Source organism: Mauremys reevesii, linkage group 25 (genome assembly GCF_016161935.1).
Source record: "Mauremys reevesii isolate NIE-2019 linkage group 25, ASM1616193v1, whole genome shotgun sequence".
NCBI lineage: Eukaryota > Metazoa > Chordata > Testudines > Geoemydidae > Mauremys > Mauremys reevesii.
In genome coordinates, this window is record NC_052647.1 from 4,149,710 (window position 1) to 4,293,888 (window position 144,179).

Genomic DNA, 144,179 nt, shown 5'->3' on the forward strand with positions numbered 1-144,179 from the left:
CTTAGTAATCTTGTGAGGATGATGATGGTGCTATTGTGTTTCCAGGCAAAGACAGCCAAGGAAGAGGCTCTCTGCATCCACTGGAAATTCATCTCTGGGAAAGGCACCTGGTCTCCAGCCGGCTGCACTGCTCTGCACACAAACAGCACTCACACCACCTGCAGTTGTGACCGTCTCTCCAGCTTCACTCTCCTTATGGGTCCCACCGCAGTGGAGGTATCTCACTTTCAGACTCAGCTCAAAAGGCTGGACCCTGAGCCACTGGTGCTTTGCTGGGGTTAAGTCTGAATAGGAACCTCAGGATCTCAGGGCGAGGGGGCTGGGCTGGGCTCACTGGTGATTCTCCCTTTGCTGTGTTACAGGACAGTTCCCCACTGACCATTGTCACCTATATGGGACCGACCCTCTTGCTGCTGTGCCTCCTCCTCGCCATCCTCACCTTCCTCCTGTGCTGCTCCATCCACAACAACAGCCCCTCTCTCCACCTGCAGCTCTGCCGCTGCCTCTTCCTGGCCGACCTGCTTTTCCTCACCACGGTAACCTGCACACGCAGTCGGGTATGGCCTGATTCTCCCCTACTTTGTTCCTCAAATCGCAGCAGGGCTGGGGTGTGTGGCTTTGAACCCCTTGTGCTCCCTGGATTCTGGGCTGTGCAGGACAGAGGGGAGGTTCCTGGGGGGCAGGGGAGGAGCTGGCCACAGTTGGCCTCAGTCTTCCCATCCCCAGGAGTTTGGCCAGTTCTATCCCTGTGTCACAGAAGAGGAATTAAGGCATAAGGAGACTAAGTGACTTGCCCACTATCACCCAGGGAATCTGTTGCAGGGCTGGGAACAGAATTAGGATCCCCTGAGCCCTGCTCCCCTGCTCTAACCACTAATCTCTGCTCCCTTCCTGCATCAGCAATGTGCAGCCGCAGGACCCTCCATAGACCGAGGAACCTGCCGTCTCTGGGTCATGGAGCACTGTAATTGGAGAGCTCTGCTAACAGGAATCCCCGTGTGGCCCCAGGCAGATCTCCCCCATGTGCAGCATTTCCTTTCCTTGCTGCTGTATCCTTGGGCTCTCTGTCTCCCCCAGGTGGCGTGTGCTGTCATTGCTGGCCCCCTGCACTACCTCTTCCTGGCCTGCTTCACCTGGATGTTCCTGGAGGGGCTGCACCTCTTCCTCTCCGTCAGGAACCTGCAGGTCGTGAATTACACCAGCGCCAGCCGGTTCAAGAAGAGATTCATGTACCCGTTCGGCTACGGATTCCCAGCCCTGGTGGTGGCTCTTTCTGCAGCATTCATCCCAGATGGCTACAGAACTCCCCGACAGTAAGTGCAGACCCTTCGCCCTCCACACTGACACTAAGCTGCCCTGAGCACTGTAGTTGAGTTGCCCACCTGCCATATATCTACAGACCTCACCCCACTAATGATCCCAGCTCGACTCCCAGGTCCCAGGCTGGGTTTGTGGTGCTGGTGAATAAGAAACAACCAACCTTCTTCCTGTGTACAAACCCCTGAGGAGTCCCTCTCCCTTCTCAGGCTTGAAATTAGACGAAGGTTTCTAACCATCAGGGGAGTGCAATACTGGAACAGCCTACCGACGGAAACAGTGGGGGCGAAGGACCTCCATGACTTTAAGATTAAGCTAGATAAGTTTATGGAGGAGATGGTATGATAGGATAACGGGCTTAGTCAATAGGTCAATTAAGTGCCACACTGGTAAATAGTACAATGGGTCAATGATATGATATAACCTTTTTCCAGAGGGTATGGCTGGAGAGTCTTGCCCGCATGCTCGGGGTTCAGCTGACCGCCATATTTGGGGTCAGGAAGGAATTTTCCTCCAGGGAAGATTGGCAGTGGCCCTGGAGGTTTTTCGCCTTCCTCCGAAGCATGGGGCAGGGGTCGCTTGCTAAAGGAGTGGGTGGATCGGCTTATGTGGCCTTCATCTTGCAGGAGGTCAGACTAGATGATCATGATGGTCCCTTCTGATCTTGAATTCTATGATTCTATGATTCTATGATTCTCCCTCCTCTAAAATGAGGAACTTCCCCTAAGAAGGGTGTGGCTTTTTCTGGACACTTGTGTCCACATTGTCTACTTGGCCTGTAAGCTCTTCGGGACAGGGATTGTCTCTGACTGTGTGTATGTACAGCACCAAGCATCGTGGGTCTGTATTTGCCCAGATAATATAAAAAAAACGAAACGGGGAAACAGAAGGGGGATGACACAGTCATCGCTCTCAGTTTGGAGAAGTTTCTTACGGAAAGATGACATCAGCAAATTTCATAGTGTTGTGGGGAAAGCACAGTTTGAAAGCAAATTTTCTTAAAAAAAAGAAGAGCATTTAGTGGTGCAGTGACAGTGCTGGATCTGAAAACCAATTATAGGCCAGGTCCTCAGCTGGTGTAAACTAGTGCGTTTTCAAGGATCCTTCTGGGGCTTGGGCAGCAGACAATAGCCATGAAGCAGTGTGCTTCAGCCATGCCCTCAGCAGCACCTCCACCCCACCACTCACAACCCCCATGCCAGGGGCTGGGAGCAGGGCTAATGCAGAGATTTTATGCCAGCGCTATAGCAGCCAGGAAGGACTCCTGCACTGGAGGGCTAATCACAGGGCCATTTCTGCCAACTTTAAAGTCCCTTTACACTGCGAGATTGGCATAAAGAAGCTTTAGAATTGGGCCCTAGGTTTCCAGCACAGGCAGAACGTGATAGCAAACCCTCAAACCAAAGAAGCAACCAAGGTCCATGAGCAGATTATTTTATTGTTTACACATTACAGTGAAACAGCAGAGCTAGCTCACACACATAGCACGCGAAGGCTCTGCAAATCACCCCCCTCCCCGCCCCCCACACACACACGGTGTGCTTTCCCTAAGAAATAACTGCTCTCTGACCTGGGATCTGGCCTTTTAAATCTGGGAGAGACACCCAGCTCCAACCCTAGGGTGGCCTTTGAATTGAGGAGTTGTGGATTTGGATCAGAGAAAGGATTTGGTCGAATCCCGCTGTCCCTTCCAGGTTGTGTATGTAGTTGTGATGAAGAATTGCAGCTTAAGCATCTGCTCCACTGGCACAGCAAAGCCGGCTGTATGATAAACATCATTGGTTGGAGAGGTGATTTGTTTCATGGAGATCAAGTGGAGGACTCTCCCCAACTCACCTGCCAGCAAAAAAATATATATACATTGAGTGCCAGTCTCATGGGAAAACTCCAGTCAACTTCAATGGGAACAGGATTGGGTCCTCATTCAGGAATAGTGCAGAGACTGCAAAATTCAGCCAACCTCCAATGAAGTGATATCACGTGCAGGAAAATAGCTAAACAAGTGTAGACAAAGCCAGTTCCCTTCCCCCAGCCACGCACAGGTAAGCCATAAAGTAGCAGTTCACGGAATCATAGAATCACAGAATATTAGGGTCGGAAGGGAGCTCAGGAAGTCATCTAGTCCAACCCCCTGCTCAAAGCAGGACCAACCTCAACTAAATCATCCCAGCAAGGGCTTTGTCAAGCTAGGCCTTAAAAACCTCTAAGGATGGAGATTTCACCACCTCCCTAGGGAACCCATTCCAGCACTTCACCACCCTCTTAGTGAAATAGTTTTTCCTAATATCCAACCTAGACGTCCCTCACTGCAACTTGAGACCATTACTCCTTGTTCTGTAATCTGCCATCACTGAGAACAACCGAGCTCCTTCCTCTTTGCAACGCTAATTCAGGTAGTTGAAGGCTGCTATCAAATCCCCCCTGACTCTTCTCTTCTGCAGACTAAATAACCCCAGTTCCTGCAGCCTCTCCTCGTAAGTCACGTGCCCCAGCCCCCTAATCATTTTTGTTGGCCTCTGCTGGACTCTCTCCAATTTGTCCACATCCCTTCTGTAGTGGGGGAACCAAAATTGGACACAATACTCCAGGTGTGGCTTCACCAGTGCCAAATAGAGGGGAATAATCACTTCCCTCTATCTGCTTCTACTAATACAGCCCAATATGCCATTCACCTTCTTGGCAACAAGGGCACACTGCTGATTCATATCCAGCTTCTTGTCCACTGTAATCCACAAGTCCTTTTCTGCAGAACTGCTGCTTAGCCAGTTAGTCCCCTTCCTTCCTAAGTGCAAGACTCTGCACTTGTCCTTGTTGAACCTCATCAGATTTCTTTTGGCCCAATCCTCCAATTTCTCTAGGTCACTCTGTATCCTATCCCTACCCTCTGGCATATCTACCCCTCTCCCCAGCTTAGTGTCATCTGCGAACTTGCTGAGGGTGCAATTCATCCCATCATCCAGATCATTAAATAAAGATGTTGAACAAAACCAGACCCAGGACCGAACCCTGGGGCACTCTGCTTGATACTGGCTGCCAGCTAGACATTGAGCCATTGATCACTACCCATTGAGCCCAACAATCTAGCCAGCTTTCTATCCACCTTATAGTCAAGAATACTGTGGGAGACCGTATCAAAAGCTTTGCTAAAGTCAAAATATATCACATCCACCACTTTCCCCATAGCTACAGAGCCAGTTATCTCATCATAGAAGGTAATCAGGTTGGTCAGGCATGACTTGCCCTTGGTGAATCCATGTTGACTGTTCCTGATCACCTTCCTCTCCTCCAAGTGCCTCAAAATGGATTCCTTGAGGACCTGTTCCATGATTTTGCTGGGAATTGAAGTGAGGCTGTAGTTCCCCGGGTTCTCTTTTTTCCCTTTTTTAAACATGGGCACTAGATTTGCCTTTTTCCAGTCATCCTGGACCTCCCCTGATCGCCATGAGTTTTCAAAGATGATGGCTAATGGCTCTGCAATCACATCAGCCAACTCCCTCAGCACCCTTGGATGCATTAGATCTGGACCCATGGACTTGTGCATGTCCCGCTTTTGTAAACAGTCCTTAACCTGTTCTTTCACCACTGAGGGCTGCTCACCTACTCCCGACACTGTGTTGCCCAGTGCAGCAGTCTGGGAGCTGACCTTGTCTGCAAAGACTGAGGCAGAAAAAGCATTGAGTACTTCAGCTTTTTCCACATCTTCTGTCACCATGTTGCCTCCCCCATTCAGTAATGGGACCACATTTTCCCTGACTTTCTTCTTGTTCCTAACATACCTGTAGAAACCCTACTTCTTACCCTTCACATCCCTTGCTCGCTGCAACTCCAATTGTGCCTTGGCCTTCCTCATTACACCTCTGCATGCTTGAGCAATATTGTTATGCTCCTCCCTAGCCATCTGTCCAAATTTCCACTTCTCGTAAGCTTCCTTTTTGAGTTTAAGCTCACTGAAGATTTCACTGTTAAGCCAAGCTGGTCTCCTGCCATATTTACTATTCTTTCTGCACATGGGACAGTTTGTTCCTGCACCCTTAATAGGCTTCTTTAAAATACAGCCAGCAATCCTGGACTCCTTTCCCCCTCATATTAGCCTCCCAGGGGATCCTGCCCATCAGTTCCCTAGGGGAGTCTAAGTCTGCTTTTCTGAAGTGCAGGGTCTGTATTTTGCTACTCTCTTTTCTTCCTTTTGTCAGGATCCTGAACTCAACCATCCCATGGTCACTGCTGCCTAGGTTGCCACCCACTTCTACTTCCCCTACCAATTCTTCCCTGTTTGTAAGCAGCAGGTCAAGAGGAGCACGGCCCCAGTTAATATAGGCTGCTCTATATAAACCAGAAATGTCCACTTCCAGACAAAGGTTGTGGCGTCTCGTGCTGGGACTGGAGCAGGGAGGTTTTTCCAGACATAAGGCTCCACTTTACCCTCCAGACAAAGCTTCTGGATCCTTTCCCAGTAGAGGTAACAGAGCCAGAGGAAATTCCATGCAGTGCTAACTCTTTGCTGGGGATGGCCCATCTGCACTGACAAGATTTTCACCCAGGTTTTGGTTTGCAAGTTTCCCCAATTGGATAATTACCTGAAATTCTGTCAAAGCCGACACCTTCCCAGCCCATTCCACAGTGAGTGATGCATGGAGCTTGCAAAGAAGCAAAGGGAAGGGAATGTGGAGGTGCGCAAGAAAGGAGGAGTTCTGTGCTGGGTTCTAGGAGACTTTCGGATTCTGGTATTGGAACAGAATAGAGGATCTCTTACCATCTTGGTGCTGGTAGTGACAGTGGACACAGATACACTACCAGTTTGAATTGTGGGGCTGGGTTTTCTTGTGCCTTTAATCCATCTCCTGTACGCCTCTCTCACCTGGAGAATAAGGGACATGGTCACTACATCATGTAACTAACACCCTCAGACCAGGCCACTGCTAGGCCCGTGAAGTCACCGGCTGGCTGATGATGCGCCACAGGCATTACCTGGCGATTGAGGAGACAGTGCACCAGGAAGATGAAGGCTCCCTGCAGGCTGTTGACAATGGTGAATAAATACGCCATGACCATTTTTGCTGAGCCGACTTGGAAGAGACCAAGACTCCATGTGCAGCCCAGAATGAATAGTTGGGCGATAGCTTTAAAAGTCAGTAGCCTGGATAAAGGCAGATGGAGAGATCCCGTTATAACGACCCTATGGTGAGTGACTGAGTCAGGGGCTCTGGGCAGTGTGGAGTGAAACAGCTGGCACCCGCTTTACTGTGTCTTAGGGTTACTGTTAAGACGAACACAATGGCAACTTACGCCTATGAATCTGAAATACAATATTGTGCCCAACCATCTCCCCCCTGCTACACACCTTCCCCTCGTACAGGTGGCTCTTCCAAAGCAAATGGTTCAACCTCTCATTATGGTTTTGTTTTTAATCCCTTCACATCAGGCCCTGGCAATGTGACAATCAAGTGGGAACAGGATATTGGGCTCTCGGGACCCCATCTATCTTGTTCCATAAATAAACAGAGAGGTTGCTACAGAGCAATAGTGAGCCACACTTGCCTTCCTCCTCAATGGATGGTACTTTACCTCGACAGTATCCACAGCCCCAGGGGAAAGAGATGAGTTTCCTCCCTACATAGCACATGGCCCAGCTCTGAATATCAGCACAGACTTGCATTTCTCCTTACACAGCACTAGGCACATGCAGTAAGAAACACTATGGCTTTCTGAAGCCTCAACATTCTGATCTGGTTCCAAAATCTTTTTCCCCTCTCATGTCTCCATCCAGCACTCCCGGCTGGCAGCCCTGATCTTGTTCCTCCCCAACAAACAGATTTCATAATGAGCTGCTTTAAAGACTATTTGCATTCCACAATCTGAATGTGCCACAGGACTTACTGCAAGAGCCTCACTGATCAAGCAGCCTCTTCTGTCCCATTACTTCCACTGACTTCAGTGGGCTTTGGAACAGACTGCAACTGTCATGAGGGGAAAGCAGTGGATGTGCTATTTCTGGACTTTAGCAAAGCTTTTGATACAGTCTCCCACAGTATTCTTGCCAGCAAGTTAAAGAAGTCAGGGCTGGATGAATGGACGGTAAGGTGGATAGAAAACTGGCTAGATGGTCGGGCTCAACGGGTAGTGATCAATGGTTCCATGTCTAGTTGGCAGCCGGTATCAAGTGGAGTGCCCCAAGGGTTGGTGCTGGGGCCGGTTTTGTTCAATATCTTCATTAACGATCTGGAGGATGGTGTGGACTGCACCCTTAGCAAGTTTGCAGATGACACTAAACTGGGAGGAGTGGTTGATACGCTGGAGGGTAGGGATAGGATACAGAGGGGCCTAGACAAATTAGAGGATTGGGCCAAAAGAAATATGATGAGGTTCAACAAGGACAAGTGCAGAGTCCTGCACTTAGGATGGAAGAATCCCATGCACTGTTACAGACTAGGGACCGAATGGCTGGGCAGCAGTTCTGCAGAAAAGGACCTAGGGGTTACAGTGGACGAAAAGCTGAATATGAGTCAACAGTGTGCCCTTGTTGCCAAGAAGGCTAATGGCATTTTGGGTTGTATAAGTAGGGGCATTTCGAGCAGATCGAGAGATGTGATCATTCCCCTCTATTCAGCACTGGTGAGGCCACATTTGGAGTACTGTGTCCAGTTTTGGGCCCTACACTACAAGAAGGATGTGGATAAATTGGAGAGAGTCCAGCGGAGGGCAACAAAAATGATTAGGGGGCTGGAGCACATGACTTATGAGAAGAGGTTGAGGGAACTGGGATTGTTTAGCCTGCAGAAGAGAAGAATGAGGGGGGATTTGATAGCTGCTTTCAACTACCTGAAAGGGGGTTCCAAAGAGGATGGATCTAGACTGTTCTCAGTGGTAGAAGATGACAGAACAAGGAGTAATGGTCTCAAGTTGCAGAGGGGGAGGTTTAGGTTGGACATTAGGAAAAACTTTTTCACTAGTAGGGTGGTGAAGAACTGGAATTGGTTACCTAGGGAGGTGGTGGAATCTCTTTCCTTAGAGGTTTTTAAGGTCAGGCTTGACAAAGCCCTGGCTGGGATGATTTAGTTGGGTTTGGTCCTGCTTTGAGCAGGAGGTTGGACTAGATGACCTCCTGAGGTCCCTTCCAACCCTGAGATTCTATGATTCTATGATCTCAATATCCATCCAGGGACCAACATGATGCACATGGCAGAAAAGTTTGTCCCATGATGATCCTTTACTGCCATAGACCTCTCCTAACCTGACCCTTCAATTGCCATCCTGGCTGTGCTGTGTCTAATTTAAGGTCCGATACAGCATACTCTTATTCATGCAAATTGTCCTTATTTTGGCAGATGGTCGCATGATGTGAGTTAGGGTTTATCAGCTCCTTGGACAGCGAGACTGTTACTCTCTCATCAAGCCGAAGGTTGCCAAGATAACCTGGAAACCCTACAGTGGCATGTGCTCAGTTGTATGATGGCAGCAATCTGTGCAGAATCCCACAGGATTTCCCATACAGGAGGCTCACTGGATCCTTCTAATACAGGGGTGAGTGAACTATGGCCCGTGGGACGGATCCGGCCCGTGAGGGCTTTGGATCCAGCCTGCGGGATTGCCACCCCCACGGATTGCATTCCCTGGGTGAAGGGGGGTGGTAGAGGGCTCCACGCACTGCCCTCGCCTGCAGTCCCCTCCCTCCCCCCAGCTCCCTTTGGCCAGAAATGAGGAACCACAGGCAATGGGAGCTTTGGGGAAAGTACCCACAGGTGAGGGCAGCACTGGAGCCCTCTTCCCCCCCACCCAGGGGCCGCAGGGACATGGTGCCAGCCGCTTTTGGGAGCGGCACAGGGCCAGGGCAGGAAGGCAGGCAGCCTGCCTGAGCCACTACCACCCCGGAGCTGCTCCAGGTAAGCGGTGCCGGGTTGAAGCCTGCACCCTGAACCTCTCCTGCACTTAACTCCCTGCCCTGAGCCCCCTCCCACACTCCGCACCCGTCCCTGCAACCCAACCCCCTACCCTGAGCTCCTGCCACACCCCACACCCCTCCTGCACCCCAACCCCCTTTTTGAGCCCCCTCCTGCACCCCAACCCCTTTCCCTGAGCCCCCAAACCCTGCCCTGAGCCCCCTTGTACACCCTGCACCCCTCCTCCACTCTGTTCTAGTAGATGTAGTGCTGTCCTACCTGGTGTCTTTGAGAGTGGACACATCTTCATTAAGGGAGGAGAGTTTGTCTCTCAGGATCCAGAGGGTTGCAAGGAAAAATGTTAAATTTATCTGTGGAAACATCATGAAATATTCCTTGTAAAACATGCTAGCCAAGGCCAGTCTCTCTGACTGAGGCGCGGAACAATCCTATGGGATCAGACTGCTGCACAGCAGTGACTGTTTGTCAAGGTGGGTCATACACCATTCCCTGCCAGATCCTAGTCCCAGGCCCTGCAGGGAACTGTTGGCATAGGCAGGGCTGCAATGCATCACATGTGATCATACAGCCAGAGGGCCACATTCTGCTCTTATCTGAATCTCGAGGGACTCCACTGATTACAGTGGTGTCTGCAGTTATTCCAGATTTCGAGCCGTGTGATTTGGCTCAAAGCTTCTAGATCCTGTCTCTAGAGTGTTCCCTTCAATTCTGAGGCTGAAATTAATTCTTAACCTGCTGCCTGAGATGGGCAGGAATCTGCAAGGACATTTGCTACTTTTATCTCTTGCAACACATGTACCCTTCCATACTCAAACTCCCCACACTGCAGCCACCTTCCCTTCCCCCATCACTTGGGTTATTTACCAGCCAGGCTGGACAAGGCAAGGGACAAAACTATCCTCATTCCAGCAGAGGTCCCACTTGCTTCCATGGCAGCATTGCATGAGTAATGACATATTATAATTAATCATATTATGGTAGCACCTAGAGGCTCCACTAAGACTGCACTCGGTTCTGTACTCACACCTAGAAAGGGGCAGCCCCAGTCCTGGAGCATTTGTTTGCAAAATAACTGGGCAAGACCACAGGTGCCGGATTCCCCTGGGTCACTCAACCCCCAGCTCTGCCCCAGGCCCCACCCCCACCTGACCCCTTCTCCAAGCCTCCACCTCTTCCCACCCCTGCCCAACCTCTTCCCACACAGTTCTGCCCCCTTCCTCCCAGCACCTCCTGCACACCACAGAACAGCTGACCGCAGCAAGCGGGAGGCACTGGGATGGAGGGGGAGGAGTTGATCGGCGCAGCTGCCAGTGGACGGGAGGCACGGCGGGTGAGTGGGGGAGATGGCTGCTAGTGGGTGCTGAGCATCCACTAATTTTTTTTGGTGCCTACGATACTTGCTTCTGTACATAAACACAGTCAGAGACAATCCCTGTACAGTGAGGGGAAGCTACGTCCCAAGTTAACACAGCAGGCCAATGGCAGAGTCAGGTCTCCTGACTCACAACCCAGTGCCCGACCCATTCGCCCTGACTGACTCCATAGAATGTAAGCTGTTGTGTTAGGGGGAAATCCTGCACTGGCCAAAGAGGGGTGGATGAAATGGGATCTTATAGGACTCTTTCAACTTAAATTCTCTGGGAGATATTCTTCTCTTGGCTCCACTGGAGTCCACAGGGTTGCAGAGGTGCGAGGAGAATGGGGCCCTGTGGTTCTGTGAGGAACCCACCAGGATTATGGCACAGACTGGTCCCAGGAAGCTCCAATGAAAGCCTCTGTCCAGGCTGAGCCAGCAGCTACAGGGAGGGAGGAAGAAGAAGGTGACTTTAATGGGATTACTGCCCTTTTTCAGCCCCGGGGCAGAGAGGGGGTGTCACAGGGCAGCAGGCTCTCAAAAGTGAGATGGATCTCAGCCTGCCTGTGATATGGTCTCTTGCGGGCACCAGGCAAACAGCCCTTCCCATCTACCTCAGCATCTCCTGCTTTCAGCCACCACTTCCTCTTCCACCTCCTCACATGACCCTTTCTGGTGGATGGGCGCAGTATTGATGGAGGGCCAGACATGCAGCGGATGGACATTGGCCTAGCTGCACTGAAGGAAGTGGAGCTGCCCGGATTTACACCAGCTGAGGATCTCGCCTGGGGTGTCTAGAACACGCCACGCCCTGTTTTAGTGGAGTTGCTCACTTTAGAGAGGGGATGCTCAGGGGGTTGCACACAGTAAGAAGGTGCATTTGTTTCCTATCCACCAGCCCCACAAACTCAGCCTGGGACCTGGGAGTCAAGCTGGGATCTTTCTGGCTTGTTCTTCCACATCATCAGTGGGGTGAGGAGTGTAGATGGCTGACAGGGGGCAACTCAACTACAGCGCTTGGGGCAGCTTAGTGTCCCTGGGGATGAGAAGGGTCCCAGGGGGACATTCAGCTCCCAGGCAGGGTGAGCAGGGAAATCTAGGTTCAAGTCAGATCTGGGGTGAGCCGGACAAGCACATGGAAGCCACATCCCAGCTCCCCTTTGGGATGGGCGCTGCACATACTGTTTGGACGTTCCGTAGCCTTTGTGATTCACCGCTGCAGAAATAGCCACCACCAGGGCTGGGAATCCGTAGCCGAACGGGAACATGAATCTCTTCTTGAACCGGCTGGCGCTGGTGTAATTCACGACCTTCAGGTTCCTGACGGTGAGGAAGAGGTGCAGCCCCTCCAGGAACATCCAGCTGAAGCAGGCCAGGAAGAGGTAGTGTAGGAAGCCAGCAATGACAGCACAGACCACCTGAGGACAGGACAAGAGAGAGCTCTGCGACACTGCTTCTGGGAAAGAAAATACTGAATCTGGAGGTGGGGGGACTTTTGTGAGGATCACATAGAGCTTTTTATTAACACATCTCTCCAGTTACAGCTCTCTTCCAGAGACAATACATTCTTCAGTCTATGGGGGGATTGTCTCAGGGCCCGGTCCTGGTCTCCACTCAGAAAAGATGGTTTCGGAGGGTTGTAGTTCCCAAATGAATCATGGAAATTGTTGGATACTGTGAGGAATCCTAGGAAAGGGAGCAGGGATGTAAACAAGTTCCGGGTCCTTATAACAGGGAGAGACCTGGAGGGTGTAGGTTCTCTTCTCTATATCTGCTTCAGGGTAGGGGTGTCTTGCATCTGCCCATTAGTCTGGGGGCAGAGAGGACAGGCAGGGGACTGTGACTCTGCAACTTGGGGTTCCTTTGTCTGAATGATGAAGGATGGGGCCCGCAAGGAAAAGGGAAGGACTGGTTTCAGCCATAGAGATTTCTTTTGGAGGGGAGTAAATAGTTATTTCTGCAGGACTAAAGAGCATGGAATAAATGTTACCGTCCAGCCGAGGGTATAAAAAGGTGCTGGGGTGAGGGGAGCTTTAGAAATGCTGACAGAGGATCTGGACACGTCTCAATTTTCAACCAAGAATAAAAGTGGATAACAGACCTGACTGTCAGTGCGGGTCACCGTGGTGAGGAAGAGCAGGTCGGCCAGGAAGAGGCAGAGGCAGAGCTGCAGGTGGAGGGAGGTGCTGACATTCCAGATGGAGCGGCACAGGAGGAAGGTGAGGATGGCGAGCAGGAGGCACAGCAGGGAAAGGGTCAGTCCCACGTAGGTGATGATTTTCAGTGGGTAACTCTCCTGCAACATAGCAAAGGGAGAATCACCAGTGAGCCCTGTGACGCTATATGGAATATGGGTGAGCATTTATAATATTATGGATACCAATATTACAAAATTGTAATGAAGCTTACAAGATATGCCATGTAAGATATGACTTGAAAAATTATGATTTGCTAAGTATGAGAATCTTGTTTTTATGTATGTATCATCTTTGCATCATGTGTTATCATGTGTTTCTGGGTGACACCCCCAGACAGATTGGCATCACCACTATCCAGTCAGTTTGATGGCCCATCAAGGGTAATCAGCTATACCAGCATTTCTCAAACTGGGGTCTGTGGACCTCTGGGGGTCGATAAGCCCCGCTGACCAAGTCCTCCACCTCTCTCCCAGTGCCTTCTGCATGCCGGGGAACAGCTGTTCAGCAGCATGCAGGAGGGTCGGGGAGGGATGGGGAGGAGCAGGGATGGGGAGCGCTCATGGGACAGGGTGGAAAGAAGCAGGGAAGAGGAGGAGCAGAGGTGGAGCTGGGGCGGGATGAGGTGGGGTGGGGCCTTGGGGGAATGGATGGAATGGGGGTGGGGCCTCAGGCTGAGCGGGGGGGTTGTAGGTCTGCAAAAAATTTTAAATCAAAATGGGGGTCCTCAGGTTGCTGAAGTTTGAGAACCACTGAGCTCTACAATGAACCCATTAAGAGAAGCCAGGGGCTATGCCCATGAGTCAGCAGGAAATGTAAGGACATGCCTATGGACAGGGGACTCCAAGTACCTTTCCATGCCCATGTGCTGCGAGCTTGTTTGGGACAGAGCAAGTACAAGCCACATGGAAAAGGATAGAAAAAGGCAGCTGCATCACCTCCATTTTGTCTTCAATCCTGCTTCTCACCTCTGCAGTAACTTCTCTACAAATGGAAGCTTTGAAGAAAGGTCTGATAGATCCATCTAAGCTTTCCAGAGAGACTTTACAAGCCAGAAAACTCACCAACGTTGCTAAGAACCTGATATATGGACCTTGAAGCTATATATATCGGATTGCTTTGATCATTTAACAGGTCTCTTCTCTTTCTTTTCTTTTCCTATATAATAAAACCTTTAGTTTTAGATACTAAAGGATTGGCTGTCAGTGTGGTATTTTGGGTAAGATCCAACCTAATGTTGACCTGGCAATGTGGCTGCCCCTTTGGGGATGTCATAAATATAATGGGAAGGGTAACAACCTTTATGTATGCAATAACATAAAATCCTTCCTGGCCAGAGGTACAGAATCATTTTACTCATATGAAAGACCCTCTAAGCTTATTTCTAGCAGGCACGCTTCCCCAAGGCACAAATCCTTTCCTTGTCCTTGGATGGTATTGCTCCACCATCAAGTGATTTAGACAAAGATTTAGGAAAAGGACCACTTGGAGTTCCTATTTCCCCAAAATATCCACCCAAGCCCCTTCACCCCCTTTCCTGGGGAGGCTTGAGAATAATATACCAACCAGTTGCCTTTAGACCAGTCCCTTTATTTTAGGACACTAAAATCAATCAGGTTCTTAAAAGAAGAACTTTATTATAAAGAAAAAAGTAAAAGAATCACACCTGCAAAATCAGGATGGAAGGTAATTTTACAGGGTGATAAAAAGATTTAAAACACAGAGGATTCCCCTCTAGGCTCAACTTCAGAGTTACAAACCCAGGAATAAACCTCCCTCTTAGCATAGGGAAAATTCACAAGCTAAAACAAAAGATAATCTAATGCATTTCCTTGCCTTTACTTACAATTTCTGTAAAAGCGGCAAAGAGTTCTGTGGCACCTTATAGACTAACAAACGTATTGGAGCATGCGCTTTTGTGGGTGAATACCCACTTCGTCAGATTACAATTTCTGTAATTTTAGATGTATCATTTCAAGGTATTTTTTCAAGAGATGGTTTACCTGCTTGGGCTCTCTCTCTCTCTCTCTCTCTCCAGAGAGAACAAACAAAAAGAGCACAAACAAAACCTCCTCCCCCCACCCCCCCAGATTTGAAAGTATCTTTTTTCCATTGATCCTTCTGGTCAGGTGCCAACTAGTTTAAATGAACTGATTAACCCCTTACAGGTAAAATGATTCTCTACCTCTGTCTGTACCTCTGGCCAGGAGGGATTTTATGTTACTACATCCGTAAAGGTTGTTACCCTTCCCTTTATATTTATGGCAGGGGCTCAGAAGAACATTTTGTTAAGTGACTAGAGTTTTAAGTAACTTCTCACTTTACTGGATCTTTCTGCTGATTGGGAGCCAGAGACTGGAATGCAATCAAGGGGGTTGTGTGATTTATTTTTTTCAGCTTTTTGATAATCAGTGTGGGGGACCCAGAGCACAGATTGAGACTGGTTGATGATTCTCAGTACTGGATTTAACACGGGGCTGGGCCCACGGTCCAAAGGGACCCCGGTCTGGCCCCCTCTTCTCCACCCCCCGCTCTCACCTGTGGGGCAGCAGGCAGAAGCTGGGTCCTGCCAGCTCCTGCAGCAGGGCAGGCTCTGCTGGAAACCAAGCTCCCCCTCCTCGCCTCTTCCCTGGAGCGTGCTATGTTGCTGACCCTCCCCCTCTCCCTCCCTCTCACTCTCCCTGCTGCCGATCAGCTGATTGCCCTTGTGAGGGAGGGGGAGGAGCGGAGCCGCAGTGTGCCCGCTGCTGGGGGACGAGGTGGAGAAGAGGTAGGGACGGTGCCTTAGGGAAGGGGGTGGAATCAGGGCATAGCCCCTCCAGCTCTCTGCCGTGAGCTGCTCAGGGCAGGGGGCTGGGAGCACCCCCACAACCCCAGCCCACAACCCCAGCTCTCTGCCATGACTTCTGCACCCCCACACACATATCCCAGCCCCCTTCACCCCCACACACACCCATGACCCCAGCCCTGACTCCTGCACCCCCTCACACATCCCCATCCTCCAGTTCTGACTCCTGAACCACCCCCACATACCCACCCCCACACTGAGCACCAAATGGGAGCTCCTGCACCTCCCCCCACAATCCCACCTGCACCCCTTGTACCAAATGGGAGCTGCCCCAGGTAAGCTCACCACACCCTAAACTCCTGCCCCAACTCTGAGCCCTCTCCCTCACCCTAGCTCCTGGCCTGACCCTGTACCTCAACCTCCAGCCTGCTCCTGCACCCTAACTCCCTCTCAGACCTGACTCCTGCACCCCCTCACACCCCCCCAACCCCCAGCCTGCTCCTGCATGCTAACTCTCTACCAGATCTGACCCTGCACCCCCAGCGCTGTGCTCAGTGCACCCCGACCCTCAGCTCAGTGCAGAAAGAGATGAAGAGAATGAGCTAGAACCAGGGAGAAGGTAGGTACTTGCTTTATGTGGGCAGGGGTCGGGGGGATCCTGTTTACCCCCTCCCCAGCCCTGCTGCACTTGCAGTTTACCCCCGGCCCCTCTCTTGCTCCAGGGACCAACCCCAGCTCCCGCCCGACTATGCTTTTGCCCCCAGTCCCTGCCTTGCTGCAGTCAGCAGGGACTAATCCTCCCCCCATGCACCACTGTGCTCATGTTGCCCCTTGCCCCTCCCTCACTCCAGTTGGGGACTAATCCTTCCCCCCCCATTCCCTGCTGTCAGGGTGAATAAAAATCCATGACTTTTTTTTTAAAAAATGATTTTTTTTGTTTTAATCAGATTTTGAGGGGGAAAAAACCTATCTAAAGATAGTTTTAATTAATGGAATAGGGATTATAAATTCTAATTTTATAATATGAGACAATATATTCATGTCATGTTTAAGAAAAGTTTTTTAAATGAGTTCTAATAGTTCATGGATTGGGGAACCCAATCTTATGGGGTTCCACAGGCTTCTGTATAGATTATTTACGTTAATCTTTCTATCTACGCAATGGGACTCAGTGCTCAGTCTAGAAGATACCATCAGAGATGCTTAGTTTTGCAATTCTCAAACTGTGGATTTGTGTAGCCAGGGGTAACATGCTTTTAACAGCAAAAAATAAATAAATAAATAAAAATAATATAGAGAGGTGAGAAATAACAGACCTCAACTCTACTGTCCCTCTGCAAATTTGTGTACACAGAGTCAAACAATTCAATGAATAGAAGATTGTTGGGGCGGAATAGATCTGGACAAGGAGAAGAAGTCTGCATATAAATGTGAGAAGCGAGGGACATGTGCTTTTTTGTTTAAATATTATGTGTGTTGTTGAAGAAAAAAATGCAGACTACTTAACATTGTTGTTTTAGTTAAATAAAACAATTTAAATGTCTGTCTGGTGATGTTCTCCTCCTAATACAGCCTGGCAAGAAAATCCTCCAAATATGAATGATTAGCCTGTTGAACTGGAGATAGTTCACCTCCCAATGACTTCATAAATATCTGCTTCAATTATCTTTGGTAAATGAAATAACCAAACAATCATTCATTTTCTGATATAGCTGTAAAACTCATCTGAAAAGTTTTCAAAATAAATCACTGTTTAAAAATGTACAGTGTGTACCTTCTAAAAATGAAACCTACATCTATCTCTGAGTTGTGAAGAATATTAAGGCTATAACAACCAACAAGGATGCACTTTTATGTAGAAAACCATGATTAAATCAAGTCTTCCTGACTAGTGATTTAAATCATGATTTAAATCAAATCCACCCTGCCCGCTATGCTCTTGCCCATGGCCCCTTCATTCCCCAGGTGGGCCCACAAATATGTTTGGCACCGGGCCCACAAAAAGTTAATCCGGCCCTGGTGATTCTGACTACAGTGTTAACCACCAGTTCGGGGGGGAATCTGCTCTTCTTTTTGCAGCCTGCCTTGACCTTGGCATTTTCAGTGGGGGCTACTCTAGGAACCTTGGATCACAACCCCACCCCAGACCCTTAGACCCTGACCCATCCTGTAGGGCCACAGATTATACCCTGAGGTTCCGACTCAGCGTTCATTCAGGCAAAATTCCCACTGATTTTGCTCAAGTCAGGACCTCAGGGTCCAGCCCTTTGATCTGAGTCTGACAGTGAGATACCTTCACTCCGCTGAGACCCATAAGGAGTGCGAAGCTGGAGAGATGGTCACAGCTGCAGTTGGTGTGAGTGGTGTTTGTGTGGAGAACGGTGCAGCCATCCTCAGCCCAGGTGCCTTTCCCAGCGATGAATTTCCAGTGAACGCAGCGAGTCTCTTCCTCCTCTTTCTTTGCCTGGAAAGAAAAACACCCCATCATCATCCTCACTGGATCATGGGGAGAACACTGTTTCTTTTGTCACACATCTCTAATAGACCATCATAAACCTGAAATCACCAACGGCTTCATGGCTCTCATTGTGCTGCACGTAACAGTCATTTGGGACTTCCCATTGGCAGTGGAAATACAAGCAAGATCCTCCAGCTCCAATAGCACAACCCCCTGAGCCCAGAGCTAAAGTGGTAATTCCTTTAACTCTGAGCACTGTAGGGTCTATGACACACAATTGTGCAGTTCCGATTTGAGCCATTGAAAGGCATTCACACACCCGCCCACAAATACCCACATGCACTCTAGTGAGTTCATCACTTTATCAAAGAAGGCACCATCTCATGCTGTTTCCCTGATCTTTGCTATCTATAGGGCAGAGTTCCCCAAACTGTGGGGAGCGCCCCCCTATGGGGGTACAGAGGATCCTTTGGAGGGACATGAGAGGTCCTGGGTAAGCCCCCATGGGGTGCGGAAAGGGAACAACTCCCAGCTCCTCCCCACCCTCATCTCTGCTCTGGTCCCACCCGTAGCCGCATCTTTGACTTCCAGCCCCATGTCTGGCACCATCCCCAGATTCAGCATGGCTCCACTCCCAGCCCCAGCCCCTTACGGCTCCATTCGTGGCCCAGGGCCAAGGCTGGGGGCAGGGGCAGGGCTGGGAGTGGAGCCGCTCATGGCCATGGGCTCGGCTGCTGGCTCCTACCACAGCCAGGCTGCTGCTCCAATCCTGCCCCCAGCCTCAACCCCGGGCTCTGGCCTTGCTCCCGTCCTCAGACCCAACCCAGCTGCAGCCCCAACCTCAGCCCTTACCCCTGCCCGTGTCCTTTCCCCCTGCCCCTGAGCCCCGCTTCTGGCCCCAGCTCAGAGGGAAGGGCGTGGATAATGGTAAGGGGGGGAGGCAATCCTCAAAAGTTTGGGGACCACTGCTATAGAGAGTTATTTTCCAATTATTCCTGCTCTAAGGGGTGAGCCAGGGACAGTTGATACAGGATGAATCATAACCCAAACAGGCCTGGGGTGAACCCTATGCAACGTCCTCCACCAAAACAGCCCCCATGTCAGGGCTGAAGAAGCTCCCTCTCTTTCTCAGATAACTGTTTCTCAGTCCAGAAAGGCAACAGAACTCAAATGCCCTGCAGGAGATGCACCTTTTAAGTGACCAGCTGGAGCCCCGGGAAACAGACCAAAGTAAAAGGATCGACACTCACCTGTCTATGGCGCAGGGTGAAGATCACAGGTTTGGAGATGTTCATGGGCCTCCCATTGCCAACAGCCCCACTCACCACCCTGGAATTCAGGTGAAAATTCCTCAATTTCTCATCAGTCGTTAGATCTCCCTCGTCGAGAAAGCTCTTGTTAATGATGGAGTCCAGGGTGGAGTAAGAAATAAAAGCAACAGCCACAAAATCTGAAAACATGAAATGATGCCTCATCATAGAGACAGGGACACTGAGACAAAGAAAGAGCAAGCCAGGTGCCAAAGGTCACAGCGAGTCTCGGGATGAGCCAGGAAAAGAACCCAGGAGTCCTGGCTAGCAGTTTGAGCTTTAACCATTAGAGTATATTGCTTTCTCCCGCTTCTTCCACAGAAGTGCTTCTGTGTTGGAAACATCTGGCGTGCACTATGGGAGTTTGATTCCTAAAGTACACTAACATACATTCAAGCACATTAGGGCACACTAGTATGGTCTATATGGACCAATTAATGCACAGTACATTAATGCTCTTGAAAAATCATACCCTCGTACTGCACATTATCCAGCTAAGTAGACAGCCCTAGGTGAAAGGCACTTAGGTGAAGCCATAGTTTTTCTTGGTTAGGAGAGGCAGACATGTTGGTTAGTGAGAAGCTTTTCCTGGTGCTAAAGAATTAAATTAATTAAAGAATTAAAGAAAAAAATTAAAACCAGTCCCAGTTAGGTCACATCTGCCTGAAAATTGGAGTAAAATTGGTAAATATTATCCTGGTTCCATTCCAGGAATTCACACACGTCAGCCTGGGGTCTAGCTGGGCCAACAAGGTCTATACTAGTGTCAGGATAACAGAGGCGAGCGAACCAGCCTGGGGCGAGGGGAAGGGGAGAACTAGGGCTGGGGCTTGGTGTCTAGTTACAGGGGCGAGTGTCTGGGAAGCACCAGGATGGTACCTTCTGTCGCTGCTCTGGTGACCGTATCGCAGTGAATGTCCATTGTCTCCTCCTGAGCTCTCAGCCTGAAGACCTCATCACAGGGGCCTGCATCCGGGACAATGAGCGTCTCGATAGCTGGGGAGGGAAATGGCAAAGCCTCTTGCTGCAAGGGCAAGGCAGGTTTGGAGCTCCACTCTCTCTGAATCCCACCACCCCTCCCCCTTTCTCCTCACCTCCATTTCTCTGTGTTTCCCTGAGCCCCTCTGGCTGACCTCCTATGATCCATCATCCCTGAGTCCCCATGAAGATGTCACTGTGCCAAGAGGCAGAAGGCAACTTCTCCCTGCTGCCTCACCTCTGCGCTTTAGCATAGGCCGGGGAAGGTTGTGCCTCCCCAAACAGCCTGGCATGGCCCTGCTCGTGCTCTGTCCCCAGGTCCTCTCCTGCCTGCTTCCAGTTCCCTTCTGGCTTTTCTGTGGCTGAGGGGCTGAGGCAGGCAGGCTGGGGCCAGTGCTCACAAGGCCCAGGGCTTGTGGCCATGCCATTTCACGCTGCCTGCCCGTCCGCCTGGCACTGGAGCTGGGGATGGTTTGGCTGCCCAGCGCTCCAGGAGTGGGGGCACTACCGCCGCACTGCCCGCCTGATGCTCTGGGGCTGGGGTAACGCACAGTGATGAGCTGCCAAAATCTTAACAACCGGTTCCCTATAAAAAGTTCTGATTTAAGGGGGGGAGCGGGGGAGGGGCCGGGGCAGGGGGAGACATACTTATGGGGCTGGGGGCCCCTGCAGGACCTGGAGTAAATTGCCCCACTTTCCCCCCCCGACAGCCCTAGAGCTTGCAGCCCCCTCCCCCCTTACCTTTCCCGCAGCTCAAAGCAGCAGGACAACTCCGGAGCTCAGCTGAGCTGCCCAGCTGATGCCAGCGACTGGCCACGCTGCAGCTGGGGAAGGGCCGGGGGAGCCTCAGCCTCCCCAGCTGGGAATCCTGGGAGCAACAGGATGGTCCGGCCCATGGACCAGAGTTCTTTGCCCACCTCCTGGCCCTTTAACAACTGGTTCTCCACGGAGGTCTAATTTTAGCAACCGGTTCTTGGGAACCTGTGGGAACCGGCTCCAGCTCACCACTGGTAATGCAGGGAGTGGGTTGCTCTGGGCACCAGCGGACGAGAGGGGGTGGAAGGGGAAGGGCAGGGCCTTGGGCAGAGAGGGAGGGGCTGGGGGCTAGTATCTTTCAATGGCTCGTTCACCTGCCACCCACGGATGGGTTATAAGCCCTGAGAGAGGCTGCAGGACTATTCTATATTTAAAAGAGTTTAACCCTCTATCTCACAGCAACCGTGAGGCGATGTAGGAGCCTCCCATCCTCCTCACCCATAGTCTCTGTTGTCACAGTCTGGGTCATATTCTCCGGAGACCTCAAAGCAGCCGTCAGTGCAGCCAGTTCCACACTTTGCAGGAGCAACGTCACAGCGGAGGCCACCTCTCCCTTTCTCTCCTTCCCACCAGCACTGAGGGTGGAGCTACTCAGGAAGGAACCAAAGGGGCGAGCAACTTCCTGGGATTGGGAAAGGAAACATCCTGAGAAGGAGGGAGGATTTCAGTGGTTCATGAGCCACATTCTTCAGACTCCCAGGGGAACAATGACCCTCTTAGGGACATACGGGTTCATAGTGACCTTCCCCACTCAGCAGGACTGCAGCATTCTCAAAGAGGGAGCCCTTTACTGAGCGAGTGAGGCTACTGAGGCTTGCTCAGGACTCCACAGTAACCTGAAGCCAAGGTCAGGCTAATACCCTGTGTCATTCCCTCCTCATCCCTGGTCCCTTCAGTGTAGGTGGCAGAGAACATTGCAGCAAACGAGCAGGCATCTAGGTTCTCCCTGTGTTGCCCCCGGAAGGAATTTGGATCTTCCTAGGACCATTAGGGACAGAACCCAGATCTCCTGCCACTTAAGCGAGAGAGCATGCAAATGCGCGCACACACACACCTTTTCTGAAGAGCAGCCACAATTCCCCCCAAAGTGAGACTGCTATTCCTGTGCTCAGGGCATTTGCCATAGAGCGCCCACACCCGTAGGGGCAGAACCTCTGACCTGCAGTGATACTGCACTGTCCACTGCACACATGGTCTCCAAATTCACCAAGGTTGAATTCATGAAGGAGCAAAATTCACTGTTGTTGCCCTGCAGAGCAATCAGAGGAAATGGGTTATTTCTGCAATCATGGAAACGCCACCCAAAATTAAGGTTAATGGTTCCACAGAGTGATCTTGCTTTGACCTATGGCTGGCTGCCGTCCCACTGGAATGCCCACAGATTAAGACATGTGAAGGCTCAGTGTGGTGAAGCCCACAGACACGCTGACATTTTACATAGTATTGAAGCTTTCATGCATATTGATGAATTTCTCCTTCCCTTCCTCACAGGGAATTGTAAGGATTATTACAATAAGGGGGAGGGATAGCTCAGTGATTTGAGCCTGCTAAACCCAGGGTTATAAATTCAATCCTTGAGGGGGCCACTTAGGGATCTGGGGCAAAAAATTGCTAGTGAAGGCAGGGGGCTGGACTCAATGACCTTTCAAGGTCCCTTCCAGTTCTAGGAGATTGGTATATCTCCAATTATTACCTTTATCCTCCTTCTACAAATGGGGAACCAATGCACAGAGTGACTGAGCAAATTGCCCAAAGTCACGCAATGATTCTGGGGCAGAGATGGGAACTGAACTCTGACTTCCTGTATCTCTGGCTGATGTCTTAACTGCAGAACTCTGATGTACAGTGGGGGTGTCACACACCATGATAGGGTTGAGTTTTCAAAAGCACTTTGTGTTGGACTGATTCTGCTCCCACTGAAGTCAATGGTAAACCCTGGATAGACTGAGAATCCTCAGGCTCAAAGTTTTCTCTGTACTCTTTGTGAAAACCCTCAAAACCCCAAATAAACGCTTTCCATGTACCTGCAGAAATACACCTTTGCACCTCTTCAACGGCTCTTTTATCTGTGAAGTCTCAGTCTGGCATTGAAAGGTAACATCTAGCAACAGAAAGAGAGGCAGGACAATTACATCAGGTTAACATCTGCAGGGCTAAAGTTTTCAAAAGTGATTTGTGATTTGAGATATCTTAAAAGGGCCCTGACTTTCAAAAGTGCTGAGCACTCACCCTCTGACAATCAGGCCCCTTTAAGGTCTCAGGTTAGGCAACCAAAATCACAAGGCAATTTTGAAAATCTTGGCCTAAGTGACACACCTAAGGCCACACACACAGGGACTCTAGGACAGAGCTGGGAATGGAAGCTTGATCACTTGAGTCCTAGCCTAGCATTTTAGCCACAAGGGACGTCCTTTCTTCCTACCACAATACAAAGCTGATGATCTACTGAAATCCGGCAGGTGTTTTCTCCCTTCAACTCCATTGATCCCTTAAGCCCTGTCTATCTGACAACTTTCAACTGAGTCTGTAATCAATTAGCAATACATTCAGCCCTAAAAGCCTGGCGTGTGTCCACACATCACCTGGTTAATACTCACTTAAGCTTTGTCTGTGTAGCTCATTGATCAGTGTGTGTTATGTGTCCTCTAGGGGCTGGTCCACCACAGGTCTGGTTTTGCTACGGCTCCTAGCTATGGGAGCTCGTCCCTCAGCTCAAACAGTGAGGGTCATGCAGTTACAAGGTCTTGGGTTTGATCCTTGGTGATAACGAAAATGACTGTTGTTACATCTGTACTCAAGAAGTTTCCCTTCCCAGGAACTGTTCTAACCCTGCTATTGTACTTCTAAAAGGCCTGAGTCTCATCAAGGTATGTCTACACTAGAAACGCTACAGTGTTGGAAGGTTTCTTCCATTGCTGTAGTAAATACACCTCCAAGAGGTGGTAACTAGGACAAGACAAGAATTCTTCTGTTGACCTAGTATTGCCTACACTGAGGCTTTTGTTAGGATATAGATATTCAGGACTGTCTGCAAAGGCCTATACTTTAAAAATGTAGGTGTATTCTCATCACTTAGCTAGTTATAGAGGTATAAAAGAAAGAATCAAAAATCACTGTCTGTCTGTGTAATGGCCTTCTCTTACTGTGACAGTCTGAGGCCTGGTTCTTCAGCTAAGCACCCATAAACTGTATGGTCACATCCTCACATTCCAGACTAGTCATATTAAAATAAGGCAATCTGGGGCTGTTAGGAAGGTGATTTGATTTATCACCTCCAGAGAAAGGGAAAAGCCTAAAACATGTAAAAGGAAACTTAGTTTGATAGTTTTCTGTCTGGTAAGAACTCACTTATCAATAGACACAGCTGGAGAACCCTTATGTCTGTATAGATGTAGTTGTGAAATCCTCACTTCTCTATTGTTTTGTATGTTTATTTGCATGGGCTCTGTCTGGTTCTGTAATTGTTTTTGTCTGCTGTATAATTAGTTTTGCTGGGTGTAAAGTAATTAAGGTGGTGGGATATAATCGGTTAGCTAATCATGTTACAATACGTTAGGATTGGTTAGGTAAATTTTAGTAGAATGATTGGTTAAGGTATAGCTGAGAATATTACTATATAAATTAGGGGCAAACAGGAAGTAAGTTGGAATTCGAAAATAAGAAAAAGGAACTTGAATTTAAGCTTGCTGAAAGTTCACCCCAATAAACATCAAATTGTTTGCACCTTCGGACTTCAGGTATTGTTGCTCTCTGTTCATGCGAGAAGGACCAGGGAAGTGGGAGAGTGAAGGAATAAGCTGTCTAACACCTTTCCCTGGTTTATGGTTGACTGAAGTTTCATGTGTTGAGCAGGCCTCAGTTACACTAAAAGCCTTATGTTGCTCTGGCCTGGAAAAGGAGGTTAAAGTGGGTGTAAAAGGTTCCTAAGAATGTTCCCTGTGGAGGGACCCTCCACAGATAGTGTGGAACTGGTATAAGGACCTTTACATGATCTTGGCTTCATATGCAAGGCAGATCAAGGATGTGGTCAGAATGCACCATGCTACAGTTACTTCCTGGTTCTCAGGGGCCATGGGAAGCAGAGGGTAAATTACAGCAACCCTGCATGGTCACAGAATACATAGAGCACAAAGGTGGCTTAAAACTACCTTTTCCTCCACCCTTTCTATCCCCCGCTGCAAGCACAGGAGTGGCATAAGTGAGAATAAGGCACAAAACTCTCTTGGGTTCCCAGCAGGCATTACAACCAAGTGTAGGAGGAAAAGTGCAACAGTTCTTAAACCAATTCAGAACAGCTGGCGAGCATCTCCCTAACTGCATGAGCTGGGCTGAAACTAGTTCAATGCAGCTCACACCCCTGAGTGACGTAGTTAAGGCGTCCTAAGCCCGGTGTTGACACTACTAGATTGACAGAAGAATTTTTCCCTCAACCTAGATACCACCTCTTGGCGGGGTGGATTAACTACAGTGATAGAAAAACAACTTCCATCGCTGTACCAAGTGTCTACACTACAGTGCTACAGAGGCACAGCTGCAGCGCTGTAGCTGTGCTGCTGTCGCTTCTGTAGTATGGACATAGCCTGAGTAACTGTGGCTAGTGGTGGCCTAGGATGGCATGTTGGGCCAAATTCTCAGCTGGTGTAACTCAATGGAGCCCCATCAAAATCAACAGACTTCACACCAGGCCCAAGGTTGCCTTCCTGGTTGTGACACTGTTTTCTTTGCAGCATGGACACAAACTGTGGCCAAAATCGATTTAAAACCCATGTTACTCACTCTTCCTGCAGGAACCCGGAATCCCATAGCTGTCCATGGTGGTAGTGCCAACACCCAGGAGTGCAAATGGAGAGCTGGGATGTTCCACAGCATGGGAGCTGATGGCAGGTCCAAGCGGACGCATGCCCCAAACGAACTCAGTGCCAGGGACTCGGTTCCACACCACACCCCTTAGAGGCTGATTGTCTAGGATGATGGCGCCAGTCTCTGCTATATTGGCCACCATCAAGGCAAAGTTCTCGAAGCCCTCCTGGGCATTTATAGAATACATCTGGCAGTAACAGGCAACATCTGGAACATTCATCAGGAAGGCGTGGGAGGAATTAGGGACAGCTGCGCCCACGCTGTAGAACACCACCTGGATGCCCACATTAGCAGAGATGGAGACTGGGATCCAGGGCTTGACAGGACGCTGGAGTACACTGCCTCCTGCTAGAGTAACAGTCTCTTGCTGTTCCCCTAGTTGATACAACACAGTTGTGCTCTGGGAGGCAGTGATGTAGACCATTTCATCTACTTTCTGCCAGGGGAAGGGAGGAATGATGTATGTTGTACCCCAGCTGCAAACTGGTAGGAGCTGCTCAAAGACATGGTTGCATTTTGTGTTATTACAAAAACACACCTGGCCAACCAAGACAGCCACTGGCTTTTCTGAGACAATCCTGGTGCCAGACAGATCTGCTATGCCTTGTAACTGGATGCCTTGGAAAGCGTGGAGCTTAATTTCCAGTTTGGTGCCAGTGGAGTAGACCCCTGTTTCGTAACGTAACTTGCCTTTCACATGGACCTCCACGCGGTTGTGGTCTTCGTACGTCATAACAGAGAACTCTGGGTAACTATCTAAGGATTGTGTAGAGGGAGTCACTAGGTAGTGTTCATTTCCCAAGCTGGAGACAGGATACAGCACAGTGGTCTCAGGATTCATATGTTTGTTGCTGACAGACACTACTGAGATATCTTTGTCAGCCTTGACTAGGACCACCTTGGAGAAATTGGTAGTGCCCTTTATTCCCACTGACTCTGGTAGCCTGACCCGCACCATCTCTCCCTGATTTACCATAATCTTCTTCTCAAACCTTCCCCTGTCACCCGTGTAATTGGAGATGGAAACAGACACTGAAGTGAAGGCAAAGTAGCCACTAATTTGCATTTCAAATTGACTAGAGTTCCCACAGTCCTCCATGTAGGAGGTGATGAATTCTCTTCCCAGAGTCTCAGTCTGACATGTGCCTGCAAAGAAAAATAATAAAAAAATGTTGGAGGTGGAGAGAGATACTGTCAAGAGCTGGATAGAGTAAAAGGGACTGGATGAACTTTGTTCAGGCCTAAAATTAAGGCCCAGTAAAAAAGAAAAGGATCTTGAAAATCTTAATGCACCTAGAAATTTTCCACATTATATTTTTAATCTAAATGAAAATAATTTTTATCAATAGTAAATCATAGAATCATAGAATCTCAGGGTTGGAAGGGACCTCAGGAGGTCATCTAATATTATTTTAAATAATGGACAAGCACAACTTAGACATCTTAGAACCCAACAAAGGCCTTGGAACCAAACACGACTTTGGGGAATGTTCCAATCTGGATCAGAACTCCATGATTGTCCCTGATCTCTATAATGGTTCAGAACCAGAATCCTGGACCCAAACACTCATGGAAACACAGAAAATTTTCAGATCCAGATGCTCACTTAATGATTTGGGACTTAGCTCTAAGAATAATTGTCTGCCCATCCCTAGCACCTCCTGTCTAAGCTCAAAACACTTTACAGACAGACATTAAATAAATCTCAGTCCCACCAGGAGATGGGTCAATATTACTGTCCCCATTGCACTAAGGGGGAAACTAAGGCACAGAGAGGGTTAGGAGCTTGCTCAAAGTAACCCACAAATCAGCAGTAGAACTAGGAATAGAACCCAGGTTTCCTGACTCTCAGTCTCTTGTGCAATAACCATTAAAACCTACAACCCTTCTCAGCATTGGGAATAGAACCTTAGTCTGGTGTGTTGATAAGAGTAGGCACCTTGGGTCTATTGGGCTGAGGTGATAATAAAACCCTTTTGTACTGTTACAACATTAAACACCTAAGGGTGGTTTGGGGTCTTGTGTCAAGTTATCACTGGCACCTTCTCTTGTTGCAACCACCCCTGTTATATATATATATATATCTATATATACAGAAAGAGAGAGAGAGAGAGAAAACCTTTTATTAAACACACATAAGAAACAGCTGTAATACAGCTTCTCAAATTTCCACTAGGTGAGAATCTGGCTGTCCAGCTTCAGGCCCTTTAATACCATCAGTGAGGGGAGATATTGTGAAATGCTGGGCCTCCTTCTCCTGTCCCTTACACCATATGACCACTACTGATTTCAGTGCATTTCTCCTGATTTACACTGATGTATGTGAGATGAGAATCAGACCCATCATTTTTAGGCTCAATGGGAGCTGGCGGCAGGGCTGGATTTAGGGGCAGGTGACCCTGGTAACCACCTGGGGTGCCAGGCTTGCGTGGCGCTGAGATCAGGGTGCTGTTATTGTTAGCGACAAAAGGGAAAACAGAATGTTTGCAGTAAAATGTTTCAGGTATTCTGCATGTGGATTCATTTTTCACCAGCCTCCTAGAATGTTCTGGACTTTTATAGGATCTCATGGAACCTTCCAGATTTTCTGAGAACTACATTTTCCTCCAGACTCCTAGAATGTTGTCAGCCTAGGGGTTGGCAACTTTCTAATTGCACAAAACTGAACACCTGGGCCACGCCCCTTCCCCAAGCCCTGCTCTTTCCCAAGGCCCTGCCCCCACTGACTCTAGCGCCCCTCCCACAGGCGTTCGCTCTCCACCACCCTCACTCACTTTCACTGGGCTCAGGCAGGGGATTGGGGTGCGGGAGGGGGTTAGCGCTCTGGCTGGGGGGGCGGGCTCTGGGGTAGGGCTGGCGATGAGGGGTTTGGGATGCAAGAGGGGGGTCCGGGCTGGGGCCAAAGGATTTGGAGTGCAGAAGAAAGCACAGGGCTGGGGCAGGGTATTGGGGTACGGAAGGGGATGTGGGCTGGGGGAGGGAGTTTGGGTGAAGGAGGGGGTTCCGTCTTGGGGCAGGGGGTTGAGGGTGGGGGCTCTGGCCGGGTGGTGTACCTCAGGCACCTCCCGGTCAGTGGTGCAGTGGGGCTAAGGCAGGCTCGCTGCCGGCCCTGGCTCCACACTGTTACCAGAAGTGGCCGGCATATTCAGCATATAGGCGGAGATTCAGCCAGGTGGCTCTGCGCGGTGTGCGCAGCCTGCACCTGCAGCCGCCACCTCCACTCCTCCCATCGGCCACAGTTCCTGGCCAAGGAGAGCTGGCGCTGGGAGCAGCAGCAGCACTCGGAGCTTCGTTGATCACTGCTGCACTTAGGGGACGGACATGCCGGCTGCTTCCGGGGAGCTGCACAGAGCCAGGGCAGGCAGAGAGCCTGCTTTAACCCCACTACGTCGCCACCAGACTTTTCAAGGCCTGATCAGTGATGCTGTCCGGAGCTGCCAGGGAACCTTTTCAACTGGGCGTTCCGGTTCAAAAACCGGACTCCTGGCAACCCTAGTATCACCAATCAGTCTTATGAGACAGGGATAATCATGCATCAAAGTCATGAAATGGCAACAAATTCAATACAAAATAAGGTATTTAAAAGTTTAAGAAATGCAGGGGGGGAAGGGCACATGCCATTTGGTCTAGGGCCGGCCCTGGCTGCCGGTCCACAATGCCTCTCAGGATTTAGCTCCATTTGTAGGATTTCCCAGTGCTTGTAGTTTCTACATTAAATTAATCATGATCTCCATTTTCATTTGCAATTCTGTAATGCTAACAGCTTCTTAAAGGGGAAGCTGCCAAAAGGACAGACCCAAAGTTGCTGCTACTTCATTCTCCCTCACTCCTTTCTGACAGACCTCCAGGTACCGCAGTCCAGTATAGTCTTCAGCTACTGCTTTCTGGGCCCACCTCTGGCTTTTCAGTATGGCCTAGTGACACTATTAAAAGGCCTCTCAGTGGGACATGGCAGCAGAACGAGGTTCTTGTCCACCATGGGACAGAGTGTGAGCAGACTAAAACTAGAACACCCTGAGGAGTGACAGAGGGAGAACGAGGGAGTGAATGAATAAACAAACACAGAGGAGGAGGAATTATCCCTGATACCCAAACTTTCCTCTTCTCAAAGTTCTGGGTTTTCTTTTCAGGGCCTGTTTAAAACCTGAGCTGTACCCACCCCTTTGGACATTCCGCTACTCCTAGTGACCCAGATGCAGTGAACCCCCACATTAGAGTCCAGATAGTGCTGCTGAGAGCTGCCAAGCCAATACCAGCTTCATTGCAGACACTCTATATGTGACTCACTTATTATGGGCACAGAAACGTTACACAAGGCATTATGCTTCACTTACCAGTTGTGTTTGTCCTCTGGGCACCTGCTGGTGGTAGAAACCAGAACAGTCCAAGGAGGAAAAACACTTGAGAGAAGATGAACAAAACTTGTTTAAAATCTAAGATATGGCAACAAACAACACAGGGAGATATTACTAAATAAAGGATTCTAAGCACCTTTGTATGAGTCTGACCCTAATCTCAATTACACTGGTGTAAATTTGGAATGACTTCATTGGTTTACTTTTACTGGAGTTACCCTGGATTTATCCTGGGACTTAGGAGATCAGGATTACGATCAGGGCACTGGACCTCATTGATGTGGGGACAATGGAAGCTAGGCACTGAATTTTTCTATTCTAATCTCATCCTTTCATGCTTTGTAGGAGGCATCTGGGAGGCTGGGAGTGGTTTCTCAGTGCCCTGGGACAGGGTGTCATGGATTCACAGGTCTATGTGGCAGTCTGTAACCAGTCCCTTTGGAGAGATCCCTGTAGCGTGCTGGGCCCCAAGGAGCTACACAGTTCCACAGGGGCAGACCCGTGGCCTCCAAAACTAGGCCTTTGGGCGCCAGCAACGCCCGTCATTTTCCATGGCTCCCTGTAGTAAGTCCAGCAGAGCCAGATTCCAGTGGGAGGTTTGTTCTTTACTCCTTCAGGGAACAACGCTTTCAGTGAGTATATGCAGTAATGCCAGGCAGCTTTTTCAAAACAAGGTAAGAATGTATTAGCCACCTGGCCTCCAGAATCTGACTGTCCTTACTTTAGCATAGAGAGGCACAGGTTAGGACATGGTCCATGTTGACCAATGCCAGGGGTCCCATGGGCCAGGCTGCTGTAGGGAAAGATGTACAGTAAGTTTGCAGGAAAGCATGTATCTTGCTAATCTCTTTAGCCAACAGTTGGTGCTGCAGCTGCTCTCTGCCCACCTGTGAAGCCCAACAGGTAACAGAATGTCCATCTACACCGCGCAGCAGACTGCAGCAGCAAGGCTCAGAACCCAGCTCGACAGACTCAGGCTCATGCGACTGTACTAAAAGTAGCTGCATACACAGAGCTTCTAAGTTGTGGCTTGGACGGGAGGTCAGGGTCTAGGGAGGGGGATGGGCCTCAGCGTGTCCAAACCACAACTTAAAAGTGCTATCTACACAGCTATTTTTATCATAGTATCATAAGCCCGAGTCTGTCAAACTAGGCTTAGAGGGTCTCTGCCACAGGCTGTATAGATGTCCCCTGATAGGCCAGGGAACCTCCAAAGGGCCTGAGGACAGAACCCTTCTAGCTTCCTCTCCCTGGCATCTCCAGTAAGTTGCCAGCTGGCTACTCCCAGCTATTCAGAGGACAGCGGCTTGCCTGCCACACTCTCCCGTACATCATCGCTCTGTCATCACTAACTCGGTTCTACTTACTTGGAGGAAATGCGAAGCCTCGGCATCCCATGGCTGCTCAGAAGATAAGCTCTGGGATTCTGACCCTTGTAGCTTCCTTATTAACCAGAAACAAGATCAAAAGCAAAACTGACACACACTTAGTCACAGCATCTTCCTCTTTAGTTCCCTTATCTCTGGTCTCTGGAAACAGTCTTTGGGCCAAGTTCCCCTCACTGGAGTCAGTAACTGATCCCACTAAGGGGATGGGCCCTTTATTATTTATTATCTTCCCTCACCCCTGCAGTGTGCTGGGTGCCCTCACAGGGAAACAGGGAATCAGACAGGCCTTATGCAGCATATCTCTTAGCTAAAAGGGTTCAAGGCTCAGGCTTTTAGTGCAGAAGATTCTAGGTACAATCCCTGCTGATGACCCACAGTGGAATGTGTCTTAGGAGGGGCCCAGAGGAGGGAACTGGGGAAGGAATAATGGGGGTGCAGGAATGTCTCCTCCCTAGTCACTCACAACACTAAGAGAATGGCTGGGTCAGCATCTGTGCATCCAGGCACTCAGCCTGTGACCCAGGTTTTGAGAGGGAACTGTGTAAGTGACCTCCTGGAGAGAAGCAGTCACACAGCTGACTTCTCAGGGACAGAGCAGGGGGTGGTGGAGGGTACCTCAAGCCAGATTCCAGTTTTTCAGGATGCTATTTCTGATAAGTTTTTGGAAAGTAACTGTGTCTCTTTAAATCAAGATGCATAGAATCTCAGGGTTGGAAGGGACCTCAGGAGGTCATCTAGTCCAACCCCCAATGCAGCTCCAATGCCTGTGATAACAGAGGAGATGGGACCAGGAAATTGCCAGGTGGTAGTTTGCCAGAATACAAATAAGGTAATAATTGGAGATATCCCAATCTCCTTGAGCTGGAAGGGATCTTGAAAGGTCAGTGAGTCCAGCCCCCTGCCTTCACTAGCAGGACCAATTTTTGCCCCAGATCCCTAAGTGGCATCCTCAAGGATTGAACTCACAATCCTGGATTTAAGCAGGCCAATGCTCAAACCACTGAGCTAGCCCTCCCCCCAACTGAGAGAGAAGGGAGTGTTTTCCCCCAGGCTGGTGAGAGACAGGGAGTAGTTATGGGAAAGGTGCTGGGAGAAGATGAATCTGATTGAAGGGATCTACCCCAGAGAGCACAGATCACAGCCCTCTAGGGGCCAGAGAAGGTCTCAGTGCTGGGAGGAGGAAACACAGGGGAACCGCAAAAGGATTTTCTGCATGTGTACAGTCCTGGGGTTGGGAAACCACTCCCCAAAGGGCCAACCAACGTGCAGGATCCCCCTGAATACCTATCTTGCCAGACTCTGAGCCCTGGTCTACACTAAGCTCGGGGGTCGAACTAGGGTACGCGAATTCAGCTACGTAAATAACGTAGCTGAATTCGAACTACCCTAGTTCGACTTACTTACCGTCCAGACGCCGCGGAAGCGAACTCCGCGGCTCCAAGGTCGACTCCGGCAACTCCTCCTGCCGCGGTGGAGTACCGGAGTTCGAACTAGCGCTTCCGGGGTTCGAACTATCGCGTCTAGATCAGACGCGATAGTTCGAACTCCGAGCAGTCGAATTCGCCGCGTCGACCGTCCCGGTAAGTGTAAACGTACCCTGAGGGACCAAAATGCCAGAAACATGATTAAATTAAGAGCCCACACAGAGGGGCACACTGGAGGGAAAGAAAAGCCAGTGGCTGATTACATGGGAGAGAGTCAAAGGACAACCTGGGTAATGAACAAACTAACCTCAAACTAGAATATCAGAACAGAGGGTGTGATAACATAAAGATACTTGTAAACGCACACCTGAGATTTTTGGTATTAATGTTAAGAACGGCCATACTGGGTGAGACCAAAGTATCCTGTCTACCCACAGTGGCCAATGCCAGGTGCCCCAGAGGGAGTGAACCTAACAGGCAATGATCAAGTGATCTCTCTCCTGCCATCCATCTCCACCCTCTGATAAACAGAGGCTAGGGACACCATGCCTTACCCATCTTGGCTAATAGCCATTAATGGACTTAACCTCTATGAATTTATCCAGTTCTCTTTTAAACCCTGTTATAGTCCTAGCCTTCATAACCTCCTCAGGCAAGGAGTTCCACAAGTTGGCTGTGCGCTGAAGCCCTAAGGATTAATGTGCTTGCATGCATAGATATATCTTTTCTTATAAACTTGAGTATTTGATGTAATACGTTTATAGATTTATATTAAAAATAAGTTTGGCTGTAATGCAAGAGACCTACAGGCCAAAACCCTGTATGTTAAGCTAAGGCAAAGTTAGCATATCTATATTGGGACCCTTTACCCAGAAAAGTAAAGATGACCTGTATTTGTTACCCACATAGATAAAACACCCATGCAGATGTCTAGAGACCTTTACCTAAACCAATAGACAATGAAGGATGGAAAAGGGGATTTTTCAAAGTTGTACTCACAGACTTAACAAGTACACCACAAGTGCGTACATACCTGTCATCCATACGCACATACATACTAGCCTATGGGGTAAGTGTTCCCTCATATTTCCATGGGGGAAGGATGAAATTTGGGCATAAGAGGAAGGATTTCCAGCCAATGCCCTATAAAAAGGCAATTCATCTCGCCATTTTGGATGCAATCTATCCACCTATCTACTCTTCACTGTCTCCATCTTCAACAACGTATCGATGCTACCCATCTATGATGGCTATTAACTATTAATAGGCCATACTTTGTTTCTTTTCAAACTTTAAGTTTTATGGGGATTAGGCTAAGCTTGGTTTCCCTAAAGCTTTATTTCTGTTTAAGGTTTATTAAGTTAAGTTAAAGAGTAAACAGCTTTAACAGCTCTTTGCATTAGTTTCCTCTGCCAGAGGTGTGAAACCAGAACTGCCAGAGACGGGGTCCTGTATCGTCCAACACCAGATTATTAAAACAGATTGTGAGTATTAACCAAAGTTTGCAGCACGTAATATTGTATTATCATAGGTATTATCATATCTATCTCTTGAATAACAGTAATACAATTGTAACTCTGTAATTCTAACTGTTTTATCATTTACTTACTATTTCATTGATTTTAATAAAAAGTCGTTATGATGATATCTGTCTCCATGTGAGCTTCCTGTCATACCCCCAAAGGTCCTTTTATAAACTCTGTGAAGCCTGATTCAGGACGAACTTTTATCTTCTGATCAAACAAATTGGTGAGCCTAAACCCATATTAATTAATATCCATAATAAATATTATTAATATTATTAATTAATTAATTAAAATTAAATAAATAAAATTAAATTATGTTAATAAATTAAATCAACACCACTAACACTCCCCAAATCAGGCTACAGACTGGCAAGCCAGCCAGGAGTTTTGAGGAGTGTGCGACAGGAATTTTCAGGGATTCCAGGCATCCTTAGACCCTTAAGAAATCTCACCTGAGGCATAAGTAAATGGTTAAAAATTACAGAGACTTGCAAATTATGTGTCTCACCCTCTCTCTCTTAAGAAAAGCAGAAACCTAATTTCCTGTGACTGCAGCTTGGCGGCAGTCCCAGTATTTCCAGTTTTTTGTGGTTTTGCCTTATAAGTATTTGTGGTTTTTACTTAGAAGTTTAAGTTTAAGGGTTTGAATATAATACTGCAAGATAAAATTAAATATTATAAAGTAATAAAGTTATTGACTGAATTAATATTATTTAAAGTGATACATGTGTTTAAGGGGTTTTGTAAATGTTGAAGTTATAATGAATGGTACCAGTAAGATATCAGCAGTAGCATTGGATCCGATGACCCACACTAGTGGTGGCGGGAGAGTTGACAAAGCAAGGTATTAATCGCTACCAGAAAGGCTGCAATAAGTTGGAACTTGAACAGTTCATAGATACCTTATCTCAGTCCCCTTAACTCTCCTGGACTGCACCTCTGATCCGTCTGCCTCAGTATTCTCCAGTATTCAGCAGGTCCCAACAGAGGGAAAAGACCTCTCAATTTGCTACAAGCCATCGAGGGAAGAGAGTGGGACTTATTGAACAAAGTGTAAAAAAACCGGTTGGGGGGTTATTTCCTGTTGTTTCTGTGAAGGGAAGTCTTCAGTTTCAGAGTAAAACAACAGAGTATTTATTCTAGTTTATTGAATAAGCTAGTAATGTTGTAGAATTGAATTGAGTTCTCTATTTCGTGTTAAGAGTGGAGTAAGGGCAAGAGTAGAGTCTGTTGGAGTTGCCCGCAGTCTGGCTTTAGAAAACTTTGCCAGGAAATGTATTCAGGAACATAGAGGAGTATTAGAACAGCTGAGGAATAACGAGATGATTTCTGAGCATAGTAACCCATGGGGTTTTGTGAGGTATGTGATGAAGAAACAGAGCTGAAAAAGAAAAGGATTAAGTTGGTAAAGGGAACAGCTGTTGAATGCCAGCTCGTGGCTTGTAGTTCACTGGGAAAGAAATTGAATAAAAAAATAGAGTTACGCAGGGAAGCTCAGCAAATGCTGGGGGCCTATAGAGTAGACCGTGGTCAGATGTTGGAAAAGATTAAAGAATTAGAAAGGGGAGAAGATATGGTAGAGGAGGATAAAGAATCGATTCCCATCCCTATCAGCATGGTGGAACCGACAGAGGTAAAAAAACCTACAGGGCCAATTACAGGGCAAGAAAATTAGCTCAGGCTGGTAAAATACCTTTAGGAGTGGAGTTGGAGATGGAGTCTGAAGACCCACGAGGAGAGTCAGAAGAGGAAGTTGGCAATGCAGAAGCTACCAACAGTCTGCCAATAGGAAACGGAAGTCCTAAGGTGACATCACAGGAGGTGGAGGTGAGTGTCAGAAAAGGCGGCTAGTGATACAAAAGAGAAGATGAACAAAGCAAAGGGGGAGGGAAAAATCCTCTCCTCTGTTAGTGCCAGCCCCTGATAGTGAAGAGGCAGTGCCTTTAGGAACTGTCATTGTTCAGGGATTAGAAGATGCAGTGTCACAAGTGACACGAGTAGCTAGTGCATGGTATGGGGAGGAGGTGACCAGCTCTCTGTGGAGAAAGAAGTAGTTCGGGACTATTTAGAAAAGCTGGACGAGCACAAGTCCATGGGGCCGGATGCACTGCATCCGAGGGTGCTAAAGGAGTTGGCCGATGAGATTGCAGAGCCATTGGCCATTATCTTTGAAAAATCATGGCAATCGGGGGAGGTCCCGGATGACTGGAAAAAAGCTAATGTAGTGCCCATCTTTAAAAAAGGGAAGAAGGAAGATCCAGGGAACTACAGGCCAGTCAGTCTCACCTCAGTCCCTGGAAAAATCATGGAACAGGTCCTCAAGGAATCAATTCTGAACCACTTAAAGGAGGGAAAAGTGATCAGGAACAGTCAGCATGGATTCACCAAGGGCAAGTCATGCCTGACTAACCTAATTGCCTTCTATGATGAGATAACCGGTTCTGTGGATGAGGGGAAAGCAGTGGATGTGCTATTTCTGGACTTTAGCAAAGCTTTTGATACAGTCTCCCACAGTATTCTTGCCAGCAAGTTAAAGAAGTCTGGGCTGGATGAATGGACGGTAAGGTGGATAGAAAACTGGCTAGATGGTCGGGCTCAACGGGTAGTGATCAATGGTTCCATGTCTAGTTGGCAGCCGGTATCAAGTGGAGTGCCCCAAGGGTCGGTGCTGGGGCCGGTTTTGTTCAATATCTTCATTAACGATCTGGAGGATGGTGTGGACTGCACCCTTAGCAAGTTTGCAGATGACACTAAACTGGGAGGAGTGGTTGATACGCTGGAGGGTAGGGATAGGATACAGAGGGACCTAGACAAATTAGAGGATTGGGCCAAAAGAAATATGATGAGGTTCAACAAGGACAAGTGCAGAGTCCTGCATTTAGGACGGAAGAATCCCATGCACTGCTATAGACTAGGGACTGAATGGCTGGGCAGCAGTTCTGCAGAAAGGGACCTAGGTATTACGGTGGACGAAAAGCTGAATATGAGTCAACAGTGTGCCCTTGTTGCCAAGAAGGCTAATGGCATTTTGGGTTGTATAAGTAGGGGCATTTCCAGCAGATTGAGGGATGTGATCATTCCCCTCTATTCAGCACTGGTGAGGCCTCATTTGGAGTACTGTGTCCAGTTTTGGGCCCCACACTACAAGAAGGATGTGGATAAATTGGAGAAAGTCCAGTGGAGGGCAACAAAAATGATTAGGGGGCTGGAGCACATGACTTATGAGGAGAGGCTGAGGGAACTGGGATTGTTTAGCCTGCAGAAGAGAAGAATGAGGGGGGATTTGATAGCTGCTTTCAACTACCTGAAAGGGGATTCCAAAGAGGGTGGATCTAGACTGTTCTCAGTGGTAGAAGATGACAGAACAAGGAGTAATGGTCTCAAGTTGCCGAGGGGGAGGTTTAGGTTGGACATTAGGAAAAACTTTTTCACTAGTAGGGTGGTGAAGCACTGGAATGGGTTACCTAGGGAGGTGGTGGAATCTCCTTCCTTAGAGGTTTTTAAGGTCAGGCTTGACAAAGCCCTGGCTGGGATGATTTAGTTGGGTTTGATCCTGCTTTGAGCAGTGGGTTGGACTAGACGACCTCCTGAGGTCCCTTCCAACCCTGAGATTCTATGATTCTATGATTCTATGTGATGTAGTAATCTCTAAATTACAACAGAGAAAGCTACAACAACCAAGGAATAGAAATCCTGCTCCTCCACCCAATATTGCATTAGGACCATATAGAGTAGAAGATCCAGTCCCTGTGGGTGGACATTTGGGCAATCAACATTGCCTAGACCCCAAGAATTTTGTGGGCCCTTTACACTGATTTCTTATACAAACAGGAATGTGTTCTTGATTTGTGTAACAAATTATTGTGTCTTTCTGTAGAACAGGCAAGGGATGACTCTCCAGTAGTCATACCTGAGTGTGGCATGGTAGCTCCAGTGGAGGACTCTGAACCTGAGGGGTATGATTTGAACAAAATAGTGGCTAAGCATGCAGACCAACCTGAGTTACAGGCATTACTTTGCAAGCATGCAGATGCCTTTGCTAAACACAAACATGATTGTGGTTGCATGGCAGTCACTATTGTTGTGGAAGGAGGAGAGATTTCATTCCAAAGACAGTATCCTTACCCAGAACAAGCAAATCAGTGCATAGAAAAGACTATCAAGACTTAACTGACACAGGGAGTACTATGCAGATGTACTTCTACTGCTAATTCCCCTATTTGGCCTGTAAAGAAACCAGATGGTTCGTGGCGTCTCACAATAGATCACAGATGCCTGAATCAGGTCACACCCACTTGTGCCCCCACTGTGGCCAAAATGCCAGATCTAATCAAATCCTTTGATCCAGAGGCTGTAGGGTTTACTGTATTAGACATCAGTAACAGCTTTTGGACATTGCCATTGGCCCACATTTCACAGGACCGTTTGGCATTTAGTTTCCAGGGAGTACAATATTCTTGGAATCATTTACCCCAGGGGTATAAAAAATTTCCAGCTTTATTCCATGCACCAATGAGGTGGGTACTGTTGCAATTTTCTAAACCAAATGTTCTATTTCAATATGTAGATGACCAATGTTTTGCAGCACAGACAAAAAAGGAGCATTTAGAAAGACTTGACGAGCTCCTGCAGATTCTAAAGGAAGCAGGGTTAAAGTGCAATCCAGCCACGGCCCAGCTAATGGCCGATTGTGTCTCTTTCTTGGGCCTCGCCCTGACAAAGTGGGGTAGAACCCTGGCGCAACAGAAAGTAGATGCCTTTACCACAGGACCCAATTGCTTTAAGATCCTTTTTAGGTTTAGCTGAGTACCACAGGGATTTCATCCCCAATTTTGTTTCTATTGCAGGTCCCTTGTACCAACTAGTAAAGAAAGGTGTCTGATGGAAATTGTCTAAGAAAGACACGGAAGCAGTATCCCGCTAAAACAGGCCATTGTTAAGGCTCCGGTGTTGATCACTCCAAATCCTGAAATACCCTATCATCTTGAGGTAACAGTGAGTGTTAATGCGTTAGCAGCTGTGGCCTCACAAGAAAGGCATGGGAAAATCAGGTCTGTGGCCTATGCCTCATGTTTAATGTCATCAATTGAACTTAAATATGACAATTGTGAAAAGTATCTATTGGCAACCAGTTGGGCCATACAACACTTTGCTTTTCTAATTGGCCTCAGCCCGATCATATTACACTCATCGCACACTCCCCTTCAGTTTTTACTGTCCAATAGGGTAAAAGATGGGCAAGTCTCAAATGCTTGCCTAGCCCATTGGGCATTATTACTGCAAGGAAAAGATATTGCAGTTAAACCTATTAGGACACCATCCTTGTTACCAACTGCTCTGTTGTATCAAGGAGAGCCACACATGTGTCCCAATTTTGGTCAATTGGATCTAAGGGGGGAGGAAAAACAAAAGCTTTTCCAACCTTTGATCCAGGAGACAGATTCCATTAATAGGTATCATTTCTTTGTTGATGGTTCTAGTTATTACCATCAAGGCAAACCATATACTGGGTTCAGAATCTATACAGCTCCTCCTGAGGGGAAAGGAGAGCCTTGGGAGAAGGCATATTCATGCACTCCACATTCAGCTCAATATGCTGAATTAGCTGCAGTGACTTGTGTGTTAGAGTACTGTATGCAGTTCTCCATCACCACAACTTACCAAAATATCTGTCTGTTTTCAGACTCTGCATGGGTATGCAATTCTCTCACAGAGTTTCTACCATGTTGGGAAACAAATGGGTTTACATCTTCTGATGGCACACCTATTAGGTATGCATCGCTAATGAAATATATCCATTGGTTAGCAGTAATAATTACCATTTCATGGTGGCCAATTAAAGTGAAAAAAAGTAAAAACTCACTGGAAATTAGACCCTTATGCTATAGAAAATGAGAAGGCTGATAAATTGGCCCAAGAAGGAGCCCAGCCAGGAGAATTTTGGAAAGGAAAAGATCAGGAGTATTCTGTTACTACCCCTAGTCCTAAATGTCCTATAGCTGCAACTAAATTGGTACAACCCGATATACCAGATTTAAAAGATATGCAAAAATTGAATAAGGATATAGTGAGAGAAATCCTAGAGTTTTCCAAAACAGGAAAAGAAGGGTCATTAACAATAAACCCTTTCTACAAAAGACATGAGCAGCAGTTACAGGTAGTAGATGGAGTTCTCATGTATACAGGAGGTCCTTTCCCTGTGTGGGTGGTTCCAGCTCACCTACGGAGGGAAACGATGTACATGGTCCATGACACTCCTACAGGAGGACACCAGGGAGTGGACAAAACTGTCCAACATGTTGCATCTGTAGGATGGTGGCCACTTCTTCGGATGGATGTACAACAATATTGTGAAAATTGTCTGGCATGTGCCCAAGCTAATCCAACTCCATCCAAAAGAAATGTGCCACTAAAATCCCAGGTGTATGAAGGTCCTTGGATGGCTTTGCAGATTGACTTTGTAGGTCCTTTGCCAAGGACTCAAAGAGGTAAGCAATACCTATTGGTGATTGTTGATCCTTTCTCAAAGTGGATAGAGGCATTTCCTCTTAAAGCCAATACTGCAAAAGCCACCACCAGGGTCCTAGTAGAGCAAGTCTTCTCTTGCTGGAGGATCCCTGCAAAGGTAAAATCGGACCAGGGATCGCATTTCACGGGACAGTTCTTTAGGGACTGTCTTAAATTAATGGGAGTCCCGCAGAGACCACACATCCCATACAGACCACAGTAATCTGAGATGGTGGAACGAACCAATCGGACTATAAAAGTGATGTTGAGGAAACTGGTTGCTGCCAATGAACGTAACTGGGACACTCTCATACCCCTAATTTTAATGGCATTGAGGGCGACATCTGCTGCATCAACTGATAAAACACCTTTTGAAGTGATGACAGGCCGAACAATGCGATTACCAGAACATTTAATTTGGCACACTAGTGGCACTCAATTAGAGGGAATAAAAATGGATACCTACCTGCAAAATCTGCAAAAAATATTTAAATCAAATCCACTTGCAGTAGCTGCCAAATTGGGAAAATCCAGCCGTAAGGCAAAGGCTTACTTTGACAAAAAACGGAGAGAATACTCGGGAGGTAGGAGACCAGGTAATGTTGTTATCATATAAGTCACCAAAACATGGGCTGTGTAACCGATGGATTGGACCTTTCTGAATCATCAATAAACTCAGTTCAGCAGTATATAAAATTAAAATAACAGGAGGAAAGCGTAATAATGACAGAATTTACCATGCTAACCAGTTAAAGCTGTATTGATTGTCCAGGTCGCAGGAGCAACTTCCACCTCAGGACTTAAGTGAACAACATCAGATGAAATCACGACAACTAGAGCCCAGCAGATTGCAACCATGAAATTGACATTGTTATTTCTTACTTATTACACACTTATCGTTGCTCTAAGGGTAGGACTGAGCCAAAATCCTGAATTTGGGACTGAACTATTACAACTCCAATAAACCAGACGACCCAGTCGTTCTCAATTGCCTGAGCACAAGCAACAGAACATACCAACAAAAAAGGAATGAACTATTATACTCAAGCCAGAACTTATCTACAACCCGATTCAACAGGTTAAGGAATTAGAGGGGAAGATGTTACTTTTGAATATCAGTTGGTGGGAGTAACTTCGTTGCCCTCTAGTGGCTGGAAAAGATTAGATGAAAATTCAAAGTGGGGAGGATGTAAAACCTATACATTCTCAACAACAAATTCAGCTTGCCTCAAACATGGTATACCTTGTGGAACTTGGAAAGACAAAGCTAGTTGTAATAATTTGATAGGGGGGGGGGAGTTTAACCTTATATAAGCTTGAATATGAGGACCAAGGGCGATATGAGGTACTCATTATAGCTACCTTTCAAACCAAAACAGGAAGCCAAAGATATGTACAGAATATGACATTTGAACTTAAGGTTCAGGACCCAATTATTAACTATGATTATGATAATTCAATACCTTTTTGATGTAAATAGTCCAATGTTAAACCCAGGACCTTCTAGTGGTCTCACCACAACGCCCATAGTAGGGGAAATGATTAATTAAGTTTGGTTTATGCATATTCCTGTAGTGCTAAATTTGTCCAATTGGTATTTAGGAGAATTTAGCTATTGTCAGCATACTAAAGTAGCTTCCTTTTTCTCAGTACGACTTGTGGATAGAATTGTAGCCTATCAGCAACGAGTGTGAGATACTGTTCTGTTGGGCGTGGATAATGCAATCCCTAAGTCACATACTCCTAGGAGAAAGCGTAGCTTGAATCTCCTTGGAGATATAGGATCCCTAACAGGACTATTTGGTTCAGGAATGTCAGTTTGGAATCAAGTGGATATTTGAAAAATCCGCAAGCATATAGATTATGTGTTAAAAGAGGAAGCCAACTGGGTGGTCAATCCAAAATTACAGGGAATAAAGGGATTGGCACAGGAAGAGCGATTTACTGTTTATGCATGACATAACCCAATTGTTTAGTGAGACTCAACAGAAAATTAATCAGTTAATTGCTTTAAACAATGATCAGCAGAGGGATCAACATTTGGGGAAAGAAATTATATGCTCTGCATATGGAGAATATATCGTAAGTACAATTACTGATGCATTACGATCCTTAAAATTAGGAAAAGATCCTGACTTAATTAAAAATGAGCAACTGTTAAGTTGGTACTGTCCTAAATGTTTTCAAAAGCTGAAAAAGGAAAGATCCACTTGTTTGGAATCAGGCCAGCATTTGTCAGTTTGTGCTATGAGAGAAATAGGATCTGTGACACCTCACCCCAACTGAGACAGTTGTTCTTTTTCCAAAGATTGTATGATGACACGATCCTTGTATGTCTCATTCACAGTCTCATTGCCAGTGTTTGACCCAGGCAAGGATGTGTACAGGCAATTGGCTGCTATCCATTCTATAGGTCACCTCGACGATGACATCTACGGGGAACGCGTTAATGCACCTCCCTTGGTGGTCTATCACACTCCAGCTCGGACCTGGAAAGTGCCACCGATGGCCTGTTGTTCTGAGAAAGGGCCTCGGTATATCTGTAGGTGTAATGTGTTTGAAACAGACACTGTTTTGTGTGGACTACAGGGAAAGAAAATACAGAATTCATCATCGTCATGCCTGGTGAGGCTGACCAAGTGGAAGACTTCGATGGAGAGGGTGACCTATGCTGGAAGTAACCAATTTTGCGTGGTTACCAACCAAAAGAGGTACCAATATGGTCCCTTGGAGTGTCCTGTCACAGAGCCAAATTTCTGTTTTACCCCAAAGCAGCCCACTTTAATAGGAAATCAAGCTATTTCCCCTATTCCCACTTTTGAGCACATCACCATTATTCAGTCCAAGCCCGCCTATGAGGATTTAATTAGCCAAAGCAGACCCACCTTTTTGGCCTATAGTCCCCCACTAGGGTTACAGCTAAAATCATTAATGGCTCGTAAGGCAACTCACCTCATCCAATAACTAACGATATGGACAAATCCCAACAAATTATTATCCAATTAATAAATGAAAGTAATGAGCCTGCAACAACTCCCATGGAAAATTTTGAATTAAAAGGATGGGCGATTATTCAATGAATTGCAATTGGAATTCATTTCCTTATTTTAGGTTGCCTGCAGTATAAATCCAACAAACTCAAGCCAAAACCTAGACAAACAGCTAGATAGGAGCCATATAGTGAGGAACATAAATAAATATACATGGTGCCCATTCCAGATACATACCTAAATCTGCCCAGGTATGAAACTGGGGTTAAAATTGTCCCCAGGGATTCTAAATCCTATCTATGTGATAGGGTTCATTGGTGCAAACCACCACATCAAAGGAGGGGAAGGGAGTGTAGCCCTAAGGATTAATGTGCTTGCTTGCATAGATATATCTTTTCTTATAAACTTGAGTATTTGATGTAATACGTTTATAGATTTATATTAAAAATAAGTTTGGCTGTAATGCAAGAGACCTACAGGCCAAAACCCTGTATGTTAAGCTAAGGCAAAGTTAGCATATCTATATTGGGACCCTTTAGCCAGAAAAGTAAAGATGACCTGTATTTGTTACCCACATAGATAAAACACCCATGCAGATGTCTAGAGACCTTTACCTAAACCAATAGACAATGAAGGATGGAAAAGGGAATTTTTCAAAGTTGTACTCACAGACTTAACAAGTTTCAGAGTAGCAGTCGTGTTAGTCTGTATCCGCAAAAAGAACAGGAGTACTTGTGGCACCTTAAAGACTAACAAATTTATTTTAGCATGAGCTTTCATGAGCTGCAGCTCACTTCTTCGGATGCATAGACTTAACAAGTACACCACAAGTGCGTACATACCTGTCATCCATACGCACATACATACTAGCCTATGGGGTAAGTGTACCCTCATATTTCCATGGGGGAAGGATGAAATTTGGGCATAAGAGGAAGGATTTCCAGCCAATGCCCTACAAAAAGGCAATTCATCTCATCATTTTGGATGCAATCTATCCACCTATCTACTCTTCAAAGTCTCCATCTTCAACAACGTATCGATGCTACCCATCTACGATGGCTATTAACTATTAATAGGCCGTACTTTGTTTCTTTTCAAACTTTAAGTTTTAAGGGGACTAGCCTAAGCTTGGTTTCCCTAAAGCTTTATTTCAGTTCAAGGTTTATTAAGTTAAGTTAAAGAGTAAACAGCTTTAACAGTTCTTTGCATTAGTTTCCTCTGCCAGAGGTGTGAAACCGGAACTGCCAGAGGCAGGGTCCTGTATCTTCCAACACCAGGTTATTAAAATAAAATGTGAGTATTAACCTAAGTTTGCAGCACATAAGAACGGCCGTACCGGGTCAGACCAAAGGTCCATCCAGCCCAGTATCCTGTCTACCAACAGTGGCCAATGCCAGGTGCCCCAGAGGGAGTGAACCTAACAGGCAATGATCAAGTGATCTCTCTCCTGCCATCCATCTCCATCCTCTGACGAACAGAGGCTAGGGACACCATGCCTTACCCATCCTGGCTAATAGCCATTTATGGACATAACCTCCATGAATTTATCCAGTTCTCTTTTAAACCCTGTTATAGTCCTAGCCTTCATAACCTCCTCAGGCAAGGAGTTCCACAAGTTGACTGTGTGCTATGTGAAGAAGAACTTCCTTTTATTTGTTTTAAACCTGCTGTCTATTAATTTCATTTGTATTATCATATGTATTTCTTGAATAACAGTAATACAATTGTAACTCTGTAATTTTAACTGTTTTACCATTTACTTACTATTTCATTGATTTTAATAAAAAGTCGTTATGACTATATCTGTCTCAGTGTAAGCTTCCTGTCATACCCCCAAAGGTCCTTTTAAAAAATCTGTGAAGCCTGATTCAGGACGAACTTTTATCTTCTGATCAAACAAATTGGCGAGCCTAAACCCATATTAATTAATATATTATCATCATCATCATTATTATTTAATTAATTAAAATTAATTAATTAAAATAAAATTAAGTTGATAAATTAAATCAACACCACTAACACACCCCAAATCAGGCTACAGCATTGTGTGAAGGACTTCCTTTTATTTGTTTTAAACCTGCTGCCCATTAATTTCATTTGGTGGCCCCTAGTTTTTGTATTATGGGAACAAGTAAATAACTTTTCCTTATTCACTTTCTCCACATCACTCATGATTTTATATACCTCTATCATATCCCCCCTTAGTCTCCTCTTTTCCAAGCTGAAAAGTCCTAGCCTCTTTAATCTCTCCTTATATGGGACCCGTTCCAAACTCCTAATCATTTTAGTTGCCCTTCTCAGAACCTTTTCTGGAGCCAGTATATCTTTTTTGAGCTGAGGAGACCACATCTGTATGCAGTATTCAGGATGTGGGTGTACCATGGATTTATATAAGGGCAATAAGATATTCTCTGTCTTATTCTCTATCCCCTTTTTAATGATTCCTAACATCCTGTTTGCTTTTTTGACTGCTGCTGCACACTGCCTCTACGTCTTCAGAGAACCATCCACAATGACTCCAAGATCTTTTTCCTGATTGGTTGTAGCTAAATTAGCCCCCATCATATTGTATGTATAGTTGGGGTTATTTTTTCCAATAAGTTTTTGGGATAAGAATTTTAACATGGATGTTAAACCTTATGATAATGCTACTTTTCAATTAATAACTGTAAACAGGTTTAAAGCTTATCACAGAAGAGAAACCATAAAAAGCCCAGTTTGCTGTGTGTGAATGAGGAAACTGAGGCACGCCGCCTCATAGCCTTGATGGCTGGGTACCAAGAGAACTATAACACAAACTGCCTTCAAGATAGTCAGTGACTAACCCTCTTGCAGTAAACTAAGGAGGGATGTGTGACGTTCAGGGGAACATGCTACATTCCCATGTTCATCCTTATAATATGGTTGTGTGGTATCTAATGCAAAGTTTGTCATGTTGGGTGTCTTCGGAAGGCTCATGATGCACTGAGCATTGTTGTTATAGTGATGTTATAGTAATTGTTGTTACAGTGTTATAGTAAATCTATAGGTTGTAATTTCATGTATATAGTTATGAGGCTGAAAATGTGTCCTCATAGCTTAAAACAGGCCCAGGCAAAAGTCTCCAAGAGCAGAGGGACAGTTCACACCTCATCAGGGCACGTATGGGACAAACCCAGCTCAGCCTCACAGGAACAAACGACACTGGCCTAGAACAACAAAGGATCTGTTGGACTCTTGAGTGAGTCACCCTCCTGCCTTTGGCCAGTTTGGGACTGCGATGAGGTAATGCTCACCTGACTCCGAAGTGGGGGGCAAAGCCAAGAGGGAAGAAAGAATATGATAACAGGGAGAGACATTTGCCAGGCTCTTCCTCTCTCTTCCACCTACATCAACACACATCACCACCAAGCGGCTGAAGCACTGATCAAAGGGGAGAGCCTGGCTGAAGAGCAACCAGCCAGCCTGTGGTGAGAAGCATCTAAGTTTGTAAGGGCACTGAAAGTGCTAAGATCAGCTTAGAATGTGTTTTGCTTTTATTTCATTTCACCAAATCTGACTTGTTTTGCTTTGACTTATAATCACTTAAAATCTATTTGTGTAGTTAATAAATCTGTTTGTTTATTCTACCTGAAGCAGTGTGTTTGGTCTGAAGCATGACAGAGACTCTCCTTGGAATAACAAGTCTGGTACATATCAATTTCTTTGTTACACTGATGAACTTATATAAGCTTGCAGCATCAGGTGGGCATAACTGGACACTGCAAGATGGAGGTTCCTGTCTGGAACTGGAGATATTGGCTAGTGTCATTCAGTTGCACAGTCACATGCCAGTGGCTGTGTGTGAACAGCATGGCATTCAGGGTTCTCACAGCAGAGCAGGGTAACGCTGGCTCCCAGAGTCAAGAATGGGAGTGATCTAGCAGATCACTGGTGGGGAATATCATAGAATATGAAGGTTGGAAGGGACCTCAGAAGGTCATCTAGTCCAACTCCCTGCTCAAAGCAGGGCCAATCCCCAGACAGATTTTTGCCACAGTTCCCTAAATGGTCCCCTCAAGGATTGAGCTCACAACCCTGGGCTTCGCAAGCCAATGCTCAAACCACTGAGCTATCCCTCCCTCACAGTGGTGCCGTGAGCAGGGTTGTATGTGCAGCGTGTTACTACAAGTGGAATTCACACTTTAAGCACTGATATTTGTGATTTTAACTGAGTCTTAAGTGCAGTTGCTAAAAACAATCAGGAGGAGGTCACAGTTTTTTACTTTCTGTATGTTTATTTCGGGTGAGGAAAAATGACTACTACTGAGGCAGCTACGAAACTAGAGCTGGCCAGACCGGAAGCGGCAGAGAAGGCAAAGGACCTCGAGTTTCAAATGTGGCAGGCAGTAATGAGGCTCAAAGAAGCAGCTGCGGCCAGGGAAACTATGGAGGCAGAGGCAGCCAGAGAGGAGGCTGCACACAGAAGGTCCATGATAGAAAAAGGGACAGAGAGAGCGAAAACACCAACTGGACCTGCTAGAGAAGCAGATCCAGAGGCTCCCGACCCCAACAACTCTCATCACTCCAAAAATCCATAAATGGGAACGCTTATGTCCTGCATACAGTGAAGAGGATGATATTGCTGAATATCTATCTTTGAAAGGCTGTGTGTAATACTCCTTTACCCCGATATAACGCAACCCAATATAACATGAATTCGGATATAATGTGGTAAAGCAGCACTCCGGGGGGGCAGGGCTGCATGCTATGGCGGAGCAAAGCAAGTTCGATATAACGCGGTTTCACCTATAACGCGGTAAGATTTTTTGGCTCCCGAGGACAGCTCTATATCGGGGTAGAGGTGTATATGAAATCCCTGATGATAAGAGAGTTCCTACCCTGATTGCAAAATTAACTGGTAAAGCTCGAAATGTATTCAATGGAATGCCTGTTGAAGATGCTTTAGACCAGTGGTCCCCAATCTTTTCGGCGGGTGCCAGACGAAGGACCGTGGTGGCGGTGAAGCACCCGCCAAAATGCCGCCTAGTGACAAGGTGTGAAAAGTAGTGCCCAGCAGGGGAGAGAATCTGCGGACCCGTGCCTGCTGAGGACAGAGAATTCCGGGGCTGCAGGCTGCCCAGAACGGCCACTATATATATATATAGATATATATATATATATATATATATATATATATATATATATAACTTCTGGGGCTGCAGGCTGCGGGCACCAGTGTTCTCTGTCCCTGTCAGGCACGGGGCCACGGCTTCTCTCCAGATTCTCTCCGCACTGCCCAGAACTGCCAAAAAAAAAAGCAGCTCGGACTGCCACCACCCGAACTGCCGATGTGCAAAGAAACCAAACCAAAACAAAAAACGCCCGAACTGCCGAAGCAGAAAAATTTTAAAAAAAAATACCCGCTCGGACCCTGCCACCCCAAGAATGGATGGAATGCCTCTCCTTAGCATGTACCACCACAGGCACGTGGTGCCTGGAGCTGACCCTGTATGTGAGTATTCTTCCGCTGCACTGATACTGCTGTTTTCTCGTGCTTTGCGATTTATTCTTTTTTTAACATTTTGCCCCAAAATGAGAAGTTCAAATAAAAGACAATGTACGTATTATTTCAATGCGGAGTGGGAAGAATCCTATTGCTTTGTTGAAAATAAAGGGAAATATGTTTGCTTATTGTGCGGTGGTACTGTTGCAGTGCCGAAAAAACATAATGTCGAACGCCATTTCCAAACTGATCACGGCTCTTTTGACATTAGCCATCCACTTAAATCTGAGTTGAGAAAGAAGAAAATTAATCAACTCAAATCAAACCTGTCTGCCCAGCAATCTGTTTTCACTAGACAAGTGGTAACGACTAAAAGTGCTACTGTTGCTTCCTTTAAAATTGCTCATCTTAATGATGGCTTATGAATGGGAATATCATCCTACTCTCCCAACTATGAAAAATTAGCTAAAGAAATGCAGTGCCAAAAATCACACTGACTTTGTTAGAAAAGCTACATGAATTAATGATACCTATTTTCCATTAAGTGCTGATGAGTGCATATGATTAACTTGTGTTTAATTTTTTTTTCCCTATTTGTTTGTTACCAATCTCCTAGAACTGGAAGCGACCTTGAAAGGTCATTGAGTCCAGCCCCCTGCCTTCACTAGCAGGACCAAGTACTGATTTTTGCCCCAGATCCCTAAGTGGCCCCCTCAAAGATTGAACTCACAGCCCTGGGTTTAGCAAGCCAATGCTCAAACCACTAAGCTATCCCTCCCCCCAAAGAGGGAACCTTGTTGTATCTGGATTTCAATAAAGTAACAATACAAAGAATATTTTTAATTAACCATAACTGGCTACCTATGTTAAAGGAAGAATAATAAATATATTTGGACAAGCAGTTCAATGTTTTACTTTTTTAAAATAAATAAGATGAAAACTGTTTGTTATATTCATCTTGTAAAAACTCCTTAATTTTTCTTACAGGTAGATAAAAAAGAGCAAATTCACATGGTAAGTGAAAGAGTAATTGCCGAATAGTTTAATTAATACCTTTTGCATGTAAAATTACCTTTTTTAGCATATAGATTCATATATTATGTAATATTAAATATGATGCTTTTCGTATTATTTAGTGTACAAATGCTGTCCATATTAGAGCTACCCAGTGCAGTGACGACACTGCTATTGTTACTCAAGCTAGCTTTTATCTCCTCAATGCAGTGTAGACATTCCCTGGGCCCATATTCAGCCATACCAGGACCTGTAGGTGTGTTTCTGGCTATGTTAACTTCAAGATTTAGCTAGATCAAAGCTACAAGATCTAGCTAGATCAGCGGTTCTCAAACTGTGGGTCGGGACCCCAAAGTGGATTTTAATGGGTCACCAGGCCTGGCATTAGAGTTGCTGCCACCCGGGGGCCCACAGGCAAAGCTGGAGCCCCACTGCCTGGGGCCCACAGGCAAAAAAGGTAATAATTGGAGATATACCAATCTCCTAGAACTGGAAGGGACCTTGAAAGGTCATCTAGTCCAGCCCCCTGCCTTCAGTAGCAGGACCAATTTTTGCCCCAGAACCCTAAGTGGCCTCCTCAAGGATTGAGCTCACAACCTTGGGTTTAAGCAGGCCACTGCTCAAACCACTGAGCTATCCCTCCTCCCCTGAGTCGTAGAGCTCAAATTACAGGCCCCCCACACAGGGCTGAAGCCCTTGGGCTTTGACCTCTGCACCCAAGGTGGTGGGGCTCGGGGGGGTCCAGGCAGGCTCAGGCTTTGGTCCCCGTTCCTGGGGTCATGTAGTAATTTTGATTGTTAAAGTCAACTAGCTTTATTGTCTGCTGCTATTCTCCAATATTCACCTTAAACTTGCTCTTTCTGTACTGTGCTGTCCATATTAGAGATACCCAATGCAGCAACGACACTGCTATTGTTACTCAAGCTAGCTTTTATCTCCTGAATGCAGTGTAGACATTCCCTGAATGTCACAGGACCCATATGCAGCAGTAGCAGGACTTGGGTGTGTTTCTAGCTATGTTCCTATAGAAAGAGGGCTGCAGGCATGAGGGTTTGAAGGGATGATGGCCTAGCAGATGTTCCTCACAAAGACACACACTTTGAGCAGCACAGAAGACCAATAGCTGCAAACTTGGCAGTGGGCAAGCAGTCATGTCCTGAAAATAAAAGGAGAGAAGAGTTTTAAGGTCTTCTTAAACTAGATCTCTAGTAGACATCTGTGCTCCACCACTGAGCAATGAGGAGTGGATGGGTGAGTCCTGTATAACCAGAGCCCAAACTAACAAGGGCACACAGGGAAAGACCTGTCTCAGCCTCAAAACACGCAGCGCTAGGAGAATGAAAAACCACTCAGATCCAGGCCCCTAAGCAATATCAGAGGATGAGACCAGAATGAAAAAAAATTAAGTGTCTGGGCTTTAGTCTCCTGTCATTTACATTGGGCTTTTACTGGAAATACTCCTGATCTTATTTACACTGGTATAAATCTGAATTACCTCAGTGACACCAGAGTAACTTCATTGTCTTCAAAAGTTTTGCCCAAATCTAACTGATTGTAACTAAGGCCTTATCTACACTAGGAAGGGTTTTCTGATATAACTATTTTAAGGAATCTGTGAGGCTCCTTAGAATGGTACCCATAGTATGTAGCTAGGGCTGCCAATGTTCTAATAGCACAAAACTAAACACCCTAGCCCCACCCCCTGCCCAACCTCTGCCCCGAGGCCCTGCCCCTCTCCCTCCCCTTCTCCAATGCCCTGCCTCTCATTCACTCCATCCTCCCTCTCTCTGTCGCTCACTCTCCCCTCACTCACTCATTTGCTCATTTTCACCAGGCTGGGACAGGGAGTTGGGGTGCAGGAGGGGGTGAGGTCTCCAACTGGGGGTGTGGGCTCTGGGGCGGGGCCAGAAATGAGGGGTTCAGGGTGTGGGAGGGAGCTCCAGGTTGGGCTGAGGGGGTGGGAACTCCAGCTGGAGATGCGGGCTCTGGAGTCGGGCCAGGGAAGAGTGGTTTGGGGTGCAGGAGGGGGTTCTGGGCTGGGGGAGCTAAGAGCTCTGGCTGGGGGTGAAGGCTTTGGGTGGGGCTGGGAATGAGGAGTTTGGGGTGCAGAAGGGAATTCTGATCTGGAGCAGGGGATTAGGGTATGGGAGGGGTATGGGCTCCAACTTCCTGGTACAAGTCCTGGAGGAACCCACGAGGGGCCGTGCTCCTCTTGACCTGCTGCTTACAAACAGGAAAGAATTGGTAGGGGAAGTAGAAGTGGGTGGCAACCTAGGCAGCAGTGACTATGAGATGGTTGAGTTCAGGATCCAGAAAAAAAGAAGAAAGGAGAGTAGCAAAATATGGACCTTGGACTTCAGAAAAGCATTCCTCCATTAGGGAACTGATGGGCAGGATCCCCTGGGAGGTTAACATGAAGGGGAAAGGAGTCCAGGATTGCTGGCTATATTTTAAAGAAGCCTTATTAAGGGCGCAGGAATAAACCATCCCGAAGTGCAGAAAAAATAGCAAACATGGCAGGCCGTGAGCTTGGCTTAACAGTGAAATCTTTGGTGAGCTTAAACTCAAAAAGGAAGCTTACAAGAAGGGGAAATTTGGACAGATGACTAAGGAGGAGTATAAAAATATTGCTAGAGCATGCAGGAGTGTAATCAAGAAGGCCAAGGCACAGTTGGAGTTGCAGCGAGCAATGGATGTGAAGGGTAAGAAGAAGGGTTTCTACAGGTATGTTAGCAACAAGAAGGTGGTCAGGGAAAGTGTGGGCCCCTTACTGAATGGGGGAGGCAACCTAGTGACAGATGATGTGGAAAAAGCTGAAGTACTCAATGCTTTTTTTGCCTCGGTCTTCACAGACAAGGTCAGCTCCCAGACTACTGCACTGGGCAACTCAGTATGGGGAGGAGATGAGCAACCCTCAGTGGTGAAAGAACAGGTTAAGGACTATTTAGAAAACTGGACATGCACAAGTCCCTGGGTCCAGATCCAATGCATCCAAGGGTGCTGAGGAGTTGGCTGATGTGATTGCAGAGCCATTGGCGATTATCTTTGAAAATTCATGGCGATTGGGAGAGGTCCCTGATTATTGGAAACAGGCAAATATAGTGCCCTTTGAAAAAGGGAAGAAAGAGAACCTGGGGAACTACAGACTGGTCAGCCTCACTTCAGTCCCTGTCAAAATCATGGAACAGGCCCTCAAGGAATCCATTTTGAAGCAATTGGAGGAGAGGAAGGTGATCAGGAACAGTCAGCATGGATTCACCAAGGTCAAGTTATGTCTGACCAACCTGATTGCCTTCTATGATGAGATAACTGGCTCTGTGGCTATGGGGAAAGTGGTGGATGCGATATATCTTGACTTTAGCAAAGCTTTTGATACGGTCTCCTGCAGTATTCTTGCCAGCAAGTTAAAGAAGTATGGATTGGATGAATGGAATATACAGTCGATAGAAAGCTGGCTAGATCGTTGGGCTCAATGGGTAGTGATCAACAGTTCAATATCTAGTTGGCAGTCAATATCAAGCGGAGTGCCCCAGGGGCCACTTTTGTTCAATATCTTTATTAATGATCTGGATGAAGGGATGAATTGCACCCTCAGCAAGTCTGCAGATGACACTAAGCTGGGAGGAGTGGTAGATACGCTGGAGGGTAGGGATAGGGTCCAGAGTGATCTACACAAATTGGAGGATTGGACCAAAAGAAATCCGATGAGGTTCAACAAAGACAAGTGCAGAGTCCTGCACTTAGGAAGGGAGAATCCTATGCACTGCTACATGCTGGGGATTCACTGGCTAAGCAGCAGTTCTGCAGAAAAGGACCTGGGAATTACAGTGGATGAAAAACTGGTTGCACCCCTTCCACTAGGGTCGGGACCTGGGTACAGAACAAAACCACATGTAAAGGTGAGTTCTCCCCCAGCAAGCACAGGTGTCTTTATTCAGCAGATCTGTCTGTGGGGTAGATGGAAACACATCAAGAGGTCTATGAAGCTGGCTTGCAGGTGTGGTAGGAGGATGGGGTAAGAATTAGTTTCTCCCACCCTCCCAGACAGGGCGCTCTCTAGCGCTGATACAGAGGCTCAAGGCCAGCAGCAACCCTGTGTTTTTAGGGGCTATGCCTTAAATTCCTTCAAAAAAAAACAGGAGTACTTGTGGCACCTTAGAGACTAACAAATTTATTTCAGCATGAGCTTTCGTGAGCTACAGCTCACTTCTTCGGATGCATAGAATGGAACACACAGACAGGAGATATTTATACATACAGAGAACATGAAAAGGTGGAAGTATGCATACCAACAGGCAGAGTCTAATCAATTGAGATGAGCTATCGTTAGCAGGAGGAAAAAAAAACTTTTTGAAGTGATAATTAAGATGGCCCATAGAAGGTGTGAGGAGAACTTAACAAGTTCAAGTGACACCATCACAGGACCTAATCACATCAGACACACCATCAGGGGCTCGTACACCTGCACATCTACCAACGTGATATATGCCATCATGTGCCAGCAATGCCCCTCTGCCATGTACATTGGCCAAACCGGACAGTCTCTACGCAAAAGAATAAATGGACACAAATCTGACATCAGGAATCATAACATTCAAAAACCAGTGGGAGAACACTTCAACCTTTCTAACCACTCAGTGACAGACTTGAAGGTGGCAATTTTGCAACAAAAAAACTTCAAAAACAGACTCCAAAGAGAGACTGCTGAACTTGAATTAATATGCAAACTAGATACAATTAACTGTGGTTTAAACAAAGACTGGGAATGGTTGGGTCATTACACCAATTGAATCTATTTCCCTATGTTAAGTTCTCCTCACACCTTCTATGGGCCATCTTAATTATCACTTCAAAAGTTTTTTTCCTCCTGCTAACGATAGCTCATCTCAATTGATTAGACTCTGCCTGTTGGTATGCATACTTCCACCTTTTCATGTTCTCTGTATGTATAAATATCTCCTGTCTGTGTGTTCCATTCTATGCATCCGAAGAAGTGAGCTGTAGCTCACGAAAGCTCATGCTGAAATAAATTTGTTAGTCTCTAAGGTGCCACAAGTACTCCTGTTTTTTTTTTTTGCGGATACAGACTAACACGGCTGCTACTCTGAAACCTAAATTCCTTCAGTCACCTTGTGAAACACTCTGAGCAGCCGAAGGGAGACAGAAGCCCAGGGTCATGTGAGAGACCAAAGGAACAGGAGCAGGGAAAGGGAGATGGGGGCATGTAAATGGAGGGAGAGAAAGGCAGGGTAAGACGGGGAGGAAGGGAGAGGAGTTTTGCAGCAGGCACTTACGAGGCTATTGGCAGCACAGGACTGGCATGCAGACAGAGGGCAGCCTTCACGGTTGGGAAGATGAGGGGATTTTTCCCCCAATGCAATCTGATGTAAAAGCTCTAATGTCTGCGCCTCTCTTTGCATTGATTAACTGCAGCCCTGAGTTTGCGGGACTCATAGAGAGGTGCAGGAACTTCTCTCTGCAGGTACCTTTGAACTGATCATTCATTTGTTGGGTGTTTTGCTCCGTGTTTCTACCAACACTATGGAAACATCTAGACTAAAAGCTTTGGTATTTGTATTACAGCAGTGCCTAGAAACACCAGCCAAGATCAGCTTCCCATTGTGCCAGGTCTTTCCAAAGACCGAGTCACAGACACTTCTTCTCCTCGAGCATTTGCAAACCAAATAGAGGAAGGATGATTACCCATGCTTTGCTTAAGCAGAAACTGAGGTGCAGAGAGATTACGGGATCTGCCTAAGGCACCCAGAGTCAACAGCAGAGCCAGGAGCTGAACCCAGGTCTCCTGAGTCCCAGTACTGTACCTTACCCACAAAGCCCTTGTCCTTCAGCATGGGCCAGACCTGACATCAGAAACTTAAGACTTGAAGGGTTGAATCGTCACTTGGGCCTCTGGGTTGATGAATTTGGGGTCCACTAAGGATTGGTGGATAGCTGACACCTGTGATCCAGTGTCCCTCCACACGATAACCCTCTTTCTGCCCACACTCACAGTTTCCCTTTGCTCTGAGGGTATCTGGGAGGCATCTGGGCCTGAGGACCTTTGGTGTGAGTCTGGTGTAATGAACTGCAGTCTGTTGGGGTTTTGGGGGCAGTTGGCCTTCACATGCCCCCAGCTTGTTACATTTAAAACATCACCCAGCTGACTGGTCACTGCAGTGAGGTGGGTTGCTGGAGACTACTGTGATGGGACGATAAGGTGTTTGGGATTTTCCTTGGGGTGTAGGTGGGGCCTTGGGCTGCCCCCGTTGTTAGGGAGTTGTCTCAGGTTGCCCCTTCTGATATCCGCTCCAACTGCTACTAGCTCTTTTCTTTTCCGCCACCTCCACCCATTTGGTCCCGATCTCCTCCACCTCGATTACAGTTTTGGGCTTCCCATCTAGGATGTACCTTTCTATCTTTTCGAGAACACCCTCTAAGAACTGCTCCATTGCGTTAGGAGAGACAGATCTTCCAGAGATTTAACACTTGCTCCTGATATCCAGGCATCCCCATGTTTTAAAATGTGGTAGGCATGTTGGGAAAATTCCACATCTGGTTTTCACCTTAGGGCTCTGAACTGCTGACGGGCATGCTTGGGTGTTAGCCCCATTCTAATTCTGGCCTTTTTTAAAAAAAAGTTAATAGGTGTTCATGGTATTTTTTAGGCATTTCAGCTGCCACTTCCGCTAAGGGTCTACTGAGCTGCTGCCTCAGCTCCGCCATATACTGGTCTATAGAGATGCTGTAGCCAAGGCAGGATCTTTTTAAATTTCCTAAGAAGGCCTCTGTATCATCGCCTACCTTGTAGGTGGGGAAATTCTTGGAATGGGGAGTGGTACCTGGCGAAGGACTGTTAGGGTTATCTGGTAGACCCAGTTTAGTCCTTTCTAGCTCAAAGCGCTTCACTTCTAACTCCGTCTCCAAGCGTTTCACTTCTGCCTCCAAATGTTTTGCCTCCATTTCCATCTCCAAACACTTTGAATCCATCTCCAAGAGTTTTGGCTCCATTTCCAAGCATTTTGCCTCTTTCTTTTCCTCCACCTGCAACTCCAAGTGCTTTAAATCCATTTGTCTTTCATGGTCCTTCTATTTTTCTTCAGCTTCCAATCTGGCTAATTCCAGTTTCTTCTGGACCTCACTTTCCATCATCTTTGCTAACCTTCCTGCCCTTACCCTTGCCTAGCCTGAAAGCTAGAAAAAAAACCAGCTTAGGAATTCCCTCGCTGTAACTTAACTACTCTGCCCTCAGGCAAAGAAAAAAAACCTCCAGCTGCTCTCAGCTTTAAAAAAAAAAAAGTGTCCTTTTAAAAAAAAAAAAAAAACCTCCCTGGTTTTCAAGCAGCCAAAAGAAAAAATGTGTCCTTTTAAAATCCTCAGGTCTGTGTTTCTGATTCAAAATGATCCCAGTGCTTTGCCACCACGTCGGGATTCCCCCACACACACTCTGAACTCTGAGATATAGATGTGGGGACCTGCAAGAAAGACCCCCTAAGCCTTAAAAGATTTAAAACACAGAGGATTCCCCTCTGGCTCAGTTTCACAGTTACAAAAATGGGAATAAAACTACCTCTTAGCATAGGGAAAATTCACGAGCTAAAACAAAAGATAATCTAATGCATTTCCTTGCCTGTATTTACAATGTTTGTAATCTTAGATGGATCATTTCAGGTATGTTTTCAGCGGATGTTTTACCTGCCTGGTCTCTCTCTCCATCCAGAGAGGGAACAAACAAAGAGAGCACAAACAAAACCTTCCCTTCCCCCCTGATTTGAAGATATCTTCTTTCCTTATTGGTCCTTCAGGTCAGGTGCTAACCAGTTTATTTGAGCTTCTTAACCCCTTACAAGTAAAGATTCAGTACAGCTGCCCAGGAGGAATTTTATGCTACCTTTATTTGTACATTTATGACAGAGGTGTGTGGAGATCCCCTCACTTTGCTCCCTGTCGGGGGCTCACCTACTGAGCGTTTGGATTGTGCTGCCTTTCTGGGCTCCCACTGGGTCTGAGAAGCGTAGAGACCTCCTTATTCCTGATGCACTGGGGCTGTTTTACTGGGGAAGGTTATGAGGGTTCGCACTGTGTCACACTGGGTTATGATTCACAGTGGAAAGTGCTCCAGGGTAACAGCTCTGCCTGGCTCACCCCTGATCCAGACTAATGAGAAAGCAGCTTCCTACAGCTCATGGGGTTCAGGGAATCGGCGTGAAACAGTGCTTTCTTTGATACAGAAATGAGCTGTGGGGACAGTTGCATCACTGCACTCTGTTGGATGGAATGAGAACAGCTCAGCCATGTACCACATGCCCTGTAGTCCTGCTAGATAACAAGGGCTCTCAGGTAGCTCTGAGCTCTAAGTTCTCTCTTCACTGTCATCATAAAATGACCCATGGGCACTGGGTGCTGCGTGGGGAGAGCCATGGGGCACTATGTGCCCTTGGGTTTGTTACTACATGGGATATACATACAGTAACAGAAACAACATTTTCTCAGTGATCTTGTGAGGATGATGATGGTGCTATTGTGTTTCCAGGCAAAGACCAGCCAAGGAAGAGGCTCTCTGCGTCCACTGGAAATTTATCACTGGGAAAGGCACCTGGTTTCCAGCCGGCTGCACTGCTCTGCACACAAACAGCACTCACACCACCTGCAGCTGTGACCGTCTCTCCAGCTTCGCTCTCCTTATGGGTCCCGCCGCAGTGGAGGTATCTCAGGCTCAGCTCAACGGGCTGGACCCTGAGCCTTTCATTGGGTAAAGTCTGAGTAGGAACCTCAGGATCTCAGGGCCGAGGGGGCTTGTAAGCGTGTACAGACTCACCCCTGCAGTGCCTCCTGCTGGTCATCAGAGGGAATTAGCTTGTCCCAGCTCCAGAGCACCCTCTGCAGGCCAGTGATCTGCCTTACCTCACTCTGGCCCCCATGTCCTTCCCAGGACCCAGTTTCCCATTATCTAGGGTGCTGCCCCTAGCAGTAACCCCACAGTTCTGGGTCTCCCCCTCCCACCCACTATCCCCACTTTGCCTCAGTCTTGGCTACTGCCAGTCATCACTTAGTCCCCATTCACTGGGGCAGACTGCAGGGTATCAGCCACTCATTACAGGCAAAGGGGTTTGGACCTGCTGCCTCTGCCTACCCGTGAGCTGCCCCTTTGCAACCTCAGTACCCAGTTGGCCTTACCCTAGGCCTGCAGCCTGGGGGTTTCCAGGCCAGAGCTCCCCAGCTCCTCTTGCCTTTCCCTTTGCTCCACCTTAGGCACCCAAGTATGCTCCCTAGCAGCCAGGCCCTTCTCTCTCTAAAGGCAGACAGAGAGTATTTGTTCCTGGCTTCCCTGGTCTTTATAGGGCCAGCTGGGTCTGTTTGGGGCGTGGCCACAGCTGAGGCTGTTTTCCCACAATCAGCCCAGTTTTCCCCTGCCACAGCCCTCTCGAAGGGCTGTTTTAAGCTCTTCTGGGCAGGAGCAGGTGACCACCCTGCTACAGGGCTACACTGGGGTCACTGGTGATTCTCCCTTTACTGTGTTACAGGAGAGTAACCCACTGACCATCGTCACCTACGTGTTACTGACCCTCTCCCTGCTGTGCCTCCTCCTTGCCATTCTCACCTTCCTCCTGTGCCGCTCCATCTGCAACATCAGCCCCTCCCTCCACCTGCAGCTCTCCGGATGGAGAGAGAAGCCCAGCAGGTACAACAGCTCCTGAAAATATACCTAGAAACTTTCATATACAATTACAGAAATTGTAAGTAAGGCAAGGAAATGCATTAAGTTATCTTTTGCTTTAGCGTGTGAATTTTCCTATGCTGGAGAGGTAGTTTTATTCCTGTTTTTGTAACTGTGAAGCTGAGCCACAGGGGAATCTTATGTGTTTAAAATCTTTTTATTTACCCTATAAAGTTACCTTCCATCCTAATTTTGCAGGTGTCATTCTGTTACTTTTCTTTGTAAATAAAGTTTCGCTTTCAGGAACCTGATTGATTTTTCAGTGTCCTGAAGACAAAGGGTCTGGTCTCTGCTCACATTGCTAACCAATTGGTATATTATTCTCAAGCCCCTGCAGGAAAGCAGGTGAAGAGGCTTGGGGGATATTTTGGGGGGATAGAGATTCCAAGTGACCCTTCCCCACATTTTTGTGTAAATCACTTGGTGGTGGCAGCAATACCGTCCAAGGACAAGGAAAGAAATTTGTGCCTTGGGGAAGTTTTTAACTTAATCTGGTAGAATATCAGTTTAGGGGGTCTTTCATGCAGGTCCCCACATCTATACCCCAGAGTTCTGTGTGGCGGAGGGAACCCTGACAGGCTGAAAAGGGGTAATATATTCATATTAATGTCACTGCGCTGAGATAATGCACTTTTTCTTCCTCCCTGCCTGTAGCTGCTGGCTCAGCCTGGAGAGAGGATTTCGTTGCCGCTTCCTGGGTCCAGTCTGTGCCGTAATCCTGGTGGGTACCTCAGAGAACCACAGGGCCCCATTCTCCTCTCGCCTCTGTGACCCCACTGATTTCAGAGCAGCCAGGACGAGAACATGGCCCATAAAACACAGTGAAAGACTGTTAGGTCTCACATGACTCATCTGCTTTGGCTAGTCCTGGGATTAGTCCCTGTGCTGTATCCCCAGGCCGACAGCCTTTACTTGGGAACAGCTGCCACAGAAACCAGTGGGAGCTCACCTTGAGGACAGCAAGTGTTTGCTCTAGTCCAGTTACTGACCCAAGGAATGAGGAAGGGAAGGGCTGCACCATGCAGTGTTTGGTGGGGGATCTACACTGAGTGGTGATGATGCCAAACTCCATGCAGTTTCTTGATCATTTCATCATTTGATCAAAGAGCTGCTGATATCAAGGGTAGTGACTCTAGGAAATGTGCAGGTCATAGTGGATGGCTTTGCTGCAATGGGATTCCCTAACTGTAGTGGGGCGATAGACAGAACGCATATTCCTATCTTGGTACCGGAGCACCAAGCCAGCGAGTACATAAACCGAAAGGGGTACTTTTCAGTGGTGCTACAAGCACTGGTGGATCACAAGGGATGTTTCACCAACATCAATGTGTGATGGCCGAGAAAGGTACACGACGCTCGCGTCTTCAGGAACTCTGGTCTGTTTCAAAAGCTGCAGCAAAGGACTTTCTTCCCAGACCAGAAAATAACCATTGGGGATGTTGAAATGCCTATAGTTATCCTTGGGGATCCAGGCTACCCCTTAATGCCAGGGCTCATGAAGCCATACACCAGCAGTCTGGACAGTAGTCAGGAGCTGTTCAACTATAGGCTGAGCAAGTGCAGAATGGTGGTAGAATGTGCATTTGGATGTTTAAAAGCTCGCTGGCGCAGTTTACTGACTCGGATAGACCTCAGCTAAACCAGTATTCCCATTGTTATTACCTCTTGCTGTGCACTCCATGATATCTGTGAGAGTAAGGAAGAGACATTTATGGTGGGGTAGGATGTTGAGGCAAATTGCCTGGCCACTGATTATGCGCAGCCAGACACCAGGGCAGTTAGCAGAGTACAAGAGGGCGCAATGCGCATCAGAGAAGCTTTGAAAACCAGTTTAACGACTGGCCAGGCTACGGTGAGAAAGTTCTGTTTGTTTCTCCTTGATGAAACCCCACCCCGCCTTGGTTCACTCTACTTCCCTGTAAGCTAACCACCCTCCCCTCCCCCCTTCGATCACTGCTTGCAGAGGCAATAAAGTCATTGTTGCTTCACCTTCATGCATTCTTTATTAATTCATCAAACAAATAGGGGGATAACTGCCAAGGTAGCCTGGAGCAGGGGAGGGAAGCACCAGGTGGGGTCGGGGAGGAGGGAAGGACAAGGCCACACTGCACTTTAAAACTTATTGAATGCCAGCTTTCTGTTGCTTGGGCAGTCCTCTGGGGTGGAGTGGTTGGGTGCCCGGAGGCCCCTCATCGCTTTTCTTGGGCGTCTGGGTGAGGAGGCAATGGAACTTGGGGAGGAGGGCGGTTGGTTACACAGGGGCTATAGCAGCGGTCTGTGCTCAAGCTGCCTTTCCTGAACCTCAACCATACGCCAGAGCGTATCAGTTTGTTCCTTCAGTAGCCTCAGCATTGCTGCTTGCCTTCTGTCACCAAGCTGATGCCACCTATCATCTTCAGCCCACCACCTGTCCTCGTGTTCATATTGTGCTTTCCTGGACTCTGACATTGTCTGCCTCCACGCATTCTGCTCGGCTCTTTCAGTGTGGGAGGACTGCATGAGCTCAGAGAACATTTCACTGTGAGTGTGGTTTTTTTTTTCACCTTCTAATCGTCACTAGCCTCTGGGAAGGAGAAGATAGTGTGAGTGTTGAAACATTTACAGTTGGTGGAGGAAAAAAAAGGGAGAGTGGTAGTTAAAAAGACACAATTTAGAGAAAAATGGGTAGACTCTTTCAGGATAAACTTTGCTGTTAACATTACATAGCACATGTGCTTTCGGTACAAGGTCACATTTTGCCTCTTATTAAGGATATGCCAGTTTGTTGTGAGAGATCTTTCACGCAGGGCTGGGCAACAGAATTTCGCTTGCAGGCAGCCTTTTGGCTTCTTTAACCTTCATAACATGTGGGAATAGTTTCAAACAGCAGCGCCTTCATTTCCCATACCAAGCAGCCGTTGGGTTGGCCATTTAAAAGGAGGAAGGGCTGTGGTTTTCAGGTTAACGTGCAGCACAAACCCGACTAAACCCCCCCCCACCCCCGACATACACACACCCAATCCTCTGGGATGATCACTTCACCCCCCAAACAGCCCAGCAGGAGCGGGCACCTCTGAATGTCCCCTTAATAAAATCACCTTATCTCAACCAGGTGACCAGGAATGATATTACTCTCCTGAGGATAACACAGAGAGATAAAGAATGGATGCTGTTTGAATGCCAGCAAACACCAGGAGCATATGCTGCCATGCTTTGTTATGCAATGATTCCCGATTATGTGCTACTGGCCTAGCATGGTAAAATGTCCTACCATGGTGGACGGAATAAGGCCGCCCTCCTCAGAAACCTTTTGCAAAGGCTTTGGGAGTACATCCAGGAGAGCTTTATGGAGATGTCCCTGGAGGATTTCCGCTCCATCCCCAGACACGTTAACAGACTTTTCCAGTAGCTGTACTGGCCGTGAATGCCAGGGCAAATTAATCATTAAACATGCTTGCTTTTAAACCATGTATAATATTTACAAAGGTACACTCACCAGAGGTCCCTTCTCCGCCTGATGGGTCCGGGAGGCAGCTTTGGGTGGGTTCGGGGGGTACTGACTCCAGGTCCAGGGTGAGAAAAGTTCCTGGCTATCGGGGAAAAGGTTTCTCCACTTCCTTGCTGTGAGCTATCTTCAACCACCTCATCATCATCTTCCTCATCTCCAAAACCCACATCCCTGTTCCATGCTACTCCATTGAAGGAGTCAAAGCACAGAGTTGAGTAGTGGTGGCTGCACCAGCTATAATGGCATGCAGCTCATCATAGAAGCGGCATGTCTGGAGCTCTGACCTGGAGCGGCCGTTTGCCTCTCAGGTTTTTTGGTAGGCTTGCCTCAGCTCCTTAAGTTTCACGCAGCACTGCTGCAGATCCCTGTTATAGCCTTCATGCCCTGAGATTTTTTCTAATGTGATGTGCTGGCGAGACTCGTCAGCATACTCCTCAGCAGTTCGGGCTCCATTTCCCGCAGACTGAAATGGAACACAGATCACGCTGCACGGTAAACCATTGAAAGATGGCACCAAATGTGGACGGAAACACAGGGATTGCTGGGATGTGAAGCGATGCATCACGGGGCATTGGGACAGGACCCAGCATGCCCCGCCCCCTTTGCCCCCTTCCCACAACCCACGGCACCAGAATGGGAAGAGGTGCTCTGTGGGATAGCTGCCCATAATGCACCACTCCCAACACTGCTGCAAATGCTGCAAATGTGGCCACGACATTGCACTGGCAACTGTCAGTCTGGACAGACTGCAGCGCTTTCTCTACTCAGCTGTATGAAGACAGGTTTAACTCCCAGCGCTGTACAGCTGCAAGTGTAGCCATACCCGGGGAGGTGGAGTACAAGCAGCGCTGTAGCCACGGAGATACAGCGCTTTATGTGCCTTGCCAGTGTGGACGGGGAGTGCGTTACAGCGCTGTTGGTGGCTTTATTGCGCTGTAACTCTCAAGTTTAGCAAAGGCCTGAGCCTTAAAATGGCTCTGTGTAATCAGACTGTCACTTTGATAAGGGTACATGAAAACTCTGTAAGAACAAAAGAAACAGTTACACCTTATGTAAAAATTGATATGGCTAATGTTTTAAAAGTTTTAGTATAGAAGGAATGTGCATTTTCCCTAGGACATGTGCAGTGTATATTGTAGAAAGGGGTAAAAGGGGTATATTGTAGAAAGAGGTAAAAGAAATGCAAATGAAACATGCTACTGAATTAAAATCCTATTAGGGCTCCAAAAAGAGACAGTGTTTTCTTTTTCAGATCTCTGTGTGTTTTGTAAGCAGGAGTTGAAAGTGGAAAGAAATCAAAACTCTGGTGGAAGTTGATTAAGACAAAAGCAGCAAAGAATCCTGTGGCACCTTATAGACTAACAGATGTTTTGGAGCATGAGCTTTCCTGGTTGAAAAGTCTGTTAGTCTATAAGGTGCCACAGGACTCTTTGCTGCTTTTACAGATCCAGACTAGCACGGCTACCCCTCTGATACCTTTTAAGACAGAATCTCTGAGCTCTGCTGATGGCTTTGAATCCAAAAGCCAAGCCTGTGTTGATGCAAATTACCTAACTGATAAAGGAAGGTGAGAACTGCCAGCCAAACCTGTGTTGATGCAAATTACCTAACTGATAAAGGAAGGTGAGAACTGCCAGCACAAAAGAAGCTGCAAATAAAGGACATACCTGGTCAGCAAACAAATTGCCTACATAATGTTTAATTGAAATGTTTGGAATGTGCTGTTGGATAAAACAAATGTATGCAAAGCTAGAGCCACAGGCCCAAATCACCTTCCAGTATTTTCTATTACGTGGACTAAATAAGAAGTGACACTGATGATTAATAATCTTAGTGTCAAAAGGGGGATATGTAGGAGTAGGATTTTATAATGTCCCATAAGAATTAATGTATGATTTGATTTCATCCTGTTAGCCACTCTTTTTGAATAGCAGAAAGAAATAACCCTCTGGGACTATAAGATTCTATTTTCCCATATGCATTACAAATTGAGCCCTCTCTAACTTTGTTTTAAGATTTAGTTAGTAAGAGACAGGATTCTCTATTGTGTCTATGTTAAGTAAATCAGAGAAACACTGAAGGCCTGGGTCTCAATGTACATTGTCTTGGTTATTAATTGTAAAACTTAGCAAGGCTTAATTTGCAATGCCTTTTTGCTCAATATAAAATACTGCTCTTGCATCTGAAGAAGTGGGTATTCACCCACGAAAGCTCATGCTGCAGAACATCTGTTAGTCTATAAGGTGCCACAGGATTCTTTGCTGCTACTGCTGTTTGTATTCTCAATCTGTTTGTGTGAATGAGGAAAGTATGCATCAGGAAAAGGTAAGGTGTGAAGGCCATTGTTATAGCCAGAGTCAAGGAAGAAGTAGTAAAGAGACTTGAAGAATATCAAAGAATCATCAGGCACTGCTTACTACCCAGATGGCTGTTAAACTGTCTGGCATCGCAGCATGGATACATGCTTCGCAGTGTAAGAAAGCACCACCCCCAGCGAACCAACCATCACCTCAAGACCAAGCAGAGTCAATTTTGACTCCAGAAGAAGACGTAGAGGAACAGCCTGCAATACCTTACAATCTACGCTCTCGTAAGGGTTGCCAGAAGCAGATGATGACCTAAAGCAAGGCCCGAGAAGAAGCAGTAGTGAGCCTAGCACCTGGCGAACGTAAAACCATGACTGCGGTTCCCTAAGTTGAGGTTGTCAGAACCAGAAGGGCCCTGCCTCCAACATGCACCTCTGGTGGTGCCTGTTCCTCGGCTGCTGGTGTCTTAAGGTCTGGGGAGTCCACAATGACAATTCTTTTATCCAGCAGCAAGTGTGGATAGCTCAGACCCTTAATATTTCTAAATGCTGGGTCTGCAGCCACATCCCAGCCCACTCTCAAACTGGTGTTCCTGTCCTGGCTATCCCACTCAATTCCCCAGACCTCACTGGAGGACCTCGTCCGATTAACACAATATGGAACAGCAATAACACTTGGGGGAGTAATACACCATGCAAAAAGGCTCCTGAGGTTACAAGCAGTAGTTAAAATAATGGCAAATAAAACTGAAGAAAGTTTAAGAGCCCTGGCCAAAGAAACAGGGGCGATCCGACAGATGGCCCTCCAAAACCGTCAGGCATTGGACATAGTGCTGGCGGCCAAAGGAGGTACCTGTGCTCTCATTGGAAAAGAACGCTGTGTGTATATACCTGACACCACCAATGAGGTAACAGATCGTGCTAGCCACTTAGAACAAATCACAAAGCTTCCCCATAAAGAGCCGAGTTCTTTATAGAAGTGACTAAGTAACCTGTTCAATTTTTCTGGCATAGGAAACTGGTTGTTTCAGGGAGCTCTGACTATCCTGTTTGGAATCCTAATGATTTTTGTATGTTTTCAGTTAATCTCCTGATCCAAAACGGTGTAAGGCATGCCACACAGATAGCTGCCCCAAACCAGAGTGCTAATATGATGATTTTAAATATCACTGATGAAGAAATAAAGAACGATTGATTTGTGGAACCCAGTAATTGTTGGTCATTGCGTAAGCTTGACCAAAAGGAGGGATTGTGAAAGTAAAATGAATTATATTGTAAAAATAAGAATGGATTAAAGAAATGTTGTATGTACCTTTAAGCAGAAATAAGAAATGTTGAAATACAGGTGTCAGGAAAAGAAACATTAGGCATAAACAGTGAGTCCACTTAAGCTAATGGTGAAACATTAACAGAAGATCCATAATAGTTAGTAAGGAAATAAGATATGCATGACTAGCCCTGGTAAACTTACCAGATTCTGCTTCCTTTGTTATCTTGTTAAGTTCTCGCCCTTTTATCTGTATAAATAAGACAGTTTGTGTCTTGCAGGGGGCTCACATTATCTGAGTGTTATTAGCAGAGCGTTGTGCTAATAAAACAGAGTGGTCTGACAAACTGTGAGTCCTGAGTCTAACTTTGACATGCAAGACGAATTCCAGAGCATAGTTGTTTTAACAACAGCTCTTATCACCTCCTCGAACAGACTCTTTCTCTATGGATGTGCAAGTATAATTAGCAAGTTTTCCTTGTAAGGTTTCACATAGAGATACAGGGAGGATAGTTTTAATTAGCTCGGCCTTGGTGCTCGAGATCTTATATACCTTTCTGCTGGCTTGGTTTGGTTTGGGGCCTAAAAGGGGATATAGATACCTATGAAATCACAAAATCATATATAAAACTATTAATACTCCACAACAATAGCCATGAAGCAGTGTGCTTCAGCCATGCCCTCAGCAGCACCTTCACCCCACCACTCACAACCCCCATGCCAGGGGCTGGGAGAAGGGCTAACGTAGAGATTTTATGCCGGTTCTACAGCAGCCAGGAAGAACTCCTGCACTGGAGGGCTAATCACAGGGCCATTTCTGCCCACTTTAAAGCCCCTTTACACTGCCAGATTGGCATAAAGAGGCTTTAGAATTGGGCCCTAGGTTTCCAGGATACACAGAACATGATAGCAAACCCTCAAATCAAAGAAGCAACCAAGGTCCATAAGCAGGTTATTTTATTATTTACACATTACAGTGAAACAGCAGAGCTAGATCACATACATAACACGCGATGGCTCTGCAAATAACACCCCCCCGCCCCATGTAGTGTTTTCCCCAGGAAAAAACTGCTCTCTGACCTGGGATCTGGCCCTTTAAATCTGGGAGAGACACCCAGATACAACCCCAGGGTGGCCTTTGAATTCAGTAGGAGTTGTGGATTTGGATCAGAGAGAGGATTTGGTCGAATCCCGCTTCCCCTTCCAGGTTTTGTATGTAGTTGTGATGAAGAATGGCAGCTGAAGCACCTGCCCCACTGGCACAGCAAAGCCGGCTGTATGATAAACATCGTTGGTTGGAGAGGGGACTGTTTCACAGGGATGAAGTGGAGGGCTCTCTGCAATTCACTGTCAGCAAAATAAATATACATTGAGTGCCAATCCCAAGGGAAAACTCCACTAAACGTCAATGGGATCAGGACTGGGTCCTCATTCAGGAATAGTGCAGAGTCTGCAAAATGCAGCCAGCCTCCACTGAAGTGACATCACGTGCAGGAAAATAACTTAACAAGTGTAGACAAAGCCCACTCCCTTCCCCCACCCATGCACAGGTGATCCATAAAGTAGCAGTCAATATAGGCTGCTCTAAATAAACCAGAAATGTCTACTTCCAGGCAAAGGTTGTGGCCTCTCATGCTGGGACTGGAGCAGGGAGGTTTTTCCAGACATAAGGCTCCACTTTTCCCTCCAGACAAAGCTTCTGGATCCTTTCCCACGAGAGGTAACGGAGCCAGAGGAAATTCCATGCAGTGCTAACTCTTCATTGGGGATGGCCCTGACAAGATTTTCCACCCAGGTTTTGATTTGCAAGCTTCCGCAATTGGATAATTACCTGAATTTTGTCAAAGCCAACACCTTCCCAGCCCATTCCAGAGCGAGTGATGCATGGAGCCTGTAAAGAAGCAAAGGGAAGGGAATGTGGAGGTGCGCAAGAAAGGAGGAGTTCTGTGCTGGGTTCTAGGAGACCTGGGATTCCCCCTTGATTTGAATGAAATTGAATCTTACTAAGACTCCCAATGCCGTTCTCAGATGGATTAAAACAAGCATGTGTCACTCAGGGGACAAGGCACCTCAGGAGCTACAACAGACCCAGATGGATGTGACTTTTGGAGCTGGTATTGGAACAGAATAGAGGATCTCTTACCATATTGGTGCTGGTAGTGATAGTGGACCTGCACCGACTTAACATTTGAGTTGTGGGGCTGGGTTTTCTTGTGCCTCTAATCCATCTCCTGTACTCCTCTCTCACCTGGAGAATAAGGGACATGGTCACTACATCATGTAACTAACACCCTCAGACCAGGCCACTGCTAGGCCCGTGAAGTCACCGGCTGGCTGATGATGCGCCATGGGCATTACCTGGCGATTGAGGAGACAGTGCACCAGGAAGATGAAGACTCCCTGCAGGCTGTTGACAATGGTGAATAAATACGCCATGACCATTTTTGCTGAGCCGACTTGGAAGAGACCAAGACTCCATGTGCAGCCCAGAATGAATAGTTGGGCGATAGCTTTAAAAGTCATTAGCCTGGATAAAGGCAGATGGAAAGATCCTGTTATAATGACCTGATGGTGAGTGACTGAGTCAGGGGCTCTGGGCAGTGTGGGGCGAAACAGCTGGCACCCGCTTTACTGTGTCTGAGGGTTACTGTCAAGACGAACACAATGGCAATTTACGCCTATGAATCTGAAATACAATATTGTGCCCAACCATCTTCCCCCCACACACCTTCCCCTCCTACAGGTGGCTCTTCCAAAGCAAATGGTTCAACCTCTCATTACGGTTTTGTTTCTAATCCCTTCACATCAGGCTCTTGCAATGTGACAATCAAGTGGGAACAGGATATTGGGCTCTCGGGAACCCATCTATCTTGTTCCATAATCCATAAATAGACAGAGGGGTTGCTAAAGAGCAATAGTGAGCCACACTTGCCTTCCTCCTCAATGGATGGCACTTTACCTCGACAGTATCCACAGCCCCAGGGAAAAGAGATGAGTTTCCTCCCTAAGTAGCACATGGCGCAGCTCTGAATATCAGCACAGACTTGCATTTCTCCTTACACAGCACTAGGCACATGCAGTAAGTAACATCATGGCTTTCTGAAGCCATGATGTTATGATGGCCATGATGGCATTCTGATCTGGTTCCAAAATCTTTTTCCCCTCTCATGTCTCCATCCAGCACTCCCAGCTGGCAGCCCTGATCTTGTTCCTCCCCAACGAACAGATTTCATAATGAGCTGCTTTAAAGACCTGTAGTGGGGCGGACTGCCCCACTCCCTGAGAGTGTGGGCTGCGGCAGGCCAGATCGCCTGCGCAGACAGGGAGCCAATCAAAGAAGGGCTTATTGGGAGCCGATCAGGGCCCAGTTTGGAGACAGCCAATCAGGGCCAGGCTCAGCCCTATAAGAAGGCTGCCCAGGAAGGGAGCAGGCAGTCTGTCCCAGGTCTTTGAGAGGGGAAGGTCAAAGGTGGGAGACCAGTACTGTGGACAGCGCAGTGCTGGCCAGGTTCCGGGAGGCTAGGGAGCTCTAGCCCATAGCCTGCCGCCTGCGGGCCCTGAAAGGAAGGGCCTAGCGGGTGCAAGGGGATGTAGGGGAAGCGCCCCAGGGAAGTAGACAGACAAGGGGAGAGAAGGAGGACAGCGAGGCTGCTGCCAGAGGGTCCCTGGGCCGGGACCCAGAGTAGAGGGTGGGCCTGGGTCCCCCCCTTCACCCCTTGCAGTACACCCAGCCATTGGCCATAGGGGGTGGCCATTATACTACGTCAGATCCCTGACAAGAGGGATTGGACACAGAGGGCGGTTGGACATGGTGGCTGGAGTGTAGGACTGCTGATCACCGACCCCCGGAAGGGGGTGCGGATGGACTAAGGGGCACAGCCGGAGGGCAGTGTCCTCGAAAGAGGACGCCGCCGAGCAGGGAGCAACACGGGTCCAGAGACGCCAACAGAGGGTGGAAAGACGGACGGGACACCACCAGGAGGGGGTGCGCCACCAGACAGAGCTAATTCCCGGAGTCACCAGCGGGAGGCGCCAGGTGTTGAGTCCCGACTCGTTACAACGTGGTGGAGAATGCAGGCATAGCTGTCCATCCCTGATACAAGGGGCAGGGCAAGGACTGTGGACTATTGCCTGGAGCAGAGACTTGAGAGCCTGAAGAGAGACTAGGCAGTTTGTGCCACATTGCAAGACTAAGAAGGACTGAGAGATAAAATGGTGGACAAGATGAGAGACTATTATTGGAGAACCTATGTGGCCCGGTTCGCCGAGCAGCAAGCAAGGCTGCTTCAGCTGCTGCGGGGGAGGGCACATGGACCTCAACAGGGGCCAGGCACCTTGGGCTGGAGGCCAGTGCCGGGGCCTAAACACTGTTTCGCCTGCGGGCGACGGGGACACTGGAGAAGGGAGTGTCCCTACTGGGAGGGGGCAGAGAGGCCCCACCCAGCAAAGGCACCCCCTGTGAGAGTAACAGGGGGGCCCCCAGCTTGTTGGGCTTGTGGGGAGCAGGGACACCTAAAGAGAGAGTGCCATTATAGGGCTCCCAAGGCCTGGGCCAGCCCAGAGAGAAGGGCTAGGGCCCAAACAGGTTGTGATAGGGCTATGGAAGGGAGAAGGCGCTGAGGGTGCTTCCACTGCCACAGCAAGTGCCACATAAAGAGGCATTGCTCCCTGAGGCAGACAGGGGGAGTGCCTGAGAAAAAGGCTCAGTCTGGGACTAGCGGCCAGGAATGGGTAGTGCAGGCTGAGGCCCCCAGAGAGAAGGGGGCTGGGGCAGAGAGGCCCCACTTTAACCAGGGAACCCACACAAGGGCCGAGCTAGGAGTTGCGAGGAGCACAGGGTCTATAGGGAATTCCCCCCCAAAAGGGTTCTTAAGGGGGAGGGTGTGTAGTGGGGTGGACTGCCCCACTCCCTGAGAAAGTGGGCTGCGGCAGGCCAGGGTGCCTGCGCAGACAGGGAGCCAATCAAAGAAGGGCTTATTGGGAGCCAATCAGGGCCCAGTTTGGAGACAGCCAATCAGGGCCAGGCTCAGCCCTATAAGAAGACTTCCCAGGAAGGGAACAGGCAGTCTGTCCCAGGCCTTTGAGAAGGGAAAGTCAGTCCCCAAAGGTGGAAGACAAGCACTGCGGACAGTGCAGTGCTGGCCAGGCTCAGGGAGGCTACGGACCTCTAGCCCGTAGACTGCCAGGCTGCAGGCCCTGAAGGGAAGGGCCTAGTGGGTGCAAGGGGCCGTAGGGGAAGTGGCCCACGGAAGCAGACAGACGAGGGGAGAGAAGGAGGGCAGCGAGGCTGCCGCCAGAGGGTCCCTGGGCCGGAACCCAGAGTAGAGGGCGGGCCTGGGTCCCCCCCCTTGCAGTACACCCAGCCATTGGCTGTAGGGGGCGGCCATTATACTACGCCAGATCCCTGACAAGAGGGATTAGACTCAGAGGGTGGTTGGACATGGTGGCTGGGGTGTAGAACTGCCGATCACCCACCTCCGGAAGAGGGTGCAGATGGACTAAAGCAGGGGTCCCCAACCCCCGGTCCGCGGCCCGGTACCGGTCCGCGGCCTCTTAGAAAGTGGGCCGCGAACCGACCCAGTGGAGCTTCCGCAGGCGTGCCTGCGGGAGGTCTACCCGAGCCACGGGACGAGCGCTTCCTCCGCAGTCGTGCCTGCGGGAGGTCCGCTGCTCCCGGGGCTCCGGTGGACCTCCCGCAGGCATGACTGCGGGCGGTTCGCTGGTCGCGCGGCTCAGCTGGACCTCCCGCAGGCACGCCTGCGGAAGCTCCACTGGAGCCGGTGGACCTCCCGCAGGCATCACTGTGGGCGGTTCGCTGGTCGCGCGGCTCAGCTGGACCGCCCGCAGGCATGACTGCGGAGGGTCAGGACGAAACCGGTCCCTGGTCCTAAAAAGGTTGGGGACCCCTGGACTAAAGGGCACTGCTGGAGGGCAGTGGCCTCGAAAGAGGACGCCGCTGAGCAGGGAGCAACGCAGGTCCAGAGACACCGACGGAGGGCGGAAAGACGGATGGGACACCACCAGGAGGGGGCGAGCCGCCAGACAGAGCTAATTCCCGGAGTCACCAGGTGGTGAGTCCCGACCCGTTACAAGACTATTTGCATGTCACACTCTGAATTGTGCCACAGGACTTACTGCAAGAGCGTCACTGATCTAGCAGCTTTTTTTGTACCATTACCTCAACGGGCTTTGGAACAGACTGCAACTGTCATCTCGATATCCATCCAGGGACCAACATGATGCACATGGCAGAAAAGTTTGTCCCAGAATGGTCCTTTACTGCCATAGACCTTTCCTCTTGCCTAACCTGACCTTTCAATTGCCACCCTGGATGTGCTGTGTCTAATTTAAGATCCAATACAACATACCCCTATTCATGCAAATTATCCTTATTTTGGCAGATGGTACCATGGACAACTTTAGGACTCATGTGTAAGGGATTCCTGATGCGAGTTAGGGTTTATCAGCTCCTAGGACAGTGAGACTGTTACTTTCTCATCAAGCAGGTCACCAAGATAACCTGGAAACCCTATAGTGGCATGTGCTCAGCTGTATGGTAGCAGTAATCTGTGCAGAATCCCACAGGAATCCTTCTCCCGCACTATGCACCCTTCCCTGCACCCCTGCCTGAGCCACCTCCCACACCCTGCACTCCCTCCTGCACCCCAACCCCCTGCCCTGAGCTCCTTCCTGCACACCACACACCCTCCCACGTCCCGTACCCCAACCCCCTGCCCCAGCCCTACATTCATGGCCCTACATGCAATTTCCACACCCGGATGTGGCCCTCAGGACAAAAAGTTTGCCCACCCCTGTTCTACTAGATGTAGTGCTGTCCTACCTGGTGTCTTTGAAAGTGGACACATCTTCATTAAGGGAGGACAGTTTGTCTCTCAGGATCCAGAGGGTTACAAGAAAAAATGTTAAATTTATCTGTGGAAACAGCACAAAATATTCCTTGTAAAACATGTTAGCCAAGGCCAGTCTCTCTGGCTGAGGCACGGAACAATCCTATGGGATCAGACGGCTGCAGAGCAGTGACTGCTCGTCAAGTGGGTCATACACCATTCCCTTCCAGATCCTGGTCCCAGGCCCTGCAGGGAACTGTTGGCATAGGCAGGGCTGCAATGCATCACATTTGATCATACAGCCAGAGGGCCACATTCTGCTCTTATCTGAATCTGGATGGACTCCACTGATTCCAGTGGGGTCTGCAGCTTTTCTTGATTTTGAGCCATGTGATTTGGCCCAAAGCTTCTAGATCCTGTCTCTAGAGTGTTCCCTTCAATTCTGAGGCTGAAATTAATTCTTAACCCGCTGCCTGAAATGGGCAGGAATCTGCAAGGACATTTGCTACTTTTATCTCTGGTAACATATGTACCCTTCCATCCTCAAACTCCTGACACTACAGCCACCTTCCCTTCCCCCAACACTTGGGTTATTTACCAGTCAGGCTGGACAAGGCAAGGGACAAAACTATCCTCATTCCGGCAGAGGTTCCACTTGCTTCCACGGCAGCATTGCACGAGTAATGACATATTATAATTAATCATATTATGGTAGCACCTAGAGGCTCCAATTGAGACTGCACTGAATTCTGTACTCACACGTAGAAAGGGGCAGCTCCTGTCCTGGAGCATTTGTTTGCAAGACCACAGGCGCCGGCTTCCCCCAGGCTGCTCAACCCCCCACTCTGCCCTAAGCCCCGCCCTCACCCCGTCTCCAAGCCACCATCTCTTCACACCGCCGCCCCAACTCTTCCCACCCAGATCCACCCTCTCCCCTCCAGCACCTCCTGCACACCACAGAACAGCTGACTGCGGCAAGCAGAAGGCACTGGGATGGAGTGGGAGGAGTTGATCGGCGCGGCTGCCAGTGGACGGGAGGCACAGGGGAATGAGTAGGGGAGGTGGCTGCCAGTGAGTGCTGAGCATCCACTACTTTTTTTTTCAGTGCCTATGGGCAAGACAGACAAAGGGTGAGAGGAGAAACAGAGGTACAGTGAGGAGAAGCTACTTCCCAAGTTAACACAACAGGCCAATGGCAGAGTCAGGTCTCCTGACTCACAACCCAGTGCCTGACCCATTCACCCTGACTGACTCCATAGAATGTAAGCTGTTGTGTGAGGGGGAAATCCTGCACTAGCCAAAGAAGGGTGGATGAAATGGGATTTTATAGGAGTATTTCATCTTAAATTCTCTGGGAGATATTCTTCTCTTGGCTCCACTGGAGTCCACAGGGTTCCAGAGGTGCGAGGAGAATGAGGCGCTGTGGTTCTGTGAGGTACCCACCAGGATTATGACACAGACTGGTCCCAGGAAGCTCCAACGAAAGCCTCTCTCCAGGGTGAGCCAGCAGCTACAGGCAGGGAGGAAGAAGAAGGTGACTTTAATGGGATTACTGCCCTTTTTCAGCCCCAGGGGCAGAGAGGGGGTGTCACAGGGCAGCTCGCTCTCAAGATGAGATGGATCTCAGCCTGCCTGTGACATGGCCGACTCTCTTGTGGGCAGCAAACAGCCCTTCCCATGTACCTCAGCATCTCCTGCTTCCAGCCACCACTTCCTCTTCCACATCCTCAAATGACCCTTTCTGGTGGATGGGCGCAGTATTGATGGAGGGCCAGACATGCAGCGGATGGACATTGGCCTAGCTGCACTGAAGGAAGTGGAGCTGCCCTGATTTACACCAGCTGAGGATCTCACCTGGGGTGTCTAGAACACGCCACGCCCTGTTTTAGTGGAGTCGCTCACTTTAGAGAGGGGATCCGCAGGGATTTGCACACAGGAAGAAGGTGCATTTGTTTCCTACCCACCAGCCCCACAAACCCAGCCTGGGAGCTGGGAATCAAGCTGGGATCTTTCTGGCTTGTTCTTCCACATCATCAGTGGGGTGAGGAGTGTAGATGTCTGATGGGGGCAACTCAACTGCAGCGCTCGGGGCAGCTTAGTGTCATTGGGGATGGGAAAGATTCCAGGTGGACATTCAGCTCCCAGGCAGGGCAAGCCGGGAAATCTAGGTTCAAGTCAGACCTGGGGTGAGCCGGACAAGCACATGGAAGCCACATCCCAGCTCCCCTTCGGGATGGGCGCTGCACGTACTGTTTGGAAGTTCCGTAGCCTTCAGGATTCATGGCTGCAGAAATAGCCACCACCAGGGCTGGGAATCCATAGCCGAACAGGTACATGAATCTCTTCTTGAACTGGCTGGCGCTGGTGTAATTCACGACCTTCAGGTTCCTGACAGTGAGGAAGAGGTGCAGCCCCTCCAGGAACATCCAGCTGAAGCAGGCCAGGAAGAGGTAGTGTAGGAAGCCAGCAGTAACAGCACAGACCACCTGAGGACAGGATGAGACAGAGCTCTGGGACACTGCTTCCGGGAAGGGAATTACTGAATTTGGAGGTGGGGTGACTTTTGTGAGGATCACATAGGACTTTTTATTAACACATCTCTCCAGTTATGACGCTCTCCCAGAGACAATACATTCTTCAGTCTATGGGGGGCTTGTCTAAGGGCAAGTTGGCTGGCCCTTTCAATCATTCAGAATCCAGCCCAGTCCTGATCTCCACTCAGAAAAGAGTTGGATACTGTGAGGAATCCTAGGAAAGAGAGCAGGGATATAAAAAAGTTCCCAGTCCTCATAATAGGGAAAGACCTGGAGGGTGTAGGTTCTCTTCTCTATATCTGCTTCATGGTATAGGTGTCTTGCATCTGCCCATCAGTGTGGGGGCAGAGAGGACAGGCAGGGGACTGTGACCCTGGAAATTGGGGTTCCTTTGTCTGAATGATAAAGGGAGGAGCCCACAAGGAAAAGGGAAGGACTGGTTTCGCCCATATAGATTTCTTTTGGAGGGGAGTAAATAGTTATTTCTGCAGGACTAAAGAGCATGGAATAAATGTTACCGTCCAGCTGAGGGTATAAAAAGGTGCTGGGGTGAGGGGAGCTGTAGAAATGCTGACAGAGGATCTGGACACGGCTCAATTTTCAACCAAGAATAAAAGTGGATAACAGACCCGAATGCCAGTGCGGGTCACCGCGGTGAGGAAGAGCAGGTGGGCCAGGAAGAGGCAGAGGCAGAGCTGCAGGTGGAGGGAGGTGCTGACGTTCCAGATGGAGCGGCACAGGAGGAAGGTGAGGATGGCGAGCAGGAGGCACAGCAGGGAGAGGGTCAGTCCCACGTGGGTGACGATGGTCAGTGTGTAACTCTCCTATAACACAGCAAAGGGAGACTCGCCAGTAAGCCCTGTGATGCTATATAGTAAATAAAGGGAAGTAAGGACACCCTGGGGAATTACAGACCAGTCATCTTAACTTCTGTCCCGGGAAAGATAATGGAGCACATAATTAAGCAACCAATTTACAAACACCTACAAGATAATAGGTGATAAATAACAGTCAGCATGGATTTGTCAAGAACAAATCGTGCCAAGCCAGCCTAATAGGTTTCTTTGACAGGGTAACAAGCCTTGTGGATGTGGAGAGAAGCGGTAGATGTGGTATATATTGACTTTAGTCAGGGCTGGTCTACACAGGACATGTGACCATGTCACATGATACTGGAATCCATCTTAAATCTGGTACTTTCTCATTTAGAAGAAGGGGTGGGGACCCAGAGAGATAAAGGATTCCCGCCTTGTGCCAAAGCTAAGGGAGGTGGAGCAGAACAAGGGGGGGTCTCAGTCAGCTTTTCACCTAAGATGCCTGCTGGAACTAACCAGGGGAAAGGACTGGCCCCAGACTAGGAAGGAGTCTAGTCTTGTGAAAGAAGCTTATTGGAACATCTCTGAGGGTGAGATTTTACCTGTAAACAGTTTCTTACTGTACTAGGCTTAGATTTACATGTTTTGTTTTAATTTGCTTGGTAACTTACTTTGTTCTGTCTGTTATGACTTGGAACCACTTCAATCCTACTTTTTATACTTAATAAAATCACTTTTGTTTATTGCTAAACTCACAGTAAGTGATTAATACCTGGGGGAGCGAACAGCTGTGCACACCTCTCTATCAGTGTTATAGAGGGCGGACAATTTATGAGTTTACCCTGTATAAGCTTTATACAGAGTAAAACGGATTTATTTGGGATTTGGATCCCATTGGGAACTGGGTGCTGGAAATAGGTGACCTGCTGAGTGGTTTTCAGTTAAAGCCTGCAGCTTTGGGGGTGTGGTTCAGACCCTGAGTCTGTGTTGCAGCTGGTTAGCATGTCTGACTCAACAAGGCAGGGTTCTGCAGTCCCAAGATGGCAGGGAAAATGGTCTCAGAGGTAATCTCAGCAATTCAGATGACAATCCCAAGGGGGTCTCTGTGACCGAACCTGCCACAGCATGGCACCAGCGCAATCAGCTCTGTAAATATGGCCCCTACCTAAGGACACTGCAGTATGTGCAGAGTATGTGGGAGCCTACCTGCTGTCTTGGGTGTTGGATGAAGCTGCTGCTTGGGGTGGCCAGCTCCCCAGCCCACCTCTTCTGCCTGTGGCCCCGCCCGTACTCCACCCCTGCTCTGCCCCAGGCCCTGCCCCCACTCTGGCCAGGCACCACCCCTCCCCACTCTCTTCCTCCTCTCTTCCCTCCCCTCCCCATCCCTGCTCACCTCCTTCCAGCCAAATCCCTGAACCCAAATGAAGCAAATGACGTTAGAAAGAAATTGCAGAAGAGTAGGGGGGGGGTCAAAAGAAAATGGAGCATGTTTTCCACTGCATGCCAGAAGGTGAAGACATGCAGAAGGTACCTAATTAAAAGCACTAAATTTAGGAATAAAAAATGTCAGTCACAGGTATTTTGATATACCCTGAAGTTTGTCAGAGATTTATTTGCAAAAACTTTATAGTAAGGGCATCAGCTGTCCTGCTGAATACAACATTAAATATTATGGAATACATGATGCAGCTCTTCTTTGTTTTACATTTTCTTAATCAGTATTTCTAAGCTGATTTTATATTTTAAATGTACTCTTAAGCCTTCATAAAGTAACCCTTCCAGATTACTACATATTTAACTCACTGAAACAAAGACATTATTTTAAATGAATCAGTCACAGAGGTTTAGTGTGTTCATAACAATGTTCATTGCTTTTAGAAAAAGGGAACACTAATTTACTTTGTGTGATCTCCATAACAACAGACATATTTGTGAAATTTCATCAACTTTAAAAAATATGTTTCCAAAGATTTTAGGCATAACAAAGGATTTTATATCTTACTAAGGTACTGATTTTGCTGGAGGGTTCCCTTAAAACTAGTTCATCAAATCATAAGAAGTAAAGAAAGTAAAACTCATTTGTCCAGCTATCTGGAAGGAAAGGGGTGTTATCCCTTTAAGGGCTAGCCTCTCTTCAGTGGGGGAGGAGGTGAAGGAAGAAAGGGATGGACAGAAAGGACAGGAAGACTTTGGAAGCAAGTTTTTTGTATTATAGAAATTAAAATTAAAATATCAGAGGGGTAGCCGTGTTAGTCTGGATCTGTAAAAGCAACAAAGAATCCTGTGGCACCTTATAGACTAACAGACGTTTTGCAGCATGAGCTTTCGTGGGTGAATACCCACTTCTTCGGATGCAAGAAGTGGGATGGAAAATTTCCACCACTTGCATCCGAAGAAGTGGGTATTCACCCACGAAAGCTCATGCTGCAAAACGTCTGTTAGTCTATAAGTTGCCACAGGATTCTTTGTTGCTTTTAAAATTAAAATGTGTATTGTAGATAAGAGTGGTCTTTTGAAGGATTTATTTAAAGTCTATGTCTGTAGATCCAAGCATTTAAAGATAAAATGAATACTCAGATTGTGGATCAAAAAACCTATGCAAGGATTTTTTAGAGATGTGATTTTATAATCTTCAGCAATCTGCTAAGGAAATATTTTTAAAGCAAATTTTAAACTACAGTCCTGTAGACTGACATATTCTGAGTAAATATTACAGTAATGCACAACTGGTTTTGTCAGTAAATTCAGAACCTGATAGCATATACCTAACCTAGGGGTTGGCAAATGCCTGTTCAATGGCTTCATTACCACTTGAATGGCTCTTTAACGGTTTCAGTGTTGTGCTAATATGTCTGGCAGGCTGGAGACATTTTCACTTTTAAGTTACTAAATCCCCTCCAGAGTGAGAGTCACCTGGCTGCAGCAGCTAGCCCTGGGAGCCTGCAGGAAGAGTAAGAACAGGGATAGGAAGAGGTGGGGCGGACACTGAGACCCAGTGGTGCCCCAAATTTTCAGGTGCCCTACGCAGCTACATATACCTAAGGACGACTATGAGTGGATCACAAGCTAAATTTGAGCCAACAGTGTAACTCTGTTGCAAAAAAAGCAAACATCGTTCTGGGATGTATTAGGAGGATTATTGTAAGCAAGACAGGAGAAGTAATTCTTCGCTCTACTCCATGCTGATTAGGCCTCAGCTGGAAAATTGTGTTCAGTTCTGGGAGCCACATTTCAGGAAAGATGTGGACAAATAGGAGAAAGTCCAGAGAAAAGCAACAAAAATGATTAAAGGTCTAGAAAACATGACCTATGAAGGAAGATTGAAAAAATTGGGTTTGTTTAGTCTGGAGAAGAGAAAACTGAGAGGGGACATGAGAACAGTTCTCAAATACATAAAAGGTTGTTACAAGGAGGAGAGAGAAAAATTGTTCTTCTTAACCTGAGGATAGAACAAGAAGCAATGGGCTTAAATTGCAGCAAGGGCAGTTTAGGTTGGACATTAGGAAAATAATTCCTAACTGTCAGAGTGGTTAAGTTCTGGAATAAATTCCCTTGGGAGGTTGTGGAATCTCCATCATTGGCGACTTTAAGAGCAGGTTGGACAAACACCTGTCAGGGATGGTCTAGATAATACTTAGTCCTGCCATGAGTGCAGGGCACTGGACTGAATGACTTCTCAAGGTCCCTTCCAGTTCTATGATTCTGTGGAATATGGGTGACCATTTATAATATTATGGGTACCAATATTACACAGTTGCAATGAATCTTACAAGATATGCCCCAGTATCAGTAGAAAAGTTATGATTTGCTAAGTATGATAATCTTGTTTATATGTATGTATCGTCTTTGCATTGTGAGTTATAAATGTGTGATATATCTGTGCTGTGTTTCTGGGTGGCACCCCCAGACAGATTGGCATCAGGACTATCTAGTCTGTTTGATGGCCCATCAGGGGTAATCAGCTATACCAGCATTTCTCAAACTGGGGTTTGCAAGGGCATTCCAGAGGGTCTGCAGGCCCCGCTGGCCAAGTCCTCCACCTCCCTCCCAGTGCCTTCTGCATGCTGTTTAGCGGCTTGCAGGAAGCGCTGGGAGGGCGAGGGAGAGTGAGGGGCGGGGATGGGGGGTGCTCGGGGGAGGGGGAAGAGAGAGGCAGGGAAGAGGAAGAGGTGGGGAGGGGTCTTGGGGAAATGGATGGAATGGGTGTGGGGCCTAGGACTGAGCCAGGGGCTTGGGGGTCTGCGAAAAATTTTAAATTAAAATGAGCAGGGGCGGCTCTAGCTTTTTTGCCACCCCAAGCATGGGAGGCAGGCTGCCTGCGGGAGGTCCGAAGGTCCCGTTGCTTCGGGGTACCCACCGCCGAATTGCCGCTGAATCCACGGGACTGGCAGACCTCCCACAGGTGTGCCGCCAAAGGCTGCCTGACTGCCGCCCTCACAGGGACCACCAAGCCGCCCCCTGTGGCTTGCTGCCCCAGGCACCCGCTTACAGCGCTGATTCCTGGAGCCACCATTGAAAATGAGGTCCTCAGGTCACTAAAATTTGAGAAATGCTGAACTCTACAATGAACACATTGAGAGAAGCCAGGGGCTATGCCTATGAGTCAGCAGGACATGTAGGGACTATGCCCATGTGCTGTGAGCTTGTGTTTGGGACACAGGAAGTACAAGCCACATGGGAAAGGATATAAAAAGGCAGCTGCATCACCTCCATTTTGCCTTCAATCCTGCTTCTCACATCTGGAGTAATTTCTCTGCAAACTGAAGCTTTAAACAAAGGTCTGATAGACACAGCTAAGCTGTAGGTATGTTCCAGAGGGACTTTACAAGCCAGCAAACTCACCAAGACTGCTAAGAACCTGATATATGGACCTTGAAGCCATATGTATCGGATTGCTTTGATCATTTAACAGCTCTCTTCTCTTTCTTTTCTTTTCATTTATAATACAACCTTTAGTTTTAGATACAAAGCAGGGGTCGGCAATCTTTCAGAAGTGGTATGCCAAATCTTCATTTATTCAGTCTAATTTAAGGTTTCGTGTGCCAGTAATACATTTTAACATTTTTAGAGGGTCTCTCTCTATAAGTCTAGAAGTATCTGAGGCTGGCAGCAGGCTGAGCAGGCCTGGGAGCCGAGATCTCAGCTAGCAAGGGGCCTGTGGCCCGAACCCCAGACAGTCAGTGGGCTGAGCGTGCTGGCGGACAGGACCCCAGACCAGCAGCGGGCTGAGCGGCTCAGCCGCTGGCTCCTGCCAGCCGGGGTCTTGGCCGCTGGCCCCGCTCAGACTGCTTCTGGCAGGGGGTTCCGTTCACCCAGACCGGCAGCGGGCTGAGTGGGGCCAGCGGCCAGAATCCCGGCTGGCAGCAACATCCCAGTAAAAATTGGCTCGCGTGCCGCCTTTGGCACGCATGCCGCAGGTTGCCATCCCCTGTACTAAAGGACTGGCTGGCAGTGTGTATTTTGGGTAAGATCCAAACTAATATTGCCTTGGCAATGTGGCTGCCCCTTTGGGAATCAGAAGACCATTTTGTTAAGTGACTAGAGTTTTAAGTAACTTCTCACTTTACTGGACCTCTCTGCTGATTGGGAGCCAGAGACTGGAATGCAATCAAGGGGGCTGTGTGAGTTCTTTTTTTCAGCTTCTCGATAACCAGTGTGGGGGATCCAAGGCACAGACTGACTGGTTGGTGATTCTAACTACAGTGTTAACCACCAGTTCTGGGGGAATCTGCTCTCCTTTTTGCAGCCTGCCCTGACCTTGGCATTGTCAGTGTGGGCTACTCTAGGCACCTCAGATCACAACCCCAGCCCTGCCCCCTTGACCCTGACCCATCCTGTAGGGCCACAGATTATACCCTGAGGTTCCGACTCAGCGTTCATTTAGCAAAATTCCCACTGATTTTGCTCAAATCAGGAGCTCAGAGTTCAGCCCTTTGATCTGAGTCTGACAATGAGATACCTCCACTCCGCTGAGACCCATAAGGAGTGCGAAGCTGGAGAGATGGTCACAGCTGCAGATGGTGTGAGTGCTGTTCGTGTGGAGAATGGTGCAGCCATCCTCAGCCCAGGTGCCTTTCCCAGCGATGAATTTCCAGTGAACGCAGCGAGTCTCTTCCTCCTCTTTCTTTGCCTGGAAAGAAAAACACCCCATCATCATACTCACTGGATCATGGGGAGAACGCTGTTTCTTTTGTCACACATCTCTAATAGACCATCATAAACCTGAAATCACCAACGGCTTCATGGCTCTCATTGTGCTGCACGTAACAGTCATTTGGGACTTCCCACTGGCAGTGGAAATACAAGTGAGATCCTTCAGCTCCAATAGCACAAGCCCACGATCCCAGAGCTAAAGTGGTAATTCCCTTAACTCTGAGCACTGTAGGGTCTATGGCACACAATTTGAGCCATTAAAAGGCATTCACACACACACCCACAAATACCCACATGCACTCTAGTGAGTTCATCACTTTATCAAAGAAGGCACCATCTCATGCTGTTTCCCTGAACTCTGCTATCTATGGGGCAGTCCCCAAACTGTGGGGTGCACCACCCTAGGGGGACATAGAGGAACCTTCTGAGAGACACGACAAGTCCTGGGTCAGCCTCAAAGGGGGGCAGAGAGAGAGCACCACCCAGCCCCTACCCACTCTGAGCTCTGCTCTGGTCCCACCAGTAGCCGCATCCCCGACTTCCAACCCCAGGCCTGGCACCATCCCCAACCTCAGCATGGCTCCACTCCCAGCCCTAGCCCCTTTGCAGCTCCACTCCTGGCACAGGGCCCAGCTGGGGGGTAGCGGGGGGAGAGCTGGGAGCAGAGCCACACCTGGCCATGGGTTCGGCTGATGGCCCCCACTGCAGCTCAGCTGCTTCTCCACTCCCACTCCCAGCCTCGGCCCCCAGCCATGGCTATGGCCCTGCTCCCAGGCCCAGACCCAAACCAGTACTTTCCCCTGCCCCTGAGCCGTGGCCCTGCTCCCAGCCCCGTTTCAGAGGGAGGGGCCTGGATAGCCATAAGCAAGGGGGGCGCGACCCTCAAAAGTTAGGGAACCACTGCTATAGGGAGTTGCCTTCCAGTTGTTCCTGCTCTAAGGGATGAGCCAGGCACAGTTGTTACTCTAGAGCATTTTACATGATGAGTCATAACCCAGTCGGGCCTGGTGTGAACCCTATGTAACGTCCTCCACCAAAACAGCCCCCGTGTCAGGACTGAAGAAGCTCCCTCTCTTTCTCAGATAACTGTTTCTCAGTCCAGAAAGGCAACAGAACTCAAATGCCCTGCAGGAGACGCACCTTTTAAGTGACCAGCTGGAGCCCCGGACACAGAGCAAAGTAAAAGGATCGACACTCACCTGTCTATGGCGCAGGGTGAAGTTCACAGGTTTGGAGATGTTCATGAGGCTCCCGTTGCCAACAGCCCCACTCACCACCCTGGAATTCAGGTGACAATTCCTCAATTTCTCATCAGCCGTTAGATCTCCCTCGTTGAAAAATCTCTTGTTAATGATGGAGCCCAGGGTGGAGTAAGAAATAAAAGCAACAGCCCAGGAATCTGAAAACATGAAATGATGCCTCATCATAGAGACAGGGACACTGAGACAACGAAAGAGCAAGCCAGGTGCCAAAGGTCACAGCGAGTCTGGGGCAGAGCTGGGAAAAGAACCCAGGAGTCCTGGCTAGCAGTTTGAGCTTTAACCACTGGAGTATGTTGCCTCCTCCCTCTTCTTCCACAGAAGCCCTTCTGTGCTGGAAACATCCAGAGTGCTCTATGCGAGTGTGATTCTTGAAGTGCACTAACATACATTAAAGCACACTAGGGAACCTTTAGTGCACACTAGTAGGGTCTATGCAGACCGATTAATGCACAGTATGGTAGTGCTCTTTAGAAATCATATCCCCACACTGCACATTATCCAGCTAGGTAGACAGTCGTAGGTGAAAGGCACTGAGGTGAAGCCATAGTTTTTCTTGGTTAGGAGAGGCAGAGGGGTTGGCTAGTGAGGAGTTTTCCCTGGTGATAAAGAATTAAGAACCAGTCCCAGTCAGGTCCTACTGGCCTGCAAATTGGAGTAAAACTGTTAAATATTATCCTGGTTCCATTCCCGGAAGACATGTACGTCAACCGGGGGCCTAGCTGGGCTCATCATCAGGACATCATGTGTTGGGTCAATGGATCTCTGATCTTTCCATTCTCTGGACCAATTCACATGCCTGTCAAAGCTTCTCTCTTCTCCCTGCCCCTCCCCCCATTGCTTGGTTTTCATGCTGAGAGCCAACCAGGAATGAAGGGCTCTGAGAGCTCAACGGCCTGAGAAACACTGGCTCAGCCAACAAGGTCCACACTAGTGTCAGGATAACAGAGGCGAGCGAACCAGCCTGGGGCGAGGGGAAGGGGAGAACTAGGGCTGGGGTTTGGTGTCTAGCTACAGGGGCGAGTGCCTATGAAGCACCAGGATGGTACCTTCTGTCGCTGCTCTGGTGACCGTATCGCAGTGAATGTCCATTGCCTGCTCCTGAGCTCTCAGCGTGAAGACCTTATCACAGGGACCTGCAGCCAGCTCAACATGGAGCGTCTCGATAGCTGGGGAGGAAATGGCAAAGCCTCTTGCTGCAAGGGCAAGGCAGGTTTGGAGCTCCACTCTCTGAATCCCACCAGCCCCTCCCCTTTCTCCTCACCTCCATTTCTCTGTGTTTCCCTGAGCCCTCTGGCTGACCTATGATCCATCATCACTTTGTCCCCATGAAAATGCCACTGTGCCAAGAGGCAGAAGGCAACTGTGCCTCCCCAAACAGCCTGGCTTGGCCCCACCCATGCTCCGCCCTCAGGCCTCCTCCTGCCTGCTTCCAGTTCCCTTCCCGCCTTTCCGTGGCTGAGAAGCTGGGGCAGGCAGGTTGGGGCTGGTGCTCTGAGGCCGCATCACACCGCCTGCTCATCCACCCAGCACTGGGGTTGGCTTGAGGATGATCCAGCTGACCTGTGTTCCAGGGCTCGGGCGCTTCGCTGCGCTGCCCGCCCTAGCACTCCAGGGCTGGGGTAGTGCAGGGTGGAGGGATGGGTTTCTCTGGGCTCCAGCGGAAGAGATGGGGTGGAAGAGGAGGAGGTGGGGCCATGGGCAGAGAAGGAGGGCCGGGGCTATTCTCTCCTGATGGCTAGCCTCTCAATGGCTCGTTCACCTGCCACCCAGGGCTGGGTTATAAAACCTGAGAGAGGGGCAGCGAGGATGCAGTGGTGTTCTGTATTGAGAACAGTATAACCCCCTAACTCACAGCCACCACAAAGCAATATGGGAGCCTTCCATCCTCCTCACCCATAGATTCTGTTGTCACAGTCTGGGACGTATTCTTCGGAGACCTCAAAGCAGCTGTCAGTGCAGCCAATTCCACACTCTGCAGGAGGAACGTCACGGCAGAGGCCACCTCCCCTCGTTCTCCTTCCCACCAGCACTGAGGATGGAGCTATTCAGGAAGGAACCAAAGGGACGAGCAACATCCTGGGATTGTGAAAGAAAACACCCTGAGAAGGAGGGAGGATTTCAGTGGTTCATGAGCCACATTATTCAGACTCCCAGGGGAACAATGACCCTCTTAGGGACATACGGGTTCATAGTGACCTTCCCCACTCGGAGGGACTGCAGCATTCTCGAAGAGGGAGCCCTTTGCAGAGCGGGTGAGTCTACTGCAGCTTGCTCAGGACTCCACAGTAAGCTGAAGCCAGGGTCGGGCTAACACCCTGTGTCATTCACTCCTCATCCCTGGTCCCTTCAGTGTAGGTGGCAGAGAACATTGCAGCAAACCAGCAGGCATCTAGGTCCTCTCCGTGTTGCCCCCGGAAGCAATTTGGATCTTCCTAGGACCATTAGGGACAGAACCCAGATCCCCTGCCACTTCAGCTAGAGAGCATGCACATGCGCGCACCCTGTTCTGAAAAGCAGCTACAGTTCCCCCCAAAGTGAGACTGCTATTCCTGTGCTCAGGGCATTTGCCCATAGAGCGCCAACACCCGTAGGGGCAGAACCTCTGACCTGCAGCGATACTGCTCTGTCCCCTGCACACATGGTCTCCAAATTCACCAAGGTTGAATTCACAAAGGAGCAAAATTCACTGTTGCTGCCCTGCAGAGCAAACAGAGGAAATGGGTTATTTCAGCAAGCATGGAAACGCCACCCAAAATTAAGGTCAATGGTTCCATAGAGTGATCTTGCTTTGACCTATGGCTGGCTGGCCGTCCCACTGGAATGCCCACAGATTAAGACATGTGAAGGCTCAGTGTGGTGAAGCCCACAGACACGCTGATATTTCACATAGTATTGAAGCTTTCATGCATATTAATGAATTTCTCCTTCCCTTCCTCATGGGGATTTGTAAGGATTATTTTGCTCCTTCTACAAATGGGGAACCGATGCATAGAGTGACTGAGCAAATTGCCCAAAGTCACACAGTGAGTCTGGGGCAGAGATGGGAACCGGACTCTGACTTCCTGTATCTCTGGCTGATGCCTTAACTGCAGAACTCTGATGTACAGTGGGGGTGTCATACACCATGATACGGTCGAGTTTTCAAAAGCACTTTGTGTTGGACTGATTCTGCTCCCACTGAAGTCAATGGTAAACCCTGGATAGACAGAGAATCCTCAGGCTCAAAGGCTCAAAGTTTTCTGTGTGCTCTTTGTGAAAACCCTCAAAAACCCAAATAAACCCCTTCCATGTACCTGCAGAAAGACATCTTTGCACCTCTTCAACTGCTCTTTTATCTGTGGAGTCTCAGTCTGACATTGAAAGGTAACATCTAGCAACAGAAAGAGAGGCAGGACAATTACATCAGGTCAACATCTGCAGGGCTAAAGTTTTCAAAAGTATCTCATGATTTGAGACCCCTTAAAAGGGCCCTGATTTTCAAACATGCTGAGCGGTCACCCTCTGACAATCAGCCCCCTTTAAGGTCTCAGGTTAGGCAACCAAAATCACAAGGCAATTTTGAAAATCTTGGCCTAAGTGACACCCCTAAGGCCACACACACAGGGACTCTAGGACAGAGCTGGGAACAGAAGCTTGATCACTTGAGTCCTAGCCTAGCATTTTAGCCACAAGGGGCGTCCTTTCTTCCTAGCACAATACAAAGTTGATGATCTACTGAAACCCAGCAGGTGTTTTCTCCCTTTAACGCCATTGATCCCTTAAGCCCTGTCTATCTGACAACTTTCAACTGAGTCTGTAATCAGTTAGCAATACATTCGGCCCTGAAAGCCTGGTGTGTGTCCACACATCATCACCTGGTTAATACTCACTTAAGCTTTGTCTGTGTATCTCATTGATCAGTGTGTGTTATGTGTCCTCTAGGAGCTGGTCCACCACAGGTCTGGTTCTGCTACAGCTCCTAGCTATGGGAGTTCGTCTCTTGGCTCAAACAGTGGGGGTCATGCAGTTAAAAAGGTCTTGGGTTTGATCCATGGTGATAACCAAGCTGACTGTTGTTACATCTGTACTCAAGAAGTTTCCCTTCTCAGGAAATGTTCTAACCCTGCTATTGTACTTCTAAAAGGCCTGAGTCTCATCAAAGTATGTCTACACTAGAAACGCTGAAGTGGCGCAGCTGCAGCTGTGCCACTGTAGTGTAGACGCTGACTACAGTGATGGAAGGGTTCTTCCCTTGCTGTAGTAAATCCACCTCTGAGAGGTGGTAGCTAGGACAAGAGAAGAATTCTTCTGTTGACCTAGCGTTGCCTACACTGAGGCTTAGGCTGGCTTATGGTTGACTGAAGTTTCAGGTGTTGAGCAGGCCTCCGTTACACTAAAAGCCTTATGTTGCTCTGGCCTGGAAAAGGCGGTTAAAGTGGGTGTAAAAGGTTCCTAAGAATGTTCCCTGTGGAGGGACCCTTCAACGCTAGAGTGGAACTGGTATAAGGGCCTTTACATGATTTTAGCTTCATGTGCAAGGCAGATCAAGGATGTGCTCAGAATGCGCCATGCTACAGTTACTTCCTGGTTCTCAGGGGCCATGGGAAGCAGAGGGTAAATTACAGCAACCCTGCATGGTCCCAGAATTCATAGAGCACAAAGGTGGCTTAAAACTACCTTTTCCTCCACCCTTTCTATCCCCCGCCGCAAGCACAGGAGTGGCATAAGTGAGAATCAGGCACAAAATTCCCTTGGGTACCCAGCGGAAATTACAACCAAGTGTAGGAGGAAAAGTGCAACAGTTCTTAAATCAATTCAGAACAGCTGGCGAGCATCTGTCTAACTGCATGAGCTGGGCTGAAACTAGTTCGGTGCAGCTAGCAACACAGGCACAATCTTAGGCCTGGACTACGCATAAAACTTAGGTAGATCTAGCCATGTTAAAAATTCACATCCCTGAGAGACGTAGTTAAGGCGTCCTAAGCCCAGTGTTGACACTACTAGGTTGACAGAAAAATTCTTCCCTCAACCTAGATACCACCTCTTGGTGGGGTGGATTAACTACAGTGACAGAAAAACCCCTTCCATCACTGTACCAAGTGTCTACACTACAGTGCTACAGAAGCACAGCTGCAGCGCCGTAGCTGTGCTGCTGCAGCTTCTGTAGTATGGACATAGCCTGAGTAACTGTGGCTAGGGGTGGCCTAGGATGGCATGTTGGGCCAAATTCTCAGCTGGTGTAACTCAATGGAGCCCCATCAAAATCAACAGACTTTACACCAGGCCCATGGTTGCCTCCCTAGTTGTGACACTGTTTTCTTTGCAGCATGGACACAAACTGCGGCCAAAATAGATTTAAAACCCATGCTACTTACTCTTCCTGCAGGAACCCGGAATCCCATAGCTGTCCATGGTGGCATTGCCAACACTCAGGAGCGCAAATGGAGAGCTGGGATGTTCCACGGCATGGGAGCTGATGGCAGGTCCAAGTGTACGCATGCCCCAAACTAACACAGTGCCAGGGACTCGGTTCCACACCACATCCCTTAGAGGCTGATTGTCTAGGATGATGGCACCAGTCTCTGATGTATTGGCCACCATCAAGGCAAAGTTCTCGAAGCCCTTCTGGGCATTTATAGAATACATCCGGCAGTAACAGGCAACATCTGGAACATTCATCAGGAAGGCGTGGGAGGAATTAGGGACAGCTGCGCCCACGCTGTAGAACACCACCTGGATGCCCACATTAGCAGAGATGGAGACTGGGATCCAGGGCTTGACAGGACGCTGGAGTACACTGCCTCCTGCTAGAGTAACAGTCTCTTGCTGTTCCCCTAGTTGATACAACACAGTTGTGTTCTGGGAGGCAGTGATGTAGACTATTTCATTCACTTTCTGCCAGGGCAAGGGAGGAATGATGTATTTTGTACCCCAGCTGCAAACTGGTAGGAGCTGCTCAAAGACATGGTTGCATTTTGTGTTATTACAAAAACACAAACCAACCAGGACGGCCACTGGCTTTTCTGAGACAATCCTGGTGCCAGACAGATCTCCTATGCCTTGAAACTGATAACCTTCAAAAGCTCGGAGCTTAATTCTGACGCAAGTGGAGTTGATCTGTGTTCTGTAATGTAACTGGCCTTTCACATGGACCTCCACGGCGTTGCAGTCTTCGTACGTCATAACAGAGAACTCTGGGTAACTATCTAAGGATTGTGTAGAGGGAGTCACTATGTAGTGTTCATTTCCCAAGCTGGAGACAGGATACAGCACAGTGGTCTCAAGACTCACATGTTTGTTGCTGACAAACACTACTGAGATATCTTTGTCAGCCTTGACTAGGACCACCTTGGAGAACTTGGTAGTGCCCTTAATTCCAACTGACACTGGTAGGCTGACCGACTCCATCTCTCCCCGATTTACCATAATCTTCTCCTCAAACTTTGCCCCGTCACCCGTGTAATTGGAGATGGAAACAGACACTGAAGTGAAGGCAAAGTAGCCACTAATTTGCACTTCACATTGACTAGAGTTCCCACAGTGTTCCATGTAGGAGGTGATGAATTCTCTTCCCAGAGTCTCCGTCTGACATATGCCTGCAAGGAAAAATAGCAATAAAACGTTGGAAGCGGAGAGAGGTGGAGAGAGTAAAAGGGACTGGATCAACTTTGTTCAGGCCAAAAATTAAGGCCCAGTAAAAAAGAAAAGGAGCTTGAAAATCTTATTGCAGCTAGAAGTTTTCTCCATTATATTTTTACTCTAAATGAAAATATTTTTATTAATAGTGAACATTATTTTAAATAATGAACAAGCACAACTTAGCTTAGAACCCAACAAAGACCTTAGAACCAAACAAGACTTTGGGGAATGTTCCAATCTGGATCAGAACTCCATGACTGTCCCTGATCTCTATAATAGTATCATAGAAGATTAGGGTTGGAAGGGACCTCAGAAGGTCATCTAGTCCAACCCCCTGCTCAAAGCAGGACCAATCCCCATGTTGGTGTCATTAGGCATGACTCTAGGTAACTCAGGAGGGTGGAAAACCACAGTGTGAATGAAGCCCTTCTGTAGTAGGCCTGAATGAACTAAAGTCACTCCATGTCTGACCAAAGCGCTTCCATGTTTATGTTTGAACTTTAATTGACCTAACAGGCCAGCAACAGAGAATGGTTATCAGTTGCAACACCTGTACCAGAAGGCAATAATGAGGCCTGCTATAATGAGGCCTGCTTGCTCCTGGCTAAGGGGCAAAATAACAGATCAAAAGAAATAAAACAAGATAACGGTTTACAGAAGAGTTACTAACGAGCTAAAGTGGTTGTTGCCAAGTATGACTTAACTGCTTAATGTAATTGCTACTTGCATGATGTATCTGCTATAGAAAAATAGACTGGAGGGGGAAGAAGGGGGGTAGTGGGGGTAATAGGAATGCTTAGCTAAAGTTATGTATAAAGAGGGAAAAACTGCTTGTAGGTGTGTGCTTGATCTGAGACAAGTCTGTCTTCTTCTGCAGAAGAAGGCGAAAAACCCGCAGGGCATCTGCCAATCTGCCCTGGGGAAAAATTCCTTCCCGACCCCAAATATGGTGATCAGCTAAACCCTAAGCATGTGGGCAAGACTCACCAGCCAGACACCCTGGAAAGAATTCTCCGTAGTAACTCAGATCCCACCCCATCTAACATCCCATCACAGGCCATTGGGCATATTTACCGCTAATAGTAAAAGATCAATTCATTGCCAAAATTAGGCTATCCTATCATACCATTCCTTCCATAAACTTATCAAGCTTAATCCTGAAACCAGATATGTCTTTTGCCTCCACTTACTCCCCTTGGAAGACTGTTCCAGAACTTCAGTCCTCTAACGGTTAGAAACCTTCATCTAATTTCAAGTCTAAACTTCCTGATGGCCAGTTTATATCCATTTGTTCTTGTGTCCACATTGATATTGAGCTCAAATAATTTCTCTCCCTTCCTGGTATTTATCCCTCTGATGTATTTATAGAGAGCAATCATATCTCCCCTCAGCCTTCTTTTGGTTAGGCTAAACAAGTCAAGCTCTTTGAATCTCCTTTCATAAGACAGGCTTTCCATTCCTCGGATCATCCTAGTAGCCGTTCTCTGTACCTGTTCCAGTTTGAATTCATCCTTCTTAAACATGGACTGCACATAATATTCCAGATGAGGTCTCTCCAGTGCCTTGTATAACGGTACTAACACCTCCTTATCTCTACTGGAAATACCTCGCCTGATACATCCCAAGACTGCATTAGCTTTTTTCACAGCCATATCTCATTAGCTCATTTATTCAATATCTTCATTAACGATCTGGAGGATGGTGTGGACTGCACCCTTAGCAAGTTTGCAGATGACACTAAACTGGGAGGAGTGGTTGATACGCTGGAGGGTAGGGCTAGGATACAGAGGGACCTAGACAAATTAGAGGATTGGGCCAAAAGAAATATGATGAGGTTCAACAAGGACAAGTGCAGAGTCCTGCACTTAGGATGGAAGAATCCCATGCACTGCTACAGACTAGGGACCGAATGGCTGGGCAGCAGTTCTGCAGAAAAGGACCTAGGGGTTACAGTGGACGAAAAGCTGAATATGAGTCAACAGTGTGCCCTTGTTGCCAAGAAGGCTAATGGCATTTTGGGTTGTATAAGTAGGGGCATTTCCAGCAGATCAAGGGATGTGATCATTCCCCTCTACTCAGCACTGGTGAGGCCTCATTTGGAGTACTGTGTCCAGTTTTGGGCCCCACACTACAAGAAGGATGTGGATAAACTGGAGAGAGTTCAGCGGAGGGCAACAAAAATGATTAGGGGGCTGGAGCACATGACTTATGAGGAGAGGCTGAGGGAACTGGGATTGTTTAGCCTGCAGAAGAGAAGAATGAGGGGGGATTTGATAGCTGCTTTCAACTACCTGAAAGGGGGTTCCAAAGAGGATGGATCTAGACTGTTCTCAGTGGTAGAAGATGACAGAACAAGGAGTAATGGTCTCAAGTTGCAGAGGGGGAGGTTTAGGTTGGATATTAGGAAAACTTTTAGTAGGGTGGTGAAGAACTGGAATGGGTTACCTAGGGAGGGAGTGGAATCTCCTTCCTTAGAGGTTTTTAAGGTCAGGCTTGACAAAGCCCTGGCTGGGATGATTTAGTTGGGTTTGGTCCTGTTTTGAGCAGGGGGTTGGACTAGATGACCTCCTGAGGTCCCTTCCAACCCTGAGATTCTATGATTCTATGATTCTAGCGGCTCATAGTCATCCTGTGATCAACCAATACTCCAAGGTCCTTCTCCTCCTTTGTTACTTCCAACTGATGCATCCACAGTTTATAACCAAAATTCTTGTTATTAATCCCTAAATGCATGACCTTGCACTTTTCACTATTAAATTTCATCCTATTACTATTACTCCAGTTTACAAGGTCATCCAGATCTTCCTGTATGATATCCCAGTCCTTCTCTGTATTGGCAATACCTTCCAGCTTTCTCCACTGCTTGCATCCGAAGAAGTGGGTATTCACCCACGAAAGCTCATGCTGCAAAACATCTGTTAGTCTATAAGGTGCCACAGGATTCTTTGCTGCTTCTACAGAACCAGACTAACACGGCTACCCCTCTGATACTTTCCAGCTTTGTGTCATCCACAAACTTTATTAGCACATTCCCACTTTTTGTTCCAAGGTCAGTAATAAAAAGATTAAATAAGATTGGTCCCAAAACCGATCCCTGAGGAACTCCACTAGTAACCTCTCTCCAGCCTGACAGTTCACCTTTCAGTATGACCCATTGTAGTCTCCCCTTTAACCAGTTCCTTATCCACCTTTCAATTTTCATGTTGATCCCCATCTTTTCCAATTTAGCTCATAATTCCCCATGTGGAACCGTATCAAATGCCTTACTGAAATGGAGGTAAATTAAATCCACTGCATTTCCTTTGTCTAAAAAAATCTGTTACTTTATCAAAGAAGATGATCAGGTTGGTTTGGCACGATCTACCTTTTGAAAAACCATGTCGTATTTTGTCCCAGTTACCATTGACCTCAATGTCCTTAACTACTTTCTCCTTTTAAATTTTTTCCAAGATCTTGCATACTACAGATGTCAAACTGACAGGCCTGTAGTTACCTGGATCACTTTTTTGTCCCTTTCGTAAAGATAGGAGCTATGTTAGCAATTCTCCAGTCTTACAGTACATCCCCTGAGTTTACAGATTCATTAAACATTCTTGCTAATGGGCTAGCAATTTCATGTGCCAGTTCCTTTAATATTCTTGGATGAAGATTATCTGGGCCCCCTGATTTAGTCCCATTAAGCTGTTTGAGTTTGGCTTCTACGTCGGATGTGATAATATCTACCTCCATATCCTCATTTCCATTTGTCATCCTACCATTATCCCTAAGCTCCTCATTAGCCTCATTAAAGACTGAGGCAAAATATTTGTTTAGATATTGGGCCATGCCTAGATTATCCTTAACCTCCACTCCATCCTCAGTGTTTAGTGTTCCCACTTCTTCTTTCTTTGTTTTCTTCTTATTTATATGGCTATAGAACCTTTTACTATTGGTTTTAATTCCCTTTGCAAGGTCCAACTCTACATGGCTTTTGGCCTACAGCTGCAGCGGCACAGGAGCCAGCAACCAGAGCTGTAAACAGGGGAGTTTCAGTGGGAGTTTGCAAGGGGATTTTGTGGAGGAGACTAAGAGAGCTAGGCAGAGGAATAGACAGGCTAGTGAAGGGAGTGGGTGGTGTTCTGCTGGTGTTCTGGTGCCCGTTGGGGGTTTGTTTTGCTGTAGGTGGTGGTGGTTTGCTTTGGTTTGTGTTTCCTGGACTAACAGGTTTTAGGTGGGAAGGCTATGACCGATACAGAGGCAGCCGTGAAAGACACAATGAGGATGACAGGATGTGGAAGCTGCGATATGTACATGATCCTGGAGGGGGTACCTGAAAAGAATTTAGTTTGCCTTAAGTGCCACCTGATAGAGCTGATGGAAGAAAAGATCTGAGGACTGGAGATGCAGGTGAAAACTCTGGTCGAGTTTAGAAGGGGGTTCGAGCGAATGATGGAGCAAAGACATGAGGAGACTGAAGGGAAAAGCTCAGACATGCAGATGGAAGCAGGAGCAAAAAATTTTAAGGGGAGATTGCTGGGTGAGGAAAGTGGACGGTGGAAGCATGTGACAAAGAGAACCAGGCAGAGGAAAAGACAGGCCAGTGAAGAAGAAATAGAGCTCAGGAACAGGTTTGCAGAGTTGGAAAATGAAGAAGAGGCACAGCAGGTGGTCGCTGAAGGTGAGAGGTCAAGGAAGAAGAGAAGAGCAGCTAGTCCTATAGGAAGAGACGAAGACAATAGGAATCGAGAGGACTTGCAGCCAGAGGGAACAGGGGATAGAACAGAGAATTGCACCATCACCAGGAAAAGGCAGGTCTACGTGATTGGTAAAGTCCATCCTGAGAGAACAGTCCTCTGTCCATTAATGCTTCCTAGTGGCCAGACATCCCAAAGCCCTCCTTATAGCAGCACTGCCTGAGCCATCTGTTGATCACCATAATCTTGTGACACCTTTGTTGCCCTTCTCTAAGAACAGGCAGAATCCCACTGAAGGTCACCTGAGCCTCGATTTCCTTAAGCATCTTCCCCAATCTAGCATAGTCTCCCTTGATATGTTCCAGTGAGAATCTAGCCATATCATTTGTTCCCAGATGAAGGACAATCAGCGGATTCTTTCCCGCTCCCGTTAGGATCCTTTTCAGCCTCAGGTCCACATCCCGTATCTTAGCACCCGGCAGACAGCACACCCTTCTGTTCTCCAGATCAGCTCTAGTTACAGACCTGTCTATTCTTCTCAGTAAGGAGTCTCCAGTCACATAGACCTGCCTTTTCCTGGTGACAGTGTGATTCTCTGGTCTATCCCCTGTTCCCTCTGGCTGCAAGTCCTCTCAATTCCTATTGTCCCTTGCAATCCTCCACAACCCATCCCATATCCTCCTGGGGCTCATATTTAGTGTGGTCTCCATTGACTCTTAGCCTCTTCCTATAGGACTAGCTGCTCTTCTCTTCTTCCTTGCCCTCTCACATGCTGTGCCCCTTCTTCATTTTCCAACTCTGCAAACCTGTTCCTGAGCTCTATTTCTCCTTCACTGGCCCCTCTTTTCCTCTGCCTGGTTCTCTTAGTCACATGCTTCCACTCTCTTCACCAAGAGTTCTTTGGTCCCGCTTCCATCTGCAAGTCTGAGCTTTTCCCTTCAGTCTCCTCATGTCTTTGCTCCATCATCTGCTCAAATCCCTTTCTAAACTCAATCAGAGTTTCTACCTGCATCTCCAGTCCTCGGATCTTTACTTCCATCAGCTCTATCAGGCGGCACTTCATGCAGACAAAACCCTCCAGGATCATGTACATACTGCAGCTTCCACATCCAGTCATCTTCATTGTGTCTTCCACTGCTTGGGTCACCAGCACTGCTGCCTCTGTCATAGCCTTCCCACCTAAGTCCTTTTAGTCCGGGAAACACAAACCAAAACACCACAACTCACAGCAAAGCAAACCCCCAGCAAGCACCAAAACACTGCCAGAACACCACACACTCCCTTCACTCCCTTCTGTTCCTCTGCCTGCCTCTTCTAGTCTTCCCTGCAAACTCCCCTGTTTCCAGCTCTGTTTGCTGGCTCCTGTGCTGGTACAACTGTCTGTGCCGCTGCCTGACTGGCTGGCTGGCTACCTTTATAGGATCCCTAATCAGAGAGGCCCTGCCCCCTAATCAGGGCTCAGCTTCTCTCCCAGCACACTGCCCCTACCAGCCTCTACAAATACAAATACAAAAACAAATACCTTCTCCTCCAACAGAACTCCCATGCAAATTCCCCTCTTTACAGCTCTGGTTGCTGACTCCTGTGCCGCTGCAGCTGTCTGTACAGAGTGAGAGTGAAAGAGAGAAGAGAGAGAACCTTTTATTAAACACACATAAGAAACATATAAATAAAATAACAATTTAAAAAGTTAAATCAAACTTTCATTTAATAAGTTTCCTTTATTTCCCTTTTAGTTATATAGGGCCAGATCTTCAGCCAGTGTAAAACAGGGTAGCACCACTGACTGCAACAGACCTTTGCTGAATTACAACAGATGGGGATTCTGCACATTACCCCCAGCTGACATTCCACTTGGCTCTTTATAGAGAGATTCAGAAACATCGTATCTCCCAATAAACATTTTATCCTCACTCCCAGGGCTGGTCTACACTGGGGGTGGGAATCGATCTAAGATATACAACTTCAGCTACGTGAATAGCATAGCTGAAGTCGAAGTATCTTAGATCGATTTACCTCGGGTCCTCATGGCGCGGGATCGACGTCCGCAGCTCCCCCGTCAACTCCGCTACCACCGTTCGCACTGGTGGAGTTCCGGAGTCGATGGGAGTATGTTCGGGGATCGATATATCGCATCTAGTTGAGACGCGATATATCGATCCCCGAGAAATCGATCGCTACCCACCGATAAGGCGGGTAGTCTAGACGTACCCCCAGAGCTCTCTCTCTGCCCTGAGTGGAAACAAAATTAAGGCCAAATGTAATACAGCTTCTCAAATTTCCATTAGCTGAGAATCTGGCTGTCCAGCTTCAGGCCCTTTAATACGATCAGTGAGGGGAGATATTGTGAAATGCTGGGCCTCCTTCTCCTGTCCCTTACACCATATGACCGCCATTGATTTCAGTGCATTTCTCCTGATTTACACTGATGTATGTGAGAAGAGAATCAGGCCCATCATTCTTAAGCTCAATGGGAGCTGGTAGCAGGGCTGGATTTAGGGGCAGGTGACCCAGGAAACCACCTGGGGTGCCAGGCTTGGGGGGCACCAGGCTCGGGGTGCTGTTTTTGTTATTAGCAACAAAAGGGAAACCAGAATGTTTGAAGTAAAATGTTTCAAGTATTCCATATGTTGATTCATTTTTCACCAGCCTCCTAGAATGTTCTGGGCTTTTCTTTATAGGAACTCATGGAACCTTCCAGATTTTCTGACAACTACGTTTTCCTCCAGCCTCCTAGAATGTTGTCAGCCATGCCGTTGCTAGCATATACGGAGCAGGGCATCACCTAGAGTTGGCAACTTTCCAACCACACGAAACTGAAACTGAACATCCTGTCCCTGCCCAGGGCCGACTCTAGGTTTTTTGCTGCCCCAAGCAAAAAAAGTTTTGGCTGCCCCCTGTCCCAGCCTTGGGCTCCTCGCCACAACCCCCTGCTGCCCCAGCCCTGGGCTCTCCCCCCTCCCCACCTGCACCCTCCTTCCGCCACAGCCCTGGGTCACTGGTAACTTGCTCCCAGGGCAGGTCATTCAGCAGGAATTTTAGATGTGCACAGAACACAGACAGGATTGGTTCCCATATGGTTACAGAACTGCAGTAATGTGAAACAATTTTCAGCTTGTGTGATTGGAGGATATCTGGATGCATATTATAAGACTGTCCTCCAAAAATGAGGAAAAGTTGAGGTGCCTTTATTATTCTTTTGTTCCACTCTTTCTTTCTATGGGGAATTTGCCAATGCAATATCACTGTCTTCCTTTTAAACAAACAAACAAAAAAGGCAATGGCTGTTGAAAATAGCAATTCCAGTCCTAATAACCACTGGGAAGCATTTCTTGCTCAATTTTATCCTACTTTTTCTACAGAAAGTTACAGTGGATCGGTATATTTGATTTGGGAGAAATGAAGTAACAGCTGCCCAAACTGAGCTTGAGCACTCCTGAATTTTGAGGTGTTCAAATCTGGAAGGCAGGTGCTGTGGGGGAGGGGGCTGTGGCTCCACAGGGGAGCACAGCAGCATGTATGTAGCAGCATGACTGGCGCTGTGCGGAGCCAGACATGCTGGTCTGAGTGGCGCGGTAAGGGGGCTGGGGGGTTGGAGAAGGGGTAGAGGGTTCCTGGGAGGACAGTCAAGGGACAGGGAGCCGGGGGGGTTGGATGGGTCAGGGGTTCGGGGGCAGCCGGGGGACAGGCAACGGTGGGATAGGCATGGGAGTCCCTGGGGTTTGTCTGGGGACGGGTAGGGGGTGGGGTCCTAAGGGGGCAGTTGAGGACAAGGAGAAGGGAGGCTTAGATAGGGGGTGGGGTCCTCGGGGGCAGTTAGGGGCAGGGGTCCTGGGAGGGTGTGATCAGGGAGCGGGGGGGGTGGATGGGTTGGGGTTTCTGTGGGGGGCAGCCAGAGGGAGTCGATGGTGGCAGGCTGGGGCTACCCTCCCTCCCTGTGGAGTGTCCTGTTTTTTTAATGTTAAAATATGGTCTCCCTACCATTCACAGCGCAACTCTCCACTCACAGCAGGCTGCAGCATGAGGTCCCCCTCCTTTGCAGTTGGTAGTGGCCAAGGGAATGCTGGGAAATGTAGTTCTTTCCCTGTTCCAGGGCTGGCTCTATAGGCAGGGAGCTAACCAAGGAACTACAGCTCCCAGAGCCCCCTGTTGGTTCTCAGCTCCCAGGCTGGATCTCTGCCGCCCTTGCAAATGGGCTGCCCTTGCTGGTGCCTGGAGCTGCCCCTGTGCCCGCCCCTTCCTCAAGGCCCTGTCCCTTCTCCAAGGCCCCACCCCCACTCATTAAAGCCCCACTCCGTCCAGCTCTCACTCTCCCCTTCCCTCACTCACTTTCACTGGGCTGGGGCAGGGGGTTGTGGTGGGGGATGGGATGAGGGTTCCAGGGTGGGGCCAGAAATCAGAGGTTCAGTGTGTGGAAGGAGGCTCCAGACTGGGGGATGGGTTTGGGGTGCAGGGAGGGCTCCTGCTGGGGGTGCGGGCTCTGGGGTGGGGCTGGGGGTGAGGGTTTGGGATGTAGGAAGGGCTCTGGGCTGGGGCCAAAGGGTTTGGAGTGCAGGAGCAGACTCAGGGCTGGGCCGAGGTTTGGGGTCCAGGAGGTGGTTTAGGCTCCATCTGGGGTTGTGGGCTCAGGTTGGGGCCTGGGATGAGGAGTTTGGGGTGCAGGAGGGAGTTCCAGGTTGGGGTCAAGGCGCTGGAGTGTGGGAGGAGGCTCAGGGCTAGGGCAGGGCATTGGAGTGAGGGAGGGTATGTGGGGTGCAGGCTTCGGAAGGGAGTTTGGTTGCAGGAGGGGGTTCCTACCTGAGGCAGGGGGTTGGGCTGCGGGTGAGCGTGTGGGATCTGGGAGGGAATTAGGATGCTAAAGGGGGTTCTGACCTGGGGCGGGGGGTTGGGGTGCAGGTGAAGGTGTGGGATCTGGGAGGGAGTTAGGGTGTGGAAGAGAGTTCCAACTTGGGGCAGGGGGTTCAGAGTGGGGGCTCTGGCCAGGCGGCGCTTACCTCAGGCAGTTCCCATTCGGTGGCACAGCGGGGCTAAGACAGGCTCCCTGCCTGCTCTGGCTCCATGCTGCTCCCGGAAGTGGCCGGCATGTTCAGCCCCTAGGTGGAGGCGCAGCCAGGTTGCTCTTCGCGTTGTGCGCCGTCCCCGCCCACGGGCACCGCCCCCACAGCTCCCATCGGCCACATTTCCCAGCCAATGGGAGTTGCAGAGCTGGTGCTGGGAGCAGCGAAAGCACTCGGAGCTTCGCTGATCGCCGCTGCGCCTAGGGGCTAGACATGCCAACTGCATCTGGGGAGCTGCGAAGACCCAGGGCAGGCAGGGATCCTGCCTTAGCCCCACTGCGCCGCCAACCAGATTTTTTAACTGCCAGGTCAGTGCTGCTGTCCAGAGCCACCAGGGTCCCTTTTCGAATGGGCATTCCAGTCGAAAACCAGACGCTTGGCAACCTTCGTATCACCAGTTAGTCTTATGAGACAGGGATAAATCATGCATCAAATTCATGAAATGGAGGACAAATGCAGTAAAAAATAAGGTATTTAAAAGTTTAAAAATGGGACGGGGGAGGGGCATGCCATTTGGTCTAGGGTCAGCCCTGCCTGCCAGTCCTCAATGCCGCTCAGGATTTAGCTCCATTTGTAGGATTTGCCAGTACTTCTACTTTCTTCATGAAATTGATCATAATCTCATTATTACAGAATTGCAAATGAAAATTAACAGCTTCTTAAAGGGGAAGCTGCCAAAAGGACAGACCCAGAGTTACTGCTACTTCATTCTCCCTCGCTCCTTTCTGACAGATCTCCAGGTACTGCAGTCCAGTATAGGAAGTCTCCAGCTACCACTTTCTGGGCCCACCTCTGGCTTTTCAGTATGGCCTAGTGACACTATTAAAAGAGCTCTCAGTGGTACATGGCAGCAGAAAGAGGTTCTTCTCCACCTGGGACAGAGTGTGAGCTGACTAAAACTAGAACACCCTGAGGAGTGACAGAGGGAGAAAGAGGGAGTGAATGAATAAACAAACACAGAGAAGGAGGAATTATCCCTGACACCCAATCTTCCCTCTTCTCAAAATTCTGGGTTTTCCCTTCAGGGCCTGTTTAGAGCCTGAGCTGCACCCACCCCTTTGGACATTCCGCTACTCCTAGTGACCGGATGCAGAGAACCCCCACATTAGAGTCCAGATAATGCTGCTGAGAGCTGCCAAGCCAATACCAGCTTCATTGCAGACACTCTCTATGGGACTCACTTATTATGGGCACAGAAACGTTACACAAGGCATTATGCTTCACTTACCAATTGTGTTTGTCCTCTGGGCACTTGCTGATGGTAGAAACCAGAACAGTCCAAGGAGGAAAAACACTTGAGAGAAGATGAACAAAACTTGTTTAAAATCTAAGATATGGCAACAAACAACACAGGGAGATATTACTAAATAAAGGAGTCTAAGCACCTGTGTATGAGTCTGAACCTAATCTCAGTTACACTGATGTAAATTTGGAATGACTCCATTGGTTTACTTTGATTGGAGTTACCCTGGATTCAGGGGCGGCTCCAGGCACCAGCACGCCAAGCGCGTGCCTGGGCGGCAAGCCAGGGGGGGCGCTCTGCAGGTCGCCGCGTGGGCGGCAGGCAGGTTGCCTTCGGCGGCTTGCCTGCGGAGGATGAGAATTAAGATCAGGGGACTGGACCTCATTGATGTGGGGAGAATGGAAGCTAGGCACTGAATTTTTTCATTCTAGTTTCATCCTCTGATGCTCTGCAGGAGGCAGCTGGGAGGCTGGAGGCTGAGTGGCTTCTCAGTTCCCTGGGGCAGGTGTCATGGATTCACAGGGTCTGGTCTATGTGGCAGCCTGTAACCAGTCCCTTTGGAGAGATCCCTGTAGTGTGCTGGGCCCCAAGGAGCTACACAGTTCCACAGGGGCAGACCCGTGGCTCCAAAACTAGGCCTTTGGGTGCCAGCAACGCCCGTCATTTTCCATGGCTCCCTGTAGTAAGTCCAGCAGAGCCAGACTCCAGTGGGAGGTTTGTTCTTTACTCCTTCAGGGAACAACACTCTCAGTGAGTATTTGCAGGAATGCCAGGCAGCCTTTTCAAAATAAGGTAAGAATGTATTAGTCACCTGGCCTCCAGAATCTGACAGTCCTTATTTTAACATAGAGGGGCAGAGGTTAGGACATGGTCCATGCTGACCAATGCCAGGGCTCACATGAGCCAGGCTGCTGTAGGAACAAACAATCTTGGCTCTCTCTCGCCGGCTCTGTTCGTTTAGTTCCAGGTGTGTTTCCTGTGTCTCTGAAAGCTCAGCTCTAAATCCAGCCACCTGTCACCTTTCCCCTTTGTTCTCTTGCTCAGGGCATTTGGTTTCCTGCCCTGCAACAGGCCGGGAAATCTATTTCCTCTCAGATGTTGGTCGCTAGGAGTGAATGTCCCGGCCACTGGGGTTTCCATTGTCTCTTCCAGACCCTCCATTCACATGTGTAGATTTTCTTTACTTACTTTGTTAATAACTCTGGTCTCCAACCAAACTGTGGAGTCAAATAGCACATCACGTCCCTTTACGCTCAATGCACAGAAATGCAAAGGCCAAAGGGAAACTGAAGCATGCACAGGAATCATAAATCTTTACCAAAATTCACACAATTGCCACACAGGGCTTTCCCTCTTTGCCTTTGTGAATTTGAGTTCTCCCATCTGTTCCTCGTGGGTCAGCAAGCCCAATGCTAGCAAGAAAGCAAACACATGCCCTAGAGAGGGGCAACATTCACAGTAAGTTTGCAGGAGAGCATGTATCTTGCTAATCTCTTTAGCCAACGGTTGGTGCTGCAGCTGCTCTCTGCCCACCTGTGAAGCCGAACAGGTAACAGAATGTCCATCTACACCGCGCAGCAGACTGCAGCAGCAAGGCTCAGAACCCAACTCGACACACTCGGGCTCATGCGACTGTGCTAAAAGTAGCTGCATACACAGAGCTTCTAAGTTGTGGCTTGGATGGGAGGTCAGGGTCTAGGGAGGGGGATGGGCCTCAGCTAGTCCAAACCACGACTTAAAAGTGCTGTCTACACACCTATTTTTATCACTGTAGCACAACCCTGAGTCTGTCAAGGCAGGATTAGAGGGTCCCTGCCACAGGCTGTATAGGCCAGGGAACCTCTGAAGGGCCTGAGGACAGAACCCTTCTAGCTTCCCCTCCCTGGCATCTCCAGTAAGTTGCCAGCTGGCTACTCCCAGCTATTCAGAGGACAGCGGCTTGCCTGCCACACTCTCCCGTACATCATGGCTCTGCCATCACTAACTCGGTTCTACTTACTTGGAGGAAATGCGAAGCCTCGGTGTCCCATGGCTGCTCAGAAGACAAGCTCTGGGATTCTGACCCTTGCAGCTTCCTTATTAACTAGAAACAAGATCAAAAGCAAAACTGACACACACTCAGTCACAGCATCTTTCTATTTAGTCCCCTTGTCTCTGGAAACAGAGTCTTTGGGCCAAGTTCACCTCGCTGGAGTCAGTAACTGATCCCACTAAGGGGATGGGCCCTTTATTATGTATCTTCCTCAACCCCTGCAGTGTGCTGGGTGCCCTCACAGGGCAACAGGGAATCAGACAGTCCCTACGCTGCAGTTTACACCCTCATGGGAGATCTGACACATCAGGTGAGAGCTGTATACAATTGGTGCTGAAATAAGCTGAGCAAACAAGGGCTACAAAACTAAGATCTGATGGTTTCTTATCTGTAACACGTGTCCACTTCCTGCCCAGCTCCAGGAGCTGCCACCTGATGTTCCAAGACTACCTCTGCTCCTGTTTTCCCTGCCAGCTCAGGACCTCAGCACCCTGGCTTGCTGAGCCAGACTCTCCCGTCTGCTCCAACAAAGACCCAGGGTCTGAACTACTTGCCCCAAAGCTGCAGGTTTACCTGAAAACAGCTCACAGAAGTGTGCTTATCTTTAGCACTCAGATGCCCAACTCCCAATGGGGTCTAAACCCAAATAAATCCATTTTACCCTGTATAAAGCTTATGCTCATAAATTGTCCGTCCTCTATAACACTGATAGAGAGATATGCACAGCTGTTTGCTCCCCCAGGCATTAATACACACTCTGGGTTAATTAATAAGTAAAAAGTGGTTTTATTAAATACAGAAAGTAGGACTTAAGTGGTTCCAAGTAGTAACAGGCAGAACAAAGTAAGTCACCAAGCAAAATAAAATAAAATGTGCAAATATATGTCTAATCAAACCGAAATCAGATAATCTCACCCTCAGAGATGCTTCAGTAAGTTTTTTCCTCAGACTGACACCTTCCAGGCCTGGGCACAATTCTTTCCCCGGTACAGCTCTTGTTCCAGCTCAGGCAGTAGCTAGGGGATTCTTCCTGATGGCTCCTCTCCTCCCTTTGTTCTCTTCCACTCATTAATATATCTTTTGCATAAGGCGGGAATCCTTTGTCCCTCTCCAGGTTCCCACCCCCTCCTTCTCAATGGAAAGACACCTGGTTAAAGATGGATTCCAGTTCAGGTGACAGGATCACATGTCACTGCAAGACTTCATTTCCCATTTGCCAGCACACACGTATACAGGAAGACTTACAGGTAAAACAGAGCCATATGCAAACAATGGTCCTGGTTAATGGTTCCAAGATTCCAAACCACCAGTAATGGCCCACACTTTGCATAATTACAATAAGCCCCCAGAGTTATATTTCATATTTCTAGTTTCAGATACAGGAGTGGTACATTTATACAAATAGGATGATCACACTCAGTAGATTATAAGCTTTGTAATGAAACCTTACAAGAGACCTTTTGCATGAAGCATAGTCCAGTTACATTATATTCACTCATTACCATATTTTTATAAAACCATATAGACTGCACAACGTCACATAAGAATCTACTACTGCTGCGCACTAGAGAAGCATATCCTTTAGCTAAAGGGATACAAGGCTCAGGCTTTTAGTGCAGAAGATTCTAGGTACGATCCCTGCTGATGACCCACTTTGGATAAATCGCTAAATTCACTCTATACTGCAGCCCAACAGCCACCTCTCTCTCTCTCTCTCTCTTTCACTCTCTCTCTTTCTCACACACACACCCCTACCTCATCAGGAGTCTTATTTCAAATGTACAAAATAGGAAATGACTGCCTAGAAAGGATGAATGACTGCTTTGTCTACCGAAAAGGATCTGGTGGTTAGAATGGATCACAAACAAAAAACTAAATCAACAATGTACTACTGTTGCAAAAAAAAGAAAAGCAAACATAATTCTGGGATTCTAGGAGTGTTGTAAGCAAGACATGAGAAATAATTCTTCCACTCTACTCAACCCTGATATGGCCTCAACTGGAGCAGGGTGTCCAATTCTGGGCACCACATTTCAGGAAAGATGTGAACAAACTGGAAAAAGTCCAGAAGAGGGCAACAAAAATGATGAAAGTTCTAGAAAACATGAACTGTGAGAAAAGATTGAAAAAGCTGGGGATGTCTAGTCTGGAGAAGACTGGGATAGGGTGGGGCTGGCGGGAATGGTGGGGCGACACACATGATAACAGTCTTCAAGTACATAAAGAGGAGGGTGATAAATTGTTCTTCTTAACTACTAAGGACAGGACAAGAAGCAATAGGCTTACATTGCAGCAAGGTAGATTTAAATTGGACATTAGGAAAAGCTTCCTAACTGTAAGGTTAGTTAAGCCCTGGAACTAATTACCTAGGGAGCTGTGGGATCTCCATCACTGGATGTTTTTAAGAAGAGGTTAGACAAACACCTGTCAGGTTGGCCTAGATAGTATTTAGTCCTACCTTAGTTCAGGGGACTGGACTAGAAGACCACTCGAAGTCCCTTCAAGTCCTACATTTCTATGATTCATCACTTCTGACTTCAGAGGCTTCTAGGGCTATGAAGGCAGTGTGTCGTTCTGTACCGCAGGGGAACACTCTGCACCCCCATGTTCATCCTTATAAAATGATTGTGTGGTATCCAATGCATATTTTGTCATGTTGATTGTCTTCGGAAGGCTCATGATGCACTGAGCATTGTTGTTATAGTGATGTTACAGTAATTGTTGTTACAGTAATGTTATAGTAATTTTATAGGCTGTAATTTAATGTATATAGTCATGAGGCTGAAAATGTGTCCTCATGGCTTAAAAGAAGCCCAGGCAAAACTCTCCAAGAGCAGAGGGGCAGTTCACACCTCATCAGGGCATGTATGGGACAAACCCAGCCCAGCCTCACAGGAACAAACGACACTGGCCTAGGCAGCAACAAAGAGAGTCACCCCCCTTCCTTTGGCCAGTTTGGGACTGTGATGAGGTAATGCTCACCTGACTCTGAAGTGGGGGTCAAAGCCAAGAGGGAAGAAAGAACATGATAAAAGGGAGAGACGTTTGCCAGGCTCTTCCTCTCTCTTCCACCTCCATCAACACACATCACCACCAAGCGTCTGAAGCACTGAACAAAGGGGAGAGCCTGGCTGAAGAGCAACCAGCCAGCCTGTGGTGAGGAGCATCTAAGTTTGTAAGGGCATTGAAAGTGCTAAGATCAGCTTAGAATGTGTTTTGCTTTTATTGCATTTGACCAACTCCAAATTGTTTTGCTTTGACTTATAATGTCTTAAAATCTATCTTTGTAGTTAATAAATCTGTTTGTTTATTTTACCTGAAGCAGTGTGTTTGGTTTGAAGCATGTCAGATTCTCCTTGGAATAACCAGCCTGGTACATATCAATTTCTTTGTTACACTGACAAACTTATATAAGCTTGCAGCGTCCAGTGAGCATAACTGGACACTGCAAGATGGAGGTTCCTAGGGTTGTGTCAGGGACCGGAGATACTGGCTAGTGTGATTCAGTTGCACAATCCAAGGAGCAGCTTAGATGCCAGAGGCTGTGCGTGAACAGCCCAGGAGTGGGGGTTCTCACAGCAGAGCAGGGTGAGGCTGGCTCCCAGAGTCGAGGATTGGAGTGACCTAGCAGACCAGTCTTGATAACACCGGAGAAACATCACAGTGGTGCAGTGAGCAGCGTTGTATGTACAGCTTGTTACTACAAGCGAAGTTCACACTTTAAGCACTGATATTTGTGATTTTAACTGAGTCTTAAATGAAGTTGCTAAAAACAATCAGGAGGAGGTGACAGCTTTGTTATTTTCTGTTTATTTCGGGTGAGGAAATAAGCACAAGCAAGCAGAAAAACGATACCAGTGAGGCAGCTACGAAACTAGAGCTAGCAAGACTGGAAGCAGCAGAGAAGACAAAGGACCGCAAGTTTCAAATGTGGCAGGCAGAAATGAGGCTCAAAGAAGCAGCTGCGGCCAGGGAAACTATGGAGGCAGAGGCTGCCAGGGAGGCAGCCAGAGAGGAGGCTGCACACAAAAGGGCCATGATAGAAAAAGAGAAAGAGCAGGAAGAAAGAGAAAAAGAGAGAGAGAGAGAGAGCACAAAACCACCAACTGAACCTGTTAGAGAAGCAGAACCAGAACTCTCTGACCCCAACAACTCTCATCACTCCAAAAATCCACAAATGGGAACACTTATGTCCTGCATAAAGTGAAGAGGATGATATTGCTGAATATCTCACCACCTTCTAAAGGCTGTGTGTAATACATGAAATACCTGATGATAAGAGAGTTCCTACCCTGATTACAAAATTAACTGGTAAAGCTCAAAATATATTAAACGGAATGCCTGTTGAAGATGCTTTAGACTATTGTAAATTTAAAGATACTGTTTTGCGAAATTTTCAGATTACTCCTGAAACATATAGAGTTACATTTTAGGAATCTTAAGAGGGCTATTGGTATGAGTAATGGGGAATATGTAAACAAAATGAAAGATTTGTTGGGGAAATGAGTGAGGGGTAAAGAGGTGGCAAGTTTTGAAGGAATGCTTGATCTTGTTGCTCAAGAGTACTTTCTAAGCATATGTAAGGCTGATGTAAAGCAGAGTGTATGGGACAAAGATATAAAGTCTGTGGATGAGATGGCTTTTTTAGCTGATGCCTTTGAACAGACTCAAGCATCTATTGAGGGAAGGCCATAGAAAGAAGGGTTTAAAACTGGGGAGGATTGCATTTTGCCCCTGGGAAGAAAGAAGGGGTTTGGGAGCCTAAACATGAGTTATAGAATCTGGTTCTATGTTATCTCAGCCTGCTTGCAAATTTTCCCCAGATGGATTGCAATTCCCTTTAATAAAAACAATGAGGAGTCCTTGTGTCACTTTAGGGGCTAATGAATTTAGTTGGGCATAAGCTTTCGTGAGCTATAACCCACTTCATCAGATGTATCTGATGCATCTGATGAGTGGGTTATAGCCCACGAAATCTTATGCCCAAATAAATTTGTTAGTCTGTAAAGTTCCACAAGGACTCTTCCTTGTTTTTGCTGATACAGACTAACACAGCTACCCCTCTGAAATCAATTCTCTTGAATATATTCATCGTTCAACATTATCCATGGAATAATTTTGCTCAATGTTCAGTTCTCAAGCTGTTTTAATTGGTTGCTTAAATCACCTAGTTTTATTTTGAACTCTTAAATTCTGGTGCCTAAGTCCCTTACAGTTACTATTTTGATACTCACTTCCCACTAAAGCTGTGCAGGGTCGGGGAGATGCAACAACAAAATTGTTGAAAAATTTTCTGTACTTATTCAATGAAATTTTAAAATATAAAAAATTTCAGCCAGCTACATAGTTGCTCAGAAACTATAAAAACTTTGACATTTTTCCTCCCTACATTCCCCCTCCCCCATTTGTTGAGATTCAAAATGTTCTTGATTCTTCCCCAACTCCCTTTTTTTTGGTTAAATGCATTTCAATGCATTTGTGATAAATGAACGGGGGTAGCTCTCTTTTATGGACACCCAGCCATCCAGTTAGCTATAAAGTCCCTTTTGGTGGCTGTTCTGCTCGCTTTCCCTGTCAAGGGTTAACAAAGTCCCCCAGGTGAAGGAAAGGGAGTGGGCACCTGACCAAAAGAGCCAATGGGAAGGCTAGAACCTTTTAAAATGGGGGAAAACTTCCCCTTTGTGTCTCTGTTGTTGCTCTCCCGGAAAGAGAGGAACAGGGAGCAGTTATACTGAGACGCTTTAAGTCAGGTATGATCATAAATCATCAGATCATACCTAGAACTACTTATTTGAAACTCCCAAATGCATAAGTAGATTAGGAATGTTTAGAAAGATGCAGTTCAGGTTATTTCTGTTTATTTCTTATGGCTAATGGACCCTTCTATGCTAACCCCAGATGTTTTTGTTTGCTTGTAACCTTTAAGCTGAACCTCCAAGAAAGCTAGTTTGGGTGCTTAATTTTTGGAATCTAGCAAAAGCCTAAGTTCCAGATGTATTTTTATTTTTTTGTTGTTGTTTTTAATAATTTACCCTTTTTTAAGAACAGGATTGGATTTTTGGTGTCCCAAGAGGTTTGTGCATATGTTGTTTAATTCGCTGGTGGCAACAGTTAATTTCCTTTGTTTTCTTTCTCAGCTCTTCCTGGAGGGGGGAGAGGGTGAAAGGGCTTGAGGGTATCTCACAGGAAGGAATTCCCAAGTGTGTCTTCCTGGATTCCAAAAGGTGTTTTGCATTTGGGTGCTGGAAGTGTTTACCAAGCCAAGGTCAGAGAGAAGCTGTAACCTTGGGAGTTTAATACAAGCCTGGAGTGGCCAGTATTAATTTTGTAAATCCTAGTGGGCTCCCAAGTTCTGCACGCGAAGTGCCAAAGTGTGGAATTAGCCTTGACAGCATTTTTGTCAAAACTTTGAAAAAAGTCAACCAGCTCTATTGTCTGCTGATGTTCAAAATTGTCACCTTCAAGTCTGTCACTGAGTGGTTAGAGAGGTTGAAGTGTTCTCCTACTGGTTTTTTAATGTTATGATTCCTGATGTCAGATTTGTGTCCATTTATTCTTTTGCGTAGAGACTGTCCAGTTTGGCCAATGTACATGGCAGAGGGGCATTGCTGGCATATGATGGCATATATCATGTTGGTAGATGTGCAGGTGAATGAGCTCCTGATGGCATGGCTGATGTGATTAGGTCCTATGATGAATAGGTATGTGGACAGAGTTGGCATCGGGCTTTATTGCAAGGATGGGTTCCTGGGTTAGTATTTATGTTGTATGGTGTACGGTTGCTGGTGAGTATTGGCCAAACTGGACAGTCTCTATGCAAAAGAATAAATGGACACAAATCTGACATCAGGAATCATAACATTCCAAAAGCAGTGGGAGAACACTTCAACCTTTCTAACCACTCAGTGACAGACTTGAAGGCGGCAATTGTGCAACAAAAAAAGTCAAAAACAGACTGCAAAGAGAGACTGCTGAACTCGAATTAATATGCAAATTAGATACAATTAACTTAGGTTTAAACAGAGACTGGGAACGGTTGGGTCATTACACTAGTTGAATCTATTTCCCTATGTTAAGTTCTCCTCACACCTTCTATGGGTCATCTCAATTATCACTTCAAAGATTTTTTTTCTCCTGTTGATGATAGCTCATCTCAATTGATTGGACTCTTTCAGTTGGTATGCATACTTCCACCTTTTCATGTTCTCTGTATGTATAAATATCTCCTGTCTGTGTGCTCCATTCTATGCATCCGATGAAGTGAGCTGTAGCCCACGAAAGCTTATGCTGAAATAAATTTGTTAGTCTCTAAGGGTACGTCTACACTACAAGACTATTTCGAATTAACTTAATTCGAATTTGTGGAATCGACCTTATGAAGTCGAATTTGTGTATCCACACTAAGGACACTAATTCGACTTTGTGAGTCCACACTAACGGGGCCAGCGTCGACTTTGGAAGCGTTGCACTGTGGGAAGCTATCCCACAGTTCCCGCAGTCCCCGCTGCCCATTGGAATGCTGGGTAGAGCCCCCAATGCCTGCTGGGGAAAAAAATTTGTCTAGGGTGGTTTTGGGTAACTGTCGTCATTGAACCGTCAATCACGCCCTCCCTCCCTGAAAGCGCCGGCGGGAAATCTGTTCGCGCCCTTCTCTGGTCGGTTACAGCGCAGACGCCACAGCACTGCGAGCATGGAGCCCGCTGCGATCATCGCTGCACTTATGGCCGTTGTCAACTCCTCACACCATCCACCTCTTCCACAGTCTTCCACCTCTTCCACAGTCAGCTGCTGAGAAATCGGGCGAGGAGGCTCCGGCAGCGCGGTGAGGAGAGTGGCGCAGACCTCTCACAAAGCAGGGTACGCCGCGCAGTGGAGATCATGGTGGCAATGGGTCAAGTTCATGGTGTGGAACGGCGATTCTGGGCCCAGGAAACAAGCACGGACTGGTGGGACCGCATAGTGCTGCAGATCTGGGATGAATCACAGTGGCTGCGAAACTTCAGGATGCGTAAGGGCACTTTCCTTGAACTCTGTGACTTGCTGGCCCCTGCCCTGAAGCGCCAGGACACCCGGATGCGAACAGCCCTGACTGTGCAGAAGTGAGTGGCCATAGCCCTCTGGAAACTTGCAACACCAGACAGCTATCGGTCAGTAGCGAACCACTTTGGCGTCGGCAAATCTACCGTAGGGCTTGCTGTGATTCAAGTAGCCCACGCAATCGTTGAGCAACTGCTCTCAAAGGTAGTGACTCTAGGAAATGTCGAGGTCGTCAGAGATGGCTTCGCCACGATGGGATTCCCAAACTGCGGTGGGGCTATAGATGGGACTCACATCCCTATCCTGGGACCAGCCCACCAGGCCAGCCACTACATTAACCGAAAGGGCTACTTTTCTATGGTGCTGCAAGCACTGGTGGACCATAGGGGACGTTTTACCAACATCTACGTCGGGTGGCCGGGCAAGGTTCATGACGTGCGTGTGTTCAGGAACTCTGGTCTGTTTAGACGCCTCCAGGCAGGTAGTTTCTTCCCGGACTACAAAATAACGGTTGGGGATGTGCAGATGCCTACAGTGATCCTCGGGGACCCAGCCTACCCACTAATGCCCTGGCTCATGAAGCCCTATACAGGTGCCTTGGACAGTGAGAAGGAACTCTTCAACTACCGGCTGAGCAAGTGCAGAATGGTGGTGGAGTGTGCTTTCGGACGTCTCAAGGGGAGATGGCGGAGCTTACTGACTCGCTCGGACCTCAGCGAAAAAAATATCCCCGTTGTTATTGCAGCTTGCTGTGTGCTCCACAATCTCTGTGAGAGCAAGGGGGAGACCTTTATGGTGGGATGGGAGGTTGAGGCAAATCGCCTGGCTGCTGATTACGCTCAGCCAGACAGCCGTGCCGATAGAAGATCCCAGCGGGAAGCGCTGTGCATCCAGGAGGCTTTGAAAGCTAGGTTCCTCGGAGAGCAGGGTAACCTATGACTGTCCACTTGACTTACAGAGAAGCTGAACCTGAGCCTGTTTCAGTGACTGTTGACTTCGATCTGCGGTTACATACCCCATTCTCCAGGTTTCCCCCCTTCTAACACACGTTTTAAAATAAAGTTAATTGAACACTGATTATTAACAAAGTTTTCTTTAATTATGAATTCCTGTTCTAGGGTTGAAACATGGACGCAGACTGTGGTGGGTACGGTGTGCACTGATGTACAGACCGCTTCTACACTAGAGGAATGACAGGCTCCTGCTCCTACAGCGGTCTCTGGGGGGAGGATGGTTGCGGGTGGGTGTGCAGGAAGGGGTGGGTTTGCAGGAAGGGGTGAGGGGTGCCGTCTTTGGGACGGAGTTTGGATGCAGGCTCTGGGCTGGGGGTTGGGGCGTAGTAAGGGGTGAGGGGTGTGTGGGAAGGGTGAGTATGTGTCCGTGGATGAGGGCTCTTGCTGGGGCTCAGGGCATCGGAGAGGCTCGTGGCTAGGGTGGAAGGGCATGGTAAGGGCAGCCTGCCTTGCCATTTGTGGATGGCAGGCGCTAGGACCCTGGGGCAGCATACACCTCACAGACTGACCCTGGTGCCTAGTGACTGCAGTCTGTGTGTGTCCTGCTGTTGATCCTGCCCCCAAGTCTGTACCCTGGTAATGGAGGCTGTCCTATGCGATTAAAAAAACCCTCCCCCCCCTTCACACAAAGTCTTCTGACAAGAAAAACGGGACGGAAACAGTGAATAACAACAAACTACTTTTAATACTCAACTACACAGTGGGGGGATGAAACTTGGATTTGGGACTGGGTGATGCAGGAAGGGAAGCACTTCTCAAAGTTTATGGCATCAGAGCTGTGTGGTACATGAGCGCTCTGCTGAGGTGCTGTGCCAGTTTTCACGGCCCCTAGCGCCCCTCCTTCTTGTTATTTTGGGTGAGGGGGGGACAGGACTTTGTGGCGGGGGAGGGCGGTTGCAGATACAGTGCAGGGGGGCTCTCTCCTCCTGCCTGTGGTCCTGCAGAACATCTACAAGGCGCCGGAGCGTGTCCGTTTGCTCCCTCATTAGACCAAGCAGCGTTTGAGTCGCCTGCTGGTCTTCCTGCCGCCACCTGTCCTCCCGTTCGATGTGTGAGCGCTGGTGCTGACATAGGGTCTCCCTCCACTGTCTCTGCTCGGCCACCTCGGCTCTGGAGCAGGCCATCAGTTCCGAGAACATGTTGTCCCTAGTCTTTTTCTTTCGCCGCCTAATCTGCGCCAGCCTCTGTGAGGGGGATGGTGGGGCAGTTCGTGAAAGGGCCGCAGCTGTGTGATGGGAAAAAGGAAGTGATTTCCTTGAAAAGATACATGTTTGCGAACAGTGAACACAGTCTACTCAGTTTCTGTGAACAAGACCATACAGGGAACCTAGTCTCACGAGCTCTCAGGACAAGTTCGAGATTTCGGAAGACGCTTTCAGTGGCTGCGGTCTTGCACCGGAGATCGGACAAGCGGGGCGGTACAGCTGAATCTGTTTATCAGCCAGGCCTGGTAAGCCCTACACTATAGGCTGCTTAACAGTTAATGGGTAGCTGTGCCCTCCCGCAGAAGGCAATCTGGAAAGCATAAAGTCCGACCCTGTTCCAGCCCCTCGCGGCTGTGCCCGGGAAAGATCACTGTATGCTTTTCCTCTGCGGCCTCCAACACGTGCCTGTTGAACGAAGGTCTTTGCTATGCAAAGTAAAAGTCAAGCAGTCACAATAGTAACAGTACACTAATTGCCCTACTTAGATGCAGCAGTCGCCGAACGACATTACCCTGAGGCGGGTCACTCGGAGAGAGAGAGAGAGAGGATGCTGCGGGAATCCCTGCACAGACCAGGACCGTATGCAGCCATGCTGGTGGAGGCAATGGTTCCGCTTTACGTGAGGATGGCCTGGCGCGGAAGAGTGTGCTTCCACGGAGCACCAAATAAGGCACCTCTCCCCAGGAACCTCCTGCGGAGGCTTTTCGAGCACCTCTACGAGACCTATGTGGAAGTGACCGAAGAGGATTTCTATTCAATCCCTATATGTGTGGACCTTCTTTTTATATAGTTTTATATGGACAACTTTTTAGCTAGTTTTTATATAGTATATATTCCTGTTTTTTAAGAAATAAATGTTTCCATGTTTATAACACTTACCGACTGATCCTTCCCCTGATTCTGAGTCCGTGTTAACGGCCGGGGAGGGTTGGTAGGGGATCTCTGTGAGGGTGATGAAGAGATCCTGGCTGTCGGGGAAAGCGGTATTGTAAGCGCTGTCGCCTGCATCGTCCTCCACAAACCCTTCTTCATCTTCCCCATCGGCGAACATCGCCGAGGAACTGCCCCTCGACACTATCCCATCCTCAGAGTCCACGGTCACTGGTGGGGCAGTGGTGGCAGACCCACCTAGAATAGCATGCAGTGCCTCGTAGAAGCGGCATGTCTGGGGCTGGGCTCCGGAGCGTCCGTTTGCCGCTCTGACTTTTTGGTAGCCTTGTCTCAGGTCCTTGATTTTCACGCGGCACTGCGTTGTATCCCGGCTGTATCCTCTGAGTGCCATGGCTTTGGAGACCTTCTCGTAGGTCTTTGCATTCCGTTTGTTGGAGCGCAGCTCCGAAAGCACAGACTCATCGCCCCACACAGCGATCAGATCCAGGACTTCCCGGTCTGTCCATGCTGGGGACCTCTTTCTATTCTGGGATTGCATGGACTCCTCTGCTGGAGAGCTCTGCATCGTTGCAGGTGCTGCTGAGCTCGCCCCGATGTCCAACCAGGAATTGAGATTCAAACTGGCCAGACAGGAAAAGGAATTCAAATTTTCCCGGGTCGTTTCCTGTGTGGCTGGTCAGAGAATCCAAGCTTGGACTGCTGTCCAGAGCGTCAACAGAGTGGTGCACTGTGGGATAGCTCCCGGAGCTACTAAGTTCGATTTGCATCCACACCTAGCCTAATTCGAGATAGCCATGTCGAATTTAGCGCTACTCCCCTCATTGGGGTGGAGTACCGAATTCGAACTAAAGGGCCCTCTAGGTCGAATTAAACGGCTTCCTGGTGTGGACGGTTGAGCGGTTACTTCGAATTAACGCTGCTAAATTCGATTTAAAGTCCTAGTGTAGACCAGGCCTAAGATGCCACAAGTACTCCTGTTCTTTTTGCGGATATAGACTAACACGGCTGCTACTCTGACACTGCTATTGTTACTCAAGCTAGCTTTCATCTCCTCAGTGCAGTGTAGACATTCCCTGAATGTCACAGGGCCCATATTCAGCAGTAGCAGGACCTGGGTGTGTTTCTAGCTATGTTAACTTCAAGATTTAGCTAGATCAAAGCTACAAAGTCTAGCTAGATCAGCGGTTCTCAAACTGTGGGTCGGGACCCCAAAGTGGGTTGCGACCCCATTTTAATGGGGTCACCAGGGCTGGCATTAGAGTTGCTGCCATCTGGGGCCCGCAGGTAAACCCCGAGCCACACTGCCTGGGGCCCACAGGCAAAGCCCTGGGTGGCAGAGCTCAAGTTATGGGCCCTCTGCCCAGGGCTGAAGCCCTTGGGCTTCGGCCCCTGCACCCAGGGCAGTGGGGCTCAGGTTGGCTCAGGCTTGGGTCCCTGTTCCTGGGATCATGTAGTAATTTTTGTTGTCTGAAAGGGGTCACAGATAGACCACTATTCCTGCCTCCTGACTGCAGTGCAGACATTCCCCAAGTGTCACAGGACCCATATGCAGCAGTAGCAGGACCTGGGTGTGTTTCTAGCTATGTTCTTATAGAAAGAGGGGTGCAGGCAGGAGGGTTTGAAGGAGAGTTGGCCTCACAAAGACTCACGGTATGGGTAGGGCAGAAGACCAGAAGTTGCAAACTTGGGAGTGGGCAAGCAGTCATCTCCTGAAAATACAAGGAGAGAAGAGTTTTAAGGTCGTCTTTCCCCATTGAAGACCACTAGAGGCAGGATGTCTTCCAGATCCCTAATAGAAATCTTTCTGCTCCACCACTGAGCAATGAGGAGTGGATGGGCGAGTCCTGTACAACCAGAGCCCAAACTAACAAGGCCACACAGGGAAAGACCTGTCTCATCCTCAAAACATGCAGTGCTAGGAGAATGAAAAACCACTCAGATCCAGGCCCCTAAGCAATATCAGAGGATGAGACCTGAATGAAAAAAATCCAGCGTCTGGGCTTTAGTCTCCTGTCATTTACATTGGGTCAGTGGTGCTGACTGGAGCCACTGGGGTTTCTTTTCAACTGGATGTTCTGGTTAAAACCAGATGCCTGGCAACCCTATATGTAGTCCTTCTCTCAGATTATTTCCTCATCAGCCATAATGGTCACAGTGGGATAAGAGGCTTAACAAAAAATAAAAAAAACCCTGTTATTTGTATTCCAGCAACGTAGAAATTTCCAGAGATCTGGACCCTGTTGTGCTGGGTGCTGTACACAAGTAATAAGAAACAGTCCTGCCCAGAGCTTACAACGTAAAGAGATAAGACACAGAAAGTATGGGTTGTTATCCCCATTTTACAGATGGGGAACTGAGACACAGAGAAGTGAAGTGACTTGTACACACAGGGAGTCAATGGCAGAGCTGGGAATTGAGTCCTGGTCTAGTGCCTTAACCACAAGATCATGCCTCCTCACTACATACATTTTTAATACTCTCAAATCCTATACATGAGCTGGTGTTTCTTTGTAAGATTCCCTCCTTCTTTATCTTTAAATAATCCTGAAACAAGGCAAGGTTCAGGACAAGACAGTCTCCCATCCCAGTCGTGAGAAACAGGACAGGTCAGATTTATAGTAACTCCTCACTTAACGTTGTAGTTATGTTCCTGAAAAATGCGACCTTAAGCGAAATGATGTTAAGCAAATCCAATTTCCCCATAAGAATTCATGTAAGGGGGAGGGGGATAGGTTCCAGGGATTATTTATTTTTATTTTTTGCCAGACAAAAGACTATTTTATATACACACACATCATAGAATATCAGGGTTGGAAGGGACCTCAGGAGGTCATCTAGTCCAACCCCTGGCTTTGAAGTAGGACCAATCCCCAGACAGATTTTTACCTCAGTTCCCTAAATGGCCCCCTCAAGGACTGAACTCACAACCCTGGGTTTAGCTCAAACCACTGAGCTATCCCTCCCCCACAGTATAAGTTTTTAACAAACAATGTAATACTGTACACAGCAATGATGATTGTGAATCTTGGTTGCGGTGCTTGAGTCAGAGGGTGGAATATTTGCCAGGGAATGCCTTGCTGCTAAATGATGAACTAGCACTTGGCTGAGCCCTCAAGGGTTAACACATTGTTGTTAATGTAGCCTCACACTCTACAAGGCAGTATGAATGGAGGGAGGGGAGACAGCATGGCACAGAGAGAGAGACACACACACATTGCCCCTTTAAATACGCTGATCCCACTCTAAGTACATTGCCTTTTTCAGTAGATTAGTAAATTGAGAGAGCAGCTGCTGCCAGCAAGCTCCCTGCGTCCTGAGCCCTGTCATATCCCCCTCCCCTGCTCTGTGGAAATAAGGAGAGGGGGAGGGGGAAACCCTGATATTAGCACCCCTCTTCCCCCCACCTCTGCACAGCAAGCAGGAGGCTCCTGGGAGCAGCACAGAGCAGTTGGGGAGGGACAGCTGAACTGCCCGGCAATTGGTAGCCTGCTGGGCGGTTGCCACACAGGGAACTTAGCAGGGCTGCCAGCCCACCCTGGTGCCAAGCCCACACCAGCTAGTTCCAATCGGTTGCTCTTTCTGCAAGCAGTGGACAAGGCAGGCAACTGCCAAGCAATGTTATACGGGAGCATTGCACAACTTTAAACGAGCATGTTCCCTAATTGATCAGTAATGTAACAACGAAACAATGTTAACTGGGATGACTTGAAGTGAGGAGTTCCTGTATTGTTTGCTCGAGCTCAGTTTACCTGGTATTCCAGTATCAGAGAGGTAGCCGTGTTAGTCTGGATCTGTAAAAGCAGCAAAGAGTCCTGTGGCACCTTATAGACTAACAGATGTATTGGAGCTTGCACGTCAGATGCATGCACGAAGTGGGTATTCGCCCACTAAAGCTCATGCTCTAATACGTCTGTTAGTCTATAAGGTGCCACAGGACTAGTATTCCAGATTACTCTGTATTAGCCACCTGTCCTCTTCATTATTTATCACTCCCCCATTTTATTGTCAGCTGCAAATTTTATCAGTGATGATTTTGTTTTATTTCAGGCCATTGATCAAAATGGTAAATTGCATAAGGCCAAGAACAGATTCCTACAGGATCCCCTAGAAACACACCTGTTTGATGATGATTCCTCATTTATAACATTTTAAGACCTATCTTATATCTAGCTTTTAATTTATGCCAGGTTAATTTTATTTATTTCATTCTATTTTTTTAATCAAAATGTTCTGCAGTGCTAGATCAAACACCTTTATGAACCAAACTTGTAATCTCATCAAAAAAGATATCATTAGTTTGACAAGATCTATTTCCCATAAACCTATCTTGATTGGCATTAATTATATCACCCTCCTTTAATTCTTTATTAATTGAGTCCTGAATCACCCACTCCATTATTTTTCCCAGGATCAATGTCACACATCTTATTTACCCTTTTTAAATATTGGCACAATATTAGCTTTCTTCCTGTCTTTTGGAACCTCCCCAGTATTCCAGACCTTACTGAAAATCAGCATTAATGTTCCAGCAAGATCCTCAGCCAGCTCCTCTAAAACTCTTAGATGAAAGTAATCTGGATGTACTGATTTTAAAATGCCTAATCTGAGGAGACACTGCTTTACATCTCCAAAGATACTAGTGGAATGGAAAGAGTGCTATCCTTATATGATGACACTACGTCATCTCCTTTTTTCCCTAACACAGAACAGAAATATTTATTTAAAACTTCTGCCTTTTCTGCATTACTACCGATAATTCTACCATTCCCATCTAGTAATGGACCCATGCAATTTGCTACAAGCCAAATGCCTGTTATATCCATTGAGGGGATTTTAATAGCCCCATAATCAGCTCGCCCTCACTCCACTTCGTACCATGGGGCTCTTCTGTGGAGGTGTAAGTCTGTTGGCTTCTATGGAGTCACACCAGATTTACACCAGCATAACCAAGATGGTGATGACCACCACTCCCAAGAGGAGGAGATGGGGACTCCCTCCTTGGGGGACCGAGTCATCCATCTGCCGACTAGACCGGGAGACTCGAGAAGTGTGCTGCTTGCCCAGAGCTAGAATCCAGGATGTGATGGAGTGTTTGCAGAGACTGATCAAGACCTCGGACAGCTACCCCTTCCTACTTCTCCATGTCAGCACCAGTGATACTGCCAAGAATGACCTTGAGCAGATCACTGCAGACTACATGGCTCTGGAAAGAAGGATAAAGGCGTTTGAGGCACAAGTCGTGTTCCCGTCCATCCTCCCTGTTGCAGAAAAGACCCAGGTAGGGACCGTTGCATTGTGGAGGTGAATGTGTGGTTACGCAGGTGGTGTCGGAGAGAGGTCTTTGGATTTTTTTGACCATGGGATGTTGTTCCAGGAAGAAGGATTGCTAGGAAGAGATGGGATCCACCTAATGAAGAGAGGGAAGAGCATCTTTGCAGGCAGGCTTGCTAACCTAGTGAGGAGGGGTTTAACCTAGATTCACTGGGGGATGGTGACCTAAGCCCAGAGTTCAGTGAGGGAGCGGGATACCGGGAGGAAACACAAGGAGGAGTGTACAAGATGGGAAGCCTCCTGATTCATGCTGAGAAAGTAGGGCAATTGGCTAGTTTTCTTAGGTGCATGTACACGAACGCAAGAAGCCTGGGAAACAAGCAGGAAGAATTGGAAGTCCTGGCACAGTCAAGGAACTACAATGTGATTGGAAAAACAGAAACTTGGTGCGGTAGTTCACATGACTGGAGCAATGTCATGGATGGGTATAAACAGCTCAGGAAAGACAGGTATGGGAGGAAAGGTGGAGGAGTTGCATTGTACGTAAGAATGAGGTATGATTGCTCAGAGCTCCAGTTTGAAACTGGAGAAGAGCCTGCTGAGAGTCTTTAGGTTAAGTTTAGAGGCGAGAGCAACAAGGGTGATGTTGTGGTGGGCATGTGCTATAGACCACTGGATCAGAAGGATGAGGTAGACGAGGCTTTCTTCAGACAACTAACAGAAGTTTCCAGATCACAGGCCCTGGTTCTAATGGGGGACTTCAATCACCCTGACATCTGCTGGGAGAGGATTTGGGCCAGAATGGATGAATTCCCCGGGAAGTGGTTTCACAATGGGAAGCTCTGTCACTTCCCCCCTCCCAGGTACCAAGACTCAGCTCATCACAGAGACCTGCAGTGCAGACAGCGAGGCCGTCAGGCTGAGAGCTCAGGAGGAGATGATGGACATTCACTGTGATACGGGTCACCATGGCAACCACACAAGGTACCTGGAGATGCCCAGGGACCAAACTGCAGTACAGAGTGATTCCCAGAAACTCCAGTCCTGGTTCTATCCTTGTTCTGTCCCCAGGATCCCCAGGTCAGGACGCTCGTCTCTGGCTCCAGAACTAGTGTGGACCTTGCTGACTGAGCCAGTGGTTCTCAGGCTGTTGGCCATGGGACTGTGCAGACACCTTCATTTCTGGTTGTCTCACAGAGGCGGGGGCTCAGAGGGGAGATGGCTCAGCAGAGGGCCTCTGTGGTATGAAGTGGGCCCAGAGAATGGAAACGGGAGGGAATTCTTAGCCCAGCTAAACCCCAGGCTGGAGATGAGCATCTCCCTGAGTGGGAACCAGAATAACATTTCCCCTCAACTCCCACTTTCGGGCAGATACGACCTAACTGAGAGTTTGTCTCCATGGCAAGATACTGCTCTGCAAGCCAGGTTGTGAATCTCCAGCACGCCAGCTTGTGGCTCAGTAAAATCCCCTGTGAGTGTTGCTGCAGTTCAGTGTGCTACTGCAGTGCCCACAAGGGATGTTATTGCGCAGCAAGCTGGTGCGCCATAGATTCTCCACTTCGCTTGAAGCACAGCTACTTGCAGTGTAGAGAAGTCCTGATACTGCTCCCGAATCCTCCAGCACCAGGGAAAGCTCCTCCCTGGCCAACTCCTCTGCTTGTCTTCACTAAGAAAAGTTATGTCTTCCCCTCAGCTTCCTGCAGCTTAATGTTTCCAAGATGGAATGTTTCTCTGGCCTCAGAGGGGGGAAGTAGCCTGGTTCAATGGTTAACCAGGACTCCTGAGTTTGATACCCAATTCTGCCACAGTCTCGCTGGCCATTCAGTGTCTCATAGAGTTTAAGGCCAGAAGGAACCATTCGATCATCTGGTCTGACCTTCTGTATAGAACAGGCCCCATGTATAGAGCCCAATAACTTGTGCTTGTCTAAATTGCCTGGTGCCTTCCAGAAGGGCAGTTGGTCTGGATTTGAAGACAGCATGGGCTGGTGATACCAGTCAGCTCTGTGTTCTTGGGGAACCAGGGCACAGTATCCAGCCTGTCTGACTCAAGAAGGACACCCCCACCACCACACACATACCCAGCCTCTGCTTGAACCAAAACCAATCAGAAGAAAGACTTACAGAAAGCAATAAAAGGCAGTGGGAGATGCACCTAAACCCCTCCTGACAAGGGTGACAGGATTAAGGCAACTCCCCTCGCCTCGTCTGCATCAAAGTTGGGACAGGGAGGCATCTCCATTAGCACACAGAATGGAGAACAGAGATTCCGAGGCAAGAACTGCACTGAACTCTGGGACCAGAGAAGCAGGGATGCATTGCATCATGGGGGATCTCTGCTCCAGATGTTAATGAACCTATGCCTGCTGACACCCAGCTCAGCAGTTATCAGACCAATTCTAGTAATGAATCCTTGATTGATATCCAAAACACTGAAGCTGCCTAATTGCATTGTGAGCTCCCTTGAAGGAACACCACCCATCCATAGCCAGGAATGATCAGTTCCTATTGTCTAGCCTAAAGAAAACCCTTGAGTCATCAGTTTTACCCATAAACAAATCTAGTGTTCTCCCTGGAACCATTGTTGTTTCCCTACAAAAAAACCCTACCTATGCCCAAGTAAGTGTTCTGATGCATGGATCCAAACGCTGCATCAGTTCCACTGGGACTTCATCTTCTCCTGACTGATCGTGCTGGGGGCTCTGCCTGTCTCCAGCACTCAGGACCCTGAGCTACCACCATCATCTGGGAACCCCGACCAGTTCAAGCCTCATGGAGTGGTGAGACCCCAGCTCTCTCTCTCTCTCTCTTTTCTTTTCTATCTCGGGTATAACTTTTTAACCCTGACTTGTTTGATCAGGTTTAGTTTTCTGTATCTGACTTTTTGTAATCATTAACAATGTAACTGTTATGTTTGTTTAGCCCTCCTGGTGTGGTTATCGCTATGATTCAATAAATAACTTTTATGGTTCAGCTGGTTGCTTCTCTCTCTCTCTCTCTCTGAACTTTACTCTTTTGTGTTCTTAGCTTCCCCATTTACTCTGCAGCAATGCTCCTCTTACCTAAGCTAAAGCTCCCTGTAGTGGCCAAAATACTGTGAGGTTTGCTCATCGAGTGGGTTACTACCAATACAATTGCAATGTGAAAGTGGGGATAGGGACACATGCTGAACCTATGAGATATGAGGGTGGCAGCTTGGAAGTGCTGCTCGACCCAGACTACTGAGTCCAGGGGCATATAAGGGTGGCAGTCTGGAAGGGCTGTTTGACCCAGCCTGCTCAGGCTTACTCTATTCCGGTGCGGTACCTGTGGCATATAAGGGTGGCAGCTTGGAAGTACTGCTTGGACCAGCCTATTGAGTCCAGGGGCATATAAGGTTTCACCTTGAGAGTGCTGATTGATCCGGCCCACTCAGACTTGCTCTGTGTGTGTGTGTGTGTGTTCGTTCATCTGGAAGAACCCAGCCCTGGGGAACCAGGATAGCTCCTGGGAGGGGACTTGCAGAAGGGAGAAGTAGAACACACTTCTTCATATGAACACACAAGAGACACAAGCAGCACATTGATAAAATTACAGACCCTCCCCCCCCAAAAAAGAGTAACCCTAATAAATGAGCATACCCCAAAGTAACGGGCAAATATGGTAACACTGGAGAATCCACTGCTTCCCTTGGGAGTTTGTTCCACTGGTTAATCGCTCTGGCTGTGGTGTCTTATTTCCAGTTTCATTTTCTGGCTTCAGCTTCTAGATGTTGGTTCTTGTTCTGCCCCCCATAGAGACATGAGCAGACTTCTCTCACCTGACCTGTCCAGGGGCCCCAAACTCCAGCTACATGGAAACAAACAAACCACTACCAAACAACTCGCCAAGTCCCTCTACCTCCAAGTGTAGGCTCTGCAGCTGTGCTCTCTGAAATTCCCCTGTTTGCTGCACCTGGCTGGCTCTTTCTTCACCTTTAGTCTGCAGAAGAGAAGAATGAGGGGGGATTTGATAGCTGCTGTCAACTACCTGAAAGGGGGTTCCAAAGAGGATGGATCTAGACTGTTCTCAGTGTTACCTGATGACAGAACAAGGAGTAATGGTCTCAAGTTGCAGTGGGGGAGGTTTAGGTGGGATATTAGGAAGAACTTTTTCACCAGGAGGGTGGTGAAGCACTGGAATGGGTTACCTAGGGAGGTGGTGGAATCTCCTTCCTTAGAGGTTTTTAAGGTCAGGCTTGACAAAGCTCTGGCTGGGATGATGTAGCTGGGGATTGGTCCTGCTTTGAGCAGGGGGTTGGACTAGATGACCTCCTGAGGTCCCTTCCAACCCTGATATTCTATGATTTTATGCCAACAGTTCCCTGCATGGCCTGGGACAAAGATCTGGCAGAGAATGCAATATGGCTCACCTTGACGAGCAGTCACTGTTCTGCAGCCAGAGAGACTGGCCTTGGCTAGCATGTTTTACAAGGAATCTTTCATGCTGTTTCCACAGATAAATTTATCATTTTTTCTTGTAACCCTCTGGATCCTGAGAGACAAACTCTCCCCCTTAATGAAGATGTGTCCACTCTTAAAGATACCAGGTACGACAGCACTAAGTCTACTAGAAGGGTCCAGTGAGCCTCCTGTATGGGGAATTCCTGTGGGATTCTGCACAGAGTGCTGCTACCATACAGCTGAGCACATGCCACTATAGGGTTTCCAGGTTATCTTGGCGACCTTCTGCTTGATGAGAGAGTAATAGTCTCACGACCCAAGGAGCTGAGAAACCCTAACTCACATCATGGGACCATCTGCCAAAATAAGGACAATTTGCATGAATAAGGGTATGCTGTATCGGATCTTAAATTAGACACAGCACAGCCAGGATGGCAATTGAAGGGTCAGGTTAGGAGAGAGGAGAGGTCTACGGCAGTAAAGGATCATCATGGGACATACTTTTCTGCCATGTGCATCATGTTGGTCCCTGGATGGATATTGAGATGACAGTTGCAGTCTGTTCCAAAGCCCGCTGAAGTCAGTGGAAGTAATGGTACAGAAGGGAGAATCCATATGTGGATTCATTTTTCACTAGCCTCCTAGAATGTTCTGGACCTTTATAGGATCTCATGGCACCTTCCAGATATTCTGAGAACTACATTTTCCTCCAGCCTCTAAGAATGTTGTCAGCTATGCCCTCGCAACTATATAAAGAGCAAGGAATCACCTAGGGTTGGCACCTTTCTAATTGCACAAAACCAAAGTCTCTGGCCCCGCCCCTTCCCCAAGGCCCCGCCCCCACTCATTCTAGCTCCCCTCCCTCCGTTGCTCGTTCTCCCCCACACTCACTCACTTTCACTGGGCTGGGACAGGGAGGTTGGGAGCAGGAGGGGGTCAAGGCTCCAGCTGAGGGTGGGGGCTCCAGAGGTTCAAGGTGCAGGAGGGGCTCTGGACTGGGACAGGGGGTTCAGGGTGGGGTTCTTGCCGGGTGGCGCTTACCTCAGGCTGTTCCCAGTCAGTGGTGCAGTGGGGCTAAGGCAGGCTCCCTGCCTGCCCTGGCTCTGCGCTGCTCCCAGAAGTAGCCGGCATGTTTGGCCCCTAGGCAGAGGCAGAGTCAGGTGACTCTGCACGGTGTGCGCTGCCCGTGTCTGCAGCTGCTGGCACCAAAGCTCACATTGGCCACAGTGCCAGGCCAACGGGAGCTGCGGCGCTGGCACTGGGAGCGGCAGCAGAACTCAGAGCTTTGCTAATTGTTGCTGCATCTAGGGGCCGGATGTGCCAGCTGCTTCCGGGGAGCTGAGCAGAGCCAGGGCAGGCAGGGAGCCTGCCTTAGCCCCACTGCGCCACCAACCAGACTTTTAATGGCTATGCAGAGCCTCCAGGGTCCCTTTTCGACTGGGCGTTCCGGTCAAAAACCTGATGCCTGGGAACCCTAGTATCACCAGTTAGTCTTATGAGACAGGGATAAATCATGCATCAAAGTCATGAAATGGTCTACAAATGCAATAAAAAAAAAAAAGGTATTTAAATGTTTAACAAATGGATGGGGGGAGGGTGCACCATTTGGTCTAGGGCCGGCTCTGGCTGCCAGTCCTCAATGCCTCTCAGGATTTAGTTCCATTTGGGGATCATTAAATTGAACATGATCTCAATTTTCATTTCCAATTCTGTAATGCTAACAGCTTCTTAAGGGGAAGCTGCCAAAAGGACAGACCCAGAGTTGCTGCTACTTCATTCTCCCTCACTCCTCTGACAGTCCTCCAGGTACTGCAGTCCAGTATAGAAAGTCTCCAGCTACTGCTTTCTGGGCCCACCTCTGGCTTTTCAGTATGGCCTAGTGACACTATTAAAAGACCTCTCAGTGGGACATGGCAGCAGAAAGAGGTTCTTGTCCACCATGGGACAGAGTGTGAGCAGACGAAAACTAGAACACCCTGAGGAGTGACAGAGGGAGAAAGAGGGAGTGAATGACTAAACAAACACAGAGGAGGAGGAATTATCCCTGACACCCAAACTTTCCTCTTCTCAAAATTCTGGGTTTTCCCTCCAGGGCCTGTTTAGAGCCTGAGCTGTACCCACCCCTTTGGGCATTCCGCTACTCCTAGTGACCCAGATGCAGCGAACCCCCACAGAGTCCAGATAATGCTGCTGAGAGCTGCCAAGCCAATACCAGCTTCATTGCAGACACTCTACCTGGGACTCACTTATTATGGGCACAGAAACGTTACACAAGGCATTATGCTTCACTAACCGGAGAACTTCACTAACTGGGAGGCTGGAGTCTGAGTGGCTTCTCAATGCCCTGGGGCAGGGTGTCATGGATTCACAGGGACTGGTCTATGCTACAGCCTGTAACCAGTCCCTTTGGAGAGATCCCTGTAGCTGCTGGGCCCCAAGGAGCTACACAGTTCCACAGAGGCAGACCTGTGGCCTCCAAAACTAGGCCTTTGGGTGCCAGCAACCCCGTCATTTTCCAGGCTCCTGGTAGTAAGTCCAGCAAAGCCAAACTCCAGCGGGAGGTTTGTTCTTTACTCCTTCAGGGAACAACGCTCTCAGTGAGTATTTGCAGTAATGCCAGGCAGCCTTTTTAAAACAAGGTAAGAATGTATTTGGCCTGGTCTACACTGGGGGGGAGGGGGTGTCAATATAAGATACGCAACTTCAGCTATGGGAATAACGTAGCTGAAGTCAACGTATCTCCTTCTGACTTACCTCCTATCCTCACGACGCAGGATCGACGGCTGCAGCTCCCCCGTCGACTCCGCTACCACCGCTCACTGTGGTGGAGTTTCAAGGTCGACGAGGAGCGTGTTTAGGGATCTATATATTGCATCTAGACAAGACACGATATATCAATCCCCGATAAATCGATCGCTACCCGCCGATAGGGCGGGTAGTCCGGACGCACACGTATAGTCACTTGGCCTCCAGAATCTGACAGGCCTTACTTTAACATAGAGGGGCAGAGGTTAGGACATGGTCCCTGCTGACCAGTGCCAGGGCTCGCATGAGCCAGGCTGCTGTAGGAACAAACCATCTTGGCTCTCTCTCACTGGCTCTGTTCCTTTAGTTCCAGGCATGTTTCCTGTGTCTCTGAAAGCTCAGCTCTAAACCCAGCCACCTGTCACCTTTCCCCTTTGTTCTCCCACTCAGGGTGTTTGGTTTGCTGCCCTGCAAGGGGCCGGGAAATCTCCTTCCTCTCAGCTGTTGGTCACTAGGAGTGAATGTCCCGGCCACTGGGGTTTCCGTTGTCTCTTCCAGACCCTTCATTCACATGTGTAGATTTTCTTTACTTAGTTTGTTAATAACTCTGGTCTCCAATCAGATTGCTGAGTCAAATACCACATCACATCTCTTTACGCTCAATGCACAGAACTGCAAAGGCCAGAGGGAAACTGAAGCATGCACAGGAATCATAACTCATTACCAAAATTCACACAATCACCATACAGGTTCCTTGTAATTTTGGGTTCTGTCAGATATAAACTTCTCACATCTGTTCCTCATGGGTCAGCAAGTCTAATGCTAAGCAAGGAAGCAAACACACAGCCTAGAGAGGGGCAAGATGCACAGTAGGTTTCCAGGAGACCATGTATCTTACTAATCTCTTTAGCCAACAGTTGGTGCTGCAGCTGCTCTCTGTCTACCTGTGAAGCCGAACAGGTAACAGAATGTCCATCTACACCGCGCAGCAGACTGCAGCAGCAAGGCTCAGAACCCAGCTCGACACACTCGGGCTCATGTGACTGTGCTAAAAGTAGCTGCGTACACAGAGCGTCTAAGTTGTGGCTTGGACGGGAGGTCAGGCTCTGAATGTAGGGCGGGGGATGGGCCTCAGCTGGTCCAAACCACAACTTAAAAGTGCTGTCTACACAGCTATTTTTATCACGGTAGCACAAACCCGAGTCTGTCAAGGTGGGCTCGGAGGTCCCTGCCACATGTTATAGTTACTAGTTTAGAGTTTGAATTAGTTCCATGGCTAGCTGGGTTGATTATGGGTAGGGATGAGATTGCGATATTGTTGGTTGCAATATGATGCTTTTGCAACAATTTTTGTTGTGACAGTAAATTTGTACTATTTTGGGTTGCTTTTTAGCTGGTATGAGCTTTTTTGATTTTTTTGAAAGACAAAAAGAACATGTTTTTACCCCTTTTTGTACGAGGAGACTTTGGCAAACCAGTAAAGTGCCTGAAACCACTATGGCTTATTGTTAAAGACAGCCTAGTCAGCAAGCTGTTAAAAGCAAGTCTCAGCTTGACCAAGGCAGGAGGGGAGGGGGGTTTAGGGTGCTACCAAAAGGATGGCTTGACCCTGCATCCTTCCTGATAAGAATTGGGTTAAAATTTGCTGATATGTGTGTTTTCAAAGAGTAGGATATGCCCCAGGAATGTCTATTGAGGTCTCAAGGCTGCAAGTTCTGGAAAAACCCACACCTGGTTAATCAATAATCAGAAGGAACCTCTTGCTTGAAACTGCTTACTTAATAAGGTTTCTTTAATTACTAATGTATAAATAAGGGGAAAAAGCATGAGACAGGTGGGACTTGTTTGAGGACTGACCTCTCCCTCTGGATGCATCTTGTGTTCCCCAGCGGCAGACGGGCTGCCGATGTATCACTCGAAAGCCACACTCAGCATTAGTAATTATCAAGGGTTGGGTGTGTTTTACTAGCTTGTTGTGGACGTGTGTAAGTGCTTGAGACTAAAGTTTAGCTTTAAGTGAAAGCACTCTCGTGTTGTCCTGTTTGTGCCAGCCATCTATCGGTCGGATGGCTGTGTCTTCCCAGATTTATTTCCTGACACCTCCTCACACAGAGTAACGATACCAAGAGCTCTGGGTTGAAAGAACCCCGGGTAACATTTTGGGGTGGTAGATTATTGCTTAAATAATTTTTTTATAAATATTTTTGCTGATTGCAGCAAAACAGAGGAATTACCCTTACACTTTTTTGTGGTTTTGTTCTATAGGCAGGCCAGGTTTTAATGGCTTTTACTTGTTAAGGGTTTAGGATGAATTATTTTACTGTTTAGTTATTAAATTTATGAGGTGGGGTACTTCAGTTGGTTTGGGTTTTTTTAATACAGCAGATTGTATTTATGTATTTTTGCTGTGCTAAGCTTTAAGTTTATTTACAGGTAATAGCTGAGAAGCATTACTATCTGACTTTAAAAGCAGCAAAGAATCCTGTGGCACCTTATAGACTAACTAAATGTTAGTCTATAAGGTGCCACAGGATTCTTTGCTGCTTTTATAGATCCAGACTAACATGGCTACCCCTCAGATATCTGACTTTAAAGGTTTTTTTAAAAAATCATACATACTATACATTATTATGGGGGTACTTATTAACATTAAATTTATCCTAATGTTTAATATTAAGAATAAATGTATTAAAAGTACTTTGTTATACACCTCTAGCCCGATATAACGCTGTCCTCGGGAGCCAAAAAAATCTTACCGCTTTATAGGTGAAACCGCGTTATATCGAACTTGCTTTGATCTACCGGAGTGCGCAGCCGCCCCCCCCCCCCTGGAGTGCTGCTTTACTGCGTTATATCTGAATTCGTGTTATATTGGGTCACGTTATATCCGGGTAGAGGTGTACTATGCTTTTTATTTAAACTATTTTGTTTTAGAGTCCAGTGTACTTAATGGGTTTTTTGAAATTTTTGAATAGGCTTTTTAATTTAATTATATTTGGGGGGGGAGGGGTTGGTTAACTACAAGGTAGGGGGGTTATACATATAAGCAGATTTTTTTGTACTTGTTTTTAAATTTAAGCATTGCATACACACAAAGTATTTTTAATTATATTTAGGGTTGATTTGTTTGTTTTTATTTTTAGGTTTGATTTTTTTAGGTTTTTTTGGCGGTTTATAATTTGGAGTTTTTGGGAGGGGTTTTTGTTGCATTAACACGGACGCTTTTGTTTGGCTTGCTTTTGGATTTAAAGCCATTAGCAGAGTTTAGAGACTTTGTTTTAAAAGGGACACAGCCAACTTCCACTACAGTTTTGATTACTTTTTATTTTTAACTTTTGCTTTTATAATACATAGCGATTTGAAAAAGAACATACAACGTTTGGGGCCTTCATAGTATTTTAATTAAGTATATGCTTGTTTGCATTTTTTTTAAACTTTTTTTTACAATATACCCTGTACATGTTCTGGGCAAAATGCACATTTTTTATAGTTTAACTTTTTTAACATTATATTAGCCATATTAATTTTTACTTAAGGTGTAACTGGGTTTTTTTGTTGTTGTTTGGGGGTTTTTGTGCTTACCGAGTTTTTATGTACTTTTAGTAAAGTGAGAGTTTGATTACAAAGAGCCACCTTAAGACTCAGTGTTTGTAATGTTGCTTTTTTTGTTTTGTGCACCTTACACTGCTGTTGCTGCAGAAGGGTATACTATTTTTTTTAAATTATAATAGCTTTTATTTGCTATTTTGTTACCAAAAAACAAATTTAGATTTTTATTTTATTTTTGGGGGGTTGACTGCCTTGCTGCAGCCACGACTTTGGTCTTTAAAAAGATATTGAACTTTATAAAGCATTGAGGTACTGTTCCTTAAGGGTTAAATGCTAAATACCAAAGCCAAACAACACTAGTTATTTGTGTTTGGCAAAAAGTATGAGTTAGTTTTGCAGTTTTGAATGAAAGATTCAAATGGATTTTAGTGGTATTATTTAAAAATAAAACAAAACCAATTTATTTTAAACTTACAAAACAAGAGTTTTACAAAGTAGGAGTATTAATTTAGGTCTTTAAAACTTTACATACAGTAACTTCTCTCTTAATGCTGTAGCTATGTTCCTGAAAAATGCTTTTCTAAGCCAAACAATGTTAAGTAAATCCAATTTCCCCATCAGAATTAATGTAAATGAGGGGGTTAGGTTCCAGGAAAAAAATTTTCACCAGACAAGACTAATATATATGTATATATATATATATATATATATATACACATACACACACACACACACATATATATATATATATATATACACAGAGAGAGAGAGAGAAAATAAGTTTTAAACACACAATTTAATGATTGTGAAGCTTGGTAGAGATGGTGAAGTCAGAGGATGGAAGAGGGTGGGATATTTCTCAGGGAATGCCTTACTGCTAAATGATGACCTAGCACTTGGCTGAGCCCTCAAGGGTTAACACATTGTTGTTAATGTAGACTAACTCTACAAAGCAGCACGAATGGAGGGAGGGGAGACAGCATGGCACAGAGAGACAGAATAGGGTGACCAGACGGCAAGTGTGAAAAATTGGGACAGGGGATGGAGAGTAATAGGTGCCTATATAAGAAAAAGCCCCCAAAATCGGGACTGTCCCTATAAAATTGGGACATCTGGTCACCAAAAAGACAGACACACACCAGGTGTGTGAGAGAGACGTGCATTTGCCCTTTAAGTATGCTGACCCAACTCTAAGTACATTGCCTTTTTAAGTAGATCAGCAAGTTGAGACAGCAGCTGCTGCCAGCAAGCTCCCTCAGTCCTGAGGCCTGTCATTTCCCCCCCGGCCCGCTCTGTGGAGATAAGGTACAGAAGCGGGGGAGGCAGGAGCAGGGGGTGGGGGACACATTGACATTAGCACCCCTTTCCCCCCCCCCACCACCTCTGCACAGCAAGCAGGAGGCTCCCGGGAGCAGCACATGGCAGTGGAGGAAGGGACAGATGAACTGCCTGGCAATTGATAGCCTGCTGAGAGGCTGCTGCACAGGGAGCTTAGGAGAGCGGGGAGCTGATCTGGGGGCTGCCGGGCCACCCTGGTTCCAAGCCCCCACCAGCTAGTTCCAACAGGCTGCTCTTTCTGCAAGCAGTGGACAAATCAGGCGACTGCCAAACAACGTTAGAAGGGACATTGCGCAAATTTAAACAAGCATGTTCTCTAATTGGTCAGCAAGAAACAACATTAACCGGGATGACTTTAAGTGAGGAGTTACTGTATTTACACAATATATTTTACACACACACACATACACACACACACACTTAAATATTTGTATATTGCATATTTATATTGCTTTAATAATTTTTACGCAGCTGTACATAGATTACTTTGTTTTAATATATTTTGGGCAGTTAAGTTTTAATAAAAATCCCTTTTTTTAGCAAATTTGACTAAATTGTTCATAGTCAAATTATTTAACTTAGATTGTTTTTTTTGTGTGTGGATTATTTACAGAATGGCTGCAAAGAAACCAAGAAATATTTTTATAACCCTTTTAAAAATATATATTTTTACAATGTTTAACTGCTTAATTCCCTCCAGCTTTTGCAGAGTTAACTTTTTATTTTATTTTTTAATTACTTGCTGTCATAAGTAGTTAGTTAAGGGTTAAGGTCTACCTGTAAAGGGTTAACACAGACCTGGTGAAACACCTGACCAAAGGACCAATCAGGGAAGAGAATTTGAAAATCCCAGAGAGCGGGAACTTGGGTCTCTGTGTTCTTTGTTCTGAGTTCTTAGCCGTCTGGACCTACACCAGTCCAGATGTTTAACCAAGTCTGCTCATCTTTCTGAACTAATTTCTTCTATTCAAGCTAGTGAGTATTAGAAGAACTGGGTAATTGCATGTAAGAATCCTGTGTCTGCAATTCTGTGTGTTTGCATTGATTATTCGTAATTTTGCCTGTATTGTTTGTACTGAGGAAAAGGGAGAAATTTCTCCAGGGATTAATAAGATTAGACCCTATGAATGTCTATCTTGGATTCATAGAGATTGTGTATTTTTTCTCTTCTTTCTTTTATTCTTTTAATAAACTCTTTAAGTTCAGGACTTGGTTAAGTTCCTTACCTGTGGATTCAGGGGAAGGAAGCTAGGCACCACTCTGTGGAGACAAGAGTTGTCTCCAAGCAGAGAGAGAGCAGGAGAGGGAGGGGGGAAGTGGGCTGCTTCCCTGTGTGTAGAGATTCAAGGGATTTGAATCTGGGTTCCCCAGGGGAAGCTTGGGGGACAGGCAGTGCGTCAGACACGTTAACATGACATGGTGGCAGCGGAGTTTCGAACCCATTGTTAGAAGGAGTTTTTTCAGCTGGGTTACACTGAAGGAAGCTATTCTCTTCTTCTAGAGCAGGAAAGCAACCTGAGAGAAGAGTTGAGTTTACTAGTCTTCTGTTTCTAAGTGGTATTGTTAGAAGCAGTCTCAGCAGTTTGGCTGGAGGGAATTAAGTTTCCAGCAGGCTTTGTTGAAAGCAGTTTTCTTTCGGGTGGCATAGAAAAGCACCTTGGAGGAAAAGAAAGTGTGTGCATTCCTTAGGTGGGGGGAAGTTCCCTCACAGGTTTGCTGGGGAGATAAGGAATCTCAAGCCAGAGGTTTTTAGCTCTGGTTGCAAGGAGGTGTGTCCCTCCTTTGTGTGATCAGGATTCCTTGGGTGGGGGGAGTGCTCCTCCGAGCTCATCCCGTCCAACAGGGAAAACAGGTTTGGCGAGGAGAGAAAGCTCCTGAAGCCAGTTTTTTTTTCCTGTGACTTTTGAAATGCAGAAGCCAGGAAGCCACTGAGATTTTCACTAGTCTTTTCTCGCAGAGAGACAGAGAGTTTTTTAGATTTTCCCTGTTGCTCAGTACAGAACAATAGAGAGTTGCAACACACAATTTGCTATACACAGGATTAATTACCCTTTCTTTACTCAAGTTATCATAAACAGGGAGGGGGTGTCCAGCACCCCAAGGCACAGATATGACGGAAACAAGTGACCAACTAGAGCTTGCTCGATTGCAAATAAAAATCCTGGAAGCCAAAGAGAGAACACCACATGGCCATGGCAGCCATGGAGGCAGAGCAGAAAGCCAGAGAGGCAGACCACATCAGACAAATGGAATTAAGAGAGAAAGATCTGGAAATCCAGAGGCAGGCTCTGGAAGTAGAACAGGCTAAGCAGCATAATCCACCACCCCATCCACCTACTGATCAAACTTTTCGGAGAAAATTTCCCGCCTACAGGGCAGGTGATGATGTTGAGGCCTTTTTAGAAAACTTTGAGAGGGCCTGTATTGGATACCGTCTTCCTAAAGACCAATACATGATGGAGCTGAGGTCACAGCTCAGCGGACAATTATCCCTTGTGGCAGCTGAAATGCCTAGAGACCAGATGGACGACTTTCCACTGTTCCTAACCAAGGCCAGACTCAGAATGGGCATCACCCCTGATCACGCCCGTCAGCGTTTCAGAGCCCAGAAATGGAAACCAGAGATGTCATTTCCAGAGCACGCTGCTTACCTGGAAAAACACTATTTCTCCTGGATATCAGGATCCAAGGTTAAGGAGCTAGACGACCTACACCTCCTGATGATGATGGAGCAGTTCCTAGATGGTGTTCCTGAGAACATTAGACGCTACATCCAAGATGGTAAACCAAAAACTCTCACTGAGGCAGGAGAGATTGGAGCCAGATGGATGGCATCGGTAGACAACACGAAAGCTACTGCCAAAGGGAGCGAATCACACAAGGTACCCACCGAGACTAAACCTTACCATCGAGGGCCAATCAAGCCCACACCTACAACCCAAGCACAGTCACACCCTACCTCTTCTTCTACCTCACCAGTTTCCAGTAAACCAACACAACCCCGTGACCCATCAAGTGGGCGATGTTTTGGATGCAATGAACTGGGGCATATCAGAGCCAAATACCCAAAGAACCTGAACCGGGTCCAACTCCTTGCACCTGGACACCAAGGAAACCTGAATTAGATATCTCTCAAATACCCATATGCTTTAAGGAAACTTTGAGAGTGGACGGAAAGGAAGTTATCGCATGGAGAGACACTGCAGCACATGTGTCAGCTATCCACCGAACCTTCGTGGACCCCAAATTCATCAACCCGAAAACCAAAGTGACAGTTCGCCCCTTCATGTCAAAACCTGTAACATTACCTACAGTGCGTTTACCTGTCCAGTACAAGGGCTGGTCAGGGACGTGGACTTTTGCTGTCTATGACAATTATTCTGTCCCCATGATACTGGGCAACCACTTGGCCCATCACGTTGAGCCGCCAGAAACAGAGGGAGTGGTTACACGCAGCCAAGCCAGACGAGCTGCTGCACCCATCCCTGTTCCTGAGCCATCCACCAAGACCCCGTCTGTGTTACCAGAGACCCAGACAGAGGTGGTGGAACCGGATCCCAGGCCAACACCGACAGCAGCCATAGTTCATCCAGTCCCAGAACCGGAACTGGAAGGGCACCCAGCGCCAGCACCGGCGCCAGCTATTACAACTCCACCGCCAGAGGGCGACAACGGGCCTGAACTGGAAAAACCAGCAGACAACCCTACCCTAGAGGCTCAGCCGGAGCCTGAAATAACACCTCGTGGACCAGCGGAGAGCGGTTCACAGTCAACAGAAACAATCTCATCACCTACATCACTTCCAGAGGAACTGGTGTCTCCCGCCTCAAGGGAACAGTTCCAAGCAGAGCAGGAAGCCGATGACAGCCTCAAGAAAGCATGGGCGGCGGCACGCAGCAACCCACCGCCTCTCAGCTCCACTAACCGATCCCGGTTCGTTGTGGACCAAGGACTTTTATACAAGGAAAGTCTTTATGGTGGACACCAGGAGGGCTGGCATCCTCAAAAACGGTTGCTAGTTCCAACGGTACCGGAAAAGCTCTTAAGCTTAGCCCATGATCATCCCAGTGGCCATGCTGGGGTGAACCGAAGCAAAGACAGGTTGGGAAGGTCCTTCGACTGGGAGGGGATGGGCAAGGACGTTGCCAAGTATGTCCGGTCTTGTGAGGTATGCCAAAAGGTAGGAAAACCTCAAGACCAGGTCAAGGCCCCTCTCCAGCCACTTCCCATAATTGAGGTCCCATTTCAGCGAGTAGCTGTGGATATTATGGGTCCTTTCCCAAAAAAGGACCCCCAGAGGAAAGCAGTACATACTGACTTTTGTGGACTTTGCTACCAGATGGCCGGAAGCAGTAGCTCTAGGCAACACCAGGGCTCAAACGGTGTGCCAGGCCTTAACTGACATTTTTACCAGGGTGGGTTGGCCCTCTGAAATTCTTACAGATTCAGGAACAAATTTCCTATCAGGGACCATGAAAGACCTGTGGGAAACTCATGGGGTGCATCATTTGGTTGCCACTCCGTACCACCACCAAACTAATGGCCTAGTGGAAAGGTTTAATGGAACATTGGGGGCCATGATCCGCAAATTCGTCAATGAACACTCCAATAATTGGGATCTAGTGTTACAACAGTTGCTGTTTGCCTACAGGGCTGTTCCACATCCCAGTTTAGGATTCTCACCATTCGAGCTGGTATATGGCCATGAGGTTAAGGGGCCATTACAGCTGGTAAAGCAGCAATGGGAGGGGTTTACACCTCCTCCAGGGACTAACATTCTGGACTTTGTAAGCAACCTTCAAAACACCCTCCGAGACTCTTGGGCCCTTGCTCGAGAGAACTTAAGAGATGCTCAAGTGGAGCAAAAGGTCTGGTATGATCGACATGCCAAGGAGCGGTCCTTCAAGGTAGGAGACCAGGTCATGGTCTTGAAGGCGCAACAGGCCCATAAGATGGAAGCGTCCTGGGAAGGACCATACATGGTCCAGGAGCGCCTGGGAGCTGTTAACTACCTCATAACATTCCCTGATTCCTCTTTAAAGCCTAAAGTGTTTCATGTTAACTCTCTAAAGCCCTTTTATCCCAGAGAATTACAGGTCTGTCACTTTACAGTTCAGGAAGGAGATGACACCGAGTGGCCTGAAGGTGTCTACTACGAAGGTAAAAGAAATGGTGGTGTGGAAGAGGTGACCCTCTCCACAACCCTGCAACGTCTGCAGTGTCAACAGATCAAGGAGCTGTGCACTCACTTCGCGCCCTTGTTCTCAGCCAACCCAGGACGGACTGAGCAAACCTGCCACTCCATTGACACAGGTAATGCTCACCCGATTAGGACCCCACCCTACAGGGTGTCACCTCATGCCAAAGTTGCTATTAAACAGGAGATTGACAACATGTTGGAGATGGGTATCATCCGCCCTTCTACCAGTGCATGGGCATCTCCAGTGGTTCTGGTTCCCAAACCAGATGGGGAAATACGCTTTTGTGTGGACTACCGTAAGCTCAATGCTGTAACTCGTCCAGACAACTATCCAATGCCATGCACTGATGAGCTATTGGAAAAGTTGGGACGTGCCCAGTTCATCTCTACCATTGATTTAACCAAGGGATACTGGCAGGTACCACTAGATGAACCCGCCAGGGAAAAATCTGCCTTCATCACCCATGCAGGGGTGTATGAGTTTACTGTGCTTCCATTCGGACTGCGGAATGCACCTGCCACCTTCCAAAGGCTGGTGGATGGTCTACTAGCAGGATTGGAAGACTGTGCAGTTGCATACCTCGATGATGTGGCCATTTTTTCTGATTCATGGCCTGAACACCTAGAACATTTGAAAATGGTTTTGAGCGCATCAGGCAGGCAGGACTAACTGTTAAGGCCAAAAGTGTCAAATAGGCCAAAACAGAGTGACTTACCTAGGACACCAGGTGGGTCAAGGAACCATCAACCCCCTACAGGCCAAGGTGGAGGCTATCCAACAGTGGCCTGTCCCAAGGTCAAAGAAACAGGTCCAATCCTTCTTAGGTTTGGCCGGATATTACAGGCGATTTGTACCACACTACAGCCAAATCGCTGCTCCACTAACTGATCTGACCAGGAAAACCCAGCCAAATGCAGTTAAGTGGACTGATGAGTGTCAGGAAGCCTTTATCCAGCTTAAGGCGATGCTCATGTCTGACCCTGTATTAAGGGCCCCGGACTTTGACAAACCCTTCCTAGTTACCACTGATGCATCTGAACGTGGGGTAGGAGCGGTACTAATGCAGGAAGGACCGGATCACAACTTCCATCCTGTCGTGTTTCTCAGCAAGAAGCTGTCTGAGAGAGGAAAGCCACTGGTCCGTCAGTGAAAAGAGTGTTACACCATTGTGTATGCCTTGGAAAAGCTACGCCCATACCTTTGGGGACGGCAGTTCCAACTACAAACTGACCATGCTGCGCTAAAGTGGCTGCACACCAACAAGGGAAACAACAAGAAACTTCTCCGCTGGAGCTTAGCTCTCCAAGACTTTGACTTTGACATTCAACACATTTCAGGAGCTTCCAACAAAGTTGCTGATGCACTCTCTCGTGACAGTTTCCCAGAATCTAGTGGCTAAAAAGTGCTCTTTACATGTTATATGCTTAGTAGTATATGTAATAGTGCATGTGTTTATTACTCTGTTGGTTTTGCAGTTTAGGAGGAAATCACCGCCAGTGCTCCCACTGTTGGTGATTTGGGGGGCGTGTCATAAGTAGTTAGTTAAGGGTTAAGGTCTACCTGTAAAGGGTTAACACAGACCTGGTGAAACACCTGACCAAAGGACCAATCAGGGAAGAGAATTTGAAAATCCCAGAGAGCGGGAACTTGGGTCTCTGTGTTCTTTGTTCTGAGTTCTTAGCCGTCTGGACCTACACCAGTCCAGATGTTTAACCAAGTCTGCTCATCTTTCTGAACTAATTTCTTCTATTCAAGCTAGTGAGTATTAGAAGAACTGGGTAATTGCATGTAAGAATCCTGTGTCTGCAATTCTGTGTGTTTGCATTGATTATTCGTAATTTTGCCTGTATTGTTTGTACTGAGGAAAAGGGAGAAATTTCTCCAGGGATTAATAAGATTAGACCCTATGAATGTCTATCTTGGATTCATAGAGATTGTGTATTTTTTCTCTTCTTTCTTTTATTCTTTTAATAAACTCTTTAAGTTCAGGACTTGGTTAAGTTCCTTACCTGTGGATTCAGGGGAAGGAAGCTAGGCACCACTCTGTGGAGACAAGAGTTGTCTCCAAGCAGAGAGAGAGCAGGAGAGGGAGGGGGGAAGTGGGCTGCTTCCCTGTGTGTAGAGATTCAAGGGATTTGAATCTGGGTTCCCCAGGGGAAGCTTGGGGGACAGGCAGTGCGTCAGACACGTTAACCTGACTGGTGGCAGCGAGAAGGAATCCTACCCTAAGGGTTAGGGTGGGGGGAGAATACCTGCGGGTCCCCATCTTTGAACCCACAAGCTCAAAGTGGGGGTGAGATCCCATGACACTTGCTTATTTTTTAAATGACACTTTTATTAGCCCAGTTATTCCCATTTCAGATATTGGCCCAGGGATCTGAACTCTCCATGCCTGTGCTTACTTACTGCTTTTTTTTTACGTTTGCCACTATGCCCCTTAGGGCTCCCAACTTGTTTTGTTGCCTGTTTGCTTGTTTGGGCCTGATTTTGCCTTTTTTGCTGTTGCTTTACTGGCAGTATTTTAGAAAATAATTGTTGTTTTATTACTAATTTTGATAAGGAGGCACTGAGGAGCTTTTTTAATTTTTGTATGTTAGCTGTAGTATGGACATTGGCTAATGCAGGGATCGGCAACCTTTGGCATGTGGCACACCAGAGTCAGTCCCCTGGCGGGTCGGGCCGGTTTATTTACTGGCCGTGTCCGCAAGTTCGGCCAATAACAGCTCCCATGGTTCGCCGCTCCAGGCCACTGGGGGCTGCGAGAAGCGGTGACCAGCACATCCCTCAGCCCACGCCGCTTCCCACAGCCCCCATTGCCCTGGAGCGGCAAACCATGGCCAGTGGGAGCTGCGATCAGCCGAACCTGCAGACACGGCAGGTAAACAAACCAGCCCAGCCCACCAGAGGGCTTACCCTAGAGAGTGGCATGCCAAAGGTTGTTGATCCCTAGGCTAATGCTTGTTTAGTTCAGGGACTGTGCCCAAACTTTTGCAAAAAAAAATTTAAAGGAGTAGTTTTTTGTATGAATGGTAATTTTTTAATTTTTTTTTAGCATTGTTTTTAGGGGACTCCTTTCGCTTGAATATTTTTTTTTTACCCTTATAACCTTTTCGTGCCCACGTTTGTGCTGGGACATACACGACACAAAAAGTCTATACTCACTCAAAACCCTGAGTGACAGAGCAGGAGGGGGGAATGCTAAGCCCCCTACCTTTTGGGCTTGATCCTGCTACGACTGAGGGTATATTCGCCTATGCAATTTTTCCCTGACAGATGGGTAGGAGCAGCGAGGACTCTAATTCTTCCCCGATTGCCCGGTATCTCTACGACCGGGAGTGTGCACACCTGAATGATTGATCACTTTATACATATGATATACCTTTTAGCAGTATTTTTAACAATTACGGTGAATGTCTTCTTCTTTTCACAATTCTCCACCAAAAATATTATGCTTATGAGAAGCACATGGGATCTTTTTCAGGGGCAAAGGCAATACGCCGCATTAATTGGAAATACAACAATTAGCATATGCATTTAATTACACACACACACACACACACACACACTCCTGCCAGTCGATGTTTTACAAGTTTAGAGTCTGGATCAATCTAGTGCCCAGCCAGGTTGATCACAGGTAGAGAGGAGCCAGGTTCTGTTGGTCGCAACACAATGCTCTGGGGAAGTCTTGGCAGGATGAATCCAATGTTTCATGACAAGGCATCCTGTTTATATAGTGATTTTTTTTTCATTGGGACCAATGAATTTTGCACCCTTATGCTGTAATTCATTGTTCTTTGACAAGTGCTTGTTTTTTTTAAATTGGATTTTTTGTATTTTTTCTAGTCATTTTTTTAGGGAGTTATTTTATGCTGCTTTTGATCACAGCTACTTTGTCTTTATTGCTAGGTGCCTGTCTTATTTTTAGAGTCATTAATTCCCCCTCCTCTGACATATTAATAGGGGCTTGTTGCAATCTCCTGGCACCCTTACGTTTGTCCTTGGTTCTTTCCTAGAACACTTGGTCCGCTGATGGCCTTTACACTTATTTTTTAACACACACATTCCTTATTTACACACAAAAAAGGATTGATTTACATAAAGCATTGGAACAGAACATCAAATTGCAATGCAGAAGAAAACAATTATTGCATCCTTTACTTATTTAAAAATGCTAAACCTACAACAAAGTGGTGACCCTAAAGGTCTGTCACTGCCTTGAAATCAGCTTCAGACACAGATTTTGGCTGATGCATCTTTACCAATGGCCCATTAGGCCATTCCTTTCTGCTTTCAGAAAGGGTGGCTTGGAGGATATGGTCAAATCATACACCAGTACATTTAATGCATGCTACATTATTATTCTCTAATTTTTATTTTAAATTATACAAAATACAAACATAAATTTTTACTACTGCAGCTGTGTAGATGTCCCCTGATAGGCCCAAGGCTGCCCAGAGGGGGGGCAAGTGGGGCAATTTGTCCCAGGCCCTGGGCCCCACAGGGGCCCCCACAAGAATATAGTATTCTATAGTATTGCAACTTTTTTTTAATGGAAGGGGCCCCCGAAATTGCTTTGCCCCAGGCCCCCTGAATCCTCTGGGCAGCCATGGATAGACCAGGGAACTTCTGCATCTCCAAGAAGTTGCCAGCTGGCTACTCCCAGCTATTCAGAGGACAGCGGCTTGCCTGCCACACTCTCCTGTACATCATGGCTCTGTCATCACTAACTCAGTTCTACTTACTTGGAGGAAATGCGAAGCCTCGGCGTCCCATGACTGCTCAGAAGACAAACTCTGGGATTCTGACCCTTATAGCTTCCTTATAAACCAGAAACAAGATCAAAAGCAAAACCGACCCACATCCAGCCACATCATCTTCCACTTTAGACTCTTTATCTCCAGTCTCTGGAAACAGAGTCTTTGGGCCATGTTCACCTCACTGAAGTCAGTAACTGATCCCACTAAGGGGATGGGCCCTTTATTATTTATTATCTTCCGTAACCCCTGCAGCGTGCTGGGTGCCCTCACAGGGCAACAGGGAATCAGACAGTCCTTACGCTGCCGTTTACACTCTCATGGGAGATCACACACCTCACAAGACCGGACATAGGTAGCAATGGCCGTGCCCATTCTCTCCCGGTGGAATAACTTTCCTTAATGGTCTTTGGTCCTATTCACCCCAGCATAGCCACTAGGGTGATCATGGGCTAATCTCAAGAGCTTTTCCCTATACTTAGTGGGAACTACAAACTGTCTCTGAGGATGCCAGTCCTCCTTGTGCCCACCAGAAAGGGTTTCCTTGTATAAGAGTCCTCCTTCTACAACAAACCTGGACCTATAAAGAGCTGAGAAGCAGTGGGTTGCTCAGTGCCACCGTCCAAGCTCCCTTGAGGCTTTCATCCACTTCCTGCTCTGCCTGGAACTGCTCCCTTGATGCTGGAGACATTAGTGCCTCGCTGGGTTGTGGACTTGGGCTTCGTCCCACTGGAAGCGATGCAGGTGATGGGGGGTGTCTCCATTGACTGTGAACCGCTCTCTGCTGGTGCACCAGGTTGTATTCCAGGCTCCAGTTGAGCTTCTTGCATCAGTTTAGCTGCTGCTACAGGTGCAGGCTCTGTGGAGCCGTTTGGTGCTTGTTCCGCTGACTCCGATGGGTTTGCTTGCACGGGCTCTGGTGCTGACTGCTCCTCCAGTGTTGATCCTTGGGCTGGTTCTAGCTGGGTCCCAGGAACTGGATCTAAAACTGCTGCCATAGACTCTAGTTTGGAATCTGGTTCAACCACCTCTGGCTGGGTCCCCGGGCCCGTGGTATCAGGGGGCACAGACCACGTCCTTATAGGAGGCTCAGGAATGGAGTTA

General features: G+C 47.7%; 1 protein-coding gene and 1 pseudogene across 3 annotated transcripts; both read right to left on the reverse strand.

Annotated features, from left to right (window-relative positions):
- Nucleotides 1-2,707: 2,707 nt before the first annotated feature.
- Nucleotides 2,708-36,396, reverse strand: LOC120390918 (adhesion G protein-coupled receptor E3-like). 3 transcript variants are annotated; one of them, XM_039513984.1, is made up of 16 exons: nt 31,697-31,802; nt 30,309-30,374; nt 25,891-27,120; nt 23,139-23,215; nt 22,274-22,363; nt 21,553-21,736; nt 20,200-20,316; nt 19,261-19,460; nt 17,846-18,016; nt 12,671-12,865; nt 11,752-11,987; nt 10,945-11,011; nt 9,474-9,565; nt 6,286-6,454; nt 6,071-6,175; nt 2,708-3,153 (listed from the first exon to the last, which is right to left on the reverse strand). In XM_039513984.1, the coding sequence occupies exons 1-16, from the start codon at nt 31,725-31,727 to the stop codon at nt 3,127-3,129; spliced, it is 3,057 nt and encodes a 1,018-aa protein (XP_039369918.1). In that variant the 5' UTR covers nt 31,728-31,802; the 3' UTR covers nt 2,708-3,126. The 3 variants fall into 3 exon arrangements, with proteins under 3 accessions (XP_039369918.1, XP_039369920.1, XP_039369919.1); XM_039513986.1 differs by lacking the exons at nt 30,309-30,374; nt 31,697-31,802 and adding an exon at nt 36,361-36,396; XM_039513985.1 differs by lacking the exon at nt 30,309-30,374.
- Nucleotides 36,397-68,457: 32,061 nt separating this feature from the next.
- LOC120390920 lies at nt 68,458-104,695 on the reverse strand (annotated as a pseudogene).
- Between the last annotated feature and the right edge of the window lie 39,484 nt (nt 104,696-144,179).

Excerpts from the sequence above, each read along its gene's own strand:
- LOC120390918 (XM_039513984.1), bottom strand. The coding sequence starts at position 31,727 with ATGGGATGCCGAGGCTTCGCATTTCCTCCAA. Across the intron at positions 27,121-30,308 it reads CCAGAGGACAAACACAACTG|GCACATGTCAGACTGAGACT; the intron begins GTAAGTGAAGCA and ends TTTTCTTTGCAG. Across the intron at positions 6,176-6,285 it reads ACTGTCTCCTCAATCGCCAG|GTGAGAGAGGCGTACAGGAG; the intron begins GTAATGCCTGTG and ends CTTATTCTCCAG.